Source organism: Neovison vison, chromosome 3 (assembly GCF_020171115.1).
Source record: "Neovison vison isolate M4711 chromosome 3, ASM_NN_V1, whole genome shotgun sequence".
NCBI lineage: Eukaryota > Metazoa > Chordata > Mammalia > Carnivora > Mustelidae > Neogale > Neogale vison.
Window position 1 is genome coordinate 173,257,294 of NC_058093.1, and position 141,401 is coordinate 173,398,694.

General features: G+C 37.3%; 2 protein-coding genes across 5 annotated transcripts; one reads left to right on the forward strand and one right to left on the reverse strand.

The window, feature by feature from the left end:
- Window positions 1–613: 613 nt before the first annotated feature.
- On the forward strand, window positions 614–52,371 carry USP14 (ubiquitin specific peptidase 14). 4 transcript variants are annotated; one of them, XM_044243312.1, is made up of 16 exons: window positions 614–844; window positions 4,408–4,553; window positions 7,011–7,043; window positions 18,367–18,471; window positions 19,283–19,386; window positions 27,822–27,880; window positions 31,416–31,546; window positions 32,494–32,574; window positions 32,949–33,034; window positions 36,026–36,140; window positions 38,822–38,887; window positions 39,038–39,130; window positions 40,645–40,773; window positions 48,093–48,153; window positions 48,492–48,599; window positions 49,285–52,371. In XM_044243312.1, the coding sequence occupies exons 1-16, from the start codon at window positions 694–696 to the stop codon at window positions 49,434–49,436; spliced, it is 1,620 nt and encodes a 539-aa protein (XP_044099247.1). In that variant the 5' UTR covers window positions 614–693; the 3' UTR covers window positions 49,437–52,371. The 4 variants fall into 4 exon arrangements, with proteins under 4 accessions (XP_044099247.1, XP_044099248.1, XP_044099249.1 ...); XM_044243313.1 differs by lacking the exon at window positions 18,367–18,471 and having other exon boundaries at window positions 615–844; XM_044243314.1 differs by lacking the exon at window positions 614–844 and having other exon boundaries at window positions 4,392–4,553.
- Window positions 52,262–105,663, reverse strand: THOC1 (THO complex 1). The gene is made up of 21 exons (XM_044243310.1): window positions 105,581–105,663; window positions 103,356–103,429; window positions 103,201–103,261; window positions 101,892–101,958; window positions 98,418–98,536; window positions 97,932–97,980; window positions 96,947–97,042; window positions 91,092–91,174; window positions 88,380–88,453; window positions 83,348–83,456; window positions 81,375–81,506; window positions 65,223–65,323; window positions 63,530–63,596; window positions 63,281–63,331; window positions 63,120–63,190; window positions 62,611–62,706; window positions 61,980–62,045; window positions 57,101–57,184; window positions 54,007–54,154; window positions 53,180–53,255; window positions 52,262–52,668 (listed from the first exon to the last, which is right to left on the reverse strand). The coding sequence occupies exons 1-21, from the start codon at window positions 105,632–105,634 to the stop codon at window positions 52,373–52,375; spliced, it is 1,974 nt and encodes a 657-aa protein (XP_044099245.1). The 5' UTR covers window positions 105,635–105,663; the 3' UTR covers window positions 52,262–52,372.
- Window positions 105,664–141,401: the final 35,738 nt, after the last annotated feature.

Genomic DNA, 141,401 nt, shown 5'->3' on the forward strand with positions numbered 1-141,401 from the left:
CTCTTTTTCCAGATTGGGGAAACCGGTCCAAGACAAGTAAGTGAAAGGCTATGGGCAACTCTCACCATCGTAGGGCATTTTATTCTATTTTTTATTCTTTTAATTTTTTCTTCTCACTGGATTCAACCTAGAGTCCAAACTGGTTTTGAGGAACAACAGTAACACATTACAATCAAGGCAGACCTATCTCTGCAGCATTCAAAATCTTCTGACACGCATTTTGTCACAAAATCCTAAAAGGGAGAGCGGGGTATTTTTATTAAGTAGACCTAGGTGACGGGGGTGGAGCAAGGCCTGAGGTATTTTTTTTACCGGGTATAGTAACAAGGGGAAAAAAATGCCCAGCTCCAATCGAAGCCCTCTTTCGAAAAAGGGGAGAGAGACTTTCTTAAAAGGACAGCTATGGGGCACATGGGGGGCATCCAGCGGGGGCCAGGAGCGCAGGGCCCGCCCACTTTGTGGCGGGCGCGGGCAGCACAGGGCAATGCGCAGGCGTGCACCTGTACTGGCGCAGGGGCCGCGTGCCCGCGCCTGCCCGCCGCCACGCGCGGCTCCGCTCCCACCTCCCTCAGCTCTCCACCCTGCAGGCCCCGCCTCGCCGGCTCAACGCGCCGGGTCTTCTCCTGCAGTCGCCCTGTGGTTCCGCGGCGGGCAAATTGCGTGTTGCTGCGTCATCGCCAGTGGCCGGTTTGAATGAGACTCTCGTCGCACCCGTGCTGCCGCCACTACCGCGCCTCTGCCTGCCGCCACAGCTACATCGCGTTCCTTTCCCTTCGTTGCCCTTGCCAGGCCCAGCCTTCCTGCACCGCCGCCGCCTCTTCCGCCGCCATGCCGCTTTATTCCGGTGAGCTCCTTCCTCGCCCTGCACTTCCGTCCTGCGCTAGGCCTCTGAGTAGGCCGGGCCTGCAGGGCCAGCACCCGGCTGAGCATGGGGCTGGGGAGGGGACGGCCAGGCATTGGCGGGGGCTACTGCGGCGGGCGACGACCCGGGCCCGTTTCTCTCCATCTGCTGTTTCCGACCTCTGCAACCTGAGGGATCGCTGGCCCCTCCGGCCCGAGTGGGTGGGAGTGGGGATGGGGAGCGCGAGTCAGCTTCTGGGAGTGGTGACTCTGCAGAATAGTTTTTCTGTCATGTCCTAGGGAGCCAGGAGAGGGGAGGGTGTGTCCCGAGGCCCCCGGGACCAGGCTAGAGGTGTAGTGGGATTTGCTTGGACTCGTCAGTGGTAGCTGTGGAAGGAGAGGGTCGGGAGGAGGGAGCCTGGGGAAAGGGAGGGATGGAAGGACCTCGGATGGACGGTTAGCTTTCAGGGTGCTTCGGGTTTCCCTTAACAGCTTCCGATAGCTTCCCCCTTGCTGCTTTTGGCTCACACACCCCTTTTGTACCAATTTCAGTTTTATCCCGAGGTAGATTGTGAACTTAACTGTTTTCATCAAACGTTCTATTGGGTTTCTACGTCTGAAGAATGATGTTAAGCTTTGAGACTTAGATGAACACAAATACCCGCAGGTGTCATTTCCTTTTAAGTGGCATTTGGCTTTTTTTTTTTTTTTTTTTTTTTTTAAATTTTGCTTGAGGCAGGCCAAGGTATTAGCCAGGGATCACATTTTCACTTAGTCAATGGACCTTGCTGTTCTTAGTCTTTTTCAAAATGGCACCTAAAACGTATGTGGTGACTTCGGTTCGCAGTGAATGTGTGATTCATTGGCCATTCCTAACTCCATCATAATTTCTTTATTGAAGATTCAGCATTTCCAAAGAATGATATGAATCAAAGGAACAATGTTTAATTTCGATGTGGATTCTTGGTGTTCTAGAATCTTGAACCGAACGCTTTAATGATTGCTCAACCTCTTTCTAAAGCCAAGATTAACAGCAGAATGGTACTTGAAATATTCTATTTATGCAATGTAGAATTGAGGGGTTATTAATTAAGTGATGGCGATAAATACCAGTGTATGCTAATACTTAAACACACTGGTAGACTCATGCAACACCACCAACCTCTCTTTGTTCCCCTCAAGAAATACTTGTATTCACCAAACCCTCTATCCTAACATTAAGTTCTGTCTTAAATATTTTAACCATATCCTTCCCTTATTTCCAAATTGAGAGAATTGAAGTAGGTTTCTAAGGTTTCTTCTTTGACCTCTCCATATTGAGAATTTATATTTTTCAGGTTCTGCCAAAAAACCCTATATTAAAATAAGAATATTTTAAGTACTATTTCATAAGTGTTAGTAGAAAATTAAATAGATTCGTATATGGTTAAGGATAAGTGCTGTTAAAATTAATGGACACCTGTATACCTGGCACAAAGCTAGTATTTTTATACATGTTGCTTTGTTTTAACCTTCAGCATAACCTGTGACACCAGTATAATTTTTTTTGATGGATAAACAAAAAGTTTAAGTAACTTGCTCATGGTGACACAGCTTAAATTAATTTCAGATAGGTTCCTCCTCATTATTTCTAGTATTGTTTTAGTTTAGTTTAATCTTTTGCTTGTACATTGTTCTCTGTTCCTAGTTTATTTCAAGATTACAGTTGTGTCCTCTTCAAAAGCATTTTTCCCAGCTGCTGCTAGAACATTCTGTTGTTCAAACCAGACTAAAGTGGTGTTTATGAAAACCTTTCACAGATACTGCATTTGTATAACATAAAACCCAAAGCCTGTATGTTTTAGCATGACATGTTATCTTTTGTGACTTTCTCCTTGGTCAGCTTCCAGTTTCAGTTTCCTCTCCCCCCTCCTCAGGGAATTACTTAAATCTCAGAGCACAAAATGCAGTTTTATGCTTTTGATGTTTTTCTTCTCTTTTCCAGGAATGCTTATATTTAGGCTAACACTTAATTTTTTCTTTGAGATTCAACTCAAAGAGAAGTTACCACTTCCTCCAGGCAATCTTTCACTCATGAAGCATTCCTTTGTGATCCTCTAACATTTATAATATTTATATTTAATTGTTAATTATTTTTACCTTTTCTCCCCCTTTTCTCTCTTTTATTAGATTCAAAGTTCATAAATCTTCCTAGAGCTTGTTCTGAGACTGACTGAATGAATGTTAAACACATTAATTGAACTAGTGAAGGAGTTGGGGTTTGGAGTAAGGATTAGTTTTTCATATTTTGGTTTTATTGGAAAAACAGACAACTCTTGTGAGTAGGTTTGAAGTTTTCAGTGGCAAGCTATGTATATTGTGTTTACTTACTTTTATGTTATTTCAAAAGTTAGATATTTCATGAGGCCAATAGACTTTTTTTTTATTATATGGTAAAATATATGTAACCAAAAATGTACTGCTTAAAACATTTTTAAGTGTACATTTTTGGCATTAAGTACATTCATATTGTTGTGCGACTGTCCTCACCATCCACCTTCAGAGCTTTTTCATGTTCCTACACTGAAATTCTGTACCCATTGAACATTAACTCTCCATTTCCTCTTCCTTCCAGCCTCCTGGCAACCACCATCCTACTTTCTGTCTATGAATTTGACCACTGTAGATACCTAACATAAGGGAAATCATAATGTTTGACTTTTGGCATCTGGCTTACTTTGTTTAGCATAATGTCTCCAAGGTTCATCCATGTGATGTATAGTATGTATAAGAATTTAATTACTTTTTAAGGCTGAATAATATCCATTGTAGGTCTGTACCACATTTTGTTCATCTGTTTATTTGTTAATGGACACTTGGGTCACTCACATCTTTGAGTCTTTTGGGAATAATGCACTATGAACAGGGGTATACAGATAGCAGTTTGAGTCCCTGCTTCGTACTTTTGAGTATATAGTTAGAAATGGAATTCCTGGGTCATATGGTAAGTTTAATTTTTTGAGGAACGACCATACTTTTTTCTGCAGTGGCTGTACTGTTTTATATTCCCATCAGGAAAATGTTCAAGGGTTCTAGTTTTTCTACATTGTCACCAGCACATGGTGTTTTCTTCTTCGTTGGCTTCTTTTTTTAATAGCCATCCAAATGACTGAAGAAAGATTTCTGTATTTTTTAATTTTTAATTTTTTTTAAAGATTTTATTTATTTATTTGACAGACAGAGATCTCAAGTAGGTGGAGAGCCAGGCAGAGAGAGAGAGGAGGAAGCAGGCTCCCCACTGTGCAGAGAGCCCGATGTGGGGCTTGATTCCAGGACCCTGGGATCATGACCTGAGCTGAAGGCAGAGGCTTTAACCCACTGAGTCACCCAGGCACCCCTAATATTTGGATTCTTAATATTTGACCACCTCTTGCACAGGAACTACACCTTTCAATTCTCCCGTGGAACCTTTCTTCTTAAAATTCAGAGTCTGCATTCTTACACCTGTTTTAAATATGCTTTATTTTATTTTTTAAAATACGCCTTATTTTTATAAATGAAAAAAATAAATTATGGTTTTGTTTGCAGTTACTGTGAAATGGGGAAAGGAGAAATTTGAAGGTGTAGAATTGAACACTGATGAACCTCCAATGGTGTTCAAGGCTCAGCTTTTTGCACTCACTGGAGTCCAGCCGGCCAGACAGAAAGTTATGGTGAAAGGAGGAACATTGAAGGTAAAATTTAGTCCAAATTTTCATTATATACTATTATATAATTAGTGGAAACAAATACCAGAAAATGTAGCATTTGAGGTATATATATTTTTTAACTTGTTGAGAGTGTATAGTCTGTGAATTTAAAACTTTCTTATTCATGTTAGTGTAGAAAGGAACACTGTAGCCATTTCAAAGCACAGTATTATAGAAGCATCATTAAAATTTTTATTTTAAAATTCATTGTATCACTGAATACTCATAGGAGGCAGGGGAGTTGGGAATTTTCCATTTATCTCTGTTGTTTGGGTTTTTTTCCTGGTGAGGGTGTGTTAAAAATATTTTGTTTAGATTAATATAAAAATCTATACATCCTTAGTTTTCTGTTATGGGGTGGAGAAAATTTTATCTCTTAAAAATATGGAACAATATGGTAGATTTAAAAAAAAAAAAGACTACAGAAGGTATTTTTGTACATGCATTCAAATGTTGAAATTCAGAAGAGTTCAACATCTTCACTAAAGCTTCATTTCTGGAATACTGGAAAACTTAATTTTTTTGGCCTGTTTCATATTCTGCTAATTAAAAAAGGACTCTTATCACTTAGGGAGTAATTGCTATGTAAAACCTGTTTGGAGGTAGGAGAAAATATTTCTGTTAAAAGAGAGAACAAACATAATTTTTCCTTTAGTTTCCTTGGGATGGTCATATTGACTACAGTTAGGAGTCTAAGCTTCCTGGTATCATTGGTGATGGGCCACAAAAACATGCAAATATTACTGTTTGTAAAACTGTGGAAGTATAGTTTTAAAAAACAATACCCTCAAGAATTAGGTGTGAAATGCCAAGAGCTATGGTTAACTTTAGAGATGTGGCTTGATTGCCCCTGTCAGGTGGGCAGTGAAATTGATGTTGGTGAAGAAAACATTGTTTCCCCTCCAAGTTGCATTCTGAGCTTTTTAGTCATTAGTGGCTTGATAACTGAATTTGTGATGAGCTGTATACTGGTGGTGTACTATGGAGAATTACAGAGAAATAGTAATTCAATGAAATTGATTACTAATAGTAATCACTTACTGAATAATTATTCTGTGCCAGGCTTTTATTTTCTTTAATTCTCAACTCTGTATATTGGGAAAATGAGAATAAATGTATTTTATAATTTAATAAATGAGAAAACTTAGCATCAGAGAGATTTAAGTAACATATAGCAGGTTACCAGAAAAGCATATGATTTACAAGCCAAGCGAATATCGGTTCATTTTTTCAGTTTTGTGTGACCTCAGATAAGGGAACTGAGGGAGCATGAATATAGTTATCATTCCTTATGATTAATAGAAATGGACCTTAAACTGAGAAAGATATTTAGGAAGTTACTGTTGCACTTCGAAGCATGATGCCCAAAGAAAAAATTGGCACTACCAAAGGGAAGCATACTGGGTGCCTGGCATTTTGTCTGAAAAAGAAGTTATGTGGAAATGACTTTATTCTGTGAAGGGAAAGAGTTTAGCTGCAGTATGCGGTAGGCCAAGATGTCTGGGGGCCAGTCATGGCATTAATAAAAATTATTTTAATTGAATATATTGAAGTGAAAATATTTAATTACTTCATAGATGTGAAATTTGGGACTTGAAAAAAACATTTGTGGACACAGCAGATGTCATTAAGGATAGTTTGCTTCTGGTATTCCTGGTATAATTTTTAATAGCACTTTCATTCTTAAGAATCTGCTTTGAAAAAAAAAAGAAAAAAAAGAATCTCCTGCTTTAGACAGTAAATTATATAATCATTGTAATTATATTTAGACCTTATTTCATAAGTTACTCTTAATTCCTGTCACATAAGCTAATTACTAGTTTTGCTGGGTGTATACATATAACAAACATGGAGAAAAATTAGTATCTATCATCAACATTTAGTACAGTCAGGTTTATTGTTTTTTAGATTGTGTCTTTTGTAGTTTAAGCAATTGTTTTTTTGAAATTATTAACAGATAATGTATTATTTGTTTCAGGGGTACAGGTCTGTGAGTCATCAGGCTTAACACAATTCACAGCACTCACCATAGCATATACCTTCCCAGTGTCCATAACCCAGCCACCCTATCTCCCCCACTTTGCCACCCCCCAGCAACCCTCAGTTTGTTTCCTGAGATTGAGTCTCCTCTAAGGTTTGTCTCCCTCTCGGTCCCCTTTTATTTTCATTTTTTCTCTCCCCACCCCCCCCACAAGCCCCCATTGTAGTTAAAGCAATTGTAAGACTTACTGACTATAACACTGCATTTAAAACAAAATACTTTTGATTATAGTAATTTTAAGTAAAAATTATTTTTTTAAATAAGTAATTTTTTAAATAAAATTATTTTTAAATAAGTAAAAATCTGCAAAATTCTATTTTGGAGTAGCTTAAAATTGATTATTAGAATATGTTCAGATTATACAGGGGTGGTTAAATGTTTTTCATTTGTTTTTAAAACAGGATGATGATTGGGGAAACCTCAAAATAAAAAATGTAAGTATTATCCTAAGAGCATTTACAATTATAGTAATATAATTCATTTTCTTAATTATTATATACAAATGCGTTGCAGATGCCTTTTTTCCATAGATGTATCCAGTTGTTCCAGCACTATTTATTGAAAATACTCTATTTCCCATTGACTAGTCTTGGGAAAATCCATGGCAGATTTACTTTTGGATTCCTCTTTCATTGATATATTTGATTATAACTTGTGCTAGTACACATGGTCTTAGTGATTAAAGCTTTTAATAAGTCTTGAAATGAGATAGCATAAGTTCTCCAACTTCTGCAAGAATATTTTAGCTTCTTTGCATTTCCTTTTGATTTTAGAATAAGTCTGTCAGTTTTTACAAATGGACTCTTGGAATTTTAAGATCGTATTGGTTTTTTGTTCAGTTTGGGGAAAATGGCCATCTTAACAGTATTTAGTATAAAATCCTTAAAATGATGTACTCTGTTTAGGTCTTTATATTCTCCTAAACTGAGTTTGTAGCTTCTTAATGTAGGATCTTCATGGTTTTTGTTAGATTCTTTGGATTTAAGGTTTCATGGCTGTTAAATGATACTTTAAAAAAAATTTTGTTTTCCAGTGTTCATGGGTAGGTTATAAAAACGTAGTTTATTTTCATCCTGTGACCTTGCTAAATTCACTTAATAGTTTCATTAGTTATTTTCCAGATTCCACTGGGGTTTTTTATGTACATGAGCACGTTATCTGCAAATAGAGGTATTTTTACTTCTTCCTTTCCAATCTTTATGACTTTCATTTCTTATTGTTGCCTTATTTCCTAGGCTAGGACTTCTTATAATACAATGGTGAATAGAAGTGGTGAGAATGGTCATCTTTGTCTTATCCTACCTAACTTGTTCACTAGGACTTTTAAAATTATGAATGTCGAATTTTGTTAAGTTTTAAAAAAGATCATACGATTTTCCTACTTTATTCTGATAGTCTGGTTAATCTCATTGATTTTTTATTCTTCTTCTTTTTTTTCTTTTTTAAAGATTTTATTTATTTATTTGACAGGCAGAGAGGCAGGCAGAGAGAGAGGAAGGGAAACAGGCTCCCTGCTGAGCAGAGAGCCCAATGCGGGGCTCCATCCCAGGACTCTGGGATCATGACCTGAGCTGAAGGCAGAGACTTTAAACCACTGAGCCACCTGGGCACCCCTATTTTTAATTTTTTAAAGTTTGTTTGTTTATTTATTTATGTATTTGAGAGAGAGCGATAGAGTGCATGAATGAGAGGGAGAAGCAGACTTCCTACCTAGCAGGGAGCCAGATGTAGGGCTCTATCCCAGGACCTGAGATCATGGCCTGAGCGGAAGGCAGATGCTTAACTTACTGAGCTACTCAGGCACCCCTCATTGATTTTTAATTGTTAAATATGGCATTTCTGGGATGTGCAACCCTCAATTTTTTTTTTTTGCAGCCCTAATTGCCCTCTTAAAAATTATTATTTTTAAACCCCAAAGAGTTTCATATATATTAGTTTATATCTATTGGCATTTATCATATTAGAAATTAAAACAAATTTAAAAAGTTTATTTATTGCAAACCCATTACATGTTAATTTTGTATTTTTAAATGTTTCCCTAGAAATATTGGGAAAGAACTGGCAGTGCTCTATATTTTCGCAAATCTCTTGAAAATCTGTCTTAATAGAAGATAATCGAATTCTCATAGTTGCTTTTACATTCAGTCTGCTGCGATAAGTTGTTTTAGTTGAGGTATGTATAATAAATCTGGCCTCACATAAATAGTTTCAAAAGGGAGGTATCTTTTCTGATAAAATCGTGAACATTCATCTTTCATAGTATACCCAAACTCAACATGTAATAGCTAATTATTGGTTAGTTTGTGGTAGAAACCACAACAGTGACTTTTTGTGCATAGAAATCTACTTGGCTATAATTCAAAAGGTGCCAAGTATATAGTGATAGATATAAAATTCAAATTTTCACTCGAAAGCTCTAATTTTGTCTTTGGCAACTTTATGTAGTCATTTATTTTTCCTAAAACCGCAAGCTCACTTCATTTATTTGAGAAATATTGGCTAAATACTTGAGTATAAAAACCCAAAATTTGTAGTTTTAAGTAAAATGATACTGAAAAAGTAACAAGTCTATTTGCAACTCATACATTTAACATAAGCTATCCTGAAGAAAATGATCATGTTTTTGGTATCAGATGTGTTATTTCTATTGATTATTTTCATATGTGTGTATGTATGTAATTTATTTAGAGAAGGAGTGGGTAGAGGCAGAAAAAGTGAGAGAGAGAGAATCTTAAGCAGGCTCTATGCCTAGCAAGAGCCTGACAGGTCTCCATCTCACAACCTTGACATTGTGATCTTAGCCAAAATTGAGTTGGACATCAAGCATTGGATGCTTAACCAACAGAGCTACCCAGGTGCCCCATATATCTATATATATTTTAAGATTTTATTTATTTGACAGAGAGAACATAAGTAGGCAGAGCAGCAGGCAGAGGCAGAGGGAGAGGGAGAAGCAGGTTCTTCACTGAGCAGGGAGCCTAATGTGGGGCTATCCCAGGACCCTGGGATCATGACCTGAGCCGAAGACAGATGCATAGCCGACTAAGCCACCCAGGTGCCCCTCCTCTGATATATTTTTAATAGATTTATTTTGCAGAACAGTTTTAGGTTCACAGCAAAGACTGAGTGGAAGAAACAGAGCTTTCCCATATATCCTCTTCTCCACACAGGTAGAAGCCTCCTCCATTACCAACATCTCCTACCAGGATGGCACATTTGTTACAATTTTTTTTTTTAAGATTTTATTTGTCAGAGAGAGAGAGTGCAGGCACGTGTGTGAGCACACAAGCAGGGGGCGCAGCAGGCAGAGGGAGAAGCACGCTCCCTGCTGAGCAAGGAGCCCCATGTGGGACTTGATCCTGGGTTCCTGTTTCATGACCTGACCTAAAGGCAACTTAACCAACTGAGCCCCCCCCCCAGGCATCCCACATTTGTTACAATTGATGAACTTATATTGACACATCATTGTTGCCCAAAGTCCAGGATTTACATGAGGATTTACTGTTGGTGTTATACATTCTGTGTGTTTGGACAAATGTATAATGACATGTATTCACCATTATAGTGTCATACAGAGTAGTTTTATTGTCCCCAAAATTCTGTGTGCTCTGCCTATTCATCCCTTCAACCCCCTGACAACGATTGGTATTTTTACTGTCTCCATTGTTTTGCCTTTTTCCAGAGTGTCATGTGTTGGGAATCCTACAAGATGTGACCTTTCTTTCACTTAGTAATATGTATTTAAATTTCCTCCATGTCTCTTCATGGCTTTGATAGTATAGTTCTTTTTAGTGCTGAATATAGTCCATTTTATGGATGTACCAGAGTTTTATTCACCTACTGAAGGAGATCTTTGTTGCCAGGAAAGTAAGTCTTTTTTGAATGGGAAATTCCCATTTCATAACACAGAATATCACAAAGAAATGTATTCAAAGGTCGAGATTTAATAAAATCAATAATCATTTTTACCAATTTATTTTATATCATTACTTTGATATGTGCCTAACTGTTAAAAATTTTTAGCCTCAAGTGATTTACCACCATTAGTGCAGATGTCAGCACTCTGAAAAAGGGACAGTAACGTCGTAGTATTATGAAAATAATTTTGATCTTGCTGGCTCTGTGAAAGAATCTCAGAGACCAGTAGGGGTTCACAAATACTTTGAGAACTGGGACAAACCCACTGAGTCATGATTTATTTATCTCCTTTATACATTGCTGGATTTAATTTTCTCATTTAAAAAATAAAGATATTTGTATATCTGTTCATGAGAGGTATTAATATTTTTATTTGGGAATGTATTGCCCTTTCTTTTCTAAATGAGTTTGTGTAAGATTGGCATTTCTGTAAATACTTGAAATAATTTACTAGTGAATTTTATCTGGACCTGGATTTTCTTTAAGAATTTGATTGATATTTTACTTCTTTAATAGATAAAGGGTATTTAGATTTTCTGTTTTTTATGCCAGTTTTGGTGAATTTTCTCTTTGAGAAAATTTGTTTAAATATATTGAATTTATTGGCATGATTCATAATATCCAGACTGTTCATTAATTATTCTTTTATATCTGTTATCTTTATTTGTTGATGTTCCCCCCTTCCCATACCTGATAAGTCTTTGGTGTTTTGTTTTTGGTCAGTGTTGCTAAGGATTTATCAATTACTCTTTTCGATTGTTTACTTTGTTTACTTCATATATTATCCATTTTCCACTTTACTGATATTTACGTTATTTTCTTTTATTCTACATTTGGTTTAAATTGCTTCATTTTCTTGCTTTTTAAAGTGTGTGCTTAAATCATTGATTTTTTTTTTAATACCTTCTTTCCTTATGTAGACACTTAAAATTATTATTTTCTGTTTAATCACTTGTAGTTGTAGCCACAACTTTTGATGTGCTCTGTTTTTATTATGCAGTTAAATATTTTCTTATGTTGTGGGTGTTTTTTTGATTTAGTTTTTTGCTCTTTTACCTATACATTGTTTAGAATTATGTTGTTTCATCTCCAATTATTTGGGCCTTTTTCTAATACATTTCTGTTACATATTTCTCATTTGGTTCTGTGTAGTCCCAGAACACACCAATGTTATTTTGGTCATCTGAGTTTATTGCTCATTTTTAATGGACTGTATATGGCCCAGAAAGCCTAAAATGTTTATTATGTGGTCCTTAATAGGAAAAGTTTGCTGACTCTTGGTATAAGGGTACTAAGATGATGACTTTGAGCCACTCCTCTAGGATTTGTATTACATATCTTTAATTATCCTCTGCCTTAAATAACAAATGACTTCAGGTATAGTATAAGATTCTTAAAATAGTATGCTTCCATTTCCCTGGTCCTTGGTGCTATTGTTGTCATACAGTTTACTTCCACATGTTAGAAATCTTATACTTCATTCCTGTTTTTGCCTTAAATAGTCATTTATCATTTAAAGAGAATAAAAATGTTTAAAACTCATTCACCATTTTTGGCATTCTTCCTTTGGATCCAAATATAGATTTCCATCAGATACCATTTTCTTCTGCTTCAAGGACTTACACGTTTCTTACAGAGCATGTCTATGAATTTTCTTTACTTTTGTTTTTCTGAAAAGCTCTTTATTTCATCTTTATTTTTGAAAGACATATTTGATAGGTATAGATTTCAAGATTAACACTTTTTCTTTGAATACATGAAAAATGTCTTCTGCATAGTTTTCATTCTTAATTCCTTTACATATAGTATGTCTTGTTCCTCCTGATGCTTTTGAGATTGCTTTTTAGCAATTTAATTACATGTCTTGGAAAGGTTTGCTTATATTTATTCTGTTTGAGTTTCTTGGATTTGTGAGTTTATAGTTTTTATTAAATTTGGAAAATTTTATCTATTTAAGTTTGTTTTCTGTGTGCCCTTCTCTCTCCTCTTTTTTGAGACTACAATTCCATATGTTGGGTAGTTTTGCCATTGTAAAATTTTGGTCCCCTTTATGTGTGTGTGTGTGTGTGCACACGCATGTTCATCTGTTGATGGATATTTTTGTTTCTACTTTTTGACTATTATGAATAGAACTGCTGGGAACCTTCATTTTTGTAGATGCATATTTTCCTTTTTCTTGAGTAAATAACCTGTGAGTGAAATTGCTGTGTCTTATGGTTAAGAATGTGTTTAACTTTGTAAGAAACTGCCAGAAACTTTCTAAAGTGATGGTTGTACCATTCTACATTCTTATGAATGGTATATGATAGATCCAGTTGTTCTGCCTTCACAGCATTTGACTGTTGTCAGTCATTTTTTGTTTTAGTCATTCTGGTGGGTGTGTAGTGATACTTCCTTATGGTTTTAGTTTACATTTATATGATGACTGATGGTATTGAATGCTTTAACCTTATTGGCACCTTTTATATCTTTTTGTGAAATGTCTGTTCAGATCTTTATGTATTTTTAAATGGGTTATTTTCTTACTTGCATATAAAGAATACCTACTGGGATCAAGTGTTTTGTGAGATATATCTGCTGTGATACTTTCTTTCAGTTTCTGATTTTTTTGTCTTTTTAAAAATGTTTTTTTGAGTAGAAATTTTAAATTTTGTTCAAGTATAACCTATCAGTTTCTTTCTTTTATGGTTTTGACTGTTTGTATCCCATCTAAGAAATCTTTGCCTGTGTCAAGGTCACAAGAGACTTTAGTTTTCTGAAACTTTTACAAGTTTTATCTTTTATACTTAGGTATATCATCTGTTTTGAGCAGACTCTTGTGTTTGTTGTTAAGCAGTGGTTAAGGTTTATTGTTTTCATATGAGTGTTCAGTTGTATGAGCACATGTAAGTCTGTTTCTGGATTCTGTTCTGTTGATTTGTATATGTACCTTTACACCAGTACCCACTCCCCACCGTCTTGATTATTCCAGACTTGAAATCAAGTAGTAGGAGTCCAGATTGTTGTTCTTTTCCAACACTTACTGGCTATTCTAAAGTCTTTGCATGTCCTTTGAACATTTTAGATTCAGTTTATTTTCTACAAGAGTCTTCTGGGATTTTGATTGGAATTACATTGATACTATATATCAAACTGGGATGTCTTTAAAAAAATTTTTTTTTTAAATATATTTATTTGACAGACAGAGATCACAGGTAGGCACAGAGGCAGGCAGAGAGAGAGAGGAAGGGAAGCAGGCTCCCCGCTGAGCAGAGAGCCCGATGTGGGGCTCGATTCCAGGACCCAGGGATCATGACCTGAGCCGAAGGCAGAGGCTTTAACCCACTGAGCCACCCACGCGCCCCTTTTAAAAATTTTTTTAAACATTTTTCTATTTTGAGAGAGAACTTGTATGCATGAGTGGCGGGGGAGGGGCAGTGGCACTGGGAGAGGGGGAGAGAATCTTAAGCAGGCTTCATGCCCAGCATGGAGCCCCATGTCGGGCTTGATCTCACAACCCTGAGATAGTGACCTGAGCCAAAATCAAGAGTCGGATGCTTAACTGACGGAGCCAGCTAGGACCCCCAGATTGGGACATCTTGAATCTTCTGAAAAAAATTTCCCACAACAATGTTTTATATATATTTTTTCTTTTGTTTTAAAGATTTTATGTATTGAGAACAGAAGTATGTGCTTGAGTTGGGGGCAGAGGAAGAGAGAGAAGCAGACTCCCTGCCAAGCAGGGAGCCTGATGCAGGCCTTGATCCCAGGACCCTGGGATCATGACCTGAGCCAAAGGCAGACATTTAACCTACTGAACCACCCAGGGGCCCTATTTTTTTTTCTTTTCTTTTTTTAAAGATTTCTTTATTTGAGAGAGAGAATATGTACACACATGCATGTGCATCAGGGGAGGGGCAAAGGGAGAAAATCTTCAAGCAGACTCCTTGCTGAGCATGGAGCCCAACAAGGGGCTTGATCTCATAACCCATGAGATCATGACCTGAGCTGAAACTAAGAGTTGGATGCTTAATTAGCTGAGCCACTCAGGCACCATTTTATTTTCAGTACAGGATCGTACTTTTTTTTAAATGTCATAAAGTATTTCATGGTATTTGATGCTATCATAAATGGCATTTTTCAAATGTCATTTTCCAGTTATTTATTGCTAACATATACAAATAGAATTAATTATTGTACATTGATCTTGTATCCTGGGATTTTGTTGATTTTTACATATTAGTGTTTAGGATTATGTAGGTAGGATACAATCATCTTGAAATAAGAATTGTTTTATTTTTTCCTTTTTAATCTGCATGCCTCTTATTTCTTTTTTTTCCCCTTGCTTTATTGCACCGGCTAGGATGTTCAGCACAATGTTGAGTAGAAGTGGTTGACATTGTACACATCATTGTTTTTTTTCCTGATCCTGGGAGAAAAATCTCCAGTTTTTGTTGGAGTTGTTTTATAGATGTTCATCATTTGTTTGAGGAAGTTCTCTATTTGTAATTTGCTGAGAATTTTTATTCATGAATGGGAGTTGAATTTTTCAAATACTTTTTCCATATCTATTGCAAGGATCATTTTTTTTTTATCCTTTAATCTGTTAATGTGAAATAAATACATCAACTCTTTTAAATAGTAAACCAACCTTTCATTCTTGGGCTAAACCCCACTTAGTCATTATGTATTTTCCTTTTTATATATTGCTGGATTCTATTTGGTGGTATTTTATAAAGGATTTTTGTGTTTCTAGTTGTGAGAATTACTGATTTATAGTTTTCTTGATTTGTCTTTGTCTGCTTTTGCTGTCAGTGCAATCCTGGCCATATAAAATGGGTTAGGAGGCATCCCCACCTCTTCTGTTTTCTGAAAGAGATTTTCTTTAAATGGTTTATAGAATTTTCCCTTGAAGCTTAGAGCTTTCTTTGTGGGAAGACTTTCAGTTAGGATCTAATGTATTTAATAAATGTAGGACTCTGATGTTATGTTTTCTTTGACATCTGTTATGATAATAGTTAACATCTTTTAAGGAATTGGCCCATTTAACTTACAGCTTAAATTGTCAAGTTGATTGGCATAATACATTCTTACTATCCTTTAATTCTAGAGTCTCTAGTGATGTTTTCTCTCTCTCTCTTTTTTTTTCCTGGTATTGGTAAATTGTGGTTTCTCTCTAACTTTATTCACTATCTACCCAGAGATTTGTCAATTTCATGGATTTACCACCCCCCCAAGAGAATCAACTTTTGTTTATTATTTTATTGATTTCACCTCTTTGCTTTATTTTCTTATACTTTGTATACTTTTTCTAGCTTCTTACAGTAGAAGCTTAATTTTTTTAAGCCCTTTTGTTTACTGTTTATATCTTTTGTCCAGTTTTCTATTATTTGCTTTACTGATTTTTTTTTTTTAATGTGCTTCTATATAGTGTAACCTTTATACCCTTTTTCCTTTTAAATTTTGACTGGTAGTGTTTTATAGAAGTTTTCAAGAACTATGTAGTAACATTAGTCCTTTCATCTTTTATGTCACTTTTAGAAAATATTCCAGCAAAGCAAGGTTTTTTTAAATTCACTTACATGTTTTTGTAATTATTTGTTTTATTTATTTATTTATTTTAAAAGATTTATTCATTTTAAAGAGGAAGAGCGTGAGCGTGTGCGCGCAGGTTGGGGGAAGGGCTGAGGGAGGGAATCTTCAAGCAGACTCCTGGCTGAGTGTGGAGCCCATCGTTGCGGGGCTTAATACTCTCTACCCATGAGATCGTGACCTGAGCTGAAACCAAGTGTCGGACGCTTAACCCACTGACCCACCCAGGCACCCTTTGTTTTATTTCTTAAGTCTTTTAATTCATTTTGGGTATGGCATACTGTGAGGTGGAGAACTGATGATATTTTTTTTCTAAATTATCCAGTTTTTCTCAACATTCCTCATTGTATAATCTATTTTCTTCTTAAATGACATTGTTTTAATCTTTATGGTTTAGAAATTTCTTAGCTGTTATTATGGGTATAAACTTGGTATATGAATGAATCATTTTGTAAAGTTTCAAAAAAAATAAATTCATGTAACAATTTAGAATCACATCTTTACAGTAATTTTTCCTGTCTAGAAACTGTTAATGACTTTCAATTTATTGTTCAGGTGTATTTTATATTCCTAAGTAAAGCTTTATAGTTTTCTTCTTAAAATATTACAGGTATATTCTTACGTTTACTGTTATTTACTGATATTCTTTCTCTTCTTCTTTTTTTTTTTTTTTGTAAGATTTTATTTATTTGACAGAGAGAGACATAGCGAGAGTGAGCACACAAGCAGGGGGAGTGGATGAGGGAGAAGTAGGCTTCCCACTCTTCAGGGAGCCTGATGTGAGACTCGATCCCAGGACTCTGGCATCATGACCTGGGCTGAAGGCAGATGTGTAATGACTGAGCCACCCAGGCACCCCATTTTCTTTCTTTTATATCACGTTTATAACAGACTATTTGCTAGTACATCCTTTAAATATTTGGTTTTCCTGAGGGTAGTCTTTGGCAAAAGATTTTTTAGTGATGGTTTAGTATTCCTTCTGCTATCACAGAAAGTTTAAGTTAAAATAATGGGTGGTAGAATGAAGGTTATTGGATTTCAACATAGGTGCTCTCAGGACTGAGTTTGTTATCCTTATTAATTTTCTTTAAAAAAATTTTTTAAGGTTTTATTTTTAAGTAATCTCTGCTCCCAACATGGGGCTCAGACTTACAACCCTGAGATCAAGAGTCACATGCTCTACTGACTAAGCCAGCCAGGTCCCCAAACTTTTTAACTTTCTAATTTAATCCTCATGTGGAAATTTCTATCTTCTCTTACTGTCTTTTTTTCTTCTTAAACCTCCATTTTTGGCTCTTTTTTTTTTTTTTTAAACCTCCCTACTCTTTTTTTTGTCTTATGTGTTTGTATCTTTCATAGTTAAGATTTTGTTAACATTTCCAGATTTCTTCATTGTTTTTCTGTTGTATGGAATGTTACATATGTGTTGAATGTAAATATTCCCTTATATATATCCTATATATAATATATGTTCCCTTATATATATTCTATAATGTTAATGTAGAATTATAAAATTGGGTATTTTGAACTAATTTATGTGTTTGGTGTAATGTTTTCCAATAATGGAGGGTTTGGTGCTCTCAAAATAATTCCATTCAATTATAAGTAATTGTTACATTTGTACAATAGACATTCACAAAAAGAATGCTAACTGCACTTTGTTATGGGGAGAAATGATTCCACTAAATGTTAATAATCATTTCGAGAATTCCCTCCCCTCCAGTATTTTAAACAATCTCAACTGTTTTTATGACACTATTTATTTTTCCCTAGCTTCATTGAAGTGTAATTTATATGGACTAAAATTCACCTATTTTTAGTGTGCAGTTTGAATTTGGGTAGTTCTATAGAGTCATGTAACTACCACCACAATCAAGATACAGAAGTTTTATCATTCTGAAAAGTTTCCTTGTGCCCCTTTGGATATAAGCAGGGGACCTTTGGCTTGAAGCAGCCACCTCAGTACTTTTTTTTTTTTTAAACTGTTGCTGATTTTTAGTATTGACAAGAGTTGTGTCACCTTCACCACAGTCTAATTTTAGAACATTTCCATCACCCCAGAAAGAAATAGGTGTCTGTTTAAAGTCACTCCCTCTTCCCACCTTTAGCCTTAGCAATTGCTAGTCTGCTTTGTGTCTGTAGATTTGCCTTTTCTGGCAAATACAAGCATACAATATGTTTTATTTTTCTGTGTCTGGCTTCTTTCATTGGACATAAGAATTACCAACTTCTGAGCATTTTTATGAAATGAAATTTTTTTTAAAACAGGGTATGACTCTACTAATGATGGGGTCAGCAGATGCTCTTCCTGAGGAACCCTCAGCTAAAACTGTCTTTGTAGAAGACATGACAGAAGAACAGTTAGCATCTGCGGTAAGATATACCACGTTTTGTATAAAAATGATTGCTACAGGTACTAAGATGCCTTTCACAAAGTAGCATCTAAACGTTTTAAAGGTTTGGGACGCCTGGGTAGCTCAGTCGGTTAAGCGTCTGACTCTTGATTTCAGCTCAGGTCATGATATCCGGGTCGTGGAATCAAGCCCTATGATGGGCTCCACCTCTAAGAAGAGTCTGCTTGAGATTCTCTCCCTCTCCTTTGCCCCTTCCTCTGCTCAAGTGCACACACTGTCTCTCTAAAATAAATAAATCTTTAAAAAAAATAAGTGTTTTGAAGATTTAATTGGTAATATCAAGATATATGTTCTTGTTTATTTTGAAGATCTTATTAGAGCACATGGGTGAGTTGTGTGGGGCAGGGGAGAGGGAGAGAAAATCTCCAGCAGTTTCCACACTGAATGTGGAGCCTGACCTGGGGCTCCCCAAGATGTATGTTTTTAAAACTAAAAGGTTTTATTTTTTAAATTGGCTTGAGGAGTCCTGATATAATTGGATAATTCAGTGCAAAGTCAATTAGTGTCTTTAATAAATAAGTGTTGGGCAGTGCTAACAGTACTCTTATTTTATGGGAAAAGAGGCTTTCAATATTTTTAAGAAGGGAATTAAAACAATGTCAACATAATGCAAGTGAGCATTTCTGTTAGGAGTATAAAACTTTTACTTATGGGTAAAGTTGGAATATAAATTGGTATGAGTTGGTAAATTATACTTCAAAGTGTGAACTTTAGTGATTTTATATATGCTCGGTCATTTTATAAAAATGTTTAATCCATGTCCTTTTCAGATGGAATTACCATGTGGTTTGACAAACCTTGGTAACACTTGCTACATGAATGCTACAGTTCAATGTATTCGTTCTGTGCCTGAACTCAAAGATGCCCTTAAAAGGTAAGACAGAAGATAAATGTGAGTCCTTTTGGTGGGTAAGGGACACTCACATTTTGGTGAGTAGTGTTTTGTGTATAAATGTGGGTATAATTTTTAGCAACTTGACTGAGATACTCCTTTATTGTATAGTTCATCCCTTTAAAATATTCAGTTAAATGGTCTTTATTCAGCAGGTTGTACAGCCATCACAACAATCTAATTTTAGGATCTTTTCTTCCCCCCACCCACAAAGAAACCTTATATTCACAGGCAATCACTCATTTTACCATTCTTACCTCCAGCTTTAGGCAACCATTTCCCTACTTTCTGTCTTACAGATTTTCCTATTCTGGGCATTTCATATAAATGGAATCATACAATGGGTAACTTTTTGTGACTGGATTCTTTTACTTAGCATAATATTTTCTGGGTTTATTCATGTTGTAGTATGTATCAGTACCTCATTCTTTTTTATGTCTGAATTAATAGCCCATTATTAATGAACATACTGCATTTTGTTGATCAGTTCATCTGTTAACATTTGATTTGTTTCTAGTTTGTAGCTCCTTTGAGTAATGCTACCATGAACATTCAAGGACAAGTTTTTGTGCAGACCAGTTTTTTTCATTTCTTTTGTTTATGAGTGGCTTGCTTGACCACATAGTAACTATGTTAAACAACATTTTGAGGAACTGTCAAACCTGCTAGGCACCATTTTACCACCAATGTAAGGGAGTTCCAATTTCTCCACCTCCATGCCAATATTGTTATTGTATGTCTTTCATTATAGTCATCCTAAGGGTAAAATCGTCTCTTGTTTGTAGTTGTCTTTTGCATTTACATCATGACTAGTGATGTTGAGCATCCTTTCATGTGCTTGCTGGCATGTATATCTTTGGAGAGATGTCTGTTTAAATCCTTTGCCTGTGTTTTAAATGGTTCATCTTTTTGTTAATCAGTTCTAAGTGTTCTTTTTTTTTTTTTTTTTAAGATTTTATTTATTTATCAGAGAGAGGGCAAGAGAGCAAGCACAGACAGACAGAATGGCAGGCAGAGGCAGAGGGAGAAGCAGGCTCCCTGCCGAGCAAGGAGCCCGATGCGGGACTCGATCCCAGGACGCTGGGATCATGACCTGAGCCGAAGGCAGCTGCTTAACCAACTGAGCCACCCAGGCGTCCCCAGTTCTAAGTGTTCTTTATATATTCTGGATATAAGTCCTTTTTCACATAGATAATTTATAAATTTTTCATTTTGTGAGTTGTCTTCACTTTTTTTTTTTTTTTTTAAAGATTTTATTTATTATTTATTTGACAGACAGAGATCACAAGTAGGCAGAGAGGCAGGTAGAGAGAGAGGAAGGGAAGCAGGCTCGCTGCTGAGCAGAGAACCCAATGCAGGGCTCGATCCCAGGACCTTGGGATCGTGACCTGAACCGAAGGCAGAGGCTTTAACCCACTGAGCCACCCAGGCACCCTTGTCTTCACTTTCTTGATGTTGTTTTGTAACACAAAAGTTTTTATTTTTGATTAATTTAATTTTTGTGTTTTGTGTGTGTATATCTTACGTGTGAAACCATTGACTAATCCTAGGTCACAAATATTTACTTCTATTTTGTTAAGAGTTTTAAGCTCTTAAATTTAGGTCTCTGATCCATTTTTATTCTGATCCATTTTCAGTTAATTTTTATGTATAGTGGGGAGTTGGTAGTTAGTATTTCATCCCATTCTTTTGCAAACTGATACCTAGTTTTTCAAGTACCACTTGTTGAAGACTACTCTTTTCCCTGTGGAATTGCGTTAGCACCTTTAAAAATCATTTGATGATTTTTATACATCATAAGATGTATGTGATAAGATTTATTTCTGGACTCTCAGTTCTAGTTTAGAAATAAATACATTGAATTGTATTGATTTGTCCTAATGCTAGTGAGTAATGATTTTACAAAGAAGTAAAACTTTGTTTTATACCATATATAAAAGAAAAAAGAATAAACAATTGTCCATGTTTTGAAAGCCTGTGAAAGTCTATAAATGAGAATCACTTCTCAGTGAGTCTAAATATGTAACTTAAAAATATAGAACTGAATTCTGTCTAAATTTATTGCAACTGTCTTGATATATGCACTATCGCTTCTTAATGTAGGTTAGAGTTGTAAACTGCAGTTTGGATTCTTAGCCAGCTTTGTGAATGTTGATTTTTTTTTTTTTTTTTCCTTAGTGGCTTGGGAAATGCTTTGATAGAACTGAGCAGTAGAGAGGAGAGAGAAGGATTGTGCAGAAACCTGAGAGTAATTGAAGGTTTTCTGAATTTCTCTGAAGTGAATAGTTGTCAAGCACTTATGAAATTGCCTAGATTGTAGCTGATGTACTTATTAGTGTACAAGACACAGGACCTGTCTTCCAGGCACTTAACGGTCTTAATTGAGAAAAGCCGTTAAGTTTGGTACTGTTTCAGAACTGCTTTGTTGGGAAATGTTAAAGTCAAAGTTATTTTTCCTCAGGGGTTTGTAGTTATTTCTACACTATTTTCCTATGCGGCTAGTTACTGATAAAAGATCTAGTATCAGTTTTATTTCTTATTCTTTTCTGTTAATAACTTTTAGGGTTTTTCCTTTATTTTTGTTTTTCATAGTTTTCCAATAGGGTAGGTGTGGGATTTTCTTTTTTATCTTATTTAGTGCTGAGTGAGCACTTTTTCTTTTTCTTTTTCTTTTTGAGAGGGAGAGAGAGAGAGAGTGTGAATGAATGGGCAGGAAAGAGGGGCAGAGAGAGAAGCAGACTCTTCGCGGAGCAGGGAGGCCAATGTGGGACTCTGTTGCAGGACCCTGGGATTGTGAAATGAGCTGAAGGCAGACACTTAACCGGCTGAGCTACCTAGGTTCCCTGAGTGAGCCCTTTCATTCTGAGGACTCTTGTCCTAAACTTTGGACATTCTTGACTCTTGTTGAGAGAAAATTCTCTATTTTATATAGCTTCCCTGATACTCTGAATAGTAGAATTTCTGGATCTATTTTTCACATTTCTTTTTTTTTTCCTTTGCACTTTTTTTTTTTTTTATGTGCTGTGTTTCAGGAGAGTGTGTCAGTTCTATTGTACATTTCACTGATTTGTGCATTAGCTTTGTTTCACAGCTTCTTATTTATCACAACCTTCTTTTCTTTAATCTCCTGTTCTTAATTTTGGATGATTCCTGCTTTTATTTCTCCGAGGCTCTGAAGTACTCTTCTTACCTCCCTCCTACCCAGCCAATTTGGTCCTTTTGATTTCAGCTGTTCTCTTGAGATGTTAAGGATTGATCTCGTATTTGTTTGAAGATTGTGTACTTAGGCAACCATGTCCCAATTGCAAATGATCTAATGAGCAGTTTGTTGGGCAGCTCCCTGCCCTAGAAGGTGGCTACTTGGGAGAGACTTGCCCTTTTTCCAAGACTTCCTCTGTACTTTTTTCACCTGGGATACCTTCTAGCTTCTATTCGAAAGAGAACTCTTCCATGTTTTGGAGTTATTTCTCTGAGTTTTGTATAATAAGCAGGGGGAATTTCATCCTGTTGATTCAGTGTTCTTGAAACCAGATGAAGTATTTTTTGAATGCTTAGATTTTACAAGAGGTTGGAAACCATTGTACTTAACTAACTTAATACAAAAGGACATGGATGGGGTTGTATGTCTTTGGAAAAAGGGCGCTAACTGATAAAATAGGAATGACAGAAGAGAGGAAAATTTCCATGGAAGATGTTTTACAACTGGAGATGCTGAAGCTCATGCTTAAATACTTAAGGATTTTTATTTGGCAGGTTCTGGAGAGTACGATATATGTTATAAAGGCTAGAAAGGAAATAGACTGGGTTAGCTGAAGAGGCAATGAGGGCCAGGAAGCAGAGCTGCAGGTAAAATCTGATTTGGTTGATGCTGCCCAATAGTGGAACCTCAGGATAATGTAGGAGTTCTGAATTTAGAACTTAAAGTGAAAAGTGTATATAATAAAAATTACCCTTAAATTCTGTGAGTTATGAAAAACAGTATCTCGTGGACATATTTTTATCTTACTGGAGATTGGCAAGGTACCTTTTGGGAAGTACCACATAGTTTTTTCATTAGCAATTGCTAGGTTGTTATTTTACTTGCATTTTCAGATTTGTATAGGGATGATCTGTTCTTAATAGAACTTAACTATAAAATTGGTTGGACCCAACTTTTTTTTTTTTTTTTTGCGTTTTAAATGTACATTTTCTGTGTCTTTTAGGGTCAGTTTTTTAAATTTGTTTTCCTATGAATTTGTCCTTAATGTCTTTAAGATATTTTAGCATAAGAGTTCTCTATTTTGGACCTGTATTTTCCCCTATTTTCACTTCTTATTTGCTGGATATAGAAATTTATACATACAAATTTACCATTGCCAGAGGTTTGTATATTTTATTTTTCACAGAAATCAGTTAGTAGGTTTATTCAGTCAGTTCTTTTCATTGTCTGACTATCCTTTTTTTTTTTGTTTTGATTTATTTGTTTTCCTTAGGCTGTTTTATTTTAAGTTGTATGCTTAGGTCATTTATTTGTTCTTTTGTACTAATGAAAGTGTTTAGTTTTGAGTGTTGGCCTCTATTCCCTATTCATTAGATGAAGCTGTTCAGATATGTTTTTTTTTTTTATTTTTTATTTTTTAAAATTTTTTATTTTTTATAAACATATATTTTTATCCCCAGGGGTACAGGTCTGTGAATCGCCAGGTTTACACACTTCACAGCACTCACCAAAGCACATACCCTCCCCAATGTCCATAACCCCAACCCCCTTCTCCCAACCCCCCTCCCCCCAACAACCCTCAGTTTGTTTTGTGAGATTAAGAGTCACTTATGGTTTGTCTCCCTCCCAATCCCATCTTGTTTCATTGATTCTTCTCCTACCCACTTAAGCCCCCATGTTGCATCACCACTTCCTCATATCAGGGAGATCATATGATAGTTGTCTTTCTCTGCTTGACTTATTTCGCTAAGCATGATACGCTCTAGTTCCATCCATGTTGTCGCAAATGGTAAGATTTCATTTCCTTTTTTTTTTTTTTTTAAAGATTATTTATTTATTTATTTGGCAGACAGAGAGGCAGGCAGAGGCAGAGGGAGAAGCAGGCTCCCTGCCGAGCAAGGAGCCCGATGTGGGACTCGATCCCAGGACGCTGGGATCATGACCTGAGCCGAAGGCAGCTGCATAACCAACTGAGCCACCCAGGCGTCCCAAGATTTCATTTCTTTTGATGGCTGCATAGTATTCCATTGTGTATATATACCACATCTTCTTGATCCATTCATCTGTTGATGGACATCTAGGTTCTTTCCATAGTTTGGCTATTGTGGACATTGCTGCTATAAACATTCGGGTGCATGTGCCCCTTTGGATCACTACGTTTGTATCTTTAGGGTAAACACCCAGTAGTGCAATTGCTGGGTCATAGGGCAGTTCTATTTTCAATTTTGAGGAACCTCCATGCTGTTTTCCAGAGTGGTTGCACCAGCTTGCATTCCCACCAACAGTGTAGGAGGATTCCCCTTTCTCCGCATCCTCGCCAGCATCTGTCATTTCTGACTTGTTGATTTTAGCCATTCTGACTGGTGTGAGGTGATATCTCATTGTGGTTTTGATTTGTATTTCCCTGATGCCGATTGATATGGAGCACTTTTTCATGTGTCTGTTGGCCATCTGGATGTCTTCTTTGCAGAAATGTCTGTTCATGTCCTCTGCCCATTTCTTGATTGGATTATTTGTTCTTTGGGTGTTTTTTTTTGGGTGTTTGCTAAGTTCTTTATAGATTTTGGACACTAGTCCTTTATCTGATATGTTGTTTGCAAATATCTTCTCCCATTCTGTCAGTTGTCTTTTGATTTTGTTAACTGTTTTTTTTTTTGCTGTGCAAAAGCTTTTGATCTTGATGAAATCCCAATAGTTCATTTTTGCCCTTGCTTCCCTTGCCTTTGGTGATGTTCCTAGGAAGATGTTGCTGCGGCCAGATATGTTTTTTTTTAAAGACTGTAAAATCTCTTCCTTTTGACCCCCAATTTTCTAATTTAACAGACATTAACATACAAAAAAAGAGTACAAACGAACTATGCTAGAGTGAACACATCTGTGTAACCAATACAAACAGAACCCTATCGGCTTCTAAAAATCCCCTCACGACTCTCCCTTCCTGATTGCTACTCCACCTTTCTGTTCAGAATTGTTAATACTAATGTGACTTTTAACCTCATGGATTAATTTTGCCTGTTTGGAACGCTTTGTGAACAGAAACATAGATTGTGTTCATTTGGGTCTAGCTCATTATTTTTGGGTAACTGTGTTTGTAGTTCATTCATATATATGCTGTATAGTATACCATTGTATGCACATACTACCAAATAATTATCCATTTTTCTGTTGATGAATGTTTGGGTTGACCTGATGTATGATTGATGTGAATATTTCACAGGTGATAGAGGAGTCAAGGCATACTATTTTTGTAGGTGATAAAGTATTAGTAGACATTAAGTTGATGAATTATATTCAGATTTTCTATGTCATTACTTAATTTTTATATATTGTTGACTTGATAAAGACTAGAAAAGGTACTTTTTTTTTTACGTATTTCTGTTACATCTCTCAGTACTCATGTCAGTTCTTTTACTTTCTAACAGTTATTCTTTGTAAAGTTTAATTGTTAATATTATTTGGTTTATTGGATGGTTTTATCTTACTTAGAAATTAAATGTTGGTGTAATGAGCGTTTTTTTGTGGGGGAATGCTCTTAAATCACTCATGATTTTCCATTCTCAGTTATTAAGAAAAAAATTATTAGTGTTGCCTTTGCCATAAATGTAGGAATAGTTACCTAGCAGTGTCACCCTGTAACTAGAAGTAAAATCAGTAACAGCAGCAGTTGTGTCAGTATGTACTTCACTGATGTTTTGGGATACACTTGCTTTATTGGTACTTCAACTTCAAAAATGCCTTTTAAGTAGTTGTAAACTGAGTGGGAAACTATTAATGATTTTCCCTTTTTAAAAAAAACATATGTAATTTAGACATGAATTGTATATTAAAAATTAAAAAAAACGAGTCAGCAATTTCTGAAAGATCTAAATAAACAAAAGAGAAAAACAGAACTTCTTAATTGGATATAATTTAGCATATTTTCTGTGACCTCTTTCATTCTACTTATATAGCACAGAGGTTTTTTTGTTTTTAAATGAAAATATGTACATATAATAAATATGAAATATCTTGTGTTTGGTGTGATCAGTTTTGATAAGTGCAAATTCTCTGTAACCCATTTTACAAACTGTAGAACATTTCCCTCATCTCAGGATGTTTTTGTGCTTGTATCTTTTCCCAGTCCTCATCCCCTCCACCACACAGCTCTACAAGCAGCTACTGACCTCTTCCTAGTTTTGTGCATTCTGGAAGTTAAATGTACAGAGATTTGGCTTAGTTCACCATGATAGTCTTTGAAGTTTATCCATGTTATTGATGGTATGGATAGTTTGGTTGGTCCACATTATTGCCACTCTTGGTTGATTTCAGTCTTTTTCATTTTAGTCCCTCCAGTGGGTGTTTTCTTTTGTTTTGTTTTTTAAGGCTCTATTTATTTATTTGACAGAGAGGCAGCAAGAAAGGGAACAAAAGCCAGGGGAGAGGGAGAAGCAGGCTTCCTGCTACAGGGAGCCCAATGAGGGGCTCGATACCAGGACCATGGGATCATGACCTGAGCCAAAGGCAGATGCTTAACTGACTGAACCACCCAGGTGCCCCTCCACTGGCTGTTTTAATCATAGTGAATGGGCAGTCATTCCCCTACCTCTCAAGTGTTTGATATTATCTGAATGATAATTTCTGATCCTCTGTCATAAGACATTGTATGAGTGAGTACTATTGTTTTATTTCCTTTGAATGGCCAGTCCTTTGTGCTGTTCTAAATTAAATGAGGATTATAAATTCAAAGTGAATTTAGAAGTCATTTCATAGAAACGCTGCAGTATATAGGTAGCTGATGGACTTGAAAATTAAGTGACTTATTTAAGGTTATATAACAAGTGAATGCTGAATGTAGGTGTATTAATTTTGATTTAATGTTTTTGACCTAAGGTTTTTTTCTTATTTCTGAAAGTGTGTTTTATTTTCTTTGTAATAATGGACATTAAGAGTGTACTTTTTTGTTTCACATTGTTTTCAGGAAAAAATTTTTTTTTAAATAAGTTAGGATAAAGAATTTCAAGTAGGCTTCATTCATCTAAATTCCCTTTTTTCCTAGTGTTCCTTTTTTGCCCATATAATGGTTATAGGAATAAGACCAGAAGGAAAGAAGATAAAAGATGGAAACAACTCAGATTAAGTTGCAGTTGAGGGTGTCATTATAAACTCTTTTAATTAATTTCTTCCCTTTTGAGTTTTAGAGTGAATGGAATCCTATTTAATTCTGCCTTAATGTTCCCAGGTATGCAGGTGCCTTGAGAGCTTCAGGGGAAATGGCTTCAGCACAGTATATTACTGCAGGTCAGTATCTTAAATATATGCCTTTCTAATAGGACAGTGTAGTATACAAGAAATGTTACTTTTCACTCAGTTCGTTTAGTAACTTTCAGTTTACAAAAGATATTTTGTAAAACATCATCTCAGTGAAAACTGGAGTACTTATACTTAGTGTTAAGCAACTTAAGGACCCATTTTATTATTCAAATTATAAACCAATGATGTCTGTTTTTTCTGAAAAATAGTCTGGATTTTTTGGATTAAAATTAATTTTGGCTTTAGGTTCTATTAGTAAAATATATATCTGGGCATATACAGAGAGAGGTTTTATTGTAGTTGATACAGTCATTATAAGAGAGCGTCTTAGTGGGTGTTAGTGTAAGGAAATAGTATGAAGTATGAGGAGAAACAAATTCTTAAAGGATAGAAATAACTTATTTCTTCATTACATGAGACCATATATTTTGTCCCCATTTGTTCTGGGCTGGTTTTAAAAATGAATACTCTCAAATCATTAGGTTAGGTTGGTGTAGGGTATTTTTATAGCCGTGCCTTTTTTGGGGTAGAGGGTAACAGCTTTTTTTTTAATTTAATTTAATTTTATTTTATTTATTTATTTGACAGAGATCACAAGTAGGCAGAGAGGCAGGCAGAGAGAGAGGAGGAAGCAGGCTCCCCGCTGAGCAGAGAGCCTGATGTGGGGCTTGATCCCAGGACCCTGGGATCATGACCTGAGTCGAAGGCAGAGGCTTAACCCACTGAGCTACCCAGGTGCCCCAAGGGTAACAGCTTTATGGAGATAAAATTCACATCCCATAAAGTTCACCCACTTAAGTGTGTAATTCAGTGTCTTTTAGTATATGCGGAGCTGTGCAGCCATTACCACAATTTTAGAATGTTTTTGTGGTCTTGAAAAAGAAACTATAACATTTAGCGATGTGCAACCATTAATCTACTGTCAGTCTCGGTATATTTACCTATTCTGAACTTTTGACATAAATGGAATTATATAGTATGTGGTCTTTTTTGACTGGCTTCTTTCACTTAGAATGTTTTCAAGGTTCATTGACATTTTAGTATGTATTATTACTTTTTTTCCTTTTAATTGCTGAGTAAGAGTCCATTGTAGGGATATATCACATTCCATTTGTCCTTCCATCCCTGGTAGACATTTGGGTGGTTTCCACTTTTTGACTATTACAAGTATTGCTGAAAATTTTTACAAACTTTCCTATGGACATAATGTTTTTATTTCTCTTGGGTGCATATCTGGGAGTGGAATTGCTGGGTCATATGGTAACTATATTTAACTTTTTGAGGAACTGCCAGCCTGTTTTCCAAAGCAGTTGGCATCATTTTATATTTCTCCCATGAATGAGGGTTCCAATTTCTCTTAATAATACTTGGTATTGTCTGTCTTTGATTATAGCCAGCCTAGGGGTGTGAAGTGGTATCTCATTGTGGTCAGCTGTTCATTCGTAATACTATAAATAGTAGGTTTCTTTGTGTCATTTGGAGTTAGAGATTTTCCTTTGACCTTTTTTTCCCTGAAAGTAGATTTATTTGTTGAAATGAGGTTTTTAATGAGAAAAATAGGATCACTTATACCTAGTTTACTTGATTGCTTGTGTATCTGAGAGTAACTCGGAATGGCAGCAACTTCTCCAGTATCCTATGAGTCTTGTAGTGAAGGGATGAAAGATACTGTTCTTCATTTTTAAATTTTATTCTGTGCTAAATTTAAAATTAGCACAAAGAACAGTTCCAAGAATTCACCAATTACAAACTTTTTTTCACAGCTGGTTCATCATTCTCTGTAACAGTGTTCTTTTTTTCTGAGCCATTTGAGAGTAAGGTACAGACATCCTGTCTTATTCCTGAATACTTTAGTGTGTATTTCCCAAGAAAAAGGACATTCATAACCACAAGACAATCACCATTTTTCAAAGTCTAGGTAGGAGTTTAACATGGAGAAAGTACTCTAAAATACAAATGACTTAAATTTTGTCAGTTGACCCAATATTGCCCATTATAAAGTTGTTTTTCTATTTTGCTTTGGGATCCAGTTTAGGATCACATATTGATTTGCATTTAGTTGTCATGTCCACCTAGTCTCTTAATGTACAGTGAGTGCATTTTTGACTTTTTTATTTCAAACTAATGAAGTACTTTGAGATGCTGTTTATGGTATACATTAAATCTTAAATCATTTTTTATTTTGAGTAATGTGTACCTTAAAGTGTTACTACAATTTGGGCTTTTCTATTTTAAGAAACATTAGATTGGTAGTGATAATAGGATTTTAGCTATCCCTCCTCCCAAAAGTTTTTAAAAAGATTTTATTTATTTGTCAGCACACATGCACACAAGCAGGGGGAGCAGCAGAGGGAGATGGAGAAGCAGACTCTCCATTAAGCAGGGACCCTGATGCGGAACTTGATCCCAGGAAACTGGGATCATGACCAGAGCCATTGGCAGATGCTTAACTGACTGAGCCACTGAGGAGTACCCCCAGAATATTTTAAACACCATGTTTAGTTGTCTTATTTGGGAACATTTTATTAAACACTGGCTTTGTGCTGAGATATAGTATATAGTATTTGTGGGTCTTCCATTTATATCATAATGGTAGATAACATTTCACATATTAATAAAACAAGTCAGGAGAGGCTAGACTAGAATTTTGCTGTACTTGAAGTAAAGGCAAGGTGTAATAGCTAGGAAGTCAGCAGAGGAAAAGTATTCTCAACTCCCAGAGCAGGGCTGTGACTGACCATGAGATTTATGAAGGTGAGAGAGGATGGTGGAGGAAAGATTTTGAAGAAGGCAAATTAATTTTGGTTTTTAGCTATCAAGAGAGTCATGAGGTATGTTTAACAGATTTTAAAATTTAGGAGTTGAGTAGATGGGAACCAAGTACAGGCTTAATAGGAGGTAGGTTGAGAGTGGTGACCTGATGACCTGATAATGGCATAGTACCAGAACAGTAACATTAGCCTGTTTGATCTCTAGACAGAGGTTATGTGTTTGCTCTAGTGAATGAATATGTCCTGCTTTGTTTGGGAAGACAAAGCCTGGCAAGTAGAGAGAGCCTGAGGGGTAGGACTCAGAAGTTGTTTATAGTTAGTCATTACATTATAAAGTCTGGTCAGTTCTTCAAGATTTAAAAACAAATTTTAAAAAATTTTATTTATTTATTTATTTATTTGACAGAGAGCGAGAAACAGCAAGAGAGGGAACACAGGCAGGGGGAGTAGGAGAGGGAGAAGCAGGCTTACTGCTGAGCAGGGAGCCCAATGTGGTGCTGGATTCCAGGACCCTGGGATCATGACCTGAGCCAAAGGCAGACGTTTAGCTACTGAGCAACCCAGGTGTCCCCAAACAAATCTTTTTCTTATTGTGAATTTGACAACTACAGAAGTAGTAGATATACTTAAAAATATTACTCAGCAGTTTTTGTTTGTATTAATCTGGAATTAATATACAGTAACATGTATTACATATGTCATATTAAGTATTAAATATTACATATTAAAGCAGTGTTTGCTTTGTTTTTAAGCCCTTAGAGATTTGTTTGATTCCATGGATAAAACTTCTTCTAGTATTCCACCTATTATTCTACTGCAGTTTTTGCACATGGCTTTTCCACAATTTGCAGAGAAGGGTGAACAAGGCCAATATCTTCAACAGGTAAACAGGGCAAGGTTCTGTGGTTTTCATTTTGTAAATGTAAAACTTAGGTGTTGTACACTTACTGTGTTTATTTGTATTTCCAAACATGCTCCAATTTTCAAGTCCTCTGTGGTTCACATCATCCTCATTTCTTGGCTGGAGTGGTCTGTTAACTATTATCTTGCTTCTGTTTTTGTCCCGCAGTGCTTCTCTACATAGTCTCCAGAGTCTATAAAATGTAAATAGGGTTATCTTGGTCCCTTGTTTGTTACCTCCTAGTGATTTTCTGTCCTAGTCCTGAATAATCGAGGTCCTGTGTCTCTGTCTGAGCTCTCGTGTGCCACTCTCTCTCTTGCTTACTTGACTCTCAAACACACTGGCTTCCTACTTACTTTTTTAAACCCTCCAGTACCATCTTTATGCAGGGTCTTTGCTCTTATTTCTTTGGCTCTCAGATAGTGCATGGCTTGCTTCCTCACCTCACTCAGGTCTCATGGCTAAAATGTCAAGGCATCACAGACATTTCCTTGATGCGCCTATTGAAAATAGCACACTTCTTTCCCTTCATCAGTTTCTTTTCCCATATTGCTTTTTTAATTGTTATTTTTATTATTTTATTCATACTGCTTTTTAAATTCATAACTCTTTTCTTTAGGTGAATTTGTTATATTTTGTTTATGTTCCCATTGAGAACGTTTTCTGTTTTGGTTACTGCTGTTTATTCCTGTGTCCTTATGTAGTTAGCATAAGGAAGAGCTCAGTAAACATCTCTTGAATAAATGAATATTTTGGAATTCCTCATTGTTCTGAAGATCGTATAATAATCTAGTTTGACTTAATATTTTTAAATAAAAAACCGCTTTCTTCCCCTTCCCTAAGGAACCAGTAATTCTTTTGGAAGGATTTTATAGATAAAACATTATCAACAGCCAGGATTATTTACTTTGTCATTTTTTAAATTACAGGATGCTAATGAATGTTGGATACAAATGATGCGAGTATTGCAACAGAAATTGGAAGCCATAGAGGATGATTCTGTTAAAGAGGTAATTGACATGTTTGTGATTATAGATTTTCATTATACCTTGATAATTATACTCCCTCCACGCCAAAAGCTTGAAATAAATTTATCCTAATAGACATGTATTTGAATACTTTGGATGCTCAGCCTGTAGTTAGAATTTGAAAGCTTGCATTTGACACTTGAATGCATTGTATTATTTATTAAACTTAATTGATATTACCGAGCATCTATAGTCTTTTGGTAGTGTTTTCTGAACAGTAGAAGGATTTCCCAGAAAGGCATTACATTTTTAAAAGCCTAAATATGTATTTACTAAACTGGATTGTGTGGGGAAAATATACATTAGTACTTATATAAAGAAAAATTAGAATTTTTATTTCATTTTAATTTTTGCAGACAGATTCTTCATCTGCATCAGCAGTGACACCTTCTAAAAAGAAAAGCTTAATTGATCAGTTCTTCGGAGTTGAATTTGAAACTACGTATCCTTATGAGCCAAGATTTGTAGAGATGTACTCATAACTTACTAGAAGTAAATTGGTACCAGTAGCCTTGTCGACTCATTGGAGTGGTGGGTGGGGTATATAGATAAATTCCTCAGAGGCTTTTATGCCTAAAAGATATAATGAAACTTAGGAATTTGGAAAAATACCCCATCAGAGTAATCCTAAAGTTAGATAAATGTACACTTTAAGGATATTATTTTTTTCCTAAGAATATCTTTAGCAGAGTCTGCCTCATTAATTCACTTTATAGGAAATTAATTTTTTATTGTATGAGACAGAGTATATCAGCCAGATTATATATATAAGATTGAACTAATTCATAAAACATGAATTCATGAATTCAGGGAAGGACTATTTTCTAGGTCATGGGTGGAAACTTAGATTTCTTTTTATATATATATATATATATATATTTTTTTTTTTTTTTTTTTTTAAGATTTTATTTATTTATTTGACAGAGATCACAAGTAGGCAGAGAGGCAGGCAGAGAGAGAGAAGAGGAAGCAGGCTCCCCACTGAGCAGAGAGCCCGATGTGGGGCTCGATCCCAGGACCCTGGGATCATGACCTGAGCCGAAGGCAGAGGCTTTAACCCATTGAGCCAGCCAGGCGCCCCTCTTTTTATATATTTTTGTGTTAAAACCATTTTAAGACTGTATAAGTACCAACTTACATTTGTTTAGTTTATCCTTTTATTACTTTTATTATTCATTACTAATATTAAGTGCATGAAGCACTTTAAAGTATGTTGAAACAAATGTGGGAAAACAAAATGTTTAAAATACCAGTGGATAATGCTATTTTTAAAATTTCAGTATAATTAATATACAGTGTTAAATTGGTTTCAGATGTATGATACAGTGATGCAACAATTCTCTACATTACTCAGTGCTCATTAACCCCTATCACCTGTTTCATCCAGACCCTCACCCACCTCGTTTATTCTTGTTGAGAGTGAAATAATAGTATTTCTTACTCTGACTGACTTACTTCACTTTTATTATACACCTTTGATCCATCTATGTTGTTGTAAATAGCAAGATTTCATTCTTTTTTAATGGCTGAATAATATTCCATTGTAGATACTTCCCACATCCTCTTTATCCATTCATCTATTGATGGATAGTTGGGTTGCTTCCATAATTTGGCTATGGTAAATAATACTGCAATAAACACAAGGGTACATATGTCTTTTCAAAGTAGGTTTTTGTATTCTTTGTGCAAATACCTAGTAGTGGAATTACTGGATTAAATGGTAGTTTTATTTTTAATTTTTTGAGGGGGTTTTTTTTTTTATTAAAGATTTTATTTATTTATTTATTTAAAAAAATTTTTTTTATACACATGTATTTTAATCCCCAGGGGTACAGGTCTGTGAATCGCCAGGTTTACACACTTCACAGCACTCACCAAAGCACATACCCTCCCCAATGTCCATAACCCCAACCCCCTCTCCCAACCCCCCTGCCCCCAGCAACCCTCACTTTGTTTTGTGAGATTAAGAGTCACTTATGGTTTGTCTCCCTCCCAATCCCATCTTGTTTCATTGATTCTTCTCCTACCCACTTAAGCCCCCATGTTGCATCACCACTTCCTCATATCAGGGAGATCATATGATAGTTGTCTTTCTCTGCTTGACTTATTTCGCTAAGCATGATACACTCTAGTTCCATCCATGTTGTCGCAAATGGCAAGATTTCGTTTCTTTTGATGGCTGCATAGTATTCCATTGTGTATATATACCACATCTTCTTGATCCATTCATCTGTTGATGGACATCTAGGTTCTTTCCATAGTTTGGCTATTGTGGACATTGCTGCTATAAACATTCGGGTGCATGTGCCCCTTTGGATCACTACGTTTGTATCTTTAGGGTAAATACGCAGTAGTGCAATTGCTGGGTCATAGGGCAGTTCTATTTTCAACATTTTGAGGAACCTCCATGCTGTTTTCCAGAGTGGTTGCACCAGCTTGCATTCCCACCAACAGTGTAGGAGGGTTCCCCTTTCTCCGCATCCTCGCCAGCATCTGTCATTTCCTGACTTGTTGATTTTAGTCATTCTGACTGGTGTGAGGTGATATCTCATTGTGGTTTTGATTTGTATTTCCCTGATGCCTACTGAAAAGATTTTATTTATTTATTTGACAGACAAGATCACAATTAGGCAGAGAGGCAGGCAGAGAGAGAGGAGGAAGCAGGTTCCCTGCTGAGCAGTAAGCCTGATGCGGGGCTCCATCCCAGGACCCCGGGATCATGACCTGAGTCAAAGACAGAGGCCTTAACCCACTGAGCCACCCAGGTACCCCAAGGCGTTCTATTTTTAATTATTTGAGGAAACTCCATACTGTTTTCCATAGTGGCAGCACCAGTTTGCATTCCCACCCACAGATGTGTATGAGAGTTCCTTTTCCTCGCCAACACTTGATTTTCTGGCCCCCCTCAGAGGGAGAGAGCGAGTGGGGTGGGGGGAGGGACAATCTTAAGTAGGCTCCATGTCCAGTGCAGAGCCTGACGTGGGGGTCAATCTCTCAACTCCAAGATCCACCTAAGATGAAATCAAGAGTCGGATGTTTACAGCTAGCCACACAGTGACCCCAGCATTTGTTTTTCATGTTTTTGATTTTAGCTATTCTGATAAAGTGTGAGGTGACATTGTGGTTTTGATTTTCATTTCTCTGATGATGAGTGACATTGAGCATCTTTTCATGTGTTGGCCTTCTCTGTGTCTTTGGAGAAATGTCTAATTCTCTTTATATCTTCTGCCCATTTTTAAATTGAATTATTATTTTCGGGTTGTATAAGTTCTTTATATATTTTGGATACTCCCCCTGTATCAGATATCATTTGCAAATATTGATGCTATTAATTTTAATAGCAAGAGGATAATTTATTATGTTCAACATATAATTTATTATATTATAGCAGATTGATTACCTGTTGGGATATTCCTTATCTTATTTCTCAAAGCATGAAATGTACAGAATCTGAAGAAGAAGAGGTCACTAAAGGAAAGGAAAATCAGCTTCAGCTTAGCTGTTTTATCAATCAAGAAGTCAAGTATCTTTTTACTGGACTTAAATTGGTAAGATCAGTTACAGTTGATCCTCATTATAAATGGATTCTGTATTTGCAGATGCACTTACTTGCTAAAATGTATTTGTAACTCTTTTTTTTTTTTTCTTTTTTTAAAGATTTTATTTATTTGACAGAGAGAAATCACAAGTAGGCAGAGAGGCAGGCAGAGAGAGAGAGGGGAGAAAGCAGGTTCCCTGCGGAGCAGAGAGCCTGATGCGGGGCTCGATCCCAGAACCCTAGGATCATGACCCGAGCCGAAGGCAGAGGCATTAACCCACTGAGCCACCCAGGCGCCCCTATTTGTAACTCTTAACATCAGTACTTGGGTGCTTTCATGGTCATTTGTAGACCTGCTCTGACTGGCAAAAATTTTGGGTTGCCAGACAGTCTCACCTGAGCTCCAAAAAGGTGATGCTTTGCTTTCTTGTTTCAGTTCATACTGTTAACAAGTGTCCTTTTATAGTAATTTTAGTACCTGCATTTTTTTTTCAATCTTTTGCTTTTTATTGGTGATGTGCTATTTAAAATAGTCCTTCAGCCGTATCGCTGAAGTGCTGTCTAGTGTTCTAAGCCCAAGAAGGCTCTGTGTGAATGTTTATTTAGATAAGCCTTAAGGAGAAAATGTTGGATAAGCTTCATTTAGGGATGAGTTATAGTATAGTTGGCTATGAAGACCATGAATTGTCATTAAATAGAAACACACATAACACAAGGTTGTGTATTGTTAGGTCAAACAAAAGCATTGCAGGAGGCCTCTGAGAGTATTTAATGAGGGTTTATTAGTAATGACAAGGTATAAACTGGGATCGTACTGTGTAAATTAGGCCACGTGGGCCATCTGCCTTTTACCAGTATTGCAGTTGAGGCCCTGGAATGTAAGTGACTTCATTGCTTTGTGGTAGAGCTGGGTCTAGAACTTGATTCTCTGATTCTCCAGTTAGCACTCTTACCCCATTTTCATACTATAGAATGCACTCTGATGAGCAGATTGATAAAATATAAAAGTTTGGCTTGTGAATTTAGTACTATGATATGGTTTGGGAAATATGTACATGTTTTGAAGGATAGGCAATGAATTGGGGCAGGGATTGCATTGATAAACGATAATTTGTCATTAGGGAGTTCCCATCTACAGTTCAGGGTAAGATCAATTAGGGGAGTGGTTGGTAAATGCAGACATAAGAGGCAAATAGAAAGTAATATTCTCTGCCCTGTGATACTGAGGGGGACTGTAGTGAGGCATACTTTTAAGAGAAGTTCACTTTAAAAGCTTAATAATAGCTAATCACTAAGAGTACTATAGCAGGTTATAATGTGCAAGTTTCAGGACATCAAAACAAGAAGCATAAGTGTAATTGGAGAGTATAGAATGGAATGTTTGGGCAGGGACTCTCCAGGATGATACTTTTCTTCATAATTTTATAAAATCCCAGAAGAAAACTAGATATACTTGGAACTTCTAGGTGATAGTGGATTGGTAGTGATTGGATAGTGGATTGGATCGATAATATGTGTAGCTTACCTGATGAGTAACATCACACCAGATACATGTTCTTGAGAAGCATGTATTTATGAGTTGTTATCTTTCCCACTGTTTAGATGCATTATCATCATTGGTTTCAATTATTCTAGAGTGATTTGACTCCATATTTCTTTACCTTTTTGTTGCCAAACAGACTTGATTAAATGTTAAAAAGGTACACAGTGATTCCTTTTATAATGAGATTAGTAATTTTTAAAAATTAATTTTTTATACAAGTAACGTGCTTACAGTGAACATTAACAGTAAATTTTTAACTCTAATTTCTTGTGTATTAATGTTCTTACAAAGCAGAGCACATTAGTAGTGCTTTTTTAAAAATTAGAAATAGTAGCTAGCTTATGTCTGTTGAATATAGAATATATGCCAAATAGTTGTCTGTGTTTTTTTTACATGTACCTAACTTATGTAGTTCTAACAATAGCACTATGATATAGGTATTATCATCATTTCCATATGATGCCCAGAGGGGATAACTGTCTTGTTGAGTGTCACACAGGCTATAAAAAATGGAAAGGCAGACACAATGGTTAAGATATGTATAGTGGCTAAAGTCTTTTCCACATTTGTTAGATTAACAGGTTTCCTGTGTAACTTTTCTCATTTGAGAATAATTGCTTCTAGAAGGCTTTTATACATAAAGAATAAAGAACAGGGGTTTCCTACCTTCTCATAATTGTCCTTCTGTATGAGTATTCTGATAATCTGTATATAGGCAGAAGCCATAAAGGCTTTTTTATGTTATATAAAATACATTGTAAACTCAGAATTTGAGCAACATTTGTGTTACAATTTAAAACATCAAACATTATTTACATTCTGAGGAGTTCACACCAGTATAAATTGATACCTTTTAAGAACTGACTCATATCTAAAAACTTTCCTACATAGACTTCATTGAAATTATTTTTCAGTGGTATGAATTCATCTATGTATGTTGTCTATTAAGGAATACTAATTTTTAAAAGAACTAAGAGTGTGCTTCTAAGGGTACCTTGCTGGCATTGACTCTTGATTCTTGAGGTCATCAGTTCAAGCCCCACTTTGGGTATAGAGCTTACTTGAGGAAAAAAAGTGTGATTCTATATTGCAGAAAAATATTCTTTAAAACTAAAAATGTTTGGTCTCCTGTTATGTTCTTTTTTTAGCGACTTCAGGAAGAAATCACTAAACAGTCTCCAACATTGCAAAGAAATGCTTTATATATAAAATCTGTAAGTTGTGCATTCCTTTTGAAATTAAATCCATTTTGATGAAAAATTTCTAATAAATTTTACCCAGTCTTTGTTTTTGCCAAACCAAGGCATTAAAAACTTGTATTGTATTTGCATGTGACAGGATTTCTTGCATTTTTTTTCCCTCAGTCTAAGATCAGCCGACTACCTGCTTACTTGACTATTCAGATGGTTCGATTTTTTTATAAAGAGAAGGAATCTGTGAATGCTAAAGTTCTTAAGGTTAGTAATGAACTTCAGTATAATAAACATTGTAATTCTTTGACAGCAATCCCTAATTCACAATAGATTTCTTTCTTCCTTTAGGGAGAAACTTTCTTTGAAATATTCTAAGTATGGAAGTTATTAACAATAGACAAGTGGTTCTTTTTTTTTCTTTAAGATTTTACTTATTTGTTAGAGAGTGAGCACACACAAGCAGGGAGAGCAGGAGGCAGAGAGAGAAGCAGACTCCCCACCGAGCAGTGAGCCGATGCTGGACTTGATCCCAGGACCCTGGGATCATGACCTGAGTTGAAGACAGATGAGTAACTGACTAACCCACCCAGGCGCCCCATCCTTTTTATTTTTAAGCATATACATGCCTGACTTTCACCACTAGCCCACCCCTAGTGTTTGATTAGGTAGGGCCTGAGGTCCTAAAAATTGTTCAAAAGATTCCCAATTAGTTCTCATGGATGCCTTCCACTCCCCAGAAATACTGCTCTTGAGCATATCCTCAACTCCACAGATACTGACCCAGCAGATTTGGAGGAGTGGAGTGTGGGGAAGAAGGCATGCTGCATTCTCTAGTGCAATAATTGTAGTTTCTTGAGTAAGAGCCAACCTTATGATGTAACTGTTTTGTAGAGCTGTCGCTCTGCTACATATCCACACTCCATGGTCCCTGGGAGAGGTAAATGTAATCCCAACCTCCTGAGCTAAAATTCATAATACAATATCAGATACACTTACTATTATACAATAAGGTTAAATGTATTTAGAATATTTAATACTGTTAACTTTATGTATTTTTTTTTAAAGATTTTATTTATTTTTTTGACAGAGATCACAAGTAGGCAGAGAGGCAGGCGGAGACAGAGAGGGGGAAGCAGGCTCCCCGCTGAGCAGAGAGCCTGATGTGGGGCTCGATCCCAGAACCCTAGGATCATGACCTGAGCCGAAAGCAGAGGCTTTAACCCACTGGGCCACCCAGGCACCCCAACTTTATGTATTAATATTAGTTATTGAACCGTATCACTTATTTCTGTGTAAAGGTGTATTTCACATTACAGAAAGTCATTAAGTGACCCCCATTTGTAAATTGATTCCATTTTTAGTTGTAGGTATCCATTATTTTCACAGAGGCTGATGTGCTGTATTTCTGAAATGCTTCTTTTGTCATGTATGTTTTGGTAACTCTTCTGTGGTCAGAGTCATGGGTTTAATTGGAAAAAAAGCTAAACAAATTTTTTTAATCTTAAAAAGTTAGGACCAGGAGGTGCCTGGTTAGCTCAGTCAGTAGAGCGTGCGACTCTTGATCTTAGAGTTGTAAATTCAATCCCCACATTAGGCATGGAAATTTTGAAAATAGGCACTATGATGTTTTCAGCTGCATAGATTTCCAAGTGATTTTTTAATAAATTTTATTTTCAACTTCATTTGAATTGTGAAAGTACTACTGTAAAAGCATGAAGATATTTTAAATAACTACTTTTATAAGGGTGTTGACACATATTTTTTCTTTTTGTATATAGGATGTAAAATTTCCTCTTATGTTGGATGTGTATGAACTGTGTACCCCAGAACTTCAGGAGAAAATGGTCTCTTTTCGATCAAAATTCAAGGATCTAGAAGATAAAAAAGTGAATCAGCAGCCAAAGACAGTAGGTTCTTTTTGATGATTTTCTCATCTTAATAGTTCAGTCTTTAATTAATATTCAGCAGTTACCTTGTTAATGTCTGAAATTTGTTAATCTCTTAGTAAAGATGGATGAACCTGTAGTTTACTTAGCACATACACAAAGTTTTAGGTGTATTTTGGTGTAAGAAAAAGGACTCTAGTTATGGTAAATAGGCCCCTTATGGTAGAGTAAGCTTAATATTTTCTTTTCTCCTGTAATCTGTAACCTGTATTCCTTTTATATGTATCTCCTCAGAGCATTTCACATAAAATCTTGCCTAGTATTTTCAGTGTATTTTACTGTTTCCCTTGTAAGTCATGGAGTTACCTCTATTTTTAGATGGACTTAGTGGTGTAGAATATTGGCTCATCTATGCCTATAGTTAAATAAGTGTATCTTTTAATTTTTATTTAAATTCAGGTTAGTTAACATAGAGTGCAGTATTGGTTTCAGGAGTAGAATTCAGTGATTCATCACTTGTATATAACACCCAGTGGTCATCATAACAAGTGCTCTTCTTAATGCCCATCATCATCTAGTCCATCTCCCACCTGCCTCCCTTCATCAACCCTCACTTTGTTCTCTATGGTTCTGTAAGAGTCTTTTATGGTTTGTTTCTCTCTTTTTTTCCTCCCTCCCCCTCTGTTTATCCGTTTTGTTTCTTAAATTCCACATGAGTGAGATCATAATGGTGTTTGTCTTTTTTTGATTGACTCATTTCACTTAGTGTAATACACTCTAGCTCCATTCACGTCATTGCAAATGGCAGGATGTCCTTCTTTTTTGATGGTTGAGTAATATTCCCGTGCGCGTGCGTGCGGTGTATGTACACATATCTTTATCCAGTAGACATTTGGGCTCTTCCCATAGTTTGACTATTGTTGATAATGCTGCTGTCAACATCAGGATGTATGTACCCCTTCAAATAGAATCTTTTTGTATTCTTTTGGTAAATACCTAATTGTGCAATTACTGAATTGTAAGGTATTTCTATTTTTAACTTTTTAAGGAACTTCGATACTGTTTTCCAGAGTGGCTTCCCACCAGCAGTGCAAGACAGGTTCCCCTTTCTCTGCATCCTTACCAACAGCTGTTGTTTTGTGTAGTTAATTTTAGCCATTCTGACAGGTGTGATAAATTGTATCTTTTAACAAGTGCTGATTGTATGCCTGCCTGTAACTGCTAAAATCACAACCTTAGGAAACTTTAATAAGTTGTATTACTTTAGGGTATAGCTGAACCATGTTGGATTTTTTCCCCCCCACGGTGAAAAAGATCTTTCTGGAAACTAGAAATATTTCCAGTGTGATACTATATATATTTATATTCTTCAGCAGTTGCTGGGTGTGTGTGTTAAATGCTTTTTTAAAAAACATTAAACTTTATTTCGAGATAATTGTGGAATCACATGCATTTATAAGAAATAATATGAAGAGGGGTACCTGGGTGGCTCAGTTAGTTAAGTGACCACCCTCAACTCAGGTCATGATCTCAGGGTCCTGCCCTTGAGCCCTGCATTGGGCTCCCTGCTCAGCTCCCTGCTTCTTCTCCCTCTGCCTGCCACTCCCCCTTCTTGTGCACATGTTCTCTCTCTCTGTCAAATAAATAAATATTTAAAAAGAAAAAGTAGAGATTCAGATATCTTTTACCAAGTTTACCCTATGGTAATATCTTGCAAAACAGTAATACAGTATCATGATTTGGACATTAACTTTGATGCAGTCTAGATACAGTACATTCCCATCCCTACAAAGATTCCACATACTGCCCCTTAGTAGCCACACCCACTTTCCTTTGGCCCCTGCGGCCTCCTCAATTCCTAGCAACTGCTCATCTGTTCTCCATTTCTATAGTTGCGCTGTTCTCCATTTCTATAGTTGCGTCATTTTAAGATATGAAATGGCGTATCTGTATATCTATATCTATATATCCATTATATATATATATAATATATATATCCATTTTCTATATATATTTTATATATATAACACTGTATAAATGAAATCATATAGTATGTAACCTTTGGGATTTTTTTCTCAGCATACGTAATTCTCAGAAAATTAGCCCAGGTCATTTTGTATAGCAGCAGGTCCTTTTTTGTTGCTGAGGAGTATTCCATGGTATGCATATACCATATCTTGCTTAATCATTCAGCTGTTGAAGGAGAGCTGGATTCTTTCTAGTTTCATTTATTTTGCATAAAGCTACTGTAAGTATTCAGGTACCCTTTTTAGAAAAGATTATTTTTTATTTGGGAGCCTGAGCCAGGGGTAGGGGCAGAGAGGGAGAAGCAAACTCCGGTCTGAGCAGGAAGCCCGATGCGGGGCTCAATCCCAGGACTCTGGGATCATGACCTGAGCTGAAGGCAGACATTTAATCGACATAGCCACTCAGGCACCCCTCATGTACCAGGTTTAGTGTAAACATAACCTTTCATTTCTCTGGGAATACATACCCAGTAGTAAAATGCTAGATAGCATGGTAGTTGTACATTTAATTTTTTTTTTTTTTTTTAAGATTTTATTCATTTGACAGAGATCACAAGTAGGCAGAGAGGCAGGCAGAGAGAGGAGGAAGCAGGCTTCCCACTAAGCAGACGCGGGGCTCGATCCCAGGACTCTGAGACCATGACCTGAGCTGAAAGCAGAGGCCTCAACCCACTAAGCCACCCAGGCGCCCCTCTACATTTTATTTCTGAAGAAAGTGTCAAAGATTTTCCATAGGGACTATACCATTTTAGATGCTCATTAGCAGTATATGACTGATCCACGTTGTACATTCTTGCTAGAATTTGGTGGTGTCAGTATTTATTTTAGCCATTTGGTTAGGTTTGCAGTGATTTATCATTGTGGTTTTTAATTTGCTTTTTCCTAATGGCTAATGATGTTCAGTGTGTCTTCATGTGTTTATTTGCCATCTGTGTATCCTCTTTGGTGAAATATTTCTTTATATTCTTTTTTTTTTCTATTTTTCACTCTTAAATTTTGAGAGTTCTTTATATTATAAATACTAATCCTTTGTCAGATACATGGCTTTCATATATATTCTCCTTGCCTTTGTCTTTGTCTTTTCATCTTTTTTTTTTTTTTAAGGTTTTATTTATTTGATAGACCGAGATCACAAGTAGGCAGAGAGGCAGGCAGAGAGAGAGGAGGAAGCAGGCTCCCCACGGAGCATAGAGCCCGATGCGGGGCTCGATCCCAGGACTCTGAGATCATGACCTGAGCTGAAGGCAGCGGCTTTAACCACTGAGCCACCCAGGTGCCCCATGTCTTTTCATCTTCTTAAGGGTCTTTTGCAAAGGAAAAGTTTTTCATTTTAGGTAATCCAGTGTATTGTTTTCTTTGGTGGTTCTTGCTTTTGGTGTCATATCTAAGAAACCATTGCCTAGTAAAAGGCAAAGATGTATATCTGTTTCTCTTTTAAGAGTTTTTTAGTTTTAGTTCTTCCCATTTAGGTTTTTGATCCATTCTGGGTTAATTTTTGTATGTGGGGTGAGGTACATATCCACATTCATTCCATTGTGTGTGAGTAGCCTGTTCTTTCCCCACTGAATGGTGTTGGGGCCCTTGTAAAAAGAATCAGTTCACTATAGATACATATATTGCTGGAATCTCAGTTTTATTTCACAGGTCTTTGTGTCTTTCCTTATGCCAGTACCACAGTCTTGATTACTATAATTTTGCAGTAAGGATGCAACAAAGTCTGACACTTTAAGCTTTTCTTCTTTTCAAGATTGTTTTGGCTTTATGAATCTTTTGTATGTCTATAATTTTAGGATCAGCGTGTCTGTTACTTCAAAAAAAAAACAGTTGGAATTTTGATGGGATTGCATTGAATCTGTAGATCAATTTGGGAAGAATTCCTATTTTAACAGCATTAAGTCTTGGCAGTCCATGAATTTGATATGTCTTTGTATTTATTTGCATGTTCATTAATTTTTCTCAACATGTCTTACAGTTTATAGTCTATAAATCTTGTACTTTGGCTAACATTATTCTTAAGTATTTTATTCTTTTTTGATGTTTGAGTAAGTGGCATTGCTTAATTTCATTTTGGGATTATTTGTAATTGATTATTGTGTATTGATCTCGTATCCTCTCCTTTGATTTGTAATTGATTATTGTATATTGATCTCGTATCCTCTCCTTTGCTGAATTGGTTTATTGTTTCTTTTTTACCTCTTTTATTTTTTGAAAGAGATTGTGTAGAATTAGTTTAATTGTTTTATTTATTTATTTATTTATTATTATTATTATTTTTTTAAGATTTTATTTATTTATTTGACAGAGATTACAAGTAGGCAGAGAGGCAGGCAGAGAGAGAGAGGAGGAAGCAGGCTTCCTGCTGAGCAGAGAGCCTGATGCGGGCCTCGATCCCAGGACCCTGAGATCATGACCTGAGCCGAAGGCAGTGGCTTAACGCACTGAGCCACCCAGGCGCCCTAATTCTTTTTTTTAAAGATTTGGTAGAACATTCGTGAAAAAGCCTGGAGATTTTTTCCCCCAGACTTTTTTTAAAAAAATATTTTATTTATTTATTTACTTACTTATTTGACAGAGATCACAGGTAGGTAGAGAGGCAGGCGGTTGGGGGAGGCGGGTCACTGAGCAGAGATCCCGATATGGGGCTCGATCCCAGGACCCTGGGATCATGACCTGAACTGAAGGCTGAGACTTTAACCCACTGAGCCAGGTGCCCCTCCCAGACATTTTTGAATTAAATATTTACCTTCCTTTGTAGTTATGGGCTATTCAAATGATGTGTTTTGTATTAGGTTTGTTTTGGTCACTTTGTTTTCTTGAATTGATCCATTTTATCTAGCTTGTCAATTTTGTGTTGTAGTTGTTCCTTGTAGTTATTTATTTATTTATTTAAAGATTTTATTTATTCATTAGACAGAGATTACAAGTAGGCAGAGAAGCAGGCAGAGAGAGGAGGAAGCAGGCTCCCTGCTGAGCAGAGAGCCCGATGTGAGGCTCTATCCCAGTATCCTGGGATCATGACCTGAGCCGAAGGCAGAGGCTTTAACCCACTGAGCCACCCAGGCGCCCTGTTTATTTATTTTTGATGTCTACAGGGTCTGTAAAGATATATTTGTCCTCTGTTTCATTCCTGATACTAGTAATTTGTCTTTTTTTCTTTTTCCTTTGTCAGTTTTGTTAGAGGATTGTCAGTTTTATGATCTTTTCAAAGAACTGGCTAAATGGATTTGTCTCTGTTTTTCTGTAATATTAATGATCTCTACTCTTCTTCTGCTTGTTTGGGTTTTATTTTGTTTTCTTTTTTCTAGGTTCTTAAATTGTGAGAGCTTAGGTTTTTTACTTCAAACTTTCCCCTAATGTATTTATTTAGTGCTATTAAAATTTGTCTCAGCAGTGCTTTCGCTGTGTCCTATCAATTGTTACATTGTATTTGCATTTTCATTCTGTTCCTTTTTTTTTTAAAGGGTTTTACTGATTTATTACAGAGGGCATAAGAACTAAAGAGAGAGCATGTGCAGGGGCTGAGGTGGGGCTGACGTAGAGGAAGAAGCAGACTTCCCGAATCAGGGTGCCCTGTGTGGGGCATGGATCGGGACCTGAGCTGCTTACCCAGCTGAGCCACCCAGGCACCTCTCGGCTCCTAGTATTTTTAAAAAATCTCCCTTAAGACTTCTCTTCGACCTTGGATTATTCATAAGTGTCTGGTTTAGTTTCCAAACATTTGGAAATTTATTATCTTGCTGTTACTGCTTCTAGTTTGATTTCATTGTAAGAGAAAGCAATTGTGTGATTTAGATTCCTTTAAATTTGTTCAAGTTTGCTTTATGGCTTAGGATGTGCTCTATCTTGGTATATGTTCCATGGGTACTTGGGGGGGAAAATTCTATTCTACTGTTGTTGAATGGAATGAATTTTCTATAGATCTTGATTAGATCCAGTTGGTTGATGGTGGTCTTGCATGTTCTATAACGATGCTGTTTTTCTGTCTAGTTGTTCTATTAGTTTTTATGAGATGAGTGAGGAAGCTAAAATTGTGACTTTTATGTGTTTCTCCATTCAGTTCTGTCAGCTTTTGCTTTGCATGTTTTGTAATTCTTTTATTTGGTGTATACATCTTTAAGATTGCTAAGTATTCTTGGTGGAGTGACCTTTTTATATTATGCAATGTCCCTCTCTGTCCTTGGTAATTTTCTTTATTCTGAAGTTTACTTTTCTGATATTAATATTGTCAATGCTGCCTTGTTTCTGTTAATGTTTGCATGATGTCTTTCTGTATTCTTTTATTTTAAATTTGCCTATATTACTATATTTGAAGAGTTTCTTCTTATATACAGCATAGAGTTGGTCATGTTTTTTAATATACTGTTATATCTTTTATTGGTATATTTAGACCATTTACATTTAATATAACTTGGTTTGTTAGTTTAATCTGTTATATTTTGCTTTCTCTTCTGTTTTTCACTTCTCCCCATTGCCTTGTAGGTTTACTTGAACATATAATAGAAATCTAATTTGACTTATCTTCAATTTTTTTTTTTTTATTATCTTCAATTTTTTTAAAAAAATATTTTTCTCTGTATACCTTTTTCTATGGTTGCCCTAGGTGTGAAATTTTAAGACAGAAAGGAGTGGTTGTCTTCGTTGACTTAATTGCCATTTTTTTGTTGTCGGAGCCTTTAACTTGTCACTCCAGCTGTCTTTAATCTACTTGCATTGTGTTCATCACCATTATAGTTTTTAATAACTTTGTGTCCATATGCCTAGATAAGTTTAATATTTTTATATTAAACTGAACTGGGTTGAGGCAGGGAATTCCCACCAAAAATCTTTGTCTAAAATAGTAAGTCCTGTCTCTTTCAGTACTCATTTCATTTGAGCAGGTGGCTGTGTCTTAGTAGGTTTAACGTTTTTTGCAGTAATTTGACTTTTGTTTCGTTGTGGTACTTTTTTGTTTTTTGGTTTTTTTTAAAATCCTTTGTGGTTTATGATAGTATTTTGGTAAAAATATAGAGTTGGGTTTTCCTTTCCTACCCTAGAGAGCTGTTTATCTGTACTGCTATATTCACTGGTATGCGATAGGTTTAGCAGCTCATGGTTTGTCATAGAATCAGAGGGTCTGTTACTGTGCATACAAGACTGTATGTTAAGTGTAGCTCCTTTTGGTTTATAGTTTTAACTATAGTTATATCGTTTTAGTAATTTTGTAAGGTAGTGTTTTGCATTGTAGCCAGTAAATATTTGTGGAAATGAATACTTACTGAGAATACAAAATTTATTTCCAGTGTCATGATTTAAAATTAAATTTTTTCCCTTCAGAGTGACAAAAAGAGTAGTCCCCAGAAAGAAGTTAAATATGAGCCTTTTTCTTTTGCTGATGGTAAGTGGAAAAAAAATCATTTCAATTGAGTTACTCTGTGTGTGTGTTTTTGTGTGTTTAAGGTAAAATTACTGTCTTGACAAACTTACCTTTTTTTTTGGATATCATGCTTTTTTTAAAAAGAAAGATTTCTTAAAATACGTTACCTTAAATTAGACATGCAGTAAAAATCAGTCTTTATAGTTCTGTGAATACCATACTTCTTAAAATACCTTCCATAAATCCTTAACTTTGAACTGTAGTATCTTATTGAATTCTAATAATAGGCTAACCTTCAGACTTCTTGCTTGCTACATCTCTTCATTGTCTAATATTGTGGGATTTACATCTTTCTTTAGACATTGGCTCCAATAATTGTGGATACTATGACTTACAAGCAGTGTTAACACATCAGGGAAGGTCTAGCTCTTCTGGCCATTATGTATCATGGGTGAAAAGGAAACAAGGTAAGGATTCTGCTTTTTGTTTCTGGTTTGTTTTGTTTTGTTTTGTTTCCCCAATTGTTAATTATTTTAGCAGTTTAGTACAAATTTTATAGCACAGCGGTTTTCAAACTTTTTAGTGTCAGAACCTCTTTACATTCTTAATTGTTGAGATCCACAAAGAGCTTTTGTTTGAAGATTCTCTTTAATATTTACTATAATAGAAATTAAAATTCAGAAATTAACTCATTGGAAACTGGCAGTAATAAACCCATTACATACCACATAAGTAACAAAGATAACAGTATTTTCCAAAAACAAAAAAACAGCAAGAAATAGTATTGATTTGTTTTTGTAGGCCTGCTTTGTCTGGCTTATTAGGAGACAGCTGGATCCTCCTGTTTCTGCATTTAGTCTCTTGCTTTATCACACATCCTGTTTCTTCTGGAAAATTCCAAAGCACACTTGAAAGAATGAGTGGATAAAGGCAAATAATGCTCTAGTGGTGATAGAAAAAATTGTGACCTTCATGGTACCCCTGAAATGGTTTTGAAAACCTGAGTGGCATCTGGATCACACTTTGAAAACCATTAGTATGGCAGATGGAATACTGCTGTGCATAATAAAATTACTCAGTACCTTTTTTGGAATGGAACTGAGAAAACCATGTAATAAAATATTAATTTCATTTTCTTCTCTTGCTCTTTAGATGAATGGATTAAATTTGATGATGACAAGGTCAGCATCGTGACACCAGAGGATATCTTACGGCTTTCTGGTGGTGGAGACTGGCACATAGCATATGTTTTACTCTATGGGCCTCGCAGAGTTGAAATAATGGAGGAGGAAAGTGAACAGTAATCTTCATTTTAGCTATTTATGTTTAGGTGTGAAATAAATGTTATTTGTTGATAATTTCTATAATCCAGAGCTGTAGAGGAAGATATTTAGGTGGTGTTATGTGTCCCTCTCATGTGGAACAAAAGAGGGTAAAGCAGGCCACTCTGGATCAACCTAAAAAAATTACAGAAAAAAGGAAATTGCCTTTGGGACTGTGTTGCCCTGTACAAAGGTTGCAGGAAGACATTAAAAAAAAGCTTATTTCTTGCATTAATCTTTAAAAATTCTGATTTGAAATGCTTTTCAGCCATTACCTTCTGTGATAAATTTTTTCCCCCTGCCTTTTCAGCCCAGGATTCAGCAATCAGATGTTTATTGCACACCTATTACTCTTTTTGTTGTTGTTGTTCTTGCATGGTTCAACCACCAGTGATTCATAGCTGCCCATCCTTTGCCTTATCTAACAAAAATTTTGCCAGGAAGGTGGAAAGGAAGTGTTGCTCTCATTGTGTTACTCAGTGCTGCTGCCCACACCCATGGAAACATGGGTACAATCAAGTATTTGTCCAGCCTGACTGTTGCTGGCTTTTCATGACTTTAAAATAAATTGTGATCAGTAATAGTACATTTGATTATACATTCATTATTGTGTCTCTCTGATGTACTATGGTTTGTATATTTAACTTGGCAATGGTTTTGTAGTAATCAACCTTAAAAAACGTTGACAAGCTCTGGTTGCTTATTTTTAGAAAATGAGGATATTTAATAAAAAAAAAAAAAAAAAAAGAGGGACTAACAGCTTCTGACCTCAAGTCTTTTGTCTGAGTGTTGGAGCTTGGCTTGTTTAGGTGTATTTAATAGCAAGCAGTTGCTGCACGTGGTTAGTTTTATTCTACTGTTAAGCATCCATTTAAAAATGTTCTCTTCTGCCTTCTCACATTATGTTCTGTTTAAAAGAAATATAAAGTTGTAAAATTAATGGAGTTCTTTGGATGCTGAATGCAACGATGTTTATTGGTCTCTTTTCTTTGGCTCAGTTGATGTCTTTACTCTCGTCTAGTCCCAAAATCTTAATGTCTTATCTCAGAATTGAATAACAGCAATGATTTTTAAAGTGATGGTGAAATTGCCAAGAGTAAGTGATGTTTCAGTGTGGTAGGTTTCTTATATTTTAATACATTCTAATTAATTCCTCACCTTTGTTTCAAGGGCCTTGATTGCTAGACAAAGGATAGGAGATTAGCTATTTGTCTCTGATTTTGAGTGAGGTATATAAAATGAAGTTTGGGGATTATCATGAAATCTTATGCTTATACTTATGCTGTCTTCATGCTCTGCAGAGCACAGCACTGGTAACTATTAGATTCCTAGAGAATAGTGGCCATTTTCCTCTCAACTTTGAACAATGTGATAATATCTGAGAACGCTAGGGGATAAAATGATTTTGGGGAAACTTATTTGTATGTAGCTTCTTCAGCTAAATGGTAGTTACTGGTAATCATTACTCCCTTTGCCTTGGTGGAAGTGCAGATTAGAATGGGGAGGAGGAGACCCTAAGAAGTGTAATGATTCTTAGATATGTTATGATGCTTGTGACTCTGACTTTGTTATTCAGTCTTACTTGGTCTGAACAATTCTGAGGACATAAATTTAGCAATTAGAGTTCAGCCTTGCATATAATTAGAATTCTAATTTCTGATTTGCAGGATGCTGTAGTTGGTAGATAGATGAGGTAGGTTTAGAACAAAGTATATGCCTTGAATGGAATTAAAATTTAAAATTGTAATTCCTTATAAAAATTGATTTCATTTTATTTGATCCAAATAAGCATTATTCCAAAGATTTTTTTTTAAAGAAATTGGACCTATACTGTGTTTTAAATTTTAAGTAAGGCTGTTTTAGAGTTCAGCCTTGCATATAAGTTCTTTGAGAAGGGAAAGTGGTTGAGAAAATGTTGATTCCTGAGTGTGCTTCTATGCTGTGCCATGAGCACTGAGGCCCTTCTGCTGTTAGAGCTGTGGTGTATCACTGTTGACTAGCCAGTGAGGTTACGCCCAAGCAAGAACATTTATGGTAGAATATCCACGTAGTAGGCTTTCAGGATACAAAACAATAATGCCCTAATAATGCCCTAATGTTAGAGCCCTATAATTACACTTTAGTGGGAACAAGAAAAGTAGATGGTACTGTTTCCAGCCATTATTACATAGTGCTTTGCTGTTTATAGATTGCTTTTACCTACATCTCAAACTTCACATCAGTCCTGGGAGTATGCATCCCTATTTTAAGGACTTAGAAGAAATAGGATGAAGTCTAAAAAATCCTAAAGTTGGGGGCTGGCAAACATTTTCTGTAGTGGGTGGGGTGGACAGTAAATATTTCCAGTTTTGCAGACCATATCTTTGACATAACTAACTTACGCTGTTGTAGCATAAACAGAGCTGTACTTAAGTCAGCAGAGTTGTGTGCTGCTAAAATTTTACTTGTAAAAATAAGTGGGAAATGGGCTATTGTTTGCTGATCCTCTGCTTTAAAGCAAAAATAAGACTAGAGTAGTCATATGATTTCAGAAAGTCATTCTGGGATTTCCAGAAGAGCAAGTTATATTTTGTAACTACTAATGGCATGTAGGAAACGCAGTTGGCATGGTGTATCTTAGGAAACACCATGCTCCCTAAAGATTGCTTAGTGACTTCATTATATTTTAACAAAAATATGTGACCTTGAAGTCACTTTATTTAGTCCACTTTCCGAGCTTATTCCCTTCTCCTGAAACCCCGAGATCAGTTATCAAGAGCCAATACACATTCTGTTATTCTTGGAGCACCAGGCAACTGTACAACAACTGTTATAAAAATGTTTATTGTTTACCAAAACCATTGGACCTCTTATCAAATGCTGCTTGGTAACAAAATCTTATCACAGTTTTAATAAAAAAAAAAAAAACAAGAAAGAAGCTAACTATTTGTCTCATTGTCATTAGTTAGACTTTCTGCAAGGTCACTTAATCCGGACTTATTCAGTGCGTTCATCAGATTCTCAGGTGTTGCATGTACTCCCTCCTGATCTTGCCAGGCGACCAGTAGCTGCTTAGCTCTCATCTTCATGTCTTCGCTGTCACACTCAATTTGTCTAATTTCCGAGTCTTTCATTTCCAAGTAGGGAGCCAGGATCTTCCATTGCTCGCCTAGTTTACTGGCAAACACCTCTATTTGTTCCCCTGTTACAGGTTTGTCTCGTCGAACATCAGGGCCTAGGAAACACAGGAGATGTGAATTATGTACAGAGTGTGAGGACATGTACAGTTCAAAATATACAACAGAACTGGGAAGATACAGGGCCACTGAACTATTAATCACCTTTCATAAGCTTTATTTTAGAAGTAGAATAATTCCTTTCTGTATTTTCCATGGGGTAAATATTGTTCTAACAGACATGATCACTAGGTAGCAGTACTTTTAAAATGAAAGCTGTTGCCTTTATTTTAATAATGAAGGCCTCCCCTGAAAAGCAGCTAACTGCCCCCCTCCATTAACAGGTGAGTCGCCTTCAAATGTAAATACTTCCCTTCCCATCACTTCTAAATTTTATTGCATAAAGTGTAATATTTTAGAAGTTGTCAAGCAATGTTTAAAATTCCTCACTATAAGAAACAGCTGAGATAAATGTTAGAAGTTGAGAAGTAGATCAAATAACGTACCTCTCAACAAAGAACCCCAATCTTTTCCAATTTTGTAAAATAGCCAAGAAAATTCAATTCTTACTTTCATTTTCCTTCAGTAAAGCATCATTATCTTCCTCATCTTCATCCTCACCTGTTTTTATTTCTTCAGAAGGAGGCTAAAATGAGGAAGAAGAAAGTTTAAAAGAATGCCAGCTTGTAAAATAACTGGGGGATACTACTGGTTTAGACATGAGTGGCTGAGATTCCACATACAGGGCCCAGAACTTTATCCTTGAGCACGTTACATGTGAATGTCTGGTAAGGATCACGAATGCGGGATGGTGTTAGCCTGGAGAAGGAGTGGATGGGAAAGACTCCTCTTCCCCCACACCTGGGAAAAAGGGAGCCACTAAGGAGTATGGGAAGATGAAAGAGGATTTGCAAACATCTAGTGTATAGTAACAATGGACTAGAGAAAACTAGGGAAGCAACCAGGTCCTTAAAAATTGGGAAATTCTGCAGGATAGTTTTACCATATTGCAGTAATACAATGAGAAAATTGTATTGGAAAAGAGAACAGAGTAGAAAGGTCAAGGTGCCTACTGCTACCCGTAATAGATCCTGTTTGATAAAGACAATACACTGGCAGACAGGAGAAATTCATGTCTGAGTTTACAGGTGAGATAACTAAAATTTAACCAAAATACTGTGAGCTTTAGAATTAAATTACATGCTTTATAAAAAATTTATCAATTTATGTACTCCTACAAATGTATACCAAAATGCATTTTTCCTTATTCTTAAATGTGAAGGTTTGTAGGTGGTTTTTTTCCCATACGATGAACTGTAAATTCAGCTTCTTAGCGATAGTACTTTTAAGTAAGATAACAACTAAACACTATGAAAACGCTGATGGATATTACTTACTGGTAATTCCTTTGCTAGCTTTATTACCATGTTTTCGAGATACTCTGGCAAACTTTTAAATTGCTGGTTGGTTGGCTGGAAGAAGTGAGGGCTTCTCCGTGCTAATAGTCTCAGGGCTCTCCAACCATAATTTGAATTGTTCACAGCCCTAGGAAAAGAAATGTCAGTCTTGTAATTTTATGGGTTTTTTTTATTTCTATATGCCTTCCAGTTTAGAATATAGAATGTCCCACAGTAAATTAGGTTAAGTAGCTGAAGGCACCATTCTCTTTATTCTGATCTTACTCCTAAAGAACCTCTAAGGGTGCAGTACACTTACAAATGAACATTAGAAATCAGAATCTGATGAGGCAGGTTCTTATGCAACAAACACATCTGAAAAGTTTATACACATTTTACTTTAAAAAGCTGGTATGTGATAGTAATGAGGTTCTGTGTGCAGGACAGTAATCATGTACCTCTGGAAAAAATAAGTTTACTATATTCAGTGAGTTGATATACTGGCAATGCCATCTAAAGGTTTTGACCATATTCAAAATGTCATTTTCCGTTTATATAAACATCTCATTTTAATTTGCTTAATACCAAACTCAATGAATAAAAATGGTTCCAAAACCAAAAGGGGGAAACCTGGAATAGCCACCCCAGTGAGCAGTGATGACAGAGTCCACGAACTGTTCCCTAATGAAGCACAGCAGTGCTGCACAGGGAGAATGGAAACCTCACAAATGCTAAAAATAATGTTCCAGAACCAGCCACGCTGCAGAAGAATCCAGAGCACAAATTGTGAAGATCCCCCTAAGTTCTTAAGGATAGCAACCTGTTTTATTTAGTCCTCTCTTACAAATGAGCCTCTAATTTTAACAAGTGCTAAACTTGCAAAACCACTCTTACACTGTGGTCTTGCCGACTTAATGTCATGGTATAAGGCTTTGCCTGATGAGTTAACCAGCCTATCTCTCTGACAACTTCCCATTTAAGCAGTTTCAGTCTTTTTAAGCATTTTCAAAATTCCCCACCAGTTATACATACAAACTTTCTTACTCTCCAGGAATCCATAACACTCAGGTTCTGAAAACAAGGTTCGTGGAGAACTATCTAACCTTCATTCACTCAACAACACTCAGACCTTATGGGTACCCTGAACACTTGAGACACTATAATCTTGCAGTCAGAAGCAGGGCCTTGAGGCCAGAGTGATTTCCTGGCTCTGGCATTTACTAGATGAGAACTTCAATACATGATTCACTCTCTGCCTCACTTTGTTTAACTGTAAAATGGAGATAGGGGCCGTTTCTACCATAGAGGTAGATATGATAAGTGCTCAGGGAGTCCCTGACAGACAGTGAATGTGTAAATGTACTGGCAAGTATCACTGCTATTGATAAACACAAGGTATAAGAATTTCACACAGTGGTAAGGATGAGAACATAAGAAATGAAAATTTCAGGTAAGGAGGAGCTTTCGGGTCAGGGAAAACTGCCCTTAGGCAGTATCTCCAAGGAGAGATGAAGTGAGCCCATACCACAGGAATAGCCTGGGCAGAAGTTTCAAGTAAACATAATAGCAAGTGCCAAGGTCCTGAAGTGGAACGACCTTTTTGAGCTGAAGAACAGAAACCTGGCTGGTGTAGGAAGAGCAGAGAGAAAATGAACAAAGGAAATGTAGTTCAAAGTTGGCAGCAGCCAGACTGAGGTCTTTTAAGCTCCAGTAAGGAGTCTGGGTTTCATCCAGGCAGTCACTGAAACAGTTTAAGCAGGAGACCAGACTTTTTGAGTTTAAAGATCACAATCCTCATGCTGGAGAACTGACCAGAGCAACCTTCATTAAGAGATCATAGTAACTAACTCATAACTAGTCACAAGGTCACACTAGTCACAGCCCTCTCTTTACTGTGTGCTAACTACATGTCCTGTGTGGTTCAGAGTGAATCGTCTTATTTAATCCTCAGAATAACCCCCTGAAATGGGTATTATTACTACGCAGCAGAGAGAACAAGCAGAAAGGGGTTACAGTCGCCCTAGCAGTCTAACCAGTGAGCAACAGAAGTGTCTTGGATTGGAACCCAGGCAATCTGACAAAGCCCTTGCCCTTAAAATATGATCCCACAATGCCTATTTAAAACCATGTGGCTGGGGAACCTGGGTGGTTCAGTCAGTCAAGCATCTGCCTTCGGCTAAGGTCATTATCCCAGCTCAGCAGGGAGCCTGTTTCTCTCTCTGCTTGTGCTCATTCTCTCAAATAAAATCTTAAAATTAAAATTTAAAAAAAGTAAAAAGAAAGAAAGAAAGAAAGAAATAGCCATGGGGCTAGGGTACATGGGTAGCTCAGTTAGTTGAGGGCCCAGCTCTTAGTTTCTGTTCAGGTCATGATCTCAGGGTTGTGAGATCAAGCCCCATGTAGGGCTCTACCCTCACCATGGAGTCTGCTTGAGAGTCTCTCCCTTTGCCCCTCACCTTGCTTGTACACTCTCTCTAAAGTAAGTAAGTAAAATAAACTCTTAAAAAAATCTTTAAAAACGGCTATGTGGTGTTGCCTAGATTAGATGAAAAACCCAAGACAGCCCTAAGTTTACTCCAAAATCTGGGAGTTAGGCAGAGTGGATGGGGAGCCAGCAGGAGTGTAGTTTAATGGGTGTCAAGAGAATACATTATGGAAGGAGAGAAAAGTGGGACATGCTGGGAGGTTGGAAAAAAGATGCTATGACCTTGACAACCGCTACCTCAGTGGAGGGACAGGGAGACTACCCAGTGGCAGTGAGCTGACAAGGGAATGGGGGGTGAGGAAATGAAGGCAATGGCTATCAGCATGTCTCAGGAGGCACTGATTTGAAGGGGAAAAGAGGATTATTAGCGGGAAGGTGGAGGCCCAAGGGGATTGTTCTTAATTTTCAAAACAAGTGTGATTCTGTCATGCTCGTCAGTGGGCATGGCCACTGAAATCAGGAATGTGTACCTACGTGAACCTGGTACATAAATTCACCTAAGAGGAAAAGTACTAACCTATCAATGGTCTCCCTTGATTAGTGTTCTAATGTACATACAATTCCCAAAAAAATATTGTAGAATGTTCGCTCATAATAAATTCTACTTACTTGTATTCATTTTCAACCATGTTCTCAGGGTCTGCCTGTTCAATGGCTTCTTCAAAAAATTCCTCCAAAGTTGGCATGTATTCCCTGAGTGTTAAAAAAAAAAAACAACTAGTGAGGATCATATGTTTGTTCTTAATAATAAGTACTCCTAAAATAGTGGCAATGAAAGATTCTAATATTACCCACACTTGAGTTATGTTACTTAGGAACTCCGATTTTTTAAGGAGGTAAACGACTCAGAATGGAACTTCTCAAAGAGGACAATAGTCAGTGCGGTCCTGCATCATGTCATATACTACACTCCATGTAATGTCTCACTAACAGTCACTGGGCTCTATCCTGTAATATTACTTGGTCAGGGGCAGCTGGGGCTTTCACAGCATTTGAATTTCCCCAGCAAGGAGGAAAATGTCACATCCAGTGTCTGTATTCAAGGACTTTTTTTCTTTAAGCCAGAATTAATAAAACCCACACTAACACCCAGGCCACACTGAGATTTATTTAACTGTGAGCTTATTTTAGGTCATTCCCATGATAGTGTGGTTGGTTTTTAATTGCATCTTTCCGGAATTTGGTTTTAGAAATAAGATTTTGATACAAGCAAATAAATAAGACCCAAGGGTCTGATTATAAGACATCTTTGACTAAAAACTAGAAAAATGGGCTCTGTAAGGAAAGCTCAAGCTCCCAATCTTAGAACTTTCATTCCAGTAACACACTCTCTAACTGGTAAACATTAAGAGGGCTGGAAGGTTTCCTTGGAGTTGACCACCACTCCTCTATGTATCACACTAGACAAAGCAAGGGGACACTAAAATCCCAACCAGACTATCACTGATCAGTGTTTGGAACCGTTTATTAGTTTAAAAATTACTTATACAATTGATCCTTGAACATCACTGAGTTTGAACTGTGTGGGTCCACTTATTTGTGGATTTAAAAAAAATAAATACAGTACTCTAAATGTATTTTTTCTTCCTTAATATTTTAGTATTTTTTTCTCCAGCTTCCCTTACCTTAAGAATACAGTATATAATACATATAACATACAAAATGTATTCATGTTTTGTATATCAATATATCACCTGTACATGTTATGAGTAAGGCTCCAGTCAACAGTAGTCTACTGAAGTTTTGGGGGAATCAAAAGATACTTACGCATTTTTTACTCTGTGGGGGTTGGCACCCTAACCCCTGTTCGAGAACTATACCACGAGCAATTAAGACTAAAAACAGAACCTCCCAGGCACTGCCATATATATGTATGTGTTTTACAAATACAAATATATAAAAATAACTACAAATATATATGCAATTAAAATATATACAAATAAAAATATATACAAATAAAAAAATCTACCAGTATTTATGTAGTGTTTTACAGACACTACAAATACAACTCCCCTTTCTGATCTCGTTCTCTTTCCCCAGAGGTGGCCACACTTCAGAATCTGATATTTATCACTTAGTATTTATTTATTTTTTAATTGAGTGTATACTGTTTTGAAGCTTTTCAAACTTCTAACCCTGATTTTTCTGAAGCATGTCTATCGGATGCAATAGTCCTCAACCTCATTCTGATGCCCAACGTACAGCAGTCCCCTACACAAACATATCACACATTATCCATTCTCCCTTTGATATTTAGGTGGTTCCCCATTTTTGCTATGACACTGCTAAATGTACATCCTGGTACCAGTCTCATTTGTGCAGGTGAACGAGTTTCTTTAGACACTATGGTCTTCAAACCTCCCCTAAAACCCACAGTAAGGAATTAACTTGATATTACAAACCAAAACACACAAATGCAAGTATGTGTATCATAATATGTAAGTAAAACTAATGTTTCACAAAAATGTATTTTGTTCCACTAAGGAAAATGCCAGTAGCAACTAATAAACTGACTTAACAAATCAGCAATTCTCAACCTGTAGTTTTAAAAGAACTACTTTAAGATCAACCAACCCAGGAGTGGAATTGTCAGGATGTATGGTATGCACATCTTTAATTTCTAGTTAAGGCCAAATTGTTTTCCAAAGTGGCAGTACCAATTTAGGCTCCCAACAGCATCAATGGTAAATGATTTTTTTTTTTTTAAAGAATTTATTTATTTATTTGGCAGAGAGAGATCACAAGTAGGCAGAGAGGCAGGCAGAGAGAGGGGGAAGCAGGATCCCCGCCGAGCAGAAAGCCCAATGTGGGGCTCCATCCCAGGATTCCAGGATTATGACCTGAGCCAAAGGCAGACACTTTACCGACTGAGCCATCTAGGGGCCCCGTAGGATTTCTTTGATTCTGGCGTTACTTAGAAGTATCTGAAAGCTTTTAGAATATATTTTGTTACTCACGTATAATTTAAATGCATTTCTGGGAGTGCCTAGGTGGCTCAGTTAAGCGTCTGCCTTCGGCTCAGGTCATGATCCCAGGGTCCTGGATTGAGCCCTGCATTGGGCTCCCCGCTCAGTGGGAAGCCTGCTTCTCCCTCTCCCACTTCCCCCTGCTTGTGTTCTCTCTCTTGCTGTCAAATAAAATAAAGTCATTAAAAAAAATGCATTTCTGTTTTCTGTAAGACTGAAGTCTGTTAATCATCTTGTTAAATCCCAAGTTTTTTTGAGCAAACTTACTAAATACTGAAAGTACTGAGTGTCAAAATTCTAGTAAAACATTTTGCAGATGTGTCAAAATGAAGTGTCAGGATGATGGACTGGTTAATTTCTCATACTAATTCTGTCAGTTTCTTGAAACTATATTTTTTAGAAACAAGGCTTAGAATATCTATTTCTGATGCATTTTTTTTCTTGTATCTTTCTGCACTGACTGTATTTTTAATAATGCTTTCTGCCTTTAGGACTCTTCTGTCTGATATCAATATAACTATTCTTCCTATATCTTTTTTTTTGTTTGTTTCAGCCTTTCCATATCCTTAAGGTGTTTCTTACAAATAACATATAGATGGGCTTTTAAAATAGAATACCAACTTCTGTCTTTGAACTAGAAAGTCCATTTCCCTTTATTGTTGTACCTGAATTTCTTTTAACTATATCTGTTTTATGCCTAAGTTCCATCACTTGTTATGTACGTCTTTCTCCTTGCCTATTTTTATTTGATTGCTTGAGTTTTACTTCCTTTTGTTCTCATCTAAAAGCTATATATTCTGTTTCTTTTACATACTTAGCAAGCATGCTTAATAGAAGTTGTTATTCATTATCTCTATCTTCATATGTAACATTCTTTAATTCTGATTATTCTTGTATCATGTTACTTTTATCAAATATTTAATTCCACCTTTTAAAATAATCCTCAACTAGGAATTATTACTGCCTTTATACAGCAAGTTCTTGATGAGATTTATTCATGTTTACAAATGTCTTTGAACAGCAATGCTGCTTGCAATTTACTCAGTGTTTTCCTGGGTCAATTTCTTTGACAGCTTTTTTATTAAGAACTGTTGATAACAAATTCTTATGGTTTTAATCTGAAAGTAAATTTATGTCTCAATCACTCCTGATTGATCCACTGTTTGTTATAGAAATTTGGGTTGATACTTTAACACTGTGAAGCTGTCATTCCAATTTTCTGGTTTCTTTTATTCTTAAAGTCAGCTGTCAGTCTAATTTTGCTTTTTTACAGGTTGTCTGGTTTTTCTCTCTGGTGACTTTACAACAAAGTGTAGAGATAATGGATTTATTTCTGTTTATCCTGCTTAAAACCTGTATTTTTTGAACCTGAGAATTTATGCCCATTTTCAGTTCTGAAGAATTCTCAGTCATTATCTTGTTACTATCCCTCACTTTATTTCCTCATTCTGTGGTTCTTATTCGCACTCTTTCATATTTTCTAACTCTTGATCCCTTTTACTGCCTTCCTGGTGATTTCTTATTCATTAATTCCTATTTCCACCTGTGTCTAGTCTAATATTTAACATGCCTATTAAATCTTAAAATTTCAATGACTATTTTTTTTTTTTATTGCTAGAATTGTTTTCAAATTTATTTGCTCCTGAGAGTGTCCTGTTCCTTTTTAAGTTTCAGTTCCTTCTTTTAAATCTTTAACTATCTTAAACATACTTATTTTAAGCTGTATTTACTGGATGTTTTCATTATCTGAAGTGGTTGTCTCACTTCTGTTGTTTGTTTTGTTTGTTCCACCTGCTGATTCTTTCTCATGGTACATTGTTTTCTTGAATGTTTTAAGTTCAGATGTTTGAGTACCTTCAGACTTTTATCTGTAGGATCCTTGTGTGGCTTGGGTTGAAGGTATGACCTCCAGAAAGCTTCGTAACATCAGACAGACATCTGAATTCACCCCCTCAAGCTAGGGCGTTCCTTTACACGGCCGGTGGTATAAATTCAAACTGGAGGACTGCATGACAGCAGACCTGTGGTTATTGTTTCTCCAGGTGGACTGTTTTTCTTTTCACCCACACCCCAGTTAGAAATGGACAAGCTTATTTCCTGGCCCAGTGAACACGTCCCACCTCCCCAGTCTGCTCTTCATTTATGTTTAGTGCAGTGCTTCAAGGGCCTCAGCTTTATTCAAAGGAAACTCAGTAACAACTCTGTGCAGGCTGAAGGCCCTACTTTCTGTCCTTCATGGCTCTTAAAACCCAAGCTCCCTGGCTCCCCAAACTGGGGTGCATCTGTAAGCTTTCCAGCTAGAAACACCCATATTGGCTCATACTTTGGTTTTTGGTTCCCTAACCTTCTTCTTTTGTGAATTTGTATTTTCCTGTGATTTCTAAAAGTATTTTATCCACACTTCTAGGTGTTTCATGGTGGGAAGCCATACTCTGCTATGCCAAAATCAACCATAACAAATTAATTTCATTCACTTAACATTTGAGAAAAGCAGTACCTCATGTGAAACATGTTAAACTTGCCTTGTCTCTGATTTGCAAGCTTCCATATTATCAGGACAGAGATTCCAAAGCCTTGTTAACTCCTCACTGCAAAACAGACACATAAAAACATTTTTAATGGACATCATCCTCATATACCTTAAGGTTGCAAAAATACTTAAACAGTGAATTTTTAGGGGGTGACAGAATGAGCTTTAACTTTCTTCATTAATTTTTGGTATTTGGCAAACTTTCTACATATGCTTGTCTTTAATGATAACAATCATTTGTTTGTTCTAAAAATATTCAAGCAGAATATAAAGCAACAAATAATTAACTGGAAGGTAACAGAAATTGAAGGATCATGGTACCTTGCAGCAACTGGAAGTGAGCTGGATCAATCTAATAGCAATTATACTGTCTGTGACATGGAAAAAATATAACAGTCTAGAGCCATGGATTTGGGAAGCAGGAGACAAAATGGAAGCTTATCTCTCTATGTGAATCCATGTAAAGGGCCCTTGAGATTGAGAGCGTGTGGTCTGTTTTAGTCATCTATGTATGTATCAAACACAAAAAATGTGAAAAACACAGAAACTGGGGAGGTCTTACACTAACATCTTAAAAAAAAAACAACAAAACCCATCCTACATATGGAGACAGGTAAACCTACTTTCCCATCAAAATCTTTTTGTTGGGTCCTTTCCCTAGGAAGTCTTCTGGTGCTGTTCTCTTGCGAGCTACTCTTGTTGGCTTGGTGTCTGACGTTCTGTGGTGAATAAAACACACTGGAATTACAAATGGATAGCACACATAAAAAGTGTTTAATGTAAAAGAAAATTCAATTATTGTTTTCTTCCCATAAAAACATAAACGTTTTCTATTATTATAGAACACTCATCAGAAGACCAAAATGCCACATCCAGGGACAAATTACAAGGAGTGGGTATATACCATTATTTCCTAATAATAATAGATTAATCTGTTCTGGAAACTTAATGACAAGAAACTGAGGTGAAAGATTCAACTAGAAGTAAAAACGGTTGTATTCCTACAGAGTTAAACATTTCCTTTTTACTATGAAATACATATATACATCTGTACATGATGTAAAATAATCATGTCAAACTGAATTTTGAAATGTCTTTCTTCTCATAGTGCTTGAGAGGAGTATATATTTACCTTTCTTTCACAAAACTTGGGCAGCCTTCATTTTTCCATGAGTTCCAGTTTTCCTCAGTATTTAATATATGCTGGGAAAAACACAGAAATTAATTTGTGTAATGAAGGCCTTTGAAATTCTATTTGGTGCTAAGAAGACTATGTAAATATAAAACACATACCTCTACCATCTTTGAAAATCTTTCTCCATCGGGGGGGTTTTCAGATAGTAGCTGTGATTAGAAAGAATATACTAAGCTTTCAACAACTTTCTGCATCATAGGAGTGGTTTGTAGGCAGAGGACCAAGAAGTGTTTGTGGTCTTGTACCTGAGCTTAACTTTATCCTTATTTTCCTATTTGGGGCTGAAACAAAGAAAATTCTAAATTTCCATTTTGTTCAATCATGGGTTTGTTGCATGTTGAACTTACTTGATACACTGATTTTGTAGTATCTTCAATCCAGAGTGATTGCTCATCAGTTAAAACATAGTTTGAACTAGGGAACAAAGCAACAAAAGCGGGCTTGAGTTACAGCAATGTATATTCAATTTTAAGGCTTATATATGGTCTTATAAAAATCCAAGGCATATAATAGGTAAGTTAACCAAAAGTGTCAAATAGTGTCAAAAATTACCAAGATAAGAAAAATCACAAATGAGAGGATTATAAGAGAAAATTCTTGCATTGCATTTAAGATGGTTAGAATTTAAGACACAAAGGTTTCTGAAGGAGGATGACAATCAGTCTGATTAACTATGAACAGAGCAATGAGTGTTTCCTAAAATAAGAAATTTAATATGGAATGAAAACCTCAGAGAGAATAATAACATATTACTCTCCATGTTGTACATTCAGATACACTGCTCCAAAAGGCAATCAAAAGACAAGAATAGAGGGGCGCCTGGGTGGCTCAGTGGGTTAAGCCGCTGCCTTCGGCTCAGGTCATGATCTCAGGGTCCTGGGATCGAGCCCCGAATCGGGCTCTCTGCTCAGCCGGGAGCCTGCTTCCCCCTCTCTCTGACTGCCTCTCAGCCTACTTGTGATCTCTCTCTGTCAAATGGATAAATAAAATCTTAAAACAACAACAACAACAAAAAAGACAAGACCAGAAAACCTTAGAGAAAGCTGAAGGCAGACCCAAAGAGTTAATGGGTGCCATTACTCCAGCTTTCACTAGCACCGAATGCTTTATAGCCAGGCAGTAAACAGTGACAAACTACTGTGCCAGGATGAGCACTTTAGATGAGTTATTCATTTACTTCTGGGAATGAGGATGTATGCTTATTAAACAGAGACCATACAGATAAAGCTTGAATTCAAACCTAGGTCTGGCTCCAAAGTCCCTCCTCCTCCTGCCCTGCTATATTGAAACTCAACAACAGAAGGATAAGAAATAACATTTTGAGTACTTGCTATGTGTCATCTTAAAATCACAAGTCTAAAAGCTGAACTGCACCCAGTGTGTCATGAAAGTAGGACTCAAAGCTAGCAGGTAGTAAAGGCATGTTTTTCACACAACTAAAAATGCAACATTGCTTTGCAAACTTAAAAAAGCCATCAAGTAATGATAAACTCAACTTCAGTTATGGGTAGGTTAAGAGGCAGTGGTCTGTGCTGCAGGTGGAGGTACTTAGGAAGCCGAGGAGCTGATTAGGGTTTCTAAAACCCCAAAGAAACTGGAACTCCTCTGTTCTTCAAAGATTTACTTCACTTTTTTTGAGTTCTAATGTCCTAGACCGTTTCACACCTCATGAAAGTATTACAGGCTTAGTCTTCCCATCAGGTTTGGAGATGCCTGAGTGAGGTGAGAGTTGAATGGTGGAAGTCGGGCACAGAGATGCACCCACACAGCGGAGGACCCCAGCAACCTCAGTGCTCAGCAGGTCTGACTGCCACTGACAGCAGATCTAGTCAACACCTTTCTCTGAAACAATGATCCTCACATCCAGAATCTCTAAGAAAAGCCTCTGACTATCCAGAGTTGCTGCAAAAGGAAGATTTCAGGGATGTGACCCTCACGCATTAAATGTGTCTGATACATAAGAAAAATATATCAGTATGTGAGTCCTCTTTCAGAGAGGGCTATTCAGAAATCATTTACTACCCACCCATATGAACTTACCTTTTGAATTTGACCTGCCCCTTGAGATACTGGAATAAAATGAGATATTGCAACAGGATGTGTCGACGAAAGTTACTGTCACTCAGTTGTAAATCCATCAACTAGTTGAAAAATAGGCACACAAACACAAAACACATTAAATTCAAGTTTTGCACAAAGGTATAGGTTATGCTATTGTAAAAATGAAAGATTTTAATTAAAAAGACATTCGCTGAGGGCTCACTGAGTATGAGGCATTACCGCATAAGCCCTGAGACAGAGGAACAAAGGCTTCAGAGTTTTTAGGCATTTTATGCCATGAGATATTTATGTTGGTACATAGCACTATTACATCTGTGGTTCCGAAGTCAAGATGAAGCAGAGCAGAAACAGACATAGGTCAAAGCATGGCTGCCACGTGCTCATATATAAAGAAACGATGGCTAGAGAGTGGTCCATACATAGATAACACCAAGGGATGCTCATTTTTGTAGCCCTACGAAGTGCCTGCAACAGAGCTAGCTGGTGCTTGGTAATAAGGAATTACAAGTGAAAAATCATCTGTGAATTAAGTGGGCTATTTCCTTATATTTTAGAGAAAACTGTATCATATTTGTATTATCACAGACTCGGCACCAGAAAGGACTTGAAGGTCCCTTATGAGAAAGTCGTTCAACAACCCTGCCCCTAGGTGATCAATAAGAATGGCTTCCAGCATGAAGGCAGTCAGGCTGATTATGTCCCTAGAGCACTGAGGAACGCTGAAGTCTATTATCCACAAAGGTGCCCTGCTTTGGCCTTCCCGAGCTAGAGCAACAATGGAAAGCTGCCTTATTTTAAATGAATGACCAACCCGTAAGACACCTGAAAGCCCTAGGAATGGAACCCAGTTGAACGTCCTAAGTTCCTTTGGCTATATGCTTCCATTACCTAACATTCACTTGCCACTCCCACCTTTTTCCCCCACATTTCATTCATTATTTATTTTTTTTTTAAGTGTTCCAAAATTCATTATTTATGCACCACACCCAGTGCTTCCTACAATACATGCCCTCCATAATACCCACCACCAGGTTCACCCATGCCCTGACCCCCTCCCCTCCAAAAGCCTCAGTTTGTTTCTTAGAGTCCACAGTCTCTCATGGTTTGTCTCCCCCTCCGATTTCCCGCAACTCACTTCTCTCCATTTCCCAATGTCCTCTGTGTTATTCCTTATACTCCACAAGTTAAGTGAAACCATATGATAGACTCTCTCTGCTTGACTTTCACCTTTTTAAACATCACTGGTCATCTAGTCTGGTGTGCCTCCCCTTTAGAGATTGACTCTTTGATTTTGTTATTTATCAGATTAACTACCTCATCCCAATCTGAATGGCACAACTCCCAGACTTCCCTTCCTACAACTCCTGGGTGACTTCTTCACCCCTACCCAGGCTCTCAAGTTCTGTGATAGTTCCATGGATAGCCGTGGCCTCTACTGTGGTCCTACTACCATGGCCAAAAGCTCAAGCACAGCTAGCTGCCCCAGCTCTGAAACCTTGAACTCACAATCCTCTCACTACAGCCTCCTACTCTTAGTCTCCTACTCAGCTATCCCAAGATACTGACTGAGACCTTCCGTCCCCGAACCTTCTATGTCCACCTGTCAGTCCCATTCTGTTTTTACTATAACCCTATTTTGGTTGAGATAAGGGATCAGCAAACTTTTCTTGGTACGTATTTTAGGCTAGGTGAGCCAAGGGGGCATATTATAAGATATTACACAGGAACTTTTATAAACATTTAAAATGAAAAAACAAAACAAAACAAAACAAGCAGTCAGATTTGGCCTGTGGCTGCAAGTGGCTGAGCCCTGGTCCTGCACTTTTGGTTTATCTATTCAACTACCTTGTCGCCAACTTCCTCAACACCTTTGTGCCACACTTCTGTCACATCTACGGTGCAAAATGATAACCCCAGATCAGACTAAGTTACTCACCCTCTATCAACACTAAGACTTCCCATGCAGGATGCAGGTGGAGCTGCCTGAAAGAAATACAAACCACACAGCTCTGCAGATGGTAGCACAGCTGTGCTCTTGCCTCCACCTTAAAACTGGTCTCTAATCAGCGATCTTTCTTTACTCTCCAAGGCTATTATTCTCTCCTCTTCTCCACAACAAATCCTTTCGACTTATCAGAAGCATTACTTCACCACCCTCTCACTCTCAGTACATTAACTACAGACACCTTCGATGAAAAAAATATATTAAACTGGAAGCTTTAGCTTCACGCACATCTGGACATCCCAATCCCCCTAAATTAACTGAGTTTCAAAGAGACTCTCAAAGAGCTCCTCAGCCTCTCCCCATCCTCACTGAACAGCCAAACTTCTTTAAAAAATTGGCTACATTCACTGTTTCAATTCACCCCTCCACTTGCCATAATCTGTGGCTTCCTACTTCACCAATTCACTGACAGTGTTTTTGCCAAGAACACCAATGACTTATTGTTAGATTCAGTGAACACCCCTTCCTCGACCCCCTACCCTGGCCCTATGAATGCTTTTTTTCCCTCCCCAAGGCCTCATCCTACTCTATGTGCTTGGCTTCCATGAGGACATACTTTCCCAGTTTTCCTCCAATCTCACTGGCTACTCTTCAACCTTCTTCCTCTTCCCTAACTATCCCACCCCTTGAATTATATTGGTTTTCTTCAGGACTCAGTATGATGTTTTCTTTTCAGTCTATATTTTTCCTTGAATTACCATATATAAGCTGGTAACTACACTATATAACAAATCTACACTCTCAAACTAGACTGTGTTCCTAATCTGCACATCTGTATACTTAAAGAAGCTACTATTTATCTCTATTTGAATATTCAACTGACACTGGATCAGATTTCATGTTCAAAGGAAAACACAGCAATTTCCCCACAAAGCCTGCTATTCTCCATTGTTGGCTAATTCAGTAAGAGGCTCCACTATCCATTTGTCTAGGCAACTCTAGGAAGACCGTCGGGTAAAAACACAACTATAAAGCGCAGGGGCAAATCTCTAGTTGGGAGTATGCAAGGAGAAACAAACAGGACTCTGAGCCCAGTAAGAGACTGGCCTGTTCGAAGACCTTAAGTAGTTCAATAAGGAGTGAGGACTGACAAGCCGCCTGGCTTGAAGAAATGCGCTGGAGTGGCTAGGTGCTGTGTACGAACTCTTCATCTACCCCAGGCTTTAAGTCCCCCACATTTATTTCTGTTGGAAGGTATTTTTTTATCGGAACAAAGGACTGAAAACAGGAGTCAACAAGACACTGAATCAGAGGTGGGAGGGGACAAGTGTGCTCATTCAAGCTAACTGCTTCACATTATGCTTCTGAAAACCAGGACCTCTGCAAGATCACACAGCTAGTTAGTGACAGAGCTGAGACAAACTGACACACTCAACTGTATTCTTTCTTCCATAATGTGTATTTTCTAATTTCTACTTTTCTTTAGCTATTTAAAAAATTACACCAGTTACATCATGGGTCAAATATTTCTTTGTTGTCTTTGTTTCTTGAACAAAGGGCCTTTTATTGTCCTTAGCTTTACTGTATGCACATCTCAGCTCAGGCCTCAGCATTCCTGATTATTACTCTAAACCTAAATAAGGATCATGCTATTCTTCTTAGTTGTCTTTCTGTGCCTTTCTGTCAATAAACTGTGTATGTAAATAATATTCCTGGTAAAATTAAAATATGAAATTTTTCATTCCTATCACCTTACAGAAAGTAAAATCTGTACTAGAAAAAATACTAAGCACGTTCTCATTAAAATATTACTGACTTGTCATTAACAAATTAGCTGTATCAAATTATTTAATTTTCAAATTATGAAAAATTTTAAATTTCAAAATAGTACAGGTAAGTTATGTAATTTTCATGTCCCCCTATCCAGTAATGTATCAAATCCTAACATTTTCACCTGTTCCATGTTTGTTAAACAAAGAGTTATTACTGAAACTGGTGAAGCCTCCTCGGTAACCTCCCTTTTCTGCTCCCCATCTTTCCCTCTACTGTGGTAAATGCTACCGTGCATTTGGTGTTTATGATTGTCATGAACATTTATACTAATACTACATAAGCAGTATCCATAAATAATATACGGAGATATTTTGCATATGTTCAAACTCTATCTGATACATAATATTCTGCAATAAGCTATTTTCACATGACATTATGTTTGAAATTTATACAACTTAAAACATGTAGCACTAGTGCGGGGGTTGGCAAATTCCTGCAAAGGGCCAGTTAGTAAATTATTTTAGGCTCTGTGGGTCCTACAGTCTCCATCACAACCACTGCCTTCTGCTGTGCCCGTGCAGAAGCAGCCACTGAAAACATGCGGATAAATAGAAAGCCGCTGTGGGCTCCACTAAAACTCACTTATAAAAACAGGTGGGAAGGGGTGCCTGGGTGGCTTGGTGGGTTGAGTCCTGCTTTGGCTCAGGGTCCTGGGATCAAGCCCCGCATCGGGTCCCCTGCTCAGCAGGGAGCCTGCTTCCCTCTCCCTCTCTCTGCCTGCCTGTGATCTCTTTCTCTGTCAAATAAATAAATACTTTTAAAAAACAAACAAAAAAACCCAAAAAGGCGGGAAGCCAGATTTGCCGACCCCTGCTCCAGTGAATTCACTCTCAGTGCTTTGTAGCTTATATTGAAATGACTAGGTCCACCACTATTACGCTGAACAGAAATATTGTTAGTAGATATCCATGCCTTGTTCTTGAGTTTACTAGGAATATTTCTCAAAGTTTGATCATTATGTATGATACTTGCCACAGAGTTTTTATTAATCCCCTTAAGTTAGGAATATCCCCTTCTACTTCTGATTTGTTTTGTACTGAACATTAGATTTTACTGTAAGAATTTCTTGTCATGAGATACCATATAGTTTTAAAATATTTAAACCTTTAAACCTTAAGGCTGTTAATTTGGTATTAATCTTTCTGATGTTGAACTTACATTCCTGGGATAAATCCTATTTAGCCTATACTTAAAATAATTACTTTTGATTTATTGAGTTAAATTTTTTTTATCTCTATTTGTGAGACTGATATATATATACTTCTTTCCTGTTCTATCCTTACTGGGATTTTATTTAAAAGTTACATCAATCTCATATTAAGGACCTGGTTGCTTTTCTTCTTCTTACCTCTGAAAATTTTCACTTACATCTATTCCTCGAAGAGCTGATAGTATGTGAGTAAAAAAATCAGCCTGATGTCATTCAAAAGGTATCATTTTCTGACTATAATTTCTCTAATAATTACTTGTTTATTCAAGTTTTCTATTTCTTTATGAGTCTATTTGATGATTAGATTTTTCTACAGAGTAACTATTTCTTTAGATTTAAAAAGATATCAGCAGAAGTTGTTCAGAATACATTCTCTTACATATATTCACTATTTCTATGTTTTCAATTATGCCCATTTTTGTTATTTATTCATCTTATTGTTTACTGGTACCTTTTCACCTTTTTTCCTTTCAGGCCTGCTCTATAAAATTTTTATAAATTGTTTCTATATAATTTTTCTTTAAAAAGAAACAGATTTTGGTTTTACTGAAGTCCTGTATTTTCCTTGCTCTACTTCATCAATTTGTACAATTATTATTTACTTCTACTTTCTTAAGATTCTGTACATAGCTTCTTGAATGGTATTCTCAATTCGTCATTCTTAAATTTTTCATTAATGTAGTTAAAGGTGTAATTTTCTCTTTACTTCTCACTGTATTTGTAACCCACACATCTGACATTATAATACAGTTTTGCTATACAATATCTTTACAGCAAATTTAGAGCTTCCATTTTTTATTTCCTCTTTAATTCCTAGGGAAAGCTTTTCAACTTGGTTAAGTTACCTCCTTTAAGCCATCCTTTTTATAGTTCTAATTTAACTGCACTGTGGCCAGAGAATGTGCTCTGCATGATATAGAATCTTTCAAATATGCTAAGATTTCCTGTATGGCCTAGTACACAGTCAAATTTTGTGAATGTTCCATATGTATTAAAACAGAATAATTATCTCTATTTCTTGTGTACAAGTTTCCATATATACTACAATAAGCTTATTACTTTTATTGTCAAATCTATCATATACTTCTTAATACTGGTCTGCTTTATCCATCAGTAAATCAAGATTATTTTTGTTGTTCAAATCTTCCATATACTTACTAATCATCCCATCAGTTTTGATTAAGGCACTTGAAAATAACTCATTAAAATTTATGATCTGCCAACTTCTCATAATTTTACAAGTTTTTTCTTTCATAATTTTACAAGTTTTTTCCTTTCATCTTTTAAATAGAAACATCACTTTTATTAACAAGTTAGAGCCACAACAGACAGCTTCCAGAACAGAAATATGACAGTCCTAAGACAACAGAGTGTAAAATCGCAGAGAAAGGCTAATACTCCTCACTCTCATCTCCCTCAGCACTACCCTCTCCAACCTCCTCAGAATCCCTCTCAAGAGCAGTCATGTCCTCAAGGGCCTCAGAAAACTCTCCTTCCTCCATGCCCTCCCACACATACCAGTGAACAAAGGCACGCTTGTTCAAAGAACCTCAGGTCAACCTTACAGTCCAGGTGAGCCCAGGCCTCAGCAATGGCTGCGGTGTTGCTCAGCACGCACACAGCTCGCTGTACTTTGGCCAGGTCTTCACCGAGCACCACAGTGGGAGACTGCTTTTCTTCTTAATAGATTTTTAGTGCATAGAAGTTCACGACATCTTGGTGACTCGTTAATGTAGTATCCTTTAACCTACTTAAGCTTTGTGCCTTAAATTCTATTTTATTTGGTATTTATGTAGCTCTTTTGTTGTTGTTAATTCTAGCTTCATGTGTCTCTTTTCATCCTGTGTTCTTTTCCACATAAGCTACTTAGGTCTATTTTTCTTCATTCTTTTTTTTTTTTTTCTCTAAAGATTTTATTCATTCACTTGACAGACAGAGATCACAAGTAGGCAGAGAGGCAGGCAGAGAGATAGGAGGAAGCAGGCTCCCCGCTGAGCAGAGCGCCCTTTGTGGGGCTCGATCCCAGGACCCTGAGATCACTACGCAAGCCGAAGGCAGAGGCCTCAACCCATTGAGCCACCCAGGCGCCTCTATTTTTCTTCGTTCTTAATGCAACCCTTTGGAATTACAAAGCTTAGTTATGTATTGCACATGAACTAGGAAGGGTACAATTCTAAGACACAAAACTCTTTAAAAGGAAACTGCTGCTCCCTGGAAGACAAATAAACCAATGACAACTGAGTACATGGGAAGCTGAAAGCATCTGTATAGATATGAATCTGTGTTTTACTCTTGAGCCCTCAGTGAAATAGTTTTTACATGCCTTTTTTGAGCAGTGAGAATGTTTCCTTTCCTTGGTAAATAAGTGTCCTGTATAATCTCTAGTTTGCCTAATAACTTCTGATAAAAAGCTATCAATTTTAATATTAATAATTTCTTCTGTTGACTGAGTATTAGGCTCATTTTTCTTTGTTTTTGTGAAAGCCCAGTGAATTATGGGTCAGGGAGTAGGAATCAGGCAGCAGCGGTCTTTCTGATGCCTAAGTAGTATGGCTGTAGGAGTTGCAGATTTCGCCAAAAAGTAATGAGTGTATTAGTATGAGGCATAAAATTCAAGTCAACTGCGTGTCTTGAGAGATTCTAGGAAAGTATAAAATCTCTCAAGTATATTAGAGTCCTTCTTAAATTGCTTAAAGACACCACTAAATTCCTTTTTTTTTTTTTTTGAGAGCACATACACACGTGTTGGGGGTGGTTGTGGCGGTAAGTGTGGAGGGATAGTGGAAGAGAGACTCTTAAGCAGACTCCCAGCTGAGCATGGAGTCTGACCCAGGGCTCAATCTCAGGACCCTGAGATAATGATCTGAGCCAAAATCAAGAGTTGGGATGCTTGGGCATCTGCCTCTGCCTTTGGCTCAGGTCATGATTTCAGGGTCATGGGACTGAGCCCCCCATCGGGCTCTCTGCTCAGCAGGGAGTCTGCTTTCCTCTCTCTCTCTCTGCCTGCCTCTCTGCCTACTTGTGGTCTCTGTCTGTCAAATAAATAAATAAAATCTTAAAAAAAAAAAAAAAGTTGGGATGTTTAACCAACTGAGTCACCCAGGTGCCCCAGCATCACTAAGTTCTTATATTTCTGGGAAAGCTGTGAAAAACTCTTTTTGGATAATTAAGAAAGAAATAAGCCAACACTCCAAATGCTTTGAATATAACCATTTTCTTCCCAAACTGGGAGAAATACAGGTTCCAGAGTTATTACTTTAAAAAAGTGCCATCATTTAAACTTTTAATTTTCATAAATGTTGGATATTGAATTAGGGTTTAGCAGACTAAACTGTAAAGCAGTTTTCTACCTGGAATAGGTTCATATATTTTATTCAACTAAATTACCAGACATCTGGTTTCTGGAGAAAAAGAATATATAACCTATTACATAAAAACTAATAGACTTACATAGTACTCCTATTTACTAATAATTTTTAAAAAACTTTCCTTCAGGAAAAAAAAGTTTAAAAAAAATGAAGAATCTAATTTTAAGGATCTCAGTGTTCCAGCTGAGTTAGAGGACAAAGAAAGTATGTCCACAGCAAAGCAGAGATATTACCTGTCAGCTCTTTTGCTTTAGTTAAAAAGGTTACTTACAGCTATGGTTATAAATTAAAAGATTCTGAGAAAACCTTCTATACTCATACTTTTAAGGAGATTTAGAGGACTTAATATCTCTCAGTAAAATAAATACCAAAAATTTACATTTTAAATCTCTTTTCCCTAATACATCTAATTAATGTAAAATACAAATTATTTATTTTAGTAAATGCAAGACTTCTTTTTGGTCTCCAGAAGCCTAAATTAACTGGAATTTCCTAACCAATACAGGTTATGTTGTTACCCCTACAAAGATTTAGGATTACTTAAACAAACACAGGTGAACTAAATCAAGTTGTGATTAAATAGCCAGTGTCTCTCTCTATATATATTTAAACCTCAGATAATACTGCAAATTATGTGACTCTACTGAATACTCCTATGCTATTTGGTAAAGTTTCAATAATCTGTAGTTTCCTTAAGAAACTTCTAAAGACAGGGACGCCTGGGTGTCTCAGTTGGTTAAGCAGCTGCCTTCGGCTCAGGTCATGATCCCAGCGTCCTGGGATCGAGTCCCACATCGGGCTCCTTGCTCGGCAGGGAGCCTGCTTCTCCCTCTGACTCTGTCTGCCACTCTGCCTGTGCTCGCTCTGGCTCTCTCTCTCTCTGACAAATAAATAAATAAAATCTTTAAAAAAAAAAAAAAAAAAAGAAACTTCTAAAGACATTAAAATTCAGATATGGAAAGAAATAAGAAGTACCTAACCACTATATCATTCCTATGTATGTGTGTGTGTGTTTTGAAGATTTTATTTATTTATTTATTTAACAGACAGAGATCACAAGTAGGCAGAGAGGCAGGCAGGGTGGGGGAGCAGGTTCCCCCCTGAGCAGCCAGCCCAATGCGCTCAATCCAAGGACCCTGAGATCATGACCTGAGCCGAAGGCAGAGGCTTAACCCACTGAGCCATCCAATTCCTATGTGTTTTCAACCTAAGTCTCTCTCACTATATATAAACACATTTATCCTTCAGAACACTCAAATTAGGATGATGAAATCAGTGTGTACTTTTAAAGTACTTGATAAAATTATTTTAAAGACTAGTTTTAAAACATTAATACTGTCATTAAACATACTGTTTTATATATTAAAACATAAATATTAACGTATATTTAAAGTTTAAAAACACTTAAGAGGAGGGAACTTGATTAACTCAGAAAGACAAAATTAAGTTCCTGGGATTCAGTCCATTCTCAAGGGTAGGAAAATGTTCTTTGCCTTCTATACATTCTGTGAGGTGGTAATAATCACTGCCCTCATCAAAGCACATTTTCTCTTTCAAGAACTGTTTACAGGGCGCCTGGGTGGCTCAGTGGGTTGAGCCGCTGCCTTCGGCTCAGGTCATGATCTCAGGGTCCTGGGATCGAGGCCCGCATCGGGCTCTCTGCTCAGCAGGGAGCCTGCTTCCTCCTCTCTCTCTGCCTGCCTCTCTGCCTGCTTGTGATCTCTCTCTGTCAAATAAATAAATAAGATCTTTAAAAAAAAAAAAAAAAAGAACTGTTTACATTTATGAATATACTATTTCATGCTTTTGTGTAAATCTTGACCACATAAAATGAGATGAGAGCTGTCATTTCTAAAGGAGCAAAGATTTTAATGTTATTAATAATTAACAGAAATGATTATTAGTTTCTAGGACTCTGGATAATGACACAGAAAGGTTAGGCCATTTCCCATTCTATCTTTGCTCTTATCTTTATCTTATCAATTAACCAGTCTCCTGGGCAACTCTTTTAGACTTTGTTCTTCAGAATCAGGCTCCAAATCCATGGTCTATGGATACTTTTTGTACCATTTCTGCAGCCTTTCCTAGATCCCTGCTTGGCAGCACCAGAGATTAGACTTTTTTATCTTGCTTGCATAACATAACCATGGCTAGAATCACAAATAGAGGGGGTTCTAAAAACAACAGAGTGATGAGTATGCTCTAAATTTTCCAATATGCTCAATAATATTTAAAGAGCTGCCCTATTTGTCAGGCCCACAAAGTACAAAGTGTCACAATTAAGAGCACAGCTCTTGGGGCGCCTGGGTGGCTCAGTGGGTTGAGCCGCTGCTTTCAGCTCAGGTCATGATCTCAGGGTCCTGGGATTGAGTCCCGCATCGGGCTCTCTGCTCAGCAGGGAGCCTGCTTCCTCCTCCTTCTCTCTCTACCTGCCTCTCTGCCTACTTGTGATCTCTGTCAAATAAATAAATAAAATCTTTAAAAAAAAAAAAAAGAGCACAGCTCATGCCTTTGAGGACCACTTCAGACAGATTTTTTCCACACAAAAATGTTAATCATATTGAAAACTCTTAGTCTTGGGGCACCTGGGTGGCTCAGTGGGTTAAATAAAGCCTTTGCGTTCAGCTCAGGTCATGATCCCAGCCTCCTGGGATGGAGCCCTGCAGTGGGCTCCCTGCTCAGCGGGGAGCCTGCTTCCCGCCCCCCCCCCCCGCCCCCCCGCCTGCCTCTCTGCCTACTTGTGATCTCTGTCAAATAAATAAATAAAATCTTTAAAAAAATGTTATTGTGTTCCTTTCTAAAACAAAACAGAACAAAACTCTTAGTCTTATGCATTTATCTTTTCAGATGGGTGGGTACATACCCACATGCTAAAACTGACGTAAGTGTAGGCGAAACACTTCAAACTGCAACGTTTGTAAAGCTCTGAAGATTCATCAATGCCTTCACTGCCCATAGCAGAGATAGGCAAACAACCAAATAAAACTCTGAAAAACAAAGTAACCCAAAAGTCTGTACATAATTCAAGTGACAAGTCTAGACACATTATCTATAGCTTATACAACAGTGAGATCTTTCTCAAGAAATATTAATGGTAGGCCAATAAAGTTTCCATTTACTTTCCATTTCTCAGTGGCCACACAAGGCCCAATATTAATGGGCCTTACGTTCAATTATATCAAAGCCCAAATCAAGTCTGTCAAACCATTTCAATCACAGCTGTGTGAAGTCCTATCAGCTGACTCAGATGGGCAGTGTCAAGACGTAAAGCTCAATGACTGATTTATGTTAAGGTTCACTAGTAGAAAGTATTAATTAGTAAAAAATATCACTCCAGTCCTGCTAGGAGTTGCTGAGTCCTTATATGATTTTTAAAATAAGAACTTCTTCCATCTTGGAACCAAAAGAAAATGTTAGCCCCTGCCTATTTAACAGCTTTTGCTATTAACTGTTTTGTCTCAAGGCACAGGGACCAACAATCTAGTTTCTATTTAAATTTCAGACCTTGATAATGACCTACAAGAACCTCACAATAAAGTCCTGGAATTTGCTGGAGGGCTGGCTCTATCTCTGGCCTGCAGACAAAGAAAACTCAAACCATGTTCCAAAGCTGTCCAAAAAACCTCCCAGACCAGTTTAAAGGGAGGCTCCCATGAAAGGACTAATGAGACAAAATTATAGGATAAAGATTAGCCTGTCTGTTCCTAACTAAGCTGTAATATGTGTCATAAAGGAATACACCTATATTCGCCTTCACTGCGAAGATTTCAACCTCAGATACTTCTCAAATGGATACAGAAAGTATAAAACATTTAAGGCAGAACAACTTTCTACCAGGAATTCTCTTTTTTTAAATGACTAAAAGTCTTTACTTGAGAGTTCTGCACACAATGCAGAGTCTGGGCAGGCTGCTATTTTTTTCCCCCAGTGAACAAGAATGGCCTTAATGCCCACACTAAGATCAATATTGTGGGACTGGTGGCTACTCTGGTAACTGCTGGCTGCCAAGTATTCTACCTCATCTTTTCCATTTGGACAGAGTCTCAACTCTCCAGGAAACAAGAGTTAGTACTGTGAAGAACTGGGCAATCCTGATGTCTACACCTAGTTATTAGTAGTACTCTTTGCTTTGAGAACTCAGATTCCAGAATACATTCCTTTTAATATTATGTTAACTATCGTGTTAATATCATGGTACTTAAATACTTTAAAATGTTGGTTCCGCTTTTACATGCTACATAGTGCTAAAGGAGGGATCTCTACTATACCAGTGACTTTCATGTAGGTTTGATAAATTTTTTTTTTAAGATTTTATTTATTTATTTGACAGAGAGAGAGATCACAAGTAGGCAGAGAGGCAGGCAGTCAGAGAGAGAGGAGGAAGCAGGCTCCCTGCTGAGCAGAGAGCCCCATGCGGGACTCGATCCCAGGACCCCGAGATCATGACCTGAGCCGAAGGCAGCGGCCTAACCCACTGAGCCACCCAGGTACCCCCATGTAGGTTTGATAAATTAGACAATTAGAGGTGAAATTCTCCCTTAAAAATTTCTGAGTATGACTCTGGACTAACTTGAAGGAACAGGTACTTCTCCACCAAAAAACCCAAAAAGAAACAAAAAGCCCCAAATTCCTCAGCACTACATTCAGTGACTGCTATTGAATTATTTTACTATGCTAATAAGAAAACTGTAGTTAGAACTTAGTGTTCACAATCATACCCAAAGCAGCATAAAAAAGGGGCCCTTAAAAATTACCATACCACTCTGTTTCTAGAAGAAATATCCCATTTTGAGAAAGAAGGTATGATAAGTTACAAAAACACCTATTTTATTTGTAGAACCCGCACCTACCTGTGGTTACCATATAAATGCCTGTTTATAACTACAAAGGTTGTATCATCCTTTCTGTGCACTAATATTGATTCTCCTTCCCTAAGGAAAAGTATGATCACATTCACGTAAGCAAAACACAATGTTTCTGGGTAATAACACTCCCATTAGATGTGCAAGTGTATCAAATGGGTTTAAATGTATCAAATGGGTTTAAAACATTGTGTAAAGTATTGCAGAGATGTGGAAGGCTTCTTTCAGAGAACAGTAAAACTTACAATATAGTGCATACTTTTAATGCTATAAGTAATGCACTACACATATTTTCATTTTGATACTGAATAGTAAACACCGCAAATACACTGTAAAAATAGGAAGAATGTATAAGAAGTGTTCTTATACAGATCTAAGTTTAAGAAAACTGAAGATACAAAACATTACATGCTTCACATTCTCTTTGTTACAATTCTCTGTGCCTTTTCTCTTTTCCATATTATAAAGTATGAAGCTTCTCAAAGCTGCTTTTACCCCTCATGGTATTAAGTAATAGAATTCCAGAGCTTAACCCTGGAAAGCTCACGCTCTCCTAACTGCTGGTGAAAGAAAGCTCACAAAGAATCAATAAAGAAAACTACTCAGAGAGCCAGTTCTGAGAAAGTGGTACATAAAAACCAGTACAAAGACATAGAATTAACACTCCACTGTAGAAATTTCTCTGAAAGGTGTATATTCTCATTGTTTTCTATTGTTAAAATGTCCTTAGAAATGTTATTTATTCAAAGAACTTTTAACAACATCCAGCGTTTTGAAACAGTTGTCATATCCTGAAAAATGTAACTTGTAACTCCTAAAAGGATACAGAAATTTTACTGGTTTTATTTCGGAAGTATTTTGCCCTAGTTATTATTTAAATAGACATCTAAGCTTTCTGAAGTGTGTCTTTAGGAAGGTCCTTTGTTAAAGCTAGAAGAGCTTTGGGATTTTCTTCCCCTCTTCTAAATAGGGTAAAGTAAAAAATTTGAATTCTTTATTCAACCAAAGAGTTTTTATATATTTCTGTTAACAAATATGGCCAGAGTTTTAAAAAAAATCCATTCTGATAAATCATTTGTCTTAAATCTGTTTATACTTCCTATTATTGATATAGTTGGATTTACTTCTACCTACTTTTTTGTATTTTTTTCTCCCTTCCCGCCATGAGTTGGGTTTACAAAATTGTCTATATTCCTTCCTGTGCCCCCTTTAGCTTTTTGCTGTTTAGGAGCCACAAGTTGTTTTCCTTTGGTTTTCTCTTTATCCCTGAAATTATAGCATGATGTACTGAAGTATGGATTTAACTTTCTTTATCCTGCTGGATAAAGTTGTAGCATACAACTTGTATGCTGTAGCATACTTTTAATCTGAGAACTTGGTTATTACCTTTAATTCTTTTCAATATAGTTTCCCTACCATTCCCTCTATTTTGTTCTTTAAAAATCCTATTGGATATTTGCCTCAATTTCTCAATTGACCATGCTTTGCTCTTAACTGCTCCTTCCAAGTTAACAAACACCTCCCACCTCTCCCCACCCCACACCCCATATCTGGATATTCTGGGTGAACTTATCATTATCTTCCAGTCACCAGTTCTCTTTTCCTCTATGTCCAATCTATAGTTTAATTCTGTATGTTCTGCTTTGGTTTAGATGATCACATTTTTCATTTCTAAGTCTCTCAATTAGTTGTCATAGTCAGTCATTCTATTTCATTTCTGCCTATTTCAGTTTCACAATTTTTTACTCATTCTCAGTGGATGCTATATCATCAATTATCTCTGTCAATGATTTTAAAGTCTTTTTTAAAAGTCATGGCTAAGCCGTGTATCTGAAATAAATACATGTATATCCCAACAATTGATTTGGTTAGTGATCTTTCCTAGTATTGAATTTCTTTATGAATTTTGAAATTGCAATGTATCAGAGTTTTGAATGAGAGGCTTTTGTTTTGTTCACTTCTCCTTCTTTCTCCCTGTGTACATCCTTTGTTGTCAGTAGTTCTGCATTTGCTTCCACCAGGACCTCTGGAGTCAAGTTTGGGAAAGGCCTTATGATGAATTTCTGGAGCCAACTATTTCATTAGTATATTGCAGATATCATACATCCCATACAGAGCAAACCAACACAAAGCTGGACCCAGAGCTTCCTATGAATCCACAGCCCTGGGCAGAAAGAAGATTGGTAACATTTTTTCTTAGCTTCTTTTCAAAGGTAAGTGAAGTTCCCCCCAAGATCTTGGCTTCAAGCAGTGACTCTGGCTCTGGTCGCTGGAACCACACGAAAGACACCGGGTGTCTATCACTTGTAGACAAACTCCTGGGTGTCACCTTCTGCTTGGGATGAGGCCAGCAGGCCTGAGACTTCAGTTTCACTTACTACTTGGTGTTCCTGGTCCATTAAGATACTTTTCTTGTTTCTGGAAGGCCAGCTTTGTCTTTTGGTTTTCTCCTTTCATATTTTACCTATCATTTCTATGTGTTTGGAGCTAAGGAAGTTAAGTCAAAGCATACACTTAATGTGTCATCTTGACTAGAAAATTTACATAATCCCTTAGCACTGTATCTGAACAAAATTTACTGCAGGGAATGTTTACACCCCTTATTTGTTCTTAAATGACAAACTAATTATAAAATATTGTTTTCATAAATGCAAATTAAATCCTAACTTGAGGTTCAAAATATATACACCTGAAAATTAAACTGTAAAATAAGCCTACAAAACAGACAATGCAAAACAACTTCTTTCACCTCTGAAATCAAATTATTCTTACTTGTGCAAGGAATTCACAGGACTCTCAAACTAATATTTACCAGATTTCTATGAAACTTAACTTAAAAAGAGTATCAGCTAAATAGAAAAAAAAAAAAAAGACCATTACTTATTATGCTTAGCAAAAAAGAAAAACTTATACCTTTTCACTTGTTAAAAATTTTGCAAAATATACATGTTCTCCTCCTGTTTTTAATTCTTCCATTTTTTTCCTGGAGGCCTGAGTATCATCTAATTTATAACTCTTAAAGACAGCTAGAACTTCTTCAGAATACTGCAAAGTAAAAATACCAATTAGTTTGATTTGGCATTATTGCCCAATAATTTTTTTAGTGCTTTTCTATATCAAAATACTTAAAATTTACTCATAGTTAATCATGTATGCACACTGTAAAGCACATTAAATAAGAAAAACTATGATGGCAAATGGGATTAAAACTACTTGGTATGAAGAGTTCATGTATTGTCAAAACAAGAATAAACTCTCTACTAAAGAAATGTAATTTCTTATGCAGTTTGTTTAAGGGGCAAACACAGAAAGTAATGCTTTGAAAGTATACAGAAATTTAAAAGTGAAATTAGATGTTTAACCGGTTGTGGAAAACGCTCAAGCATTTCTTGGGCTAAACGCTGTGACCAATAAAACAATGATGTCAAATCCTATCCAGCTGGGGAATAATCCCACATGATTTCTCACTCACCACTTAATCTGAATACATACCATGCTACTTTTAGGGAGCTATCTATTTACCTTAGATTTTGACTACAACCAAAAAGGACAACTGATATTTAAGCAGCTAAATAAAAGAAATAAAGAGAATTCTTACAAAACAAGAATCACCCATTTTTTTCTGATAATAAGCATGTTAGGCTTGTTAACCTTTTTTTCCTTTTTTTAAGATTTTATTTTTAAGGAATCTCTACACCCCAAGTGTAACCTGAACTTACAACCCTGAAATCAAGAGTAGCATGCTCTACTGACTGAGCCTGCAAGGTAACCCATAGGCTTGTTAACCTTCAAAATGAAACCACCAAAGGTGGCCTGGGTGCCACAGCTGGTTAAGTGTCTGGCTCTTTGTTTTAGTTCAGGTCATGATCTCAGGGTCCTTATATCAGGCCCCACATCAGGCTCTGTGCTCAGGATGGAGTCTGCTTGAGGTTCTTTCTCACTCTCCCTTAGCCTCTCCTGCTCATGTTCTCTAAAATAAATAATTCCTCAAAATAAAATTAAACTATTATTTCACCAGCAAAAAAAAAAAGGGGGGGGGTGTTTATTTGGGAACAGCTAAGAACTGTAATCTAGGACAAGCAAGCTCCAGGTCTGAGAGAACAAAGAGGAATGCTCTTTTATAGCAGAAAGGAGGAATCAGTAGGGGCTCTTATAAACTACAAGTCCATTGAACTAAACTGGGAGTTCCAAGTATAGTGGCTTCTCATTGGCTGAGCTGTGACTGCCTCTCATCGTCTGGACTGTTGCTGGGAGAGGAAGAAATCTTCCTTCCTTCTGTTGGGATAGTAAAGTACTTTGACTGGCAAGGTCCATCTCTTCCAGTTGGCTCCGCAAATGACAACTAGTGCAGAATATGAGAGTCCCTCTACTGGCTACCTGATTCCATTTTAAATGAGGTTTCCTTCTATTAATTTTCACAGGCTTTATGGCTGATATGGTCCCAGTCACACTACTCAAGTGTACCGTTACAGCACACAAACAGCTGCAAGTATTAGCATGGCTGTGTGCCAATATCTCTGTCTAGGAAAACAGGCAGGAGCCTGGATTTGGCCTATAGCCATTAGTTTGCAACCCCTGTTCTAACAGGATACTTGAAATAATTTTGTGTAAAGTAAAGACACTATATTTGACAAAAATTCATCAGTTCATGTTGATAATACTATGTAGAAACAAACAAAAAAACCCAAGTCTGTTAATTAGGAGCTTTTAAATCCCTAAGTCATTTACAAACTACTCCACAAAATCAGTGATTTAACAATATGAAATGGCATAAAAATGTAAGAGATAAAATTATATAATAAAAAGTATGCTGGATATGAGACAAGTTTTGCCTCTGCCATTAACTGTAGAATATAGGGTTTTGGGTAGTCTATGACTGAACTTACCTTAAGAAAAGTTTTCCATGAAATCTTCTCATAGCATTGCACAGGGTTCCTGAAGTAATCCTGAAGTGACCAGAATTTTCGATACAGGTTGTAATCAATTGGAATGGAGCTAATAAAATAAATGTTATGTTAAATAAATCACTTAAGTTCTTTTAGAAATAATCTAAGTGCTCCTAACTTTAGGTCATACACCCCTTGAAGAAGCTGACGAAAGCTACAGCTCCTTTCCCCAGAGAAATGCACTTAAACAGACTTTTATAAACAATTTCAGGGGATTCATAGACCCTAACAGACCCACTTTATCTATAGTGGTAGAACCCTTGAACTGTGCCCCAGTACATGTTTATTCAGAGCTAAAGACTATCTTTCTCAACCTCTCTTGCAACTAAGTGTGGCCCCATGGTTAAGTTCTGGCTAGTTGGGAGTAAAAGTCATATGTGCAAATTTTGGGCCATGTTTTATCATTTTCCTTTTCCCCTTTCTGCTGGCCAGAATGCAGATATGATGATGAGTCACATGGACTACAGACAAAAAAAACACACATCAAGAAAAGGTGGGACAAGAAGTTAGGAGGAACATAGGTCCCTAGGCTATCTCCCAGCTCTGAAATGCCTGTCTACAGACTTTTCCATAAGAAAGATATCAACTTCCACATTGTTTAAGCTAATATCACCTTGAATCTAAGCTAAAAGCTTAGGTTCATAAACTATTTTCCATAGCATGAGACAAATATGTAAAATACATATCAACTGTATATATATAAACTTATATTTATATATATATATAAATAAATTGACTCCTGTTTAGTGTCTTTATTACAGCATTACTAATTCAATTTGCAATTTCACTGCTACAAATCTGCAGTATCAATACATTCTTTTAATTTTTAAATTTACCAAAATCATTATACTATATTTTAATTTTAAAAGTTAAAACATTTTAGACTTTTTTACCCAAGAGATTTTTGTTTTTGACAAAATCTATATCATTCCAAACAGCCATTATCAAAAATGCTTTAGGTATTGACTATCTCGTATCTCAAATATCCACAAAAATTTTCAACATCACCTTTGTAAAATTAATTTTACTTGTAAACACAATTGTGTACTACCTTCTATTCTTCCTAAATAAACTTAATAAACTGAATCTATGGATTACAGTTAGCATTTTTTCTAAGCATCACAGCCATACAAGTGTTCTAAGGAAGACTGTAATTTTATGTGGGAAACAGGAAGAGGGCGTAGTGATCCACACAGTACTACGATATTAAGGGTCTTAACTTCTGGTCAGTAATAGGAAATAAGTAATCTTCCACTCTTCACCTTTGAGATGGGTATATTTAAAATTACTTTAATGACTATGGAGTATCATGGGCCATATCATAATGCATTTTAAAGGATTATAGTAAATTAAACAAGTATAATTTTTGTCATGTACTTTTTAAGCTTTATTGGATGGGAGTGTAAAGTTTAAAAGACTGAAAAATGCCTTACTTTATATAGATATATGTAAGGAAAGGTTAGAGTAGAAAAATAAAAAATAATTTGCTAGTGTAAAAAATCAGTTTTCTACAAAAATGTCTTAAAAGGCATCTGTTAAGAATGACAAAGGGAAAAGTAGTTTAGTATAACATATGGAAGCACATCTGACAAAGATTCTCACCATGACTCTAATTCACATACAGTTAAGATTACAACTACTAGTTGGTATAAAATGCCTGCTTAAAGAATTTTATTAAATTTATATTAATTGGCAAATCAATTAAAAAACCCTCACACATCTACACACACAGTATCAGATCACTTATCTTACATTCACACTTCTGACAACTGTTAACTGTCTGGAACTAAGCTGTGAACTTGGAAATAATTGAAAAAGTCCTTGGTCTGCAAGGGAATAGCAGTATAGATTGCATGCATTTTATTTTATACAAGAGGCTTGAAGTTATGCTTAGGTACTTACCCAGATTACAATCGCTTTGAATTATGTATAAAGGTAAATAATTAAGCAAGCTAGCTAATTTTGATAAAAGAATGCTAACTTTGCTAGACCAATTACTAGTATTTGAAACATGTGGATCTTCCTTCAAATCAATAATGAAGACGTGCTCGCTTCGGCAGCACATATACTAAAATAATGAAGAGTACTGACAACTTTTAATTGACCAAAATCCAGCTCCTGCCTGAACTTTTATCAAGAACCAACAGTATTTGAAAGAATCTAATGGGTATGTTAACTTTCACTCTTTCTACACTCTTTCCTAGTAACAACTCTGAAAACAGGAAAATAATTATCTGAACATCAACTGACATAAACTATTTTCTATAACTGAAGTGATTTTATTCATTTATAACAATAAGGTTGTAAGTTTGGGTTTTCTACAGATCTAGTTAAAAAAAAAAAAAAAGCCACACACACCAGAAAACCAAAGCCACAAAAGGAACATTTTCCAAAATGTGTAAGTGAATTGGAAAAAAGAAAAAGCCACATATAAAATGATTTACATCCATGAAATAGTACTATGACTAGTATTTGTGTAGTTCCATACACTTAATAAAGGATGAAACAAAACTGCTTTTGAAGATTTTATATAGTTTTATACATATAGTTATATGCACACACATAAAATGTTAATCAGTTACCACATATAAGAATATAATAAATACCTCTTGAATTGTAGTATAAGGAAAGTTGGCCTGTTAAGAAATGGGACACTACCTCTAATCAGAGAATGAGAATTATGTAACCATTGTATGGTCCACTACTGTTTTGGTTGCCAGAAAACTCAGATTTTAATTTAATGTTTGATACTAACAATAATCTAAGGTGTTAATTATCATCTCCTACTTATAAAAGCTTCTGATATCTCTCCTTTTATTTTTAGTTGGCCTAGTATTTATTTGAGATGCCTCATAGAAGAAATTTGAAAGTAGTATTAATATATGACTACCAGGAAACTTTTATAGTTGAGACACTAACATTTTTTTAAAATCCTCTCCTCTGAAAGTTCCAATCCATGCTGTGCCTCCATGGCTATTCCTTCATATCTAAACATCTTGAAAGAGTTGTCTACACTCAATGTCAACACTTCTTTACCCTCCTTCAATGTTTGGACTTACTGCAATGTGCCTTCTAACTTCACCATTCCACAGATACATTTGGATTCTGTATGTATCCGCACAAAGCAAATGTGACTACTTATTGTATATGCAAACCATAACAAATTAAGGTGAAAGTTAATGTAAAAATAAAATGTTTTATAACTATTTTAACCAAGATGTTCTGCAACTTGACATGTTTTTTTAGATGTTCAATTAGTGATTTTAGATTATATTAGAATTTTTTTAATACAAAATTTTTTGCTGGTATATTTGAGCCAAATCTGAAATGGGCTTCATACCATAGATACATGGGTAATTGTTCTTTGTAAATTACAGTGTCTAAAATACTCTGGTGATACAGTTGGTCACACTGCTTTGTCACAAAGTAATTTCCCAATCTCTTCCTCCATTCAAAAAATAGTGAAGGGGATTAAAGGTAAAACTTGCAGTTTTGAAATAAGTCACTTGAATGTAAAGTATAGCATAGGGAATACAGTCAACAATACAACAATATTGTAATTGTGTGGTTGACAGATGGTAGCTAGACTTATCCTGGTGATCACTTCCTAATGTGTAATAAACGTTGAATCACTGTGTTGTATACCTGAAACTAATGTAATATTGTATGTCGACTTCATTTCAATAAAAAAAGGAAAAAAAAAAAGAAAATATAATGATTGTGACAGACTGAGAGGCAGCTGAATGTTGAATCCTGTTTAAGTGATTTTTCTGCCACCGGGACCAGCTAATAAACAATCAATGGGGCTGACATATCTATAAAGGCTTCGGCAGAGTCCAACTAGACAAAACCCCATTGGACAGTTTGTCTTTGGTGGCTCTTTTTAACATTTCAGGTGACCTGTTATGTTGGAGCTTATTACCTTAGTCCTTTATGTTGCTCAGGTTAGACCCCAAAAGTATACTCTATCCATAATGTACATGAACAAACAGGTCCTCCCAAAAAAACAAACAAACAAAAAAACCACCAAACCCAAAACACAGAACTATAGCTAGTAATAATAGCAACTGAATAAACACTAAGTGCTTTCCATATATCATTATATATAACATCAACAACTATGGTAATAATAAGGATAACTATGTTGTACCTTAACAGACCATGTCCAAGCAGCATCTCATCTAATAATCTCAACAAGTAGGTAGGTGGCATTACTACATTTTAAAGACCCTGAAACTGAGTTTCAGGGAAGTTAGGTAATTTGCTTAAGGTTACACGACTAGGACTGGAATTCAGCCTGGAGGCACACTACTCTCAAAGTTTCTTGGAGATATGTGTCTGAATCTGAAACCTGGGATGCCAAGAATACATCTCCCTGTGCAGAGATATTGGAAACTCTTCTTGATCCTCCAGAAATTCAATTGCAACTGATGATAACTTTTGTAACCTCAGACACCTGGAAGTAAAAACTTTCCTTTATATCTCCCTTTTTCTCTTCCTCATTCCTTCTAATCAGCATTAGAAAGAAATTATTTGGAAAGAAAGCACAGAGTTAGCAGATGAGATAGGAAACAAGAAACGAGAGTGGGAAGGGGAGAAGACGGAAAGGAGGTTACTAATTCCTTCCATTTCATTAAGAAGTCAGCTCATTATCCACAGGCACAAAGTCCATCAAGTTAAATGGAAGGAAAAAGGGAAAATGTATCTAGATTGCCTATGGTTAGCTTTCCAAATATTAGGAATATGCAAACAATAGACCATGTAAACAATGAACTGTCAGCATGTAACTTAGAAACCAACTAAAGAGCATATTAATGATTTAGGATTTATAATTTTAAGTAATACACATAAAAAATACAAATAAATCTGCAAGCATGATTTCTTCCTCTTTGTGTATATCCTGACACTAGTACTTGATAAGTTTTTAAGTTTTAGTTTTGTAAATCATGAAATCTGAACTTCTAAAACTCACCAAGTTGTTGGAGCTTCATCGTCTCCCATCTCACCTTCTTCTACATCCATTCCTTCTTCTCTATCCTCAGTGTGCTAAATTTTAAAAAATGTACAGTCTGTCACAAAGCAGTTGTCAGCCAGAAGACATGCTGGAATAACATCATTCACACATTGCTAGACAAACACTGAGAATCTAGTTGCACTTCTGTCTAGACAGGTAATCTTCAAGGCAATGGCAATTCTATGTGACAAGGATCTGAGAACTCAAGAGCAGTACAACGATGATATAAGATAGTCATGAAGACATGCAGAAAGTTTTAAATCACTATTTCTTCAAACATGGTCTGTAGATTCTCTATGGGAATAAAGGGTCTACGGCAAAATACATTTTAGAAATATATATGATGATCTTTTAGACAGAAGTGTATTATATACTTATATATAGTATATTAAGAACTCTGAAGAACTGCAGTAAATAACTTGAAGTATACCTAAGTAGTTTTGTCCCCAATTTTAATTGGACCATAAAAATTCTTCCCAACCCCACAAAGAACTCTTATTATTGGGGAACACTTAAGGATATGCTGAGTGTCTAGCTATACAGTGAGAAACTCAAAATAACAAGTTTATATGAAATAGTCCAAGAAGCACCAAAAGATACATAAAAGTGAAAGACAAAATTAAAAATTTTTTAAATTAACATATAATGCATTATTTCCATCAGGGGTACAGATCTTTGAAACATCAGTCTTACACACTTCACAGCACTCACCATAGCACATACCCCCCACAATGTCCATAACCCAGCCACCCTATCCCAACCCCTCCACCCCCCAGCAAACCTCAGTTCATTTCCCAAGATTAAGAGTCCCTTATGGTATGTCTCCCTCCTGATTCTCCACCTTGTTTCATTTTCATCCCTCCCTGGCCACTACGACCCCCACCCTGCCTCTAAAATTTAAAAAAATCTTAAGTCAACATCATTTCCAAATTCATAATCATTACATTTTAAGGAACAAATTAAGTAAAATAATCTAATTTACTATGAGATATTAGCTAGATCTAATTAATAATTTTTCAAACTTCATAACTTGTTCCTAAGTGCAGAACAAGTGCTCAATGTCCAGAAATTTGCCAACTATGGACTGTCTTTTGGATATATCATAAATAATCTTTAAAAATAAAGTTGAATATAGCTGATGTCCTTTTAAAAATCAGTGGGCAAATATGGATTATTTATTTAACAAATGGTTCTGAGTTAACTGGCTCACTGTTTGGAAAAAATAAAATCATAACACAACCTATTTCATATACCAACATTCATGCTGGATTAAAGATTTATTTAAAAAATAAATCACAAAAGCATCAAAAGAAAAAAACGATAACTTATTCTTCTGGAGTGGAAGCCTTTAGCATGACACAAGACCAGAAACAACTAAACAGAAGACCAACAAACATTAATATGATATCCAAACTTAAAAGTTCTATACAGTAAAGGCACCATAAATAAAGTTATAAGAAAAACTATAAACTGAGAAAAAAATCAACAAAATGGTAGGCAATGAATTAATAATATTCAATATGAGCTTCCACACATCAGTAAGAAAAAGACATTTCAAAAGTAAAATGGGCACATGGCATGAATAAGTAATCCTCTTTCTCATTGTTTCTAATTGGCACAGAAGAAAAATAAATTCCAATAAATATATAGTAGGTCACTCAATTTCACTAATAACCAAGGAAATGTAGTTTAAAACAAACATTTACTTTTCAAGTGTATATCAATTAAGCAAAGATTTTTAAAAATTGGTAACTCCCAGGATGAGGCTGTGGGAAAATAGACAGATATTCTCCAAGTGCCACTGGTGATGATATAAAAGGTATAACCATTTTGAGAACTGGTCAACAGCTATCAAAATCCGATATATGTATACATTCGACACAACAATTTCATTTACTGGACTTTATCCTAAGGCAACACCTGCATAATTTAGCAATGCTATATACAGTATTATTCACTGTAATGCTATTAACCATTTTTCACTATTAGAAATTATCTAAATGCCCATAGAAAGGATTATGATAAATATCCACTTAGAAGACTTAATATAAACCATTAAAACACTAAGATCTAAATGTACTGATACAGAAATGCATCCATTTTATAATGTCAAAAGAAGGGCGCCTGGGTGGCTCAGTGGGTTAAAGCCTCTGCCTTCAGCTCAGGTCATGATCCCAGGGTCCTGGGATCGAGCCCCACATTGGGCTTTCTGCTCAGCAGGGAGCCTGCTTCCTTTCCTGTCTCTCTGCCTGCCTCTCTGCCTACTTGTGATCTCTGTCAAATAAATAAATAAAATCTAAAAAAACAAAACAAAAAAAAAACTTTATTGTTAAAAGAAGAAAGTGAATTTCAGAACAATATGTATTGTATGACCTCAGTTTTAGAATAAAACTATACACACAGTAAGTCCTATAAAGACAGACATGCTAAGAGTGGTTATCTTTGGGGCCTTGGATTATGGGATAGTTGTACTTTCTTTTTTAAATATTTCTGTTTTGTCTGCATTTTCTACACAGAATACAAATTATTTCTATAAATTAGAAAAAAAGGTTTCAAAATTTTTGGTGACTTAGAATACCCATTCACAGGAGTTATCTTAGAACATACTTATAAATATGATTAGATTTTATAAGTTTTGATTTATAAGGTAAGATTTCTTATCAGCCTCACCTTCTGACCCAGGGTGCTTTCCTGCTCATTGGTATTGAAAACAGTAACATTTTCCAGATTAAACTGACTCTGCAAGTTAAGACCTATTAAAGAGAAGAAAAGATTTTCAAAGCAATTCACCAAACAACTAAACTCAAGACTGTAATTCTGTTGTCATATAACCAAAACATATAAAATGATAAATCCATAATGAAACAAAAGATCAAGTCAGAAATAACACCACACTTGATTTCCAAATCCTAAGAAAATATCTCAAAATGCCAAACTAGCTTATGTTAGGGTGGTAGGATTAATTATAAACAACTTTTTTTCCTTCATCTTCCAAATTTCCTGAAATAGGTTTGTTATTTTTATAATTTAGAAATTAAACATAAAAACATTTATTAAAGGATATATATGGTTTAAAGCTACCCTTAGCAATATACTATTAGTTTTTCAAAGAGTCAATAAGAGAAAGAACAAATGGTTTCTCTCTGTCTTGCCAAATTAGTAATGCTGTACATTGAAAGAGAGGTCTAAAATGTTCTTTAAGGGGCGCCTGGGTGGCTCAGTGGGTTAAGCCACTGCCTTCGGCTCAGGTCATGATCTCAGGGTCCTGGAATCGAGCCCCGCACCGGGCTCTCTGCTCAGCAGGGAGCCTGCTTCCTCCTCTCTCTCTGCCTGCCTCTCTGCTACTTGTGATCTCTCTCTGTCAAATAAATTTAAAAAAAAAATCTTTAAAATGTTTTTTAAAAAAATGATGAGATCTACAAATAAAGGGGATTAAGAGCACACTTATCTTGATGAGCACTGAGTAACAGAATTCCTGAATCATTATATCACACATTTGAAACTAAGAGAACACTGTATGTTAATTATACTTCAATTAAAAAAATAGAAAAGAAAAACAAAGCTATAAATAATATACATTTGAAATTTTAGATAATATTCACAAATTCCCAGAGGGAAAAAAGTTACCAAAACTGTCTCAAGAAAAAATGAAAAGTCTGATTAGTTCCAAATCTGTTACATAAATCAAATCCATAGCCACAAAACTTTATTGTGGCTTTTCTATTCGTAAATTCTACCAAACATTCACGAAAGAAATAATACACAATTACTCCAACTCATCCAGAAAAGAAGAAAATGTGAAAACTTTCAATTCATTTTATAAAAGTAGTTTAATCCGCTACAAAAAATCTAACAAGATCATTATAGGAAAGGAAATTTACAGGCCACTCTCCTTCCTGAACTAAATTCACATATCCCTAAAAAAATTAACATTCTAAATCCAGCTACATTTTATGAGGCCATATCACAACCAAATTTAGATTATGCATTTAAAAAAAAAAAAAGCTGAGAATTGAAATCTTGTTCTTATTCTTCTATCTCCTGTAACTTCCAGAAAACAAACTACAAATTAGTACTTAGGAAGGGGCACATTTAGTTTCACAAAACACAGCCTTCATTTATCACAGATTTAAATGGCAACTAGGTTTGGCACTGTTCTAGGCATAGAGATCACAGAAGTATAAAACACAAATACACTAAAAATACCAGATGAAGAGATCTGAAATCAGGTGGTGATAATGGGTGACTGCGGTGGCAGGTTTAAATTAGATGCTGAAAGAGAGGCTTCCTGAGGAAGTAAAATTGAGACCGATAGCAAGAGTCAGTAGTATGGGGGCGCCTGGGTGGCTCAGTAGGTTAGAGCCTCTGCCTTCGGCTCTGGTCCCGATACCAGGGTCTTGGGATTGAGCCCCATATTGGGCTCTCTGCTCAGCAGGAAGTCTGCTTCCTCCTCTCTCTGCCTGCGTCTCTGCCTACTTGTGATCTGTCAAATAAATAAATAAAATCTTAAAAAAAAAAAAAGTCAGTAGTGTGACACTAAAGAACAAAAAGGTTTACAGAGGGAAGAGAGTCAACACCCTAAGGTTCTACTGACCCTGGGATTTTGAAGGCCTAAAGAAGGTGAGATGTCAATTCAATAGGGAAAGAATGGTTTTTTCAACAAATGATGCTGGGACAACTGGGTGTTAACAAACAGAAGAATGAAACTGGACTCCCACCTCAGACCATACACAAAAATTAACTCAAAATGGACCACAGAGCTAAATCTCTTATAAGAAAACACAAGATTAAATATTTTAGACCTTAGGTTAGGCAATGATTTCTTAGATATGACACTAAGAGCACAGGCAACAAAGGAAGAGATAGATATATCAAACTTCATCAAAATATAAAACTTCTCGGCTACAAAAAATACTATCAATAAAGTGAAAGGAAATACACAGAATGGGAGAAAATATCTGCAAATTACATATCTGATAAGAGTGTACTACCCACAATAGAAAGAGAACTCATACAACTGATTAAGAAAAAGACAATCCAGTTTTAAAAATGGAAAATAGCCATTTCTTTAAGGAAGACATACAAATGACCAGTAAGCACATGAAAAGATGCTTAATATCTCTAGTCATTAAGAAAATGCCAATCAAAACCACAAGATACCACTTCATATCAACTAAGATGGCTATAATAAAAAAATTAAGATAATAGTAAGTGTTAACAAGGATGTGGAAAAATTGGAACCCATATGCATTGATGACAGGATTGTAAAATGGTGCAACTTCTTTGCAAAACAGTTTGGTAGTTCATCAAGAATTTAAATACAGAGTTACCACATGACTTACTAATTTCACTCTAGGTATATGTGAAAGAGAAATGAAAATATATGTCCAAATAAAATCTTATAAACAAAAGTTCACAGCAGCATTATTCATAATAGGCAAAAAAGGAAGAAACCACCCAAATGTCCATCAACTGAATGGATAAACAAAATGTGACATATCCATATTGAGAATATTGAAAAAAATGAAATCCTGATACATGCTATAACACAGATAAATCTTGAAAACGTTATGCCAAGTTAAAAACGCCAGTCAAGGGGTCCCTGGGTGGATCAGTGGGTTAAAGCCTCTGCCTTTGGCTCAGGTCATGATCCCAGAGTCCTGGGATCAAGCCCCACATCGGGCTCTATGCTCAGCAGGGAGCCTGCTTCCTCCTCTCCCTGCCTGCCTCTCCACCTACTTGAGATCTCTGTCTGACAAATAAATAAATAAAATCTTAAAAAAAAAAAACCCAGTCAATAAAAGACCACATATTTCATTATTCCATTTTTTAAACGTCCAGAATCTATAGAGAACAAGCAAATTCATGGTTGTTTAGGGCCTGAGGAGAGGATAAGAATGATGATGAGTGGGGAGTGACAGTTACTAGGTACAGGGTAGGAAAAATGTTTAAAAATTAGACTGTAGTCATTGTTGTACAACCCAGTCAATATGCTAAAAAAAACAATGAATTGCACACTTTAAATGGTGAATTGTGGGCGCCTGGGTGGCTCAGTGGGTTAAGCCGCTGCCTTCGGCTCAGGTCATGATCTCAGGGTCCTGGGATCGAGTCCCGCATCGGGTTCTCTGCTCAGCAGGGAGCCTGCTTCCCTCTCTCTCTCTGCCTGCCTCTCCATCTACTTGTGATTTCTCTCTGTAAATAAATAAATAAAATCTTTAAAAATAAATAAATAAATAAATAAATAAATGGTGAATTGTATGATATGTGGACTCACATGCTGAAAGCTTTTAAAAAAATTAAAAAGGTGAGTTTCCAGTAACAAAAGGCCAAATTAGCTAATTAATTCAGATCAACACTACTAAAACAACTAAAAACTTGGATAAATTACATTAATTCCATAAAAACTCACAGGGTATAAACCATGTTCACATCCTGTTCAAGGCAATGAAGTAAAAAATGCTGTTTTGTTTTGTTTTTTTTTTTAAACAGTAAAGAGCTGAGAAGAAAGGAATATGTGGCAAACATCCAGAAGGCAAGTAAGATAAGCAATGCATCATCAATATTTGAAGCCACTTCTATCTTAAGTACATCTACCAAACAGAGAAGAATCAGTTGTAAAACTGAGCTACCCTTTTTGTAGCTTTCCCGAAGCTAGAATTCTAAAAACAAATCTGGGCCCAAAAAAGGTAGGGAATCTAATAAATCCCACCCCAGCCATCTTCAATGCTAGGAGCCTGTAGGGTTATAAGTATTGGGTTAAAATAAACCAAACTATAGTTCAGTGTCAAGTCTTCTCAATGTCTGAAAGACTGGTGATAGCCTCCTTCTAAAGGTGCCTGGCAGAAGCAATGAGAACTCTATCTGGAGAAAAGTATCTATCCGAGACCTTAAAACTAATCCCTCAATATATCTCAAATGTAACATCCAACACTCACCAGATACTCAAACAGATAAGACATCCTGAGGAACAGCAGAAACAAACCCACAAAGCCTGAAGGTACTAGAATGATCAGATACATAACAATGTTTATCCTGGTTAAAAAACTAAAGAATAAGTTTGAAAATACGAGTGGGGAATAAGAAACTAGAAACTGACACAGCACACTTAAAAAAGACCTCCAACAAAAAAAAAAAAAAAAAAAAAAAAGACCTTCAACAAGTGAAAAATAAAAATAAAATACAATGAAAATATAGAAAAAACAAGAGATAGAGGATATGGGACAAGGTGTAATAATGTTTACTAGAATTCCAGAAAGAAAAGAAAAGAAAGAGGCATACACAATATTTGACAAAATAATGGCTAAAATTTTACAAACTGGATGAGACACTAATCCACAGATTTAAGATTCCCACAAATCTCAAACATGATAAAGAAATCCACAGTAAGATACCTCATAGTACAACTGGGGAAAAAACCCCAAAGAACCCAAAACCAAGAAAAAAAATCTTAAGAGCAAAGAGAGAGAAAAAAAAAATCTAGATACCCAAGAGGTTACACTGATATTTGTGTTGTCTACAGAACAAGGGAAGACAGAAGGCAGGATTATTTCACACACCATGAAATCCTCTATCTAGTGCCAACCTACAATCTTTTGTATTGAAATCACTCTATGTATTGAAATCACTCTTCAAGAATAAAGATTTTCAGACAAAACATAGACCTGCACTAAAGAAAAGTCTAAAGGGGAGATTTTTCACAACTAGAAGATCAGAAATACAAGCAGTAAGTACCTTAGTAATCTAAATTAATCTTGATCACATTAAATAAGTAGGAAAGGAAAAAAAGACCACAGATCTAGTGTGACAAAAAAGGAAACATACAGAAACCACTGCCAGCATATACTGTGGGTATCACTACATGCACGCACTGTTGTAAGCTATTCATGTATTTTAATTCATTTAGTCCGCACAACAACATAAGAAGTAGGTGGTATATTAGCCAGATATTAAGGAAAGGAAGACTAAAGGAAAGAGGTATTAAATCTGGCATATGTGAACAGAATGTGGAGAGCTCTGGAGAACTGGTTATATTCCATTTCTAGAGTTTGACAGTGGTTACAGAAGGATCTGATTCAGAATAATTACAGTATACATTTATTTTATGCATTTTTCTATATGAATGCTATATTTCACAATAAAAAATGGTAAAAGAAATGAAAGGAAATAAGTGTGCCTAAATAGTGACTGTGAGGGAGAAAATGGAAGCAGAAAAATCAGCATACATTATAATATAAATAGAGACCTGACAGTTCATATCTATATATGTGTTACTCAACTACACATTTTTATTATTAATAAGCTTGGAACCTGAAAAGAATCAACTCTTCAATTACTATGTTGTACATTTGAAACTAATACATGTCAACTATATTTCCAAAAAAGAAAAAAATCAGTGACTTTAAGGGTTACCTGTATTGTATCATCACATATAATCACACATCACTGTATCATCAGAGCAGCTTCTAATTCATTAAAAACTGAAGTAGATTTTCCTTCAAAGCATTAATTAATGCATAAAAGCTTACCTGATTTCTCAGATAAAGGGAAAAGCCTGGCCAAAAAGAGCTGAATTCGTCCACAGAAGACTGTATTCTGGGATTTTGATAATCTTCTCAGGAGGTCTAACAATATATGGAAATGAAGGTTATAGGAAATCATTCTGTTTTTATAACTATACCCAGATTTGTTAGTCTGTCAAGAGTATTTTCCTAAAGCAGTCATCAAAATTGGTAGTACAAACTATTGTTCCAAAAAAGCATTAAAAAAAATCAGGAATAATAAAAAAAAAAAAAATCAGGGGGACGCCTGGGTGGCTCCGTTCGTTAAGCCGCTGCCTTCGGCTCAGGTCATGATCCCAGGGTTCTGGGATCAAGACCCGCACTGGGCTCCTTGCTCAGTGGGGAGCCTGCTTCTCTCTCTGCCTTTGCCTGCCGCTCTGCCTGCTTATGTTCTCCCACTCTCTCTCTGACAAATAAATAAAATCTTTAAAAAAAAGAATAAAATGAATTTAGCATGGGCAAGATAAACTTTACTAAATTTTATTTTGGTTTTAAGTTTATACCCACAACAGGAACAGTTTAATTTTTTTTTTAAGATTTTATTTATTTATTTGACAGAGAGAGAGAGAGATCACAAACAGGCAGAGGGGGTGGGGAGCAGGCTCCCTGCTGAGCAGAGAGCCCGACGTGGGGCTCGATTCAAAAACCCTAAGACCATGACCTGACCCAACCATAACTGAGCTGAAGGCAGAGGCTCAACCCACTGAGCCACCCAGGCACCCCAGGAACTGTTCAATTTAAAGGGAATGATGAGTTGTAATAAATCAGTCCGTTATTTAAAAATGAAGACACTAATCTATTTTTAAAATGTTATCACTTGTGTTTAATTCAACCACCTTTTTTTTTTTAAACACATAAACAATGAATTTTGGAACACACACACAAAAATAAAATTAAATTTAAAAAAACACATTTGTTTTAAAAAACAATCATTTACAACTGAATTACTTACCATTGCACATACGTAGTAAATAGTTTTTCCCAGCAGAATAGAATGTGTTCTGAAATTAAGACAGAAAGTACTATTACCATTCAGAAGTTTTGAACTCTTCAATAAGTCACAGCAAGTACGATATTAAATACTGACATACACTGAGTCTACTATGCCACTTTCACTATTTTCCCCACAAATAGCATTTTCTATTAAATACATTTTCATGTATATAAAAAAACATGATACTAAATAACTGTTTTAAACAAGTGAAAGTGTGCATTTTCAAATTAATTGTTCTACTCAGTCAAATTTTACACTTCAACTTTTTCTACACCATGACTCTTCACTTGGCCCCTCAAGACAGCAATAGAATTCCCTCAGAAGGACAAATTTTTGGCAGTGAGCAATACTAAAATATAAGCAAAAAAAAAAAAAAAAAAAGTTATCTTCTGAACTCTGGATCTACAGAAAGATGTTAGCAGAAAAAGAAACAAAGGCACTTACTGATTTCCAAGTAGCAACATTTTTTTCCACAAAAGTGAATATTGTGTCACACTGATCCAAAGGAAGACAATCCAAAACATCTCCCAACAATACAAAAGGTGTAGAGGCGGTACAAATACCTTCAAGTGGAGCACAAGCCAATTTAAAAGTTTAAAAAAAACTGTACAGTAAAATAGCCCATGCAAAATAATTCTGAAGAATATCTTAATAATACACTTAGTCACTCCTAACAAATTTTTAAGAGACAAGAAATGGAAGCAACCTAAAAGTCCCCAAATGGGACATACTTAGGTAAATTTTGGTATGTGCACTCAATAATAATGATGATGATAATTCTTGATTAACACTTCTAGAGCATTTACTATATGTCAGGCACACTAAGTGCTTTACTTATACTAACATATTTAATCCTTATAACCTTATGAGGCAGAAAATATCACCTCCAGTTTACAGAACGGGAAAACTGAGACACAGAGAAGTTAAATAACTTGCCCAAGGCCATAGAGCCAGTAAGTGGTAGAGCTGGGATACGAACCCAGGCAGTCTGGCTCCACAGTCTGTTTTCTTCACCACTAAGCTATTCAAAAGAATATAATGCAGCCAATTAAAAACGATGGTTATGACGACTATAATAACTTGGAAAATGCTTATGATATAATGTTAAGTGAAAAAGGCAGGATTCAAAACTGTACGTATATTATGGTTACAACAATAATAAAAGTAATTTTTAAAAAGACTAGAGAAACTAAAAACATATACCAAAATGAATGGTAGTTTTTTAAAGTAGAGGAATTATGAATCATATTTTTCCTTTGCTTGTTTCCAAATGTTCCCTAATGTTGCTAAATATATTTGTAATTTACCTTCAAAAAAGATAATAAAAAAGTCTGAAACTGATTTCAACTAATAAACATTTAAAATAAAAGCACTGTTTCAGGGGAAAGAATGGTATAGTAAAAAGTTCTATTTCAAAAGTCATTAAAGCAATAAATTAAACATCTTTTAAAGAAAAGGTCATTTGGACTAGCTAAACATATTTTCATCTCCCTGCTTATTCTATTTAAAGGTAACACTAACACTTCATTAAGTGTTTAAGAAAAGAAGCCTTTTAAGCGTGGTATGCAAAGAAAATATCTGGGGAGCACTGTAAGCCCCAAACACTGCAGTTAATATAGTATGTTCAAAAAAAGGAAGTAATATATCCAGCTCCACTCTGCACTGCTATGATCACATCTGGAATGTGATGTGAGGGAATTGCCAAGAACCAGTGGGTGGCATAAAGAAGCAGATTGCAACTTAGTTTAAGGGAAACCTGACAAGACTATCTAATAGAAATCAAAACAGTACGCCCCATCAATTGGCATAGATGCTAGATGACCACCTGCCACGGACATTACAGAGGGGAGAAGGAAAACCAGAGATGAGAGCAGACATCTGCTGAACTCCCTCACCACTGAAGGTTCTGAGATACTATATGCCCTGTTTGACCTAATGCCTGCTTTGAGAGGTATACTCCTGCCTGTAGTTGCAGCATAGTTTGACATAAATTAACTCATGTTTAATTATATAAATTAAGAAAATTAACTAGATTCCACTGCCAAGATTCTGATTCAGTAAAACTAAGCTCAGGCTTTGCAATCTCATTTAAAACAGAGATTCATGGATGACTCTGATGAACTGGACTATAGTGTGATTCCCCCAGCATTTTCACAACCTGCATGCACCCCAGCCTCTGCATGCCCTCTTTGCTTCACCTTAACCTTGTCCACAGATACTCTCTTCAGTTCCCAAGCACCCTGCTATGTTGATACTTCCATGGTTTTGTATACAATGCTTTTTTCTGTCTATTTAGTCTTCTTCCTATCACATGGCAAATTCCTGTTCCATCTTTCAAAGCACACAGTAAGTATCAGTATATCTAAAAAAAGCTCCTGATACTTTTCAATAGGCCAGCCCATCTACACTTCTGAAAAGCACAGTATAAATAAATTATAGCATTTATCATATCTTGTTTATTTTTAGGTAGACAACGAGCTTTCTGAGGGCAGGCATTTTTATATTTTTTAACCAGGAGAGTGTCTGACACTAAACAGAAGCTCAATAAATATCTGCTGGGTTGAATTCAACGAAACATATTTATGGATAATTTGAAAACATGTCACATAAAGAATACAATAATAATCTCTCTCCAGAAGGACTTTTTCCCATCCAATTAAAAGAAAAAAGCATCTAAGCTTTAATCAGAAATCCTTATCTTTCTCAACTAACGTAAACTTTCTAAAAATAGACTTTGTACAAATTCAAGAGTTAAAAATATTACAAGTCTACAGGAGTAACACATCAAGGTAATCAATGAACTAAGCAAACTGCTGTTTGACAGAAACTGGGCAAGGAACCATCCACTGCAGCACCCATTCAAGTATGCTGAATGAATGAACATCTTGTATAAAAGTTTAATTTGTGAAGTTAGAATTTATGAATTATGCTCAAGTTCACAGAATGGCTTGCTGCTACACCAGCAAACCATTTTTACCTTGAATGGTCTAGTTTTTGTAGGAATAGGTATCAAAATAATAAATACACAAGGAATGCTTTACATGTCACTGCTTCTTTCTGCAAATATTTAATGAGTTCCTACCATGTGTTAGGCACTGTGTACTTCCTATCTGCCTTTTTTATTCTTGAAATTATCCTCCACTGCCACTGCAACCATTTTAATAGTCCCCTAACTAGTATTTCTACCAGCAGTCTCTCCCAATCTAACTCTTCCTCCACAGCTCCCTGTGTGCATGGGATGAACTGGACTATAGTGTGATTCCCCCAGCATTTTCACAACCTGGGTGCACCCCAGCCATTTGCAATGTATACAAAGCCCTTCGCAAATGACCCTAAGCTCCCTCCCCTGTTTCCTTCCTCACCACAGTCATCATCCTCTCACCCTTCTGCTCCATCCCACTCTTCAGCCAGGCTGAACTCACCTTTACATAGCTATGTATTTCCTTCCCTTTCTGCCTGACAAATCCATCAATCCTCACATCCCAGCTCTTGTTACAGCTTTCCTGATTCCTTTAGAGTTTAGAAACTTCAACCACACTTCACAGTAATCATACCTCAGTAAAAAATTTACACATCCATTTCCTCCATTAGCCACTGAGCTCCTTATAGGCAGGGATATGTTTTCTTTACCATTGAATCTTTTAGTCCTACCTCAGTACCAGGCACATAGTAGATGCTCAATAAATATTCACTGAATGAATGAAACAACTGGAGAACAAAGAAAGTGCCAAAATGTGTGCAGTATACTAGAGATGGGGAAGTGTGAGCTAATTTCATTGGGACAACTTCCTGGCAAAGGTGGTAGGCAGAACTTGAAAAATGAACAAAATCAAATAGATGGAGAGGTATAGGGAGAATAAGTTCTAAATAAAGCATGTCACGTCCATGATTACTTTAGAAAAACAACACTGTACTTACCTTCAGTTACTCCCCCAATAGCAAGAGAAATAATAGCTAAAACGTTTTCACATGATGAGTGATTTATCTACCAACAGAGGAAAAAAACAATTTGATTTAGGGGCCAGAGTCAAGACTAGTTTGGTAACAATACAAACACATCCTCTGACATTAAAGCATAAGAAATAGAAGATAAACATATTTCTTATAGAAAACAAAATTACTTTCTAAGATGAAAATCCAAAAAATGACTAATAATAATAGAATCATTAATTGTTAAAATAGATCCAGTAAATAATAAGAGTGATTATACATAAAAGGTGATTCACTTAAAATCCATTGGTCTTAGGAAGACGGTTACATTAGCATGATGATGGCTACAAGCTAATCAAGTACAGAAGTGCTGAGGCCATATAAATCAATGGCACAGGGCAAAGGCAGGGGCAGGGGAATTAATTGTACTGGTGCATCAATATGTCTAAGTAAAGGTTTTAATAGACGGGAGGTAGTACTTAGATTCTATAACATTATAGAAACTAGCATTTTTTGAGTGTTCATTACGTGTTGTTTTATACAACCTTGAAAGAATGTTATATTTCCTCTTACAAAGGAAACTGAGGCTCAGAAAAGCAAAGTAACTTGCCCAAGGCCTTACAACATATAAGTGCCTAGGTCTGAAGAGGACGAAAAAAATAAGTTTTGATATAGAACTGTTCAAAAGAAAGGAACGTTGTATTTGGCCATTAAAAAAGGATCTAGCTTCTTGGGACACAACCTTCACTTAATCAAGAATAAACTGCTGAAAGTTTTCCTTTCCTTTGGGTGCCCCTCAAATGGTAAATACATTCAGAATTTTCATGTTTAGGTTAAATTTTTCTACTCAAGTTGGATAGACTCTGGGTATTTTTGTATGCTAACTGATGAGGCTATCATAGGAAAATGAGGACATAGAATCCCAGCTCCCTTGATGAACATCCTCGGACTAGACCTTTGATGCTACCGAAAAATGTGTCACTGTTCATACAGCAATGTGAGAGCGTCCACCTTCAAATACAGTTCTTGCTCAGGAAAATCTCATAACAACTTTTCTTATATTCACTTGGAGAGAGCTCATTCATTAAACCAAACCCTTAAATTATACTTGTGCTGTCAAAATCTTAACTATTACATAATTCCTATGCTATGAGCAAATCAGCTTTCACAAAGTAGCAAGCTCACTATAGAAAAAATAATCTTGTATAAATAGCCACTCTGAGGATAAAAGCAACTTAAAAAATAACACTGATTAATTTGGCAACAAAATTTTAACAGTAAAGAAAAACATACTTACAATTTCTTCTTCTAGAACACCTCTGAAAGCTTGGTCAAGGGTACATTTTTTTTCATTTTCACTATTAAAAACAAAAGACACCTGCATTTTTCAAACAGCTTAAGGTAACGTATAAAGATCTCGGCAAGTGTATTTTATGGATATCAATACCTTACCTGCCAGGTAATTGGCTGAAGGTACTCAACAATGGCTTGATATTTTTGTTGTTTAGAGCCTCTCTGGTAGACTTCTAGAAAAATAAAAATAGCATGTAAGTGGAAAGATTTTTGCTCATTATTTACTGAAAAACGTCACTAATCAACAGTATGTCTAACTGGAAACACTTATACTTGGGAAAAAACTACCTATCATTCTATTGGTAGTTCTTATTCATATGCCACTTAATGATACAGACTATAATCACTTTAAACTTGATGAGAGCTTGCCAACGAGACTTTCTCATTTCAGGCTTTCCCTCCTACCATTTCTTTAAATATCACATTCATGACCGTATTCTACCTCCCCTCTTCCCCCCCACCCCAGTGCTCTTATTTATAAGCTTTGGTTTTAAAATGTCATAGCTCCCTCTCAAGGTCCTTGACGTTATATCCCTCAGTCTATCCACCCTTATTTCCCACTACCACCTAACACAGTCTCCACTAAGGTCTACCTACTTTTTTCATTATCAAGTATTCACTCACTGTTCTTCCCATGCTCGTGAAAATTCTATCCATTCTTCAAGACCCACTGCAAGCCCTCCCTTCTCTAGTTTGATCAACCCAGTCCCTGACACATAGTCAACAAGGTATACTTGCTAATTGTCTTAGTCATAACTGAAAGCCAAAACAATAAAAAGGAGGTTTTGGATCCTAGGTAGAGCATGTTACTCTTGACACGGGGGTTGTAAGTTCAAACCCCCCTTCAGGTGTAGGGATTATTTAAAAATAAAACCTTAAAAAAGAAATATGAAAGACAAAAATATTGCAAAGTAATTCATTCTGCAAAAATTCACATACACTTGGAAAGCCATCTCATTACTCCCATGAGTTTGATTTACACTGGAAACGTCCATTCCTGACTCAGCCAAGAGCAGACGTGTCATCTTGGGCATATCTCCTTACTTGGTTGTGCTTCAGTTTCCTCTTAAATAAGGGGGCTATGGTAGATGCTTATTACTAACAGCAGCAGTGGCATTACCTGGAAACTTGGGAGAAATGCAGGGTTCAGGCTCCATTCCAGACCTACTGAACCAGAATCTCCAAGTGATTCCACTGCACACTGAACCTTAAGGGTCACTGCACCAGCTAATCTCAAACCCCTCGGGGACTAATATAATACTGGATATTTCTAGTAGTTACTTAGAATTTCAGAGCACCAGGGATTACAGCAAAATACACAGAAAAAAAAACCCGACTCTGAAGGCATAAAATATAACCTGGTTAACAAACAAACAAACATACCCTCATTGTATGGAATTTAAAAATAACCTGCACACAAGAAAACTTTTTATTCTGGCGTTACTAGAACTAGGTAAGCACAATTAAATATTTGAGTAGTTGAATTTTGACTCGAAATATTGGCGCAAATTCTGAAATACAGGCAACCAACTCAGAACAGGGTTCTTCATGCTCTCATGAGCAACACAAGAATACTGGGCCTGAAGTCAGAAACACCAGCGAAGTACATCACCTTACTTTTTGGGGGTGTGTGTGTATGTGGTCTCAAGGTCTATCTCAACCACCAGGGTTAACAGAACTTCACCTACTTCACTGTGCTATTGAGTTAAATAAGCTAACTTGAAAACGCTGTGCAAAGCGTTTCCCCAAATGCTCAAACTACTCTTCCTCATTGTGTAAGAATAAAATGACAGCCGGCAACAATTCCCAAGCTGATTTGTTTGCCTCTTCCTACTCAGGAGCTCCTTGTTAATCTCTTAGGGAGTGAGATATGGAGGTTTAAAGGTGGTAAGTAAGGGGCCAGGACCACCGCCTGGCAGATTAAGAGGCGGAGCAGGAGCCAATTCTCTGGGCTAAAACCACTGGCGTCCTGACCCTCAAGCAATTTTGGAGACACCTGTCCGGCTAAGCGAGCACTGCAGAAGAGCTCGACCGCACCGGAGGCAGTCTGCCGATGAGTCCTCCACGCCGGTCCCAAAGGCGCTCAGAACGCCGGGTTCAGAGACCTGCGAGCTGAAGGACGGCGGCAGACAGCACAGGACGCACGGAAGAGGCAAGTAATGCGTCTTTCCCACCTCCCAGCCCCCGACGGGGCCAGGAGCCTACACCGCGCCGTACACACCTCAGTTCCCGTTTTACCCCAGGGCATAATTCGGGTATTTTTCTGGGAGAGGAGGAAAAAGATAGAGCCGGGTTAGGGCCCCACCCGCCCCTCGTGCACTCACCGTAAACCGCGTCCGCGCTTCGGGCAAACTGAAAAGCGGCGGCGTCGGAGACATCTTCTCGGCTGCGCGTGCCCGCCACCGCGCTGCGGCGCCCGCAGATGACGTCAAGCGGGAGCAACGAGATTGTGTCTCCGTGAGCGGCTAGAGCGGCCTGTGAGCCTAGGGGTGGGCCGGGTGGGAGCTGGGAGCTACTGTGGGGAGAGTTCAGCCGCGGTTGGAAGACTGAGTCAACCACAGTGTGGTCAGTCGGGATTCGTGGAGAACCTTTGGGGTGACGGCATGTGGGCGTCTTCGCCCTGTAAGCTCAGTGCTGCCAGGCGGGGACTAGGCCGGGACGAGCACCTGCAGTGATTTTCCTGATTGGGGAAGCTGGGTGAATGACGGCTAGTAAGGCTTACTGAGTCTCTCGGGAAGGTAACCGCCGCCTAGGAATCCGGGGCAGGTGGTTTATCAGGGAGTGCGTCAGGCTGGGGAAGTGATGGCAGTGCCCGTGATCTCCGGACTGAAGTCGTTCTCCCCGACGGAGTGGTCTTAGCTGCTGCCTTGCTGAGCAGTTAGTTAATGGACCGTGTAGCTCATTGGGCTCTGTAGCTTAGGAGCAGTTCCCTCCTCTGTGAAACAGAACTAATGCCTGTTTCACGGGACTGTCGAAAAGCGCAAATGAAACACTGAGAACAAATGTGGCTTCAGTGGGAGTATGAGTATTAGTATCAGTATCTTGGTACCAGCAGTAACTTTGCTGCACATAGAGGACTCGGCTGAAAGCGAAAAACCGAAGAGGAATGCAGTGCTCGGTGTTTTTTTTTTAAATGGGTGGCACTGCGTCCAGGGTAGAGGCACCGGTTCCAAAATCCTTTCTCCTCGGCAACTTCCTCCCTTGTCTCCTCGCTGGAAAGGCTTGACCGATGAAAAGCCAAGCGGCAGTTAATTTTCTCCGTTGGAATTATGCTGTGGGAAAAGCAACACTGACCTAAACGCTTATTCCCATCCGTGTGTACCTTCTCCCTTCGCTGACGTCGAACAAGAATACAGGAAGCTTAATCAAAAGATAACTTTGCATAGTCTTGCCCTTAAGTGGGAATTGTGAACGATGGTGGTTACCTGAAGCAGTACAGTCTTCTTTAGAATCAACAGAATCATTCAAGTTTGTATGACTTAAATTCCAAATTGGCTGAAAAACCTGGTATTAATTGATTTAATAGGTAGATGATGTAATAGGATTATTATTATATTACAGATGACTATTAACTATCTGGATCCCAACTAAGACCTGAAAGGTAAATAAATTTGTCTTTTTTTTTTTTTTAACAAGAATTCAAACAGAGGAAGAGCTGGAATTTCTTGAATCATTCATCAAAGCCCAGTGACTTAGAATTCTATTTGCTTATTCAGCAAACATCTGTTAGGCGCTTTGTACACAGTGGATACTATTTGTTGAATGAATAACAAATATTTGAACAAATAATGGAATGAACAGAGTACTATAGCTTAATTCTTTTTTGAGGAACTCTCGTTGACCCAAAAGAAATAACTAAAGTTATTATCATGACTAATTTAGATAATAGCTCCTATAAGTGATCAAAAGAGAGAATCAATACCATATGTAGTGGTCAAGGAGGCTTTGCAGAGAAGATAGACTGGATGAATTGGACCTTGAAGGATTCCAATAGACGTAGGTGGGAGTAGCAAAGACTAAATAGGAGAAACCTTCCCAATGGGAAGGAATGGTATGAGCAGAAGTGTGGAAGAGAGAAGGTACAGTGAAAGATAGCCATTCATTTTGACTGTAATATTGGGTTCTGCAGGGAAAGAGGGCTGAAGAGTCCAGCTGGAACTCAATTGTATTAATGTTTGAGGCCAAAGAATGTTATGGGGTTGAAAATGGCTTTTATGGGGCACCTGGGTGGCTCAGTGGGTTAAGGCCTTTGCCTTCAGCTCAGGTAATGGTCCGGGGATCCCAGGATCGAGCCCCACATCACGCTCTCTGCTCGGCAGAGAGCCTGCTTCCTACCACCCCACCCCTGCTCTCTCTGCCTTCCTCTCTGCCTACTTGTGATCTCTCTGTCAAATTAATAAATAAAATATTTTTTAAAAAATTGGCTTTTATAGGGGGTGTCTGGATGGCTCAGTTAGTTAAGTGTCTGCCTTTGGCTCAGGTCATGATTCCAGGGTCCTGGAACTGAGCCCCGCATTGGGCTTCCTGCTCTGCAAAGAGCCTACTTCTCCCTCTCCCTACTGCTCCCCATGCTTGTGCTCTGTCAAATAAGTAAAAATCTTTTTTAAAAACAGCTTTTATAGCAAGTTATTACTGGCAGTAAATTTTGGAGTGGAGAGAAATGAACATGTTTTGCTGCTAATGAGTGAAGCAACACCAGATGAAAGAGTATGGGAAAAAAGTAATCAGGTGACAATGGGGACTTACTGTTTAATGGGTGCAGATTTTAGCTTGGGATGATGACAAAGTTCTAGAGATGGATAGTCATGATAATTACACAACAATCTGAATTACTTAATGCCACTGAATTGTACACTTAAAAATGATTAAAATACTAAATTTTATGTATATGGTACAACAGTGAAAATTTAAAAATAAAACCTGTTTTTAAAAATGTACCATTTGGGGGGCACCTGGGTGGCTCAGTGGGTTAAGCCTCTGCCTTTGGCTCAGGTCATGATCTTAGCGTCCTGGGATCGAGTCCCGCATCAGGCTCTCTGCTCAGCAGGGAGCCTGCTTCTCCCTCTCTCTCTCTGCCTGCCCCTCTGTCTGCTTGTGATCTTTCTCTCTGTCAAATAAATAAAATCTTTAAAAAAAAATGTACCATTTGGGGGGCGCGTGGGTGGCACAGTGGGTTAAAGCTTCTGCCTTCAGCTCAGGTCATGATCTCAGGATCCTGGGATCGAGCCCCGCATCGGGCTCTCTGCTCAGCAGGGAGCCTGCTTCCTCCTCTCTCTGCCTGTCTCTCTGCCTGCTTGTGATCTCTGTCAAATAGATAAATAAAATCTTTAAAAAAATAAATAAAAATGTACCATTATGGCGCTAGATAGCTTAAAAAAAGACAGAAACATCAAAAACATTGGTATGATCTTGAAAACTCAGAATAAGGTTATATTCAATAAGTCCAAGGAGTAGAGAATGCATTTTTGAAAGGTATGCATCAAAAACCACTATAGTAAAAATATTGTAGCATTTAGATCATGTAAATAAATGTTTTATAATTCCAAATGCACTTGACTGTATTACCGCATTTGATCCTCTATATGATATTTTGAGGTGGGTAATACAATTATCCTACAATTAATTCATCCATGAGGAAGCAAACTTAAGGGTTCTTGGTAGTCAGTCAGCAAAATAAGACTACCCAGGAGTTTTGATTCCAAATTTCATGCTCATTACACTATATTATATTGTCACAGATAATGCTCAAGTTTTAGTATCTCCTTCTGACAATTTCTTGTGGTATTTCTACTCTTTATAACCATATTACATGTAGTTCTATAATAGGAAAGAGGTTCCTCTGTCGTAGCTCACATGGCTAGAGAAAGCTAATTTGGGAATTGGGCCTAGCTTTATTTCCAGAGCCTGTATTCTTCTCAAGTCTTAACTCTTGGATCATTACCAAGCCACAGGCCTACTTATTGTCCCATAAATTATTTCCTTATAGTCCACTAAGGGTGAGAATCATATAGTCATAACAAAACATTAATGAGTTTTCAAAAGTATGTAATAACGCTCAAAGGGCAGACATCCAGTGACACATAGCAACCTCACTTATAGTTAATGAGCACCTGTTTCTCTTAGCGAGTTAAGGTGGAACAGGACTGCCTCCCTTAGCAAATACCCTCCAATGAGAATTGTAGGCTTGGTGGCTTAGATAAATTCAAAGCATTCCCATCATGATTCCCCTTCTTTTCTTTGGTGTACTTTCACTGGGATTCAATTTACTGTTGGGATGATGACAGAAAAGGACCAAGGAGATAGCTTAGTCTTTTGTTCTCTTTATCCTCTAGTCTGGGCCTAAGGAAATGCTCACCAGCTACATTAGGATGTTGGATTGCCGCTTTTGCTGGTTCATGTTCTGGACCCTAGCCATCTTTCCATTTTCTATTTGTAACTTGAGTGGATTGAAACAGAACTGATGTTTGAGAGGAAAAGTTGAGCAAAAAGAGTGAGATTCCTGCATTTGGAGAGGAGTAGAACTGTAAAGTATAAAAATGGAAGAGGGATAGCACTTTGTACATATTTGGGACTTAATTTTTGTGGAAAAAGGAATTATATGGAAACTATATGTGGCTACTCTATTTTTTAATAGGGTGTTGGCAGTTTTCAAGCATTTTATATTGTTACTATTGTACTAGTCATTCAATATATATTTATTGTGTACCTACTATCCACCAGGCACAAATACAATATTATTGATTATAAATGTAGTATTTTATTACACTTTAAGTACTGCAAATGTCATTATCTAGTGTACATTATAAAATCCTGTGTGGTAAGCTTGGTTGAAACACACAGATGAGCATAATTTGAGGTGAGAATAGAAGTCACAGAAATGGATGAATGAATGTCTTCCTTGCCCTGGTAAGCCTACCTTCCCTCCAGGGTTCGGCAGAGATTTTGCATGAAATAGTACCATTGTTTGACTTGTTCCCCTTTCTTGTCCTGATTCTTTCTCTTCCTCCCTTACTGGCTTCTCCTAACAACCGTTAAATGATTTGCCCACAAATTCTCATCTCAGCGTGTGCTTCGGGAGGTTCTGACTGTGGTAGTTTGGGTCTACCAAGAAGCAGACACCAGCACAGGATTAACGTGTAAGCATTTGTTATGAAGGGAGCAGGGGCAGGCAGAAAAGCCTCTGGGCCACAATGTGGGACTGATACCTGTGGAAGGAAAGAGGGAAGGAGGGAGGCATAGGTAGGAAGTTTCTGAGTGAAGTGCATCTCCAAGATAGGTCTGACTTTGGCGATGAGGAGTCTTCACATCAAACTTCTTGTCAGAAGAGTCTTGCAGTTTTCTGGAATGAGACTGAACTAAGACCCCTGCCATGCTCAGTCATTGACTAGAAGCAGCCCTCCGAAAGTCTGGCCTCCATGCCAGTGTGGTGGATCCAGATGTTAGCAGCGAGGGCTGTCAGTCATGTGTGCTCCCTACAGCAAAAAGATCTGAGGGGAACATTTCCAGGACCACAACCGTATCCTAGGGTACTCATATAATCATGTTTTATTCATTCATTTTTGGGAAATACTTTCATGTGTTCATTCTCAACAAATAAATATGAACAAGGCACTGTGAACAAAACAGAGTTATTGCCCTCATGGAGCTGTGATTCTGCAGAAGAGCAGATTTTTTAAAAAAGTAAATAAAAATGTAACAATTTCATTGTGTGATAAATGCCATATAGGGAATTATAGCATCTACTGAGTGTGGTTGTGTGCTCCAGTTCTAAGTGCTTTGCATCTGTGAACTCCCGTAATTTTCCCAGCAAACTTGGGAGGTTACTCTTTATTATTCCCAGTCTATAGGTGAAGAGCTTGAACGGTAACTTAGCCCGTGGTCACTCAGAATCAAAGGAGTGTGAGACTCAGGCAGATCGTGCTTGAGCAGGATATAAATAGAGTTGTCAAAAAGGCTTCTCTGAGGGAGTCATATGAAAGCCAAAACTTTAAGGATGGAAAGGCATTAGTTGTATTTTTGAGAGTGGGACTTGGAAGGGGAAGGTAAGAAAGATCATCCCAGGTAGAGGGAGCAGTGTGCACAATGGCCTCGTGTTAGGAAGGAGGTTAGCGTATTTGAGAACTGAAAAGCAGCATCATGGGAGCAGGATGGAAAGCAGTGGACAACGAGGTTGGAGACATGGACAGGGCCAGATTGTTCAGGACCTTGTATTTCACTGGAGTTTCATTCTCCTCTATGGTATACTCTAGCCTTCTGGTATCCCACTGAACACACAAAAGTTTGTTTTGAAAGTTCTCTATTATTTGCATTAATTGTTTCAGAGAGTCCTTTGCTTTCGTTGACCACATTGCTTTCACTCTGTGGAGCATCTGATTTCCTTCATGTTACTGGTGATTTTTCATTATGGATTCATGTTTATAAATGAAGGTCAAGATGGCTCAGTTCTAAGAACTATTGCAGGGGCTGTTCAGCCCCTACGTTTCCCATTTGACTTGCCATTCCCACACCCCTTCACCCCATTCTTTTAACAGACAAAACAGTGGTGGGCGTATGATGGCTTAGCTAGTAGCAACTCTTTAAAATTTTTCTTCTGTGTCTGGAAAATATGTCTGTCAGAGTTTTATAAACAACAGGGAAACATACTCTGGTTAGTGTTTCATAAACTAATTTTTTGGAAGGGTATCCAGAAGTTAATACAACAAAGACTAGAGATGAAGCTTGGGCAGGACTCAATGGAAGCAAGACATACCATCAGTCTTGGGCACCTGGGTGTCTCAGTTGGTTAAGCATCTGCCTTCAGCTTTGGTTGTGATCTTGGGTCCGGGGATTAAGCTCTACCCCAAGTTGGGCTCCCTGGCTGGGGTAGGGGTGGGGGCACTGCTTCTCCCTCTCCCTCTGCCCTTCCTTTCTGCTACTGCTTTTTTTTTTTTTTTTCCCCAATTTATTTATTTTCAGAAAAACAGTATTCATTATTTTTTCACCACACCCAGTGCTCCATGCAAGCTGTGCCCTCTATAATACCCACCACCTGGTACCCCAACCTCCCACCCCCCCGCCACTTCAAACCCCTCAGACTGTTTTTCAGAGTCCATAGTCTCTCATGGTTCACCTCCCCTTCCAATTTACCCAAATTCCCTACTACTCTCTAACGCCCCTTGTCCTCCATGCTATTGGTTATGCTCCACAAATGAGTGAAACCATATGATAATTGACTCTCTCTGCTTGACTGATTTCACTCAGCATAATCTCTTCCAGTCCCGTCCATGTTGCTACAAAAGTTGGATATTCGTCCTTTCTGATGGAGGCATAATACTCCATAGTGTATATGGACCACATCTTCCTTATCCATTCATCCGTTGAAGGGCATCTTGGTTCTTTCCATAGTTTGGCGACTGTGGCCATTGCTGCTATAAACATTGGGGTACAGATGGCCCTTCTTTTCACGACATCTGTATCTTTGGGGTAAATACCCAGGAGTGCAATTGCAGGGTCGTAGGGAAGCTCTATTTTTAATTTCTTGAGGAATCTCCACACTGTTCTCCAAAGAGGCTGCACCAACTTGCATTCCCACCAACAGTGTAAGAGGGTTCCCCTTTCTCCACATCCTCTCCAACACATGTTGTTTCCTGTTTTGTTAATTTTGGCCATTCTAACTGGTGTAAGGTGATATCTCAATGTGGTTTTAATTTGAATCTCCCTGAGGGCTAATGATGATGAGCATTTTTTCATGTGTCTGATAGCCATTTGTATTTCTTGATTGGAGAAGTGTCTGTTCATATCTTCTGCCCATTTTTTGATGTGTTTGTCTGTTTCGTGTGGGTTGAGTTTGAGGAGTTCATTATAGATCCTGGATATCAACCTTTTGTCTGTACTGTCATTTGCAAATATCTTCTCCCATTCCGTGGGTTGCCTCTTTGTTTTTTTGACTGTTTCCTTTGCTGTGCAGAAGCTTTTGATTTTGATGAAGTCCCAGAAGTCTATTTTCGCTTTTGTTTCCTTTGCCTTTGGAGACGTATCTTGAAAGAAGTTGCTGTGGCTGATATCGAAGAGATTACTGCCTATGTTCTCCTCTAAGATTCTGATAGATTCCTGTCTCACGTTGAGGTCTTTTATCCATTTTGAGTTGATCTTTGTGGACGGTGTAAGAGAATGGTCGAGTTTCATTCTTCTACATATAGCTGTCCAGCTTTCCCAGCACCATTTATTGAAGAGACTGTCTTTTTTCCACTGTATATTTTTTCCTGTTTTGTCGAAGATTAATTGACCATAGAGTTGAGGGTCCATATCAGGGCTCTCTACTCTGTTCCACTGGTCTATGTGTCTGTTTTTATGCCAGTACCATGCTGTCTTGGTGATCACAGCTTTGTAATAAAGCTTGAAATCAGGTAAGGTGATGCCGCCAGCTTTATTTTTGTTTTTCAACGTTTCCTTAGCGATTCGGGGTCTCTTCTGATTCCATACAAATTTTTGGATTATTTGCTCCAGCTCTTTGAAGAATGCCGGTGGAATTTTGATCGGAATGGCATTAAAAGTATAGATTGCTCTAGGCAGTATAGACATTTTAACGATGTTTATTCTTCCAATCCAAGAGCATGGAATGGTCTTCCATCTTTTTGTGTCTTCTTCAATTTCTTTCATGAGTGTTCTATAGTTCCTCAAGTATAGATCCTTTACCTCTTTAGTTAGGTTTATTCCCAGGTATCTTATGGTTCTTGGTGCTATAGTAAATGGAATCGATTCTCTAATTTCCCTTTCTGTATTTTCCTTGTTAGTGTATAAGAAAGCCACTGATTTCTGCACATTGACTTTGTATCCTGCCACGCTGCTGAATTGCTGTATGAGTTCTAGTAGTTTGGGGGTGGAGTCTTTTGGGTTTTCCATATAAAGAATCATGTCATCTGCGAAGAGAGAGAGTTTGACTTCTTCATTACCAATTTGGATACCTTTTATTTCTCTCTGTTGTCTGATTGCTGTTGCTAGGACTTCTAATACTATGTTGAACAAGAGTGGTGAAAGTGGGCATCCTTGTCTTGTTCCTGATCTCAACGGGAAGGCTGCAAGCTTTTTCTCATTGAGGATGATATTTGCTGTGGGTCTTTCATAGATAGATTTGATGAGGTTCAGGAATGTTCCCTCTATCCCTATACTTTGAAGCGTTTTAATCAGGAACGGATGTTGGATTTTGTCAAATGCTTTTTCTGCATCAATTGAGAGGACCATGTGGTTCTTCTCTCTTCTCATATTAATTTGTTGTATCACATTGATTGATTTACGAATGTTGAACCATCCTTGTAGCCCAGGGATCAGCCCACCTGATCATGGTGGATAATCTTTTTAATGTGTTGTTGGATCCTGTTGGCTAGGATCTTGTTGAGAATCTTAGCATCCATATTCATCAGTGATATTGGTCTGAAATTCTCCTTTTTGGTATGGTCCTTGCCTGGTTTGGGGATCAGGGTAATGCTGGCTTCATAGAAAGAGTCTGGAAGTTTTCCTTCTGCTTCAATTTTTTGAAACAGCTTCAGGAGAATAGGTGTTATTTCTTCTTGGAAGGTTTGGTAGAATTCCCCAGGGAATCCGTCAGGTCCTGGGCTCTTGTTTTTTGGGAGATTTTTGATCACTGCTTCAATCTCGTTATTAGATATCGGTCTATTCAGGTTGTCGATTTCTTCCTGGTTCAATTTTGGTAGTTTATATTTTTCCAGGAATGCATCCATTTCATCTAGGTTGCTAAGCTTATTGGCATATAACTGTTCGTAGTAACTTCTGATGATTGTTTCTACTTCCTTGGTGTTAGTTGTGATCTCTCCCCTTTCATTCATAATTTTATGAATTTGGGATTTCTCTCTTTTCTTTTGGATTAGTGTAGCCAGTGGCTTATCGATCTTATTGATTCTTTCAAAAAACCAGCTTCTAGTTTCATTGATACGTTCTATTGTATCTCTGGGTTCTCCCTCATTGATCTCAGCTCTAATCTTGATGATTTCCCTTCTTATGTGTGGAGTTGGTTTGATTTGTTGTTGATCCTCCAGTTCTTTAAGGTGTAAAGACAGCTGGTGTGTTCTGGATTTTTCAATTTTTTTGAGCAAGGCTTGGATGGCTATATATTTTCCCCTTAGGACCGCCTTTGCTGTATCCCATAGGTTTTGGACCGAAGTGTCTTCATTCTCATTGGTTTCCATGAATTGTTTCAGTTCTTCTTTGATCTCCTGGTTGATCCAAGCATTCTTAAGCAAGGTGGTCTTTAGCTTCCAGGTGTTTGAGTTCCTTCGGAACTTTTCCTTGTGATTGAGCTCCAGTTTCAAAGCATTGTGATCTGAGAATATGCAGGGAATAATCTCAGTCTTTTGGTATCGGCTGAGTCCTGATTTGTGACCCAGTATGTGGTCTATTCTGGAGAAGGTTCCGTGTGCACTTGAGAAGAATGAGTATTCTGCTGTTTTAGGGTGGAATGTTCTGTATATATCTATGAGGTCCATCTGGTCCAATGTGTCATTCAATGCTCTTGTTTCTTTATTGATTTTCTGCTTCGATGATCTGTCTAATTCTGAAAGAGGCGTGTTAAGATCACCTACGATTAGTGTATTCATATCAATATGACTCTTTATCTTGATTAACAGTTTTCTTAAGTAATTGGCTGCTCCCATATTGGGAGCATAGATATTTACAATTGTTAGATCATCTTGGTGGATAGTCCCTTTAAGGATTATGTAGTGTCCTTCTGTATCTCTGACTACAGTCTTTAGTTTGAAGTCTAATTTATCTGATATGAGAATCGCTACCCCAGCCTTCTTTTGAGTCCCATTGGCATGAAAGATGCTTCTCCACCCCTTCACTTTCAGTCTGCGTGTATCTTTAGGTTCAAAATGGGTCTCTTGTAGACAGCATATGGATGGGTCCTGTCGTTTTATCCAATCTGCAAGCCTGTGCCGTTTTATGGGTGCATTTAGGCCATTCACATTGAGAGTGATTATTGATAGATACGTTTTTATTGACATCGAGTTACCTTTGAAGTCTTTCTTCCTGTAGACTGTCTCTATATTTCTGTTCAATGCTATTCTTGGGATTTTTCCTCTTTTATAGAACCCCCCTTAATATTTCCTGCAGTATCGGCTTGGTGGTTGCATAGTCTTTTAAGTCTTGCCGGTCTTGGAAACTCTTTATCTCTCCATCCATTTTGAATGTCAGTCTTGCTGGATAAAGTATTCTTGGCTGCATGTTCTTCTCATTTAGTGCCCTGAATATATCTTGCCAGCCTCTTCTGGCTTGCCAGGTCTCTGTGGACAGGTCTGACGTTATTCTGATGGGCTTCCCTCTGTAAGTAAGGAGCCTCTTTGCCCTGGCAGCTTTCAAGAGATTATACCTACAATTATAATTTCTCAATTTGACTATCAGGTGTCGTGATGTTTTTTTGGAGTGTATAATCTTGGGTGGAGACCGTTCAGCCTCTAGTACATGAACGCTGGTTTCATTCGCGAGATTCGGAAAGTTTTCATGAAGGACTTGTTCCACGACATCTTCTAGACTTCTTTCTTTCTCCTCCCCTTCGGGAATTCCAATAATTCTGACGTTGGAACGCTTCATGGCATCACTTATTTCCCTAATTCTGCTTTCGTGGGATCTAAGCTGTTTGTTCCAGGCTTCCTCCTGATCCTTTCTCTCTATCTGTTTGTCTTCCAGATCACTAATTCTATCTTCTGTCTCAGTTACCCTAGCTTTGAGAGAGTTTAGATTGGATTGGAACTCATTGAGAGCATTGTGGACCTCCTCCCTGGTAGCTTTAAGCTCCGCCCTAACATTGTGAACATCCTGTCTGGTCGCTTTCAGTTCGGCTCTAATCAATTCTGTTTGGTCATCCATGGCTTTCTCCAACCTAGCTATTGCCTGGATAATTGTTAGCCTGAATTCTCTTTCCGACATATTGTCTATGTTGATAGCCGTTAGCTCTGTTGCAGAAGGTCCATCCTCTGTATTTTTCTTCTGTTGGGCATTCCTCCTCCTAGTCATTTTGGTGGGAGAAGACTGAACAGATGTAGCTGGATGTATCAACTCTGGTGCAGTCAAGGTGCACCCTGGAGCACTTCCTGATCTCCGTCTCAGAAGCCTCAGTCTGGGTGCAGAAGCTGAATAAATTCCCCCTTGGACGCTGGCAGTGCAGGTTCCAAGTTAAAGACCCTGGGGGCGCAGGATCTTTTGCTCGTCCCCAAAGCCAAGGCAGTGGCGGCTGTCTGGGAGCTCCTGACCGCCAGAGAGGTTCCAAGCAGCGATCGCACACTGAGATTTTGCCGCTGGCCGGGGCTGGGAGTGCCCGGCTTGCGCGCACCTCTTTTCAGAGGCGGCTGTGGGTCGGGCGCGCGTCTGGGGCACTGAGAACGGGGCGCTGGTCCGTAAGCTGCAGGCTGGGCTTTTGCGCGCCTCTGTCCGGGGAAGAGTTTCGCGGGCGCGCGGCTTAGACTTTGAAACAATGGCCCGGGTCAAGAAGCGCCCCAGGGCCTTAGAAACCCAGGAGAGCTGGAGCGACGTGCACGCGCATCTCAAGCTTTGTGGTAGGGCTAGCGCGCGTTCTGCAGACCGGCTCCCATCCCCTCACAGGAGCCGGAACCCCGCGCTCTGGGGCACGCTGGCGGCTTAGGGACCAGGAGCCGGTTTCTCCGCCGCACTCTCTCTGTCTCCGCGCCGGGGAGGCCGTCTGGGACCGGGGACTCAAGCCCCTGTCCCTAGCCGCCCCCGCGATCCTTTGCTCTTTTGGAGTGCTTTCAACCAGTCTCCGAGTTAATGCTGGTCCCCAGACGCAGGGCGCTCTCGCTCGTATCGGGGTATTACTTTCCCACCGGTCGCCTCTGGTGGCTCCCTCCCCCTTTTGTTTATCTTCCGATATCAGTCCGCTGTTCCCATTCCGCTTTACCTGCTCACTGGCGTCTTCTGCCCCTGTAGAGATCCAGACGTGTATAATTCTGATCTCAGGCTGATTTCATGGGTGATCAGAGTTCTTTGGTAGGTAATCAGCTCACTTTGGGGTACCAGCTGAAAAGACGCCTCTTCCTAGTACCCCGCCATCTTGTCCCCCTTCCCCTTTCTGCTACTGCTTGCTCTCTCTCTCAAAGAAATAAAATCTTAAAAAATATATATACCATCAGTCTTAAGATGCCCCTGCTAATGCCACCTTCAGTGGTTTGGCTCTGTTCCTGGTTTCTGTGGTCGGTAGACACTTGCCATCACGTCACAGAGCACTCACCACCACATCATGGCGCTGTAGCTGTCCTGCATCACCTCTAGTCCTCAAACTTTGCACCTCTTCCTCTAGGTCTGAGATCATGGCTGGGAGTATCTGAGTGGCTCTACTCAGCTCTTCTGTTCATGTTCTAGCTTCCAGAGAAGAGGAAAAGTGATACCTGGCCCTCCTTGCTTTCAGCTTCAGTAGTAAGCCCCAATTGGGATTTCCCTTCAATTGGAAAGGGTCTTTGGATGCCAGACAGCCAGTGGGATGATATCCATTGACCCTTCTGGCTATCCAGTACAATTTCTGTTACCTCAAGGGCTGTGGTGAATTTTGAGCTACTGTTGCCATCTTCCTTATCACTTGGACTGAGCCGATCTGCCAAAAGAGCAAATGAGGCCAACACACAGAAACAGTGCTGAGAGCTGGGCTATAGGAAATGGAAAGAGGAGGAAAAAGATGTTAGTTGGGAAGGAGAGATGCAGTGAGGAGAGAGGATGGGAAAGTGTTGGGAAAAGATTAATTGAAGAGTCAGAGCACTGCTATTTTTCATGTCAGGTGACTGCTTCACACAAATAATTCCCTTTTATAATAGTTTAAGGCTGTTTGGAGTTGTATTTCTTTTATTTGCTGTCGGGGAGACTGGATTAATGCAGGAACTGAGGTAGGTCTCATCCACAACAGTTATTTTTTAGTTTTCTTTTTATTTCTCAATCCCACAAAGAGGAGGCAGGGCCACCCCGGATGTTGTGAATAGGGTGGATTGACTCTTAAAGGATCCAGTGCACTGGAGATTATGCTCTAGCACGTGTGTGCCTTACTTGCCTCCCATGAGGTACAGGTGAAGTCTGTATTTGGATTTTTACCTCAGAGCGGTAGTAGATCTTTTTTCTGGTTGCACAGGCAAGTAGTAGGCATGCCCCTTCTTAGGTAAGGCATGACCTGAATGGCTGTTGACGTTAATAGGAGCTTATCATTACGTGAGCAGTAAGTGTTCTCATAAATAGGATTCCTCTTCTGTGGTATTGGTGATGCTAAGACCTCAGTTTATTTTAACAGAGCTTGGGAAGTTTGGGAGAGGGATGGAAAAAGAGTGTTTTGATTTGTCTTAACCCCCAAAGTAAGCCAACTCCTGTCCATATAAATTATTTGAAATGTGATCCAGGGAAGCAGTTGAAGTAGGGAGACTCAAACAGAGGAGGAAAAGGCCATCACAAAGCTACCTTATAGTATAACTGCTGTAGGCGAATGGAGGTCCATGGTGCTGGAATCTTTTGAGAAGCTGTATATAATGTGCCTCCAAATTGCCTGCCCCCCAAAAATGGGTGGAAGGCATTTATGCACTGACTTTGAATCTCTAGTCATCAAAGGCTGACTTATAGGCCATTGCTGTTGTGTATGCAGGAGCATATAGAGTGTTCCCACAGGGTTTCTTGAAATAGCGCAATACTGGAGAAACCTTGAGGCAGAAAAAGATGTATGATGCAGCCGAGGTGAATCACTGTGTGGAGCTGGCTGTCAGCAGTGACGAGTGTAAAAAGCAGGTCCAGGGGACAGGAGGCAGGACCAAGGATGTCCATATAAGGGAGAAAATGTGCTGAATTCTTAATCATACATAAGGGGAACCAAAATAAAACTATTTAGTTGGGTCTTAGCCAAGTTAAAAAAGTACATTAAATTATATAGATTTTAAAAACATAAATGATAACCCTTAGTAGAATCTAAGATAATATGTATACCCCCAGATCACTGGAGAAGATAATAATAAAAAAAAAGTTCAAATTAACAAGAGCTAGAAGACTGGAAAACTGCAAAATCTCATTCCTTCCCTTCTCCTCCCCTCTTTCTCCTCTTCCTCCCTCTCCCCTTCTCCTGCTCCACCCCAAATGCTCTCCTGTGTGTGTGTGTGTTTTAGATGGAGAAAAAATGAGCATATGTTTAAGTATATACACATGTATATCTAGTAAATTAAAAATTATGATGGTAGAGACAAAAATAGATATACATAAAAGGAGGGATGGATCAAGCCTGAAGTTTATACAGTTTGGTCTTTAAGGAGAATAACACAAAATTACGAATTTTGTAATTACAAAATTACAAATAAAAAATTAGATATGAAGTGAATATTTACTTGGAATGAGGGGGAAAAATAACAATCCATTACAGATGTCACAAAATCATGAAATTCAAAGTAACATTAACTATCTAATAATTCTTCCATAATGCTCTCTCCTACATTTTTGAGGCAATAAATCTGACAACTTTTTAAATTTTGGAAATTTTTTATGAAACACAGGTTACCAAAACTGACAAAGAAATAAGACATATAAATAGTGCTATTTCTGTTAAAGAAATTGAATGTGTAATAAAAACATTTCCTGAGAGCAAACTCCAGGTCTAGAGGGCTCCACTGGTAAATTTTATTATACAAGAAGTAATTTTATACCAAGATCTTTTAGAGAATGAACCACGAATAGACATTTACCAACTTGTTTAATGAGCCTAGCATAATTTTGATTTCAGCTTTAGAAGTACATTATAAGAAAATAAAATTACAGACTAATGCCCCGTATGAACTTAGATACAAAAGTCCCAAAAGAAAAAACTCAAATCCAGCAATATATCAAAAGGTGAGTGAGTACATCATTAGCAAGTAAGAAATATAAGTCTAGTTTAATATTATTATTAATATATTTCATAAATATTTGAACTATATATTTGGTTTAATATTAGAAATATATCACCATGTTATCAGAATAAAGGAGAAACACAAAATAAACTGAGGGTTGCCGGGGGGAAAGGGGTAGGGAGAGGGTGGTTGGGTTATGGACATTGCGGAAGGTACGTGCTATGGTGAGTGCTGTGAAGTGTGTAAACCTGGCAATTCACAGACCTGTACTCCTGGGGCTAATAATACATTATATGTTAATAAAAAATAAAAAATTTTTAAAAAAGAATAAAGGAGAAAAAATATAAGCATCTCAATAGGTACAGGAAAAATGATAAAACTCAACATCCATTCATAATTTTTTTAAAAATCCACAAACTAGGAATAAAAAGAAAATGTTCAGTCTGATAAAAGGTATTTTAAAAAAACTTCAGCTAGGAGCATCTGGGTGGTTCAGTGGATTAAAGCCTCTGCCTTCGGCTCAGGTCATGATCCCAGGGTCCTGGGATTGAGCACCACATCGGGCTCTCTGCTCAGCAGGGAGCCTGCTTCCCTCTCTCTCTCTCTGCCTGCCTCTCTGCCTACTCATGGTCAAATAAATAAATAAAATCTTAAAAAAAAATCTTCAGCCAACATAATAATAGTAAAATATGGAAATCTTCACCCGTAAAATCTGGAAGATAATGATGTTCATAATCATCACTCTTATTCAACATTATAATGAAGGTCCTAGACAAAGTATTAACACACACACACACACACAAAAAATGACAAAAGACAAGAATTCAAAAGGAAGAAATACAGGTGTCTTTATCTGCAAATGGCATGATTATTTTATGTAGGAAATTAAAAAGTATTAAAAAGTATATTAAAATGAATATTAGTACTAATAAGAGTATAGCAAGATTATGGGATATAAGATCAATCTAACTTTTTTTCTTTGTAGTATTCTTAAAAGTTTGGAAAATAAAGTTTAAAAAATGCATTTTTAATAGCATAAACCCCATCAAATACCAAATACCAGGAATGAATTTAATAAAAAATGTAAAAACTTAAAAACATTGCTGAGAAAAAGAAGACATGAATAAATGAAAAGACAAATAATGTGGCTGGATTTGAAGATTCAGTACTGAAAAAGTATCAGTTCTTTCCAAAATGGTCTTCCAAATTGATCAATTTGACCAGTTGTTGAATTGGTTCAGTAAAATCTTAATAAAAATCCCAGCAAATATTTTGTAGAAATTGGTAAGCAGATTTTAACAAAGACATCCAAAGGATTTAAAGTACCTAGGATACGATTGAACAGACACTTCTCCAATCAAGACATACAAATGGCTATCAGACACATGAAAAAATGCTCATCATCATTAGCCCTCAGGGAGATTCAAATTAAAACCACATTGAGATATCACCTTACACCAGTTAGAATGGCCAAAATTAACAAAACAGGAAACAACATGTGTTGGAGAGGATGTGGAGAAAGGGGAACCCTCTTACACTGTTGGTGGGAATGCAAGTTGGTGCAGCCTCTTTGGAGAACAGTGTGGAGATTCCTCAAGAAATTAAAAATAGAGCTTCCCTACGACCCTGCAATTGCACTCCTGGGTATTTACCCCAAAGATACAGATGTCGTGAAAAGAAGGGCCATCTGTACCCCAATGTTTATAGCAGCAATGGCCACAGTCGCCAAACTATGGAAAGAACCAAGATGCCCTTCAACGGATGAATGGATAAGGAAGATGTGGTCCATATACACTATGGAGTATTATGCCTCCATCAGAAAGGATGAATATCCAACTTTTGTAGCAACATGGACGGGACTGGAAGAGATTATGCTGAGTGAAATCAGTCAAGCAGAGAGAGTCAATTATCATATGGTTTCACTCATTTGTGGAGCATAACCAATAGCATGGAGGACAAGGGGCGTTAGAGAGGAGTAGGGAATTTGGGTAAATTGGAAGGGGAGGTGAACCATGAGAGACTATGGACTCTGAAAAACAGTCTGAGGGGTTTGAAGTGGCGGGGGGGTGGGATGTTGGGGTACCAGGTGGTGGGTATTATAGAGGGCACAGCTTGCATGGAGCACTGGGTGTGGTGAAAAAATAATGAATACTGTTTTTCTGAAAATAAATAAATTGGGGGAAAAAAATAAAGTACCTAGGATAATCTTGAAGAACAAAGAGGAACTACACGACAAGATTTGGAGATTTTCTAGAATACTATTGTAACAATGTCAATAAAATAATAAGGATAAAAAAGTAGACCAGAGAAACAGAAGAGAGTCGAAAAATAGACTCAGACAGTTGGCCACTTGATTTTTGACAAAGGTGTAAATGGAATTGGAAATGGAAGATTTTTAAGATTTTATTTGTTTGAGAGAGTGAGAGTGGGAGAAGGAGCAGAAGAAGAGGGAAAGAATCTCAGGCAGACTCCCTGCCAAGCATGTGGCCCAAGGTAGGGCCTATCCCAGGACCCTGAGATCATGACTTGAGCCAAAACCAAGAGTCGGATGCTTAACAGACTGAGCCACCCAGGTGCCCTGGAAAAGGAGGACCTTTGAATGACTTGGAAATTAAGTGAAATAGAGAATAGAAAAACAATAGGAAAAAAATCAATGAAACTAAGAGTTGGTTTTCTTAAGAGATAAAATTGACAAACCCTTAGCTAGACTAAAAAAGACTTGACATCAAATTAATGAAAGAGAAGACATTGCAATCGATGTCATAGAAATAAAAAGGATCATGAGACTATAATGAACAGTTAGATACCACCAAGCCTGATAACCTATAAGAAATGAGTGAATTGGGACGCCTGGGTGACTCAGTAGGTTAAGCCTCTGCCTTCGGCTCAGGTCATGGTCTCAGGGTCCTGGGATCGAGCCCCACATCGGGCTCTCTGCTCAACAGGGAGCCTGCTGTCCTTCCTCTCTCTCTCTCTGCCTGCCTCTCTGCCTACTTGTGATCTCTGTCTGTCAAATAAATAAATAAAATCTTTAAAAAAAATGAGTGACTTACTAGAAACATGAAACTTACCAAGAATGAATCATGAAGAAATAAAGTCTAATCAGACCTGTAACTAGTAAGGAGATTAAATCCATAATCAAAAAACCTCCCAATAAGTGAAAGCCCAGGACCAGATGGTTTTACTGGTGAATTTTACCAAACATTTAAAGAATTAATGCCAATCCTCAAATTCTTCCAAATAATTGAAGAGGAGGGAACACTTCCAAATGAGACCAACATTACCTTGATACCAAAACCAGAGAAAGATCCACAAGAAAGAAAACTAAATTAGGTCAATATATTTAATGAAGATAGATGCAAAAATCTGCCATAAAATACAAACAAAATTCACTAGCACTAAAATTATTATACACCACGACCAAGTGGAATTTATTCCTGGGATGCAAGGGTAGTTCAATACATGCAAATGAATAAATGTAATAAATATACCACCTTAATGGAATGAAGGATAACATCACATGATAATTTCAATAGACGCAGGAAAAACATTTGACAGTCAAAAATTCAATATCCTTTCATGATAAAAACGCTCAATAAATTAGGTATGGGAAGAATTTACCTTAACATAATAAAGGTCATATATGAAAAGCCCACAGCTATCATACCTAATGGTTAAAAGATGACAGCTCTTCCTCTAAGCTCAGGAACAAGACAAAGATGCTGGCTTGGTCAGGAGCTCCTCTGTAGCTTGCCAGTTGTAATCTGAAACCGACCCCCACAGAAGGAGGGCAGAAAAGACTGAAGAAATAAGCAGGCCACTCCAGATTGGTAGGTGGCAGGTTTAGTAGGCAAGGGAACTTATATATGAAGTTTGATTTGGATGGCAGCAAGAAGAGTTGATCTCCATACTTGGCCACCAGATCTTAAAATTTATATAAAGGCCTTAACAGGTTTCATTCACATTTATCGTCCAGATAGTCTTTTTTTTTAATAATTAAATTTTTTTTAAATAAACCTATAATGTATTATTAGCCCCAGGGGTACAGGTCTGTGAATCACCAGGTTTATACATTTCACAGCTTCACCATAGCACATACCCTCCCCAATGTCCATAACCCAGCAACCCTATCCCTACCCACCGACCCCGCCAGCAACCCTCAGTTTATTTTGTGAGATTAAGAGTCTCTTATGGTTTGTTTCCCTCCCGATCCCATCTTGGTTCATTTTTTTCCTTCCCTACCCACCCCCCCATCCCCCACTCTGCCTCTCAAATTCCTTATATTAGGGAGATCATATGATAATTGTCTTTCTCTGATTGAGTTGCAAATGGCAAGAGTTCATTTCTTTTGATGGCTGCATAATATTCAATTGTATATATATATATACCACCTCTTCTTTATCCATTCATCTGTTGATGGACATCTAGGTTCTTTCCATAGTTTGGTTATTGCGGACATTGCTGCTATAAACATTCAGGTGCACGTGACCCTTTAGATCACTACTTTTGTATCTTTAAGGTAAATACCCTGTAGTGTGATTGCTGGGTCATAGGGTAGCTCTATTTTCAACTTCTTGAGGAACCTCCATACTGTTTTCCAGAGTGGCTGCACCAGCTTGCATTCCCACCAACAGTGTAGGAGGATTCCCCTTTCTCCATATCCTCTCCAACATCTGTTGCTTCCTGACTTGTTAATTTTAGCCATTCTGACTGGTGTGAGGTTGTATCTCATTGTGGTTTCGATTTGTATTTCCCTGATGATGAGTGATGTGGAGCATTTTTTCATGTGTCTGTTGGCCATCTGGATGTCTTCTTTGCAGAAATGTCTGTTCATGTCCTCTGCCCATTTCTTGATTGGGTTATTTGTTCCTTGGATGTTGAGTTTGATAAGTTCTTTATAGATTTTGGATACTAGCCCTTTATCTGATATGTCATTTGCAAATATCTTCTCCCATTCTGTCTGTTGTTTTTTTATTTTTTTGACTGTTTCCTTTGCTGTGCAAAAGCTTTTGGTCTTGATGAACTCCCAATAGTTCATTTTTTCCCTTGCTTCCTTTTCCTTTGGCGATGTTTCTAGGAAGAAGTTGCTGTGACTGAGGAAGAAGAGATTGCTGCCTATGTTCTCCTCAAGGATTTTGATGGATTCCTGTCTCACATTGAGGTGTTTCATCCATTTTGAGTCTATGTTTGTGTGTGGTGTAAGGAAATGGTCTAGTTTCATTTTTCTGCATGTGGCTGTCCAATTTTCCCAACACTATTTGTTGAAGATACGGTCTTTTTTCCACTGGACTTTCTTTCCTGCTATGTCGAAGATTAGTTGGCCATAGAGTGCTCTCTATTCTGTTCCATTGATCTATGTGTTTGTTTTTGTGCCAGTACCATACTGTCTTGATGATGACAGCTTTGTAATAGAGCTTGAAGTCTGGAATGGTGATGCCACCAACTTTGGCTTTCTTTTTCAACATTCCTCTGGCTATTTGAGGTATTTTCTGGTTTTATATAAATTTTAGGATTATTTGTTCCATTTCTTTGAAAAATATGGATGGTATTTTGATAGGGATCGCATTAAATGTGTAGATTGCTTTAGGTAGCATAGACATTTTCACAATATTTGTTCTTCCAATCCATGAGCATGGAATGTTTTTCCATTTCTTTGTGTCTTCCTCAGTTTCTTTCATGAGTACATTATAGTTTTCTGAGTACAGATTCTTTGCCTCTTTGGTTAAGTTTATTCCTAGGTATATTATGGTTTGGGGTGCAATTGTAAATGGGATTGACTCCTTAATTTCTCTTCTTCTGTCTTGCTCTTGGTGTATAGAAATGCAACTGATTTCTGTGCGTTGATTTTATATCCTGACACTTTACTGAATTCCTGTACAAGTTCTAGCAGATTCGTAGTGGAGTCTTGGGTTTTCCACATAAAGTATCATATCATCTGCAAAGAGTGGGAGTTTAACTTCTTCTTTGCTGATTCAGATGCCTTTAATTTGTTGTTGTTGTCTGACTGCTGAGGCTGGGACTTCTAGTACTATGTTGAATAGCATTGGTGATAGTGGACATTCCTGCTGTATTTCTGACCTTAGTGGAAAAGCTCTCTGTTTTTCCCCATTGAGAATGATATTCGCTGAGGGTTTTTCATAGGTGGCTTTGATGATATTGAGGAATGTACCCTCCATGCCTACACTGTGAAGGGTTTTGATTAGGAAAGGATGCTGTACTTTGTAAAATGCTTTTTCAGCATCTATTGAGAGTATCATATGGTTCTTGTTCTTTCCTTTATTAATGTATGGTATCACATTGTATCACATTGATTGATTTGTGGGTGTTGAACCAACCATGCAGCCCAGGAATAAATCCTACTTGGTCGTGGTGAATAATCCTTTTAATGGGGTGCCTGGGTGGCTCAGTGGGTTAAAGCCTCTGCCTTCGGCTCAGGTCGTGATCCCTGGGTCCTGGGATAAAGCCCCATGTCAGGCTCTCTGCTCAGCAGGGAGCCTCCTTCCTCCTCTCTCTCTCTCTCTCTCTTCCTGCCTCTCTGCCTACTTATGGTCTCTCTTTCTGTTAAATAAATTAATTAAAAAATAATCCTTTTAATGTGCTGTTGGATCCTATTGGCTAGTATTTTGATGAGAATTTTCACACCTGTGTTCATCAAGGATATAGGTCTGTAATTCCCCTTTTTGATGGGGTCTTTGTCTGGTTTTGGGATCAAGGTAATGCTGCCCTCATAAAATGAGTTTGCTAGTTTTCCTTCCATTTATACTTTTTGGAACAGTTTCAGGAGAATAGGTATTAATTATTCTTTAAATGTTTGGTAGAATTCTCCTGCAAAGCTGCCTGGCTCTGGGCTCTTGTTGGGAGGTTTTTGATGACTGCTTCAATCTCCTTACTGGTTTTGGGTCTGTTCAGGTTTTCTATTTCTTCCTGGTTCAGTTTTGGTAGTTTATATGTCTCTAGGAATGCATCCATTTTTTCTAGATTGTCAAATTTGCTGATGTGTAGTTGCTTATAATATGTTCTTATAATCGTTTGTATTTCTTTGGTGTTGGTTGTGATCTCTCCTCTATCATTAATGATTTTATTTATTTGGGTCATTTCTCTTTTCTTTTTGATAAGTCTGGCCAGGGGTTTAACAATCTTCTTAATTCTTTCAAAGAACCAGCTCCTACTTTCATTGATTTGTTCTACTGTTCTTTCAGTTTCTATTTTATTGATATCTGCTCTGATCTTTATTATTTATCCTCTCCTGCTGGGTTTAGGGTTTCTTTGATGTTCTTTCTCCAGCTCCTTTAGATGTAGGGTTAGGGTGTGTACTAGAGACCTTTCTTGTTTCTTGAGAAAGGCTTGTATCGCTATATACTTTCTTCTCAGGACTGTTTTTGCTGTGTCCCACAGATTTTGAACAGTTGTGTTTTCATTATCATTTTTTTCCATGAATTTTTTCAATTCTTTAATTTCCTGATTGGCACATTTATTCTTTAGTAGGATGCTCTTTAGCCTCCATATATTTGAGTTCTTTCCAACTTTCCTCTTGTGATTGAATTCTAGCTTCTGAGCATTGTAGTCTGAAAATATGCAGGGAATGATCCCAGTCTTTTGGTACTGGTTGAGACTTGATTTGTGACCCAGGATGTGATCTATTCTGGAGAATGTTCCACGTACACTAGAGAAGAATGTGAATTGTGTTGCTTTGGGATGGAATGTTCTGAATATATCTGAGATGTCCATCTAGTCCAGTGTGCCATTTAAGACCTTTATTTCCTTGTTGATCTTTTGCTTGGATGATATGTCCATTTCAGTGAGGGGGATGTTAAAGTCCCCTACTATTATTGTATTATTGTCGATGTGTTTCTTGGGTTTCATTATTAATTGGTTTATATAGTTGGCTGCTCCCATGTTAGGGGCAGAGACACTTAAAATTGTTAGATCTTCTTGTTGGACAGACCCTTTGAGTATGATATTGTGTCCTTCCTCATCTCTTATTATAGTCTTTAGCTTAAAATCTAATTTATGTGATATAAAGATTGCCACCCCAGCTTTCTTTTGATGTCCATTAGCATGATAAATGGTTTTCCACCCCCTCACTTTTAATCTGGAGGTGTCTTTGGGTCTAAAATGAGTTTCTTAAAGATAGCATATTGATGCGCTTTGTTTTTGTAATCCATTCTGATACCCTGTGTCTTTTGATTGGGGCATTGAGCCCATTGACATTCAGGGTAACTATTGAAAGATATGAATTTACTACCATTGTCTTGCCTATAAGTTGACTGTTACTGTATATTGTCTCTGGTCCTTTCTGGTCTAGTACTTTTGGGCTCACTCTTTGCTTAGAGGACCCCTTTCAATATTTCCTGTAGGACTGGTTTGGAGTTTGCAAATTCTTTTAATTTTCGTTTGTTCTGGAAGCTTTTTATCTCTCCTTCTATTTTCAATGATAGCCTAGCTGGATATAGTATTCTTGCCTGCATATTTTTCTCATTTAGTGCTCTGAATATATCATGCCAGTTCTTTCTGGCCTGCCAGGTCTCTGTGGATAAGTCTGCTGCGAGACTAATATTTTTACCATTGTATGTTACAGACTTCTTGTCTTGGGCTGCTTTTAGGATTGTCTCTTTGTCCCTAAGACTTGTAAATTTTACTATTAGATGACAGGGTGTGGACCTATTCTTATTGATTTTGAGGGGGGTTCTCTGCACCTCTTGGATTTTTATGCTTATTCCCTTTGCCATAGTAGGGAAATTCTCTCCAATAATTCTCTGCAATATACCTTCTGCTCCACTCTCTCTTCTTCTTCTGGAATCCCAATTATTCTAATGTTGTTTGTCTCTCTTTTGCTCATCTTCTTTATTCCCCATCACTTGGTCTTCTATATCACTAATTCTATCTTCTGCCTCATTTTTGATTTCACTTCATTAATTCCTTTTTTAAATTTCAGCTTGGTTAGATTTTAGTTCTTTTATTTCTCCAGAAAGGGATTTTATTTCTCTAGGGTTTGTCTGATATCCTCCATGCCTTTTTCAAGCCCAGGTTGCACCTTGAGAATTGTCATTCTAAACTCTAGATCTGACATATTACCAATGTCTGTTTTGATTAGATCCCTAGCCATTGGTACTGCCTCTTTTTTGTGGTGAGTTTTTTTACTTTGTCATTTTATCCAGATAAGAATATATGAATAGTAGAATAAAGTACAAAAAGGGTGGCAAAGATCCCAGAAAAATGTACACTAACCAAATCAGAAGAGACCCCAAACTGGGGGTAAAAAGAAATTAAAATATATATATATATATTTATATATTAGACTGGTGAATAGAACAGAGCCACCCTCTTGATTTTGGGTGTATTTTGGTCTCTTAGAAGAAACTGCCTCCCAAAATTTTAAAGAAATAAAAACTTATATATATACAAAAATAAGGGTAAACGTGACCAAAGGGTAGAATATGACTGTAAAGATGAGAATTTTAAAAAAATTCTAAAAAAGGAATTGATAAGACGGTTGGAAAAAGAAAGAAGAAAAAAAGGCAGGGGGGAGAGGAGAGAATGTGCTCAGGCTGGAAACTAGATCAAAGCCCTAGGCTAGATTTAGGGTATATTTTGATCTATTAGAAGAAATTGTACCCCAAAATTTTTTTAGGAAATAAAAAACCTTATATGTATACAAAAAATAAGGTTAAATATGAGGAAGGATAAAATATGACTATAATAATGAAGGTTTAAAAAGATTTTTTAAAAAGATTTTCTTTCTTTATTTATTTGACATACAGAGATCACAAGTAGGCAGAGAGGCAGACAGAGAGAGAGAGGAAAGCAGGCTCCCCACTGAGCAGAGAGCCCGATGCAGGGCTCGATCCCAGGACCCTGGGATCATGACCTGAACCAAAGGCAGAGGCTTAACCCACTGAACCACCCAGGCACCCCTTACAAGATTTTTTTAAAGAAAGGTGTTGTTAAGATAAACTACTTAAAAAGTGTTAAAAGAGGAAAAGTTAAAAAAATAATAAGAAAAAAAATACAATTAAAAAAATTTTAAAATTTAATTTAACTTTGTAAGACTAAAGGATCATGGGGAGGAAGCCAGGAATTCCATGCATTGCTTTCCCCTATCTTTGGAGTTCCGCTGTTCTCATTGATCAGTCGGCTTGGTCTTGGCTGGATGTTCTTGCTGATCTTTGGGGGAGGGGCCTGTTGTAGTGATTCTCAAGTGTCTTTGCCCTGAAGTGGAATTGCCCCACCCTTGCCAGGGGCTGGGCTAAGTAATCTGCTCAATTTCACTCTGAGAATGTTATGTTTCCTGAATGCTTTCTGTAGAGCTCTGGAGGACGGGGAATGAAAATGGTGGCCTCCCAACCTCCAGCCTGGAGGAGCCGAGAGCTCGGGGCCTCACTCCTCAGTGTGCCCTCAGAAAATGGGGTCAATCTCTCCTGTCTCCCTGGTCTCCAGCTATGCTCTGGGCTCACCCAGCCTGTGACCAAGTGTTTTGGTCTCTGGTGCACGGCCCTGTTTGGAGTTTCCAAACCCAGCAGATTCCTGCCTCCAGAGGAAGGTGAGTCTCCCTGGATCTGCCACTTGTGGGGTCCCTGCGCAAAGAGCAGTGGTCTGACTGTGCTGCGGATTATAGTTTAAGGTAACCCTGAGCTGAGAGCTCATTCCTGGGCTCTGTCTCTGTAGTTGGCTTCCCCACTCTGATACCTTTGAGCTCTGCTACCAGACATCCCCAATCTTTCAGTGACCCCACGGGTCCTGAGACCACACTGTCCCTGAGAGGGCTCCACTTATGCTTAGCCTCTGGAGCGACGTCCCTCAGTGGAGCAGACTTCTAGAAGTTCTGGTTTTGTGCTCTGCTGCTCCACTGCTTGCCGGGAGCCGGCCCCTCTCCCTATGGTCTATCTTCCCATCACTTTGGATTCATTTCTCCACATTTCAAAAAGTGGTCGATTTTCTGTTTCTAGAATTGCTGCTCTTCTTCTCTTCTATCTCCTGTTGAGTTTATAGGTGTTTGGAATAGTTTGATAACTATCTAGTTGAACTCCTGCTACCTGATGTCATTTCAGTCCACTATTCCTCCACCATCTTGCCTCTCTCTGAACCTGAAAGGTTTATTTGTCCCTCCTATATGAGCGCAAATTGAACTTAGTTATCAGAAAAAAAGGTCTTTTCCGCAAATCTTGCAGATGAAGGACTTTTACAGGAACACATTCTTTTGATCAAAGCATCAGTTAATAATTGTAAATGACAAAGACTTAAAAATGGCCAAGGTTAAAGATCTGATGAGAGTCCATTTTAATGTAATTGATAAGGAATTTTGGTTACTACTGTGATATGTATTTTAAAATTATGACTAATGACATTATATCAGGACCTAACATATTTTTAGTAATTTCATACAAATAAGAAAGAAACTTTAGTGTCACTTCTTCTTATTTGACAGTACTTACCATGAGATTTAATGTCTAAAAAGTTATAGTTGTAAAAACTTAGCTCTCTTAATGGAAAAGACTCTGTTTTCTTAAGTATTCAAAGGCAAAACACAGATTTTTTTTTTTAGGCAGATTACATTAGAGATAAAGAAAAACATTTTTACAGGTTCCTATTAAGAGCAGACCAAAAAATCTAAGAATACTTTGTCCTTTTAGTGGAGAGAAAACCAAATTCTAATTTTGTACCAGTGTACTTTTGGTATTGAAATTCTCTCTCTCTCTCTTCTTTAAAATTTTTAACTCTGTGGGCAGTGTTTTGGTTGTTTCCTGGGGTTTACATTTCAAAGACATGATAAGATTTACAACCTCAAGGAACAGAAAAATAATATAAATTTTCTTCTAAGAGTTTGCCGGTAATTGCTATTTAAAATATTCCCTTATATTAGGGGTCAGTTGGCTTGGACATGAGTCTATTTCCTCATCAATCACCACATCTTCCTCTTCCTTCTTATTACTTTCCCTGAGATTCTACCTCTTAGCATCTGAATCAGGCTTTATCCAAAGAATCTTGTGTAAAATAGTTTCCAACTTATTACCCTGGTCTCCTCCCAGCCTCAAAGCTAGCAGACCAGTGGACACTTGTACCTCCCTTCTCTAACCTTAGCTCTTCTAACTTGAGCTTCAGCCTTTAGTTGGGCATGGTGGCCAGCCCACTGTGGCAGCCATGTTTCCCTTCTTTGCCACAGTGTGCTATGTTGGTTTCTCAAACAAGCTTGTTAAAGCAGCCAGTGTTTTTATGGTGTTCCTATACTCACATGGCAGTCCACAAGCATCAGATGCGTAGGATACCCCATCACAGAGAGGTCAGTGGCCAACTTGGGATTTTCCCTATGGATTCCTCTTTCCCAAGGCTTGTGTCTTTGGTTTCCTGGCTGGCTTACCAATTGTTGGTTCACAAGCTCCTTGGGAGATTCCCATGTATGATCTGAAGTGTATGTTTTCAAAATATATGGCAAAGTTACCATAAACAAAATAATATGGCATTGACATTATAACAGTCAGATAGGCCAACTGAACAGAATAGAGAGCCCCCAAATGAATCTATGCATATGTGGTTAACTGATCTTTAACAGGGATGCCCAAGATACATGATCCTGATGGGGGAAAGGATGATCTTTTCAATAAATAGCATTGGGAAAACTGGATATTCATATATAGAAGGATGAAACTGGGTCCTTATCTCATACCATATACAAAAACGAACCAAAATGTATTAAAGACTTAAATGCCACAGCTAAAACTATAAAACAGCTAAAGGGAAGCATAAGAAAAAAGCTTCTTAAAAAAAATATTTATTTATTATTTATCTTAGAAAGAAAGAGCATGGGGGAGGGAAGAAAGAGCTTCTTGCTATTTGGGTGAGCAATGACTTTTTTGGATATGACTCCAAACCACTGGCAAGAAAAGCAAAAATAAATTAGGAGAGCATCAAACAAAAAAGCTTCTGGACAGCAAAGGAAACAAGAGTAAAGAGCTTATGGAATAGCAGAAAGCATTTGCAAGCCATACATATGATAAGGTGTCAATATTCAGGGTATATATGGAATTCAGCTCATCAGCAAAAACACAAAAACAATCCAGTTAAAAAATTGGGCAAAGAACCTCAACAGCCATTTCTCCAAAGGAAGCATAAACGTGGTTAGTAGGTATATGGAAAGGTGTTTTAACATCCCTAAGCATCCTTTCATCAGGAAAGTGCTAATCAAAACCTCAGTAGTGAGGGGCCCGGGTGGCTTAGTCGGTTAAGCATAACTTTTGATTTTAGCTCAGGTCATGATCTCAGGGTCATGAGATCAAGCCTCATGTCAGGCTCCAGGCTCAGTGTAGAGTCTGCTTGAGATTCTCTTTTTCCCTTTGTCCCTCCTCCCACTTGTGCTCTCTATTTCTCTCTGACATACGTACATACATACATACATTCATACATAAATTGTAAAACAACAACAACAACAACAACAAAACCAAACCTCAGTGGGATATCCCCTCACACTTGTTAGAATGGCTGCTATCAAAGAGTCAAAAGATAACAAGTCTTGGTGAAGATGTGGAGAAGCAGGAATCTTTGTCTGTTGGGGGTATGCAAAATGGTGCAGCCATTGTGGACAACAGTATGGAGGTACCTCAAAAAATTAAAAATAGAACTACCACACGATCCAAAATTCTACTGCTGGGTATTTATCTGAAGAAAACAAACACTAATTCAAAAAGATACGCACCTCTGTGTTCGTTGCAACATTATATACAATAGTCAAGATATGTGTTCATCAATAGCTAAGTGTTCACCAATAGATGAATATAAGAGATGCCTGTGTGTGTACATACCCACATACATATGATGGAATATTACTCAGCCATTAAAAAGAATGAAACCTTGCTATTTATGACAATATGGATAGACCTAGAGGGTATTAAGCTAAGTGAAGTAAGATCAACAAAGAAAGACAAATACTCTGTGGTTTCACTTATATGTAGAATCTAAAAAAAAAAAATTAAAACAAAACAGAAATGGATTCATAGATACAGAGAACAGTCTGATGGTTGCCAGAGGGGAAGGGGTAGGAGAATGGATGAAATATGGGAAAGGATTAAAAGGTATGAACTTCTAGTTATAAAATAAAGACAAGGGGATTCAATGTACAGCATAGGGAATATAGTTAATAATATGTAACAGATTTGTATGGTGACAGAAGGCAATTAGATCTATCATGATGATCACTTCATAATGTATCTAAATGTTGAATCACTGTGCAATATGCCTGAAAGGAATATCATATTGTATGTCAGCTACACAAAAACAAGAAAGACTTGTTGTATACTTTATACAACTTTTGTCAATTATTCCTCAGTAACACTGGAAAAAATTTAAAATTACCCTACCAGATATCAGTTTATTATAGCCATAGAAATTAGATGCTGTAGTAATGGTTTAGGAAAAGATAGAGTAATGAAAGACTATATCCAGGAGCCTCCAAACAGACCCACATATAAGTAGAAACTTAATGTTTCGTTGTATCTCATTAATAAGATGCTGTGACTAACAGTGTGTATGGAAATGGGATAAATCATTCTGTGAGAATTGGTTATTCAGATATGGAAAAAAATAAAAATGGATCCCTTTTATTATATAGAAAAATCCAGGTGAATTAAAGATATATTATAAAATGCAAAATAAAGTTATTAGAAATGCAAATTAGAAATGCAAATTATAAAATGCAAAATAAAGTTATTTAGAAAATATCCTAAATACCTTAGAGTTGGAAGAGATTTTTCAAAATACAAAAAACATAAACCATAAAGGAAGAATTGATAATGTTGGCTACTTTAAAATCAATTTCAGCTCATCAAAGACATCATAATAAAGATGGAACTTAGAGTGGTAGAAGATATTTACAACTCATATGATGAACAATTAAGGTCTAGAATATATTGAAAACCTTAAAATCAATGAAAAAATGGCAAACAACCAAGTTAAAAATGGCAAAAGATGTAAACAGGAAATTCATAGAGAAGAGGAAACATGAAAAGCTGCTAACCTCACAAAGAATCAGGGAAATGCATAAAATAATGCTATTATTATTTTCTGATCTGTCAGATTAGCATAAGTTAAAAAGCCTGATGAATATTGGTGAGTAAGTGGGGCTTGTATATTCAACCGATAGAAATGTAATCTGGTCCAACCACTTTGGAAAAGAACTTGACACTCTAGAAGGATTGAAGATGTAATACCTTTCAATCCAATAATTCCACCTGAGGTATAAATACAAGAGGATTTCCTACACATGTATACAAAGAGAAGTGTATAATAATGTTTCTTGTACTGTTAGTGATGCTGCAAGACTAGAAATACCAAGTGTCAATCAGTGAATTTAGTAAATTCAATTAATTTAAATAAATTTTAAATAGTCAATGAGTGTGTAAGGCAGGAAAAATGAAGGAACTACATGTACTTGTTTCAGTGGGAATAAATCTCTTTCCCTAGTGGGAGTGATCATGTTTTATAATTTTCAATAGGAATATAATAGACAAAATGAGAAATACTGTGAAGAAAGAGAGAAAGTTCTGTGCATCTTCAAGGAAAAAGCATTTTGTGGATGAAGGATGTTTTGTGGTTTTTTTTTTTTTGGCCTTAAAATATGATCATTTAACTTGCTTTGCCTCTTTCTATCCATAATAATCTTAAATTCCATTGGATACTTTCTTTGAAGTAACTGGTTTTGACCACAAGAGGTCAGCATTTGCATGGAAATATTTCCCCTGTAGTCGTGTAGTGAAAAAACTGAGACCAAAAGAAGTGAACTTTTTGTATTTAGATGTATTCCTGCCCAAAGTGGATTCTGGTCCAGATCTTCAACTGCCTTAGTCAATGCAAATTTTAAGTAAGTTATTAGAGAGAATGATGGACTAGTGCTGCCTTAGAATACTTGATTCTTGTTAGTCCTGAGCATCTAGCAGTTTCAGGCTCACCTTGATGGTGTTTTTCTTTCAAGGAGTTCCTCTAGGGCCAGTTTAAAAAATAAGTGATATGCATCTGTATCAGGAGCAATTACAAAGTTATGATTGTTGCATGAGGTTTTGTGATTTTCTCACTAGCATTGTTCTATTCACGAGTACCTCATAGAGGAAAATGAACCACATTAAATCCTTCAGGGCTGGAGAAGGTCTCTGCAGCTTGCTGGATGTCTCTGCAGCTTGGTTAGACGTTCCGCTACAATGTGTCTTCACCCAATGCCAGCCGACTTCCTTCCACCCATTTTGTAAATGGAAAATAGCAACGACGAGTTTCCTGTTTTGAAGTTAGACCTCCACTAAATTGTCAGTGTCGATGGCAATGAATCATAGGGAATCTAGATAGCATTTTTATTGGAACACTTTCCCCACAGTGCTTAGCACACTGCCTTGTACTTGAATGTCTGCCCTAATGAAAACAGAAACCTGATCAATCCATTCCCGGCTAAAAATCCGTCAGTGACTCCAAATAGCTTTCAAGACCTGGTTGAACTAGCTCCACATTCAAAACTATTAATAATTTGGCCCTGACTAATCTGTCAGCCTTGTGCAAAAGGTACAATAGTCATATATATTCCTTAGAAATATATATGAATATTAGTACTTAGTTACTATATTATATATAAATATTAATATTTAGTTACTATATGCTGAGCATACTTATGACATTTTCTTTCATATTATATATATATGATCTCATTTATTCCTTTTTGAAATATTGTATGCAAATGAGGAAACCAAGAGTCTGAGAACGTAAATCTTTACAACAGCTAAAGTTTGAACTGCAGTGTTTTTGACTCCAAAGTCATTATTACACTTCTCTCATCTTGCTGCTTCTCATAAGCACATACTCTGCAGTCAGACTGAGGTACTCTCAGTTCCTTTTATGTCTAATAACTTTTGCATAATCTTTACTTCCTCTAGAATGCCATTCTCCTCTCCTCCAACTAGTCAAATCCTTCTTGGGTTTAAAACTTAGTTTTATCACCTGCTGTGGTTGTCCCTCCCTGGTTTATTCAACTGTGTTGGTTGCATCTGCTCTGAGTTCCAGTCCTGAGTAGTTTTTCTAGAATGTGTGTGAGGGAGTGGGGCAGAGGATGGGGGATGTAATTGTCATGCGTTATGCAGTGTGGAACTCCATTTTTAACTTGAACTACAACAAGAAAATGATTCTTCCTTCCAAACGGAGCAAAATAAGTCCATCTCTTTTGACCCCAGAATATAGTTACTGAGAGAGAGAGAGAGAGAGAGAACTGAGGGAAGCAGTAACTAAAGTTCCAACTCTGAACTCCCTAGTTAGAGGGCATAGAAGAACACAGGGCTAAGAGAATAGAAGATATGGTACTGGCATAAAAACAGACACATAGACCAGTGGAACAGAGTAGAGAGCCCAGATATGGACCCTCAACTCTATGGGCAATTAATCTTCGACAAAACAGGAAAAAATATACAGTGGAAAAAAGACGGTCTCTTCAATAAAAGGTGCTGGGAAAACTGGACCGCTATATGTAGAAGAATGAAACTCGGTCATTCTCTTACACTGTACACAAAGATAAACTCAAAATGGATAAAAGACCTCAACGTGAGATAGGAATTCATCAGAATCCTAGAGGAGAACATAGGCAGTACTCTCTTCGATATCAACCACAGCAACTTCTTTCAAGATATGTCTCTAAAGGCAAAGGAAACAAAAGTGAAAATAAACTTTTGGGGCTTCATCAAAATCAAAAGCTTCTTTACAGCAAAGGAAACAGTCAAAAAAAACAAAGAGGCAACCCATGGAATGGGAGAAGATATTTGCAAATGACAGTACAGACAAAAGGTTGATATCCAGGATCTATAATGAACTCCTCAAACTCAACACACACGAAACAGGCAAACATATCAAAAAATGGGCAGAAGATATGGACAGACACTTCTCCAATGAAGACATACAAATGGCTATCAGACACATGAAAAAATGTTCATCATCACTAGCCCTCAGGGAGATTCAAATTAAAACCACATTGAGATTCTCCTTTTTGGTAGGGCCCTTGCCTGGTTTGGGGATCAGGGTAATGCTGGCTTCATAGAAAGAGTCTGGAAGTTTTCCTTCTGCTTCAGTTTTTTGAAACAGCTTCAGGAGAATAGGTGTTATTTCTTCTTTGAAGGTTTGGTAGAATTCCCCAGGGAATCCGTCAGGTCCTGGGCTCTTGTTTTTTGGGAGATTTTTGATCACTGCTTCAATCTCGTTATTAGATATCGGTCTATTCAGGTTGTCGATTTCTTCCTGGTTCAATTTTGGTAGTTTATATTTTTCCAGGAATGCATCCATTTCATCTAGGTTGCTAAGCTTATTGGCATATAACTGTTCGTAATAACTTCTGACGATTGTTTCTACTTCCTTGGTGTTAGTTGTGATCTCTCCCTTTTCATTCATAATTTTATGAATTTGGGATTTCTCTCTTTTCTTTCGGATTAGTGTAGCCAGTGGCTTATCGATCTTATTGATTCTTTCAAAAAACCAGCTTCTAGTTTCATTGATACGTTCTACTGTATCTCTGGTTTCTCCCTCATTGATCTCAGCTCTAATCTTGATGATTTCCCTTCTTATGTGTGGAGTTGGTTTGATTTTTTGTTGATCCTCCAGTTCTTTAAGGTGTAGAGACAGCTGGTGTGTTCTGGATTTTTCAATTTTTTTGAGCAAGGCTTGGATGGCTATATATTTTCCCCTTAGGACCGCCTTTGCTGTATCCCATAGGTTTTGGACCGAAGTGTCTTCATTCTCATTGGTTTCCATGAATTGTTTCAGTTCTTCTTTGATCTCCTGGTTGATCCAAGCATTCTTAAGCAAGGTGGTCTTTAGCTTCCAGGTGTTTGAGTTCCTTCGGAACTTTTCCTTGTGATTGAGCTCCAGTTTCAAAGCATTGTGATCTGAGAATATGCAGGGAATAATCTCAGTCTTTTGGTATCGGCTGAGTCCTGATTTGTGACCCAGTATGTGGTCTATTCTGGAGAAGGTTCCGTGTGCACTTGAGAAGAATGAGTATTCTGCTGTTTTAGGGTGGAATGTTCTGTATATATCTATGAGGTCCATCTGGTCCAATGTGTCATTCAATGCTCTTGTTTCTTTAGACACTTCTCCAATCAAGACATACAAATGGCTATCAGACACATGAAAAAATGCTCATCATCATTAGCCCTCAGGGAGATTCAAATTAAAACCACATTGAGATATCACCTTACACCAGTTAGAATGGCCAAAATTAACAAAACAGGAAACAACATGTGTTGGAGAGGATGTGGAGAAAGGGGAACCCTCTTACACTGTTGGTGGGAATGCAAGTTGGTGCAGCCTCTTTGGAGAACAGTGTGGAGATTCCTCAAGAAATTAAAAATAGAGCTTCCCTACGACCCTGCAATTGCACTCCTGGGTATTTACCCCAAAGATACAGATGTCGTGAAAAGAAGGGCCATCTGTACCCCAATGTTTATAGCAGCAATGGCCACAGTCGCCAAACTATGGAAAGAACCAAGATGCCCTTCAAAGGATGAATGGATAAGGAAGATGTGGTCCATATACACTATGGAGTATTATGCCTCCATCAGAAAGGATGAATATCCAACTTTTGTAGCAACATGGACGGGACTGGAAGAGATTATGCTGAGTGAAATCAGTCAAGCAGAGAGAGTCAATTATCATATGGTTTCACTCATTTGTGGAGCATAAACCAATAGCATGGAGGACAAGGGGCATTAGAGAGGAGTAGGGAATTTGGGTAAATTGGAAGGGGAGGTGAACCATGAGAGACTATGGACTCTGAAAAACAGTCTGAGGGGTTTGAAGTGGCGGGGGGGGTGGGAGGTTGGGGTACCAGGTGGTGGGTATTATAGAGGGCACGGCTTGCATGGAGCACTGGGTGTGGTGAAAAAATAATGAATACTGTTTTTCTGAAAATAAATAAATTGAAAAAATTTAAAAAAAAAGAAGATATTACTTGGGTTAACAAATCAAATGAGCAGCTGTATTTAAAGGCTGGACTTTGGGGCACCTGGGTGGCTCAGTGGGTTAAAGCCTCTGCCTTCAGCTGGGTCATGATCCCCCACATTGGGCTATCTGCTCAGCAGGAAGCCTGCTTCCTTCTCTTTCTCTGCCTGCCTCTCTGCCTACTTGTGATCTCTCTCTCTCTCTGTCAAATAAATAAATAAAATCTTTAAAAAAGAAAAAAATAAAGGCTAGACTTGGAATGAACTTTGAGCTTTTGCAAATGTAAAGACCAAAAGGGCCTTGAAAGTAAGGAACAACAGCCCCCACCCAAACTACTACAGGGAGAATCTGGGTA

Coding starts and splice junctions, on each gene's coding strand:
- USP14 (XM_044243312.1), top strand. CDS start 694: ATGAGACTCTCGTCGCACCCGTGCTGCCGCCACTACCGCGCCTCTGCC. Junction 31,547..32,493: donor AAGGCCAATATCTTCAACAG/GTAAACAGGGCA, acceptor TTTAAATTACAG/GATGCTAATGAATGTTGGAT. Junction 40,774..48,092: donor TGAATCAGCAGCCAAAGACA/GTAGGTTCTTTT, acceptor TTTTCCCTTCAG/AGTGACAAAAAGAGTAGTCC.
- THOC1 (XM_044243310.1), bottom strand. CDS start 105,634: ATGTCTCCGACGCCGCCGCTTTTCAGTTTGCCCGAAGCGCGGACGCGG. Junction 101,959..103,200: donor GTGTTCTAGAAGAAGAAATT/GTAAGTATGTTT, acceptor CTCTGTTGGTAG/ATAAATCACTCATCATGTGA. Junction 65,324..81,374: donor AATTTTTAACAAGTGAAAAG/GTATAAGTTTTT, acceptor TTTTTCAACTAG/TTGATGGATTTACAACTGAG.